We start from the raw sequence: 110088 nt of genomic DNA, 5'->3' as shown, positions 1-110088 counted from the left end.
CTTAGTAAATATATGTATCTATTTTCAATCTGTTCATTTTCAAGACTTTATGCTAAGCAGTTTCTTGCAGATAGCTGAAACTCCATCCATCTTTACTTGTGACAGACTCTGCCTCTCTCAGGAGCTCTTTTTATTCTTAGTCATGTTACTGACCTGTTGTCAGTTAACCTAATTAGGCAAGGCAAGGCATCTTTATTTATATAGCGCATTTCATACCACAGGCAACTCAATGTGCTTTACATAAAGACAATGCATTTAAAAGAACAGCATAAAGCAGCGTAAAAACTACAGCTACAACATCTACATCTACATTTACATCTACATTTATCTATTAGCTACAACATCTTCTTCCAGATGCTTCTTTTTAGTACTTTAGTACAGTTTTTGTTTTTGGTCACATCCAACTTTTTTTTTTTAGATGCTTTGCTGCCATCACATTAAAAATTATTCAAATTTTTTTAGGAAATTTAAACATTTGATGTATTTTCGGTGTTCTATTGAGAAAAAAATCTTCGAACACGAGAAAAGAAAATCATTGCATTCTTTCCTATTTACATTTTACTCAACACTACAACTTTTTGGGGGAATTTGAGTTGTACAAATTAAGGTCAAAGTGGAGGTCATAATGAAGGTCAAAGTCGAGCTAATTTTACTATTTTCATATGGAGTTGACTTGTTGAATTTGTAACATTTTACTGTACCATACTGTATTTTGTGTGAACATTACAATGATGAATAATATGTAGGTATAACGTATATATTTCTGACGATTATGAAGTAAAGATAAAGATAAAGATTTTTACTTAATTTACAAGATAAAAGTGTTACGTTGCAGAAAGATTCATTTCTAAATATGTGTGATTTCAATATGTAGGTGAAAATAACAACACAGTAAAAAGGTGGCTCGAATTGTTCATAACTGTTCTTAGAAAAAGAAATACATCAACGGGCTGCTTTTCTGTAGCTTTGAAAACTCGGGAGCGCGCGCCGATTCCGTTGGTCCTCCTCTTCCGCGTGCGTCTGTCTCGAGAAGCTCTCGATTCCTCCCTTAGCTCATACTGCCTTTTAAAGCAAACTGACACAGCATGCCATTTCCCACTCGGCCAGAGGACGGGACAGAGTGAGGAACTGCTGTATCTGTCATTCGACCCCATTTCCTGTCGTCCCTCCCATTGTCCTTGTTGTTTAGTTGCATTTTTATTAGTTCGATCACCCAGTTAGCTTATTTCAACCATGTATCGGTATTTCGGGGAACTGTTGAGCCGCTCTGCGGGTAGTGCCCTGGCCTCGGGATGCGTTGACTCTGCTCTCCCAGCGTCCTCGTCCCTGATGAGGGTCCGTCGCTATGCCGATGCAGCGGAGCAGCCTGACGACCCCAACTTCTTTAGGATGGTCGAGGGCTTCTTCGACCGCGGTGCCACCATCGTCGAGGACAAACTGGTTGAGGATCTTAAGACGAGGGAGACCCCCGAGCAAAAGAGGCACCGTGTGCGGGGCATCCTGCGCATCATTAAGCCCTGTAATCATGTCCTGAGCGTCTCTTTCCCGATCAAGAGGGATAATGGAGAGTGGGAGGTGATAGAGGGGTACCGCGCCCAACACAGCCAGCACAGAACGCCATGTAAAGGGGGTAAGAAAAGAGTAATTTCCCCTCCTCTGGTCCTTTTGACAGCTAGCTTTAGCCGGCTATGTAGCATTAGTTAGCAGTGACGTTAGCTTGTTAAAAGTACTAGACAACTGCTGTCAACAGATGTTACTGTTGTTAACTGTTCGACGCAGCTTCACACATTTGAATCCTTGGCCAATGAACAATGAATAACGTCCATATATATTCTCAATTGCCCATTATTTGTTCGGTTTATTCTTGTAAGTCACAGTTTGCAGTGACCTTCCTGCTCACCTGTGGCTGAAGCACCCAACTGTAACGTTAGTGTTAGGGTTCAGCTTGCATTGTGATATTTCTCGAGCCCTAACTGTCTATTTTAACGCTGATACTCACAGATTACAGTTTATTATAATGCAGTGGTTTGATACGACCCCAAACTGTGATGGTGTACCTGTTTATTTCTGATATTGTGACCGTAAAAGTCGTATCATGTGTATATCACAGGGCAGACCTGAAAGCATTAGGTGTCATGCCAGTTAGCATTTCAGGCCTGGGCATCTCCAAATGTACTGCACATAATGCATGGCTGACTATGAGGTTCTTATTCATCCATTCATCTGTTTTACAAGCCTAATTTAATTGCACACGGTCTGTTTATCCCCATTTATCCCAATCTATAATTCTCTCATGTTTGTATAAAACATTTTTACTTCTACAGTCACTTTATATTTTTAATATAGTTTATAGTTGTACAGAACATTTTTATTTCTACAGTTAATTTCTAGTTTTTAAATAGTTTTTGTATAGACGATTAGCAGTTGCTTTTTTTATTTTAAATTCTAATGTATGTTAAGTTACAATCAATAAAGTATCTTTCTATCTATCTATTGCTCATGCACTGCTTTTTCAGAGAAATCATACCCAGGTAAATGCAGCCAACTGTCAAGGGCAGAGCAAATATGTGCAGTGCAGGTCCTATATGTGTCAGCCTTATGGATATATGATGACCATGACAAATGCTCTCTGGTTCAAGTTCAAGTTTCAAAGCAGAGGCTTCATGGACTAATGCCGCAGTTCATCCTGGGTAGATTGTAAAATAGTCATATAATGTATAGAAAGACAGGAATGGACACCGGGGAGTGGGGTGGATGTGTTTATAGGCGCTCCTATTTGTTGGTGGTATGACAGATGGGGGAGGGTGGGTTAGACCATGGAGAAAATTCATTATCAGGAGGAAGAGCCACATGTTCGAGTTAGCTGGCAAGTCACATCACAGTTTCAAGGATGTTGAACAAACTGGCGTAAATGCCAAAGCTTTCTTACTGCAGCTGCTTATAAAGACTCTAGAGAAGAGCATGTGAAGAGTGTTCTCTCTCTCAACCACTTAAAGCGGCACTATGCAACTTTTTCATGGTCATAAAATTGCTTGGCAATCATCAGATTGCTTGGCTGACCCGTTCTGATGAAAACGGTGACATTTCCATCTCCATCTGGTGGCCCTAGCCCGAAACAGCGCTTGCAACTTTGCCTGTGGCGCCGCGTGCTTTGTTTACCTCTGGAAGTCTCGCGACACACGAGAGCCGAGAACTACTGCTTCACGGCAGGTCTAAAGGGCTCTGAGCCGAGCCAGGAAGCCTGATAAGACACACCTCTCTCCATTAGCTGTCGACGGCTAAATTGAATGCGGTTAGCTTCTAGAGTAGTAATATATAATATGGCTAGACTGTCGCCTTATTTTCTACGGAGCTCCCCCTACAGCTTTGGGGTGTGTATTGCATGGTAAACAAACCCCGTATTACTGAAAGTTGCATAGTGCCGCTTTAACACTTAAATGGCATCTATTTCTGAATTTACAGCACTCTGGCTAACCGTGGAACTCGTGGATTTAGTATTGATGAATTAGATGACATGAATGTAAAAATAATGATAACATGAATGAGTCTGCTGCCTCTATTTATCAGCGGAAAACCTGAAGTAAGCAAAACATCTCCTCAGTCCAGAACTAAATCACATTAAGCTTTCATTAAATGTCATTTTTAGGGGTTACAAAATATATGTTGCCAGTATTAGGCCAAACAAGGTACACAAATTACTAGAAGTGTTCACTTTCTGGTCACAGAGATTTACAAAATGGGTTTGAAAAATAAAACTATGAGCAAGCTGATAACTGACTTATTGCTCTGTCTATATGTCTTCACAGAATAGCAACGCTTCACTAGACCAACCAAGTAACTCAGGAAACACTGACTTAGACATAGATAAACAAGCTTAAACGAGTTTTTACAACTCATATAGCCGATAACTTGTTTCTAGTTTCCATTGATAAAGTTTGATGGATCTTTTATGCCAAACCCTTGTATAATGGGGATAGGAATATGAGCTGTTATCTTTCAAGTTGTTTAATCATTGATATTGTGTGTAACCCCCTTGACAGAGTTCAGATCGAACTACAAAGTGCAAAGGCTGTTTTTGCACTTACGTGTTTGTGCTCATTCACCCCATTTCAACCCCATCCAGACTGACAGCTGCCAGACTGGACAAAACCGCTCTTTACTAGACATCTAAATGCTGGATGGGTGTGCATGTTGTTTGCACACCCCCACAGGGCCATTCAAATATTGTTTGGTCTGGTAAATGGTTGGCATTGTTCTCCTCTCTATGCAAAGGTAGAACAAATTTGCGGGATGTTTTGTGTCACTGTTCTCACTGTGAACTATGCAGTAAATCCTACAGTTTGTCAAAAATTGCACATATAGGAGAGTCATCCCATAATGTGTAAAAGTTGTGTGCACTTGAAAGAATAATACTTACTTTAGGAAAAGTGCACTTAGTAGTCCTAACATGCAAACTGTTTTAAAATGAGTCTTTGTAGGATTTGTGTCGGGTTGCCTTGTTCCCAAATGGCTCTTCAGCCTCTTCATGTTTAGCCTTCGGGCCTGAAATGAAACGGACCTGACTGCAGGAATTCTGAATTCCAGTTTGGTATATTTCTCAAAATCTTGGCTTCCATTTCAGAGGAATGTGTTGACAGATTGTTTCCGGTTCTTGTTTCTGTGGTTGGCTGCTGGTTTAGAGAATAAATGGGTGGCAGGGTGGGGGGTGGTTAGGCAGCCAGGCCTTTTCTCCTTTAATTTGAGCAGTGAACTCTTGAGTTTTCCTCCTTGGGCCCAAGTTAACACGGCTGATATTTGGATGAATTGAAATGAAGAAAGAGGGAGAGCCTCTTAGCATTACTCTGAAAGATGTTATTTTATGTGGTATGTTTGATCTTTTCCTTGCACTTGACTTGTCATTTAATTCAGTTTTTACTTAATGATAGACTTTAAGTGGAAGGCTCTGACTGCTACAACACAAATGGTACTAACTGGGCACAAAATTATGCTGTCACTTTGCACTTACAGATAACTCCATTGTTGTGCTTTTACTTGTGCTTCCTGTTTCTTTGCTTGCAGTTGAACACATTACTGTAATAGACACCCATCTTAATTTTGTCCTCTGTTACCTGCAGTCTCGTCTTTGTGCTGTTTGCCCTTGTTTTTCTCTGAGTAAGCCAACTCTGGATGGGCTATTTTCAGTCTTGCTGTTCAATCTCACTCACAGGCACTGTTCCAATGAAATGGAGCGGGTTGACATATGCAGCTTGGTTTTATGATCTCATGTAACAGCACACATGTTACTGTGGTAACTGTAGTAAATTCTAGACAACAGGAAGGTATGGCTGACGCTGGAGGGCTGGGGTCAGAATGGAGGGCTCGGATTGGTTCACTCAATCTCCGCCCGCCAATTACTTTTAGATTAAGTGCAAGACACAGTGGATGTTTTCTGGCCCAAGCGTTATGGAGCTAAGATAGAGACATATGTTTTGGGATTTGTATCACCATATTTAAAAATGTTAAAAAAAAAAAAAAAAAGGCACAAATTCAATATAGGTGTCTCCAACTTATAAGATAACATTTGGAAAAGGGCTGCTGGATGGCACTTGGTTATAGCAATTAGACTAGTCTGACTGAGTTAAACTGAGAGGCCTCCTTGTGTTTTCAGTTAGGTCTGTCTTTGTACTTGCAGGAGTTACTTGTATTTTCAGACTTGCAGAACGGATACATTGGCTACTTAAAGATCTGATTTATGTGCATAAATTTGATCCATACTTGCACGCACGTAGATTTGATTTTCACTAGAATCGTTTTCTCACATTCAAATATGTTGAAACAAGTTATAAAACGTATGTACAAGTTACAGCACATGGCTCTATTTTAGCCCATAATGCATGTAGTGTTAAGTAGTTGTTGTGGAGGCAGCTTCAGACAAAGACATAGTTCCCCCGTGTTGGAGTCTGAGAACATGGTTGGCACTCAGTGCCATGCGAACTCATGTGTCATGTGTTGTAACATAGATACAAATCTGAATAGGTCTTCTGTGCTTTTGTCTTGTTTCCAGTTTTACTTTTATATGCTGACTGCCATGTGTAATTTGCTCCCGTTTTGTGCGTTTCGCCCAGGTATCCGTTACAGCATGGATGTGTCTGTGGATGAGGTGAAAGCCTTGGCCTCACTGATGACCTACAAGTGTGCCGTTGTTGGTAAGTACTCCAGTCTTAGATTTGAACAAAGCTTTCGGCAGATTATCACCAGAGCTCTGCATACGTTTGGTCACTGTTTTATTACTGCTTTTTTGGCTTTTGCCAAAATGCTTGGACACCAGTCACGCGATAATACTTGAAAATAACTCAACACCTTTTTGTTCTGCTTCGTTTTTACTGAGTACACAGTATGGAATGTGAATACATGTGTTGGTTGTGTAAGTATGTTTCTGTGGTTCTTTTAAGCTGTATTATCCCCTTCCAGATGTGCCATTTGGAGGAGCCAAAGCTGGAGTCAAGATCAACACCAGGAATTACTCTGTAAGCCTTCCAGTATCAATCTTCATCCCTCACACTTTCTCACTCACTCACTCACTCACACACATTAAAAGATATACAGACATGTTCATATAGATGCTGTAAAACTTCATCGGACCCAGAAAGAGCACTTCACGTTCACAAGATTAGAAGTAGTTGGAGGGATATCTGTTTTCCAGTGTTCCTCTGTTTTTGTCTTATCCAAACAAAATGGATGATTCAGTCTCACTGGAATGCAAAAAATGAAGGTATTTTATTTTGTATTTGTTAGTTCAGGCACTAAGTGAGAGGAAGGACGAGTTGGAGGATAGAAAGTGGGGAACAGGAGATGTATGGTCAGGTTCTGAAGAGCGAGCTCCTTTTAATATTAGGGAAAGAATGAAAGAATTGCAATCCCCATTAATTGTAAGTAATTTGCAGTTTGTGCTAAAACTTCTCTCTTAAGTATTCCCGCCCTGTACTTTAATTTTTTTAGGGCCCAAACTGCAATCTCTAGCCAGCTTATGATGCGTACAGCGTTATCAAAAATGTTTTCCCTAAAATCTACACTTTGTTGCAGGACAATGAGTTGGAGAAGATTACCAGGAGATTCACTATTGAGCTGGCCAAGAAGGGTTTCATTGGTAAGTTTCTGCAATTGCTCGTAGGAACACTTAGAACTTACAAGTCAGAAGTAATCTTCCAGTTTTTACACCTCAAAAGGCCAACCTGGTTTTGTTGACTTTTCTGACTGAGCAGTGGTGAAAGTTGAATATTTCCATTCACAGAAGTTCCTTTCATCAAGCCCCATTTATTCAGGGCAGAGTGGCTCAGGCTGTGGCTCAGGGTGTGTCTCTGTCAACGAAGGAGGCAATTAGTAAAGGGCAGCAAGTCAGAAGAGACTGGAATAAAAGTCAAACTTGAAACCCTAAGCTATTTCCCAGTGCATTTACTGTATGTATAAAGGGATAAGAGAATTAATCAGCTCTATGATAGTAAGTAATGATAGAAGCATGATTTAGCAACACTTTGTTACAGTAAAAGTTAGCATTGAAAATTTGTCAATCTTTATCACTCTGAGTTTGCAAAGTAATCAGTATCTTTTCTTCTCACTCAGGTTATCAAATAAGTGTAGTTGTGTGAAAGAAATGAATTTTGCCTCAAAATTAGAATGAAATAATAGTACATATTAGGAAGAAGTTGTACTCCTGTATAATACAGAACTTACTTGGTCACATAGCTGGTTGTCGAAGTCAGACAGCTGCGTGACATCTGTTCAAACTCCGTGCATGAACAGATGAAAAGGTCAGTAGGGGCAACATGCACATGTATGGTATTTATCACTCGGGGTGTACAATTAAATTGGGCAAACACTGGCTTGTTTGACTGGTGAACATAACGTTATTGAGCAGAGATAGAATTAGGTTCTTAAGGAAGCTGTAAAATCACTGCTAATTATGTTAAGCTAGATCACATATAAGCATACATGTATTGTACACTAGTTCGACAGGTTAACAGCCCCCATACAGACATTTTGTTCACCCTTACCAGGATGCATGTCAATGTTTGTAATATGTTTAGTTCAAACGCAGCAGAGGGATAAGTCACTGTTTACTTGCTAGTATCTGGAATTAATTATGTGATCTCGTGAGGTTTCACTGTGTAATTTAAAGTATACAAGGGCCCTCTTGCTGTGTACGTCACTGACATCTCGCATGCCTGCTTCTGTTTTTAGCTCAGTGGCCCTTGAGGGCACATATACATGTGACACAAGGACGCCGAGCCTGCTGCTCGCATTTCCACCACCGCTGTATTTTCAACAAGACACTTTAACTTTAAACATTAGATTCAGCAGGGGTACCTAGTTGTTAGAGCTGAAGCCTGGTTTGGGAAATTCTACTTTATTAATCATCTTGTGTGTGTGTGTGAAGTATGTAGTTTTGAGCCTTCGTGCTGAGACTTGCACAGTTTACAAAAACCCCTCCCTTCCTCTCCCCCCTGCCTTTGTTCACCAGGGCCTGGCATCGATGTCCCTGCGCCTGACATGAGCACAGGAGAGAGGGAAATGTCCTGGATCGCCGACACATATGCCAACACTATTGCCCACACTGTGAGTTCTTAGACATGCATAATGCAGAAGTACATAACCAGTCTGTCTGACTTGGCTACGAGTTTGGTACAAATGTTAAAACGGGCCAAATGAAAAACAAGGAATGAGTCACATGTAAACCATGAGCAGTGGTTTCCTGCCTCTCCCTTTTCTAGCCAACCATGGAAACATTCCACCTCTCCTTAAAAGCAGCTTTTTCAGACCGAGGCCCGGGCCTCTTTATGCCGTCAGTTAATCATTGTCCTATAAAAATGCGTCAAACAGGGCTTATTTGACTCGCCACAGAATATATTCACTAGTGTGCGTTCTGCACATGCAGTCTGTCGATGTTTTATCCAAGTAGTTACGAATTAAAAAGGTCAAAAGCTCTCCCATGACTTATATTTTGGTCATCTAATTTAGGGGAACAGACGAGCTGCAGTGTTTTACACCAGACATGAGATGGGAGTTCATCAGAGCTTGAATCCAAAAAGCTAATCAAGTATAATTTGTTTCCATTGTGAGGGTTTACTGCTCTTTATAAATGAGCCAAAACAATCATCTTGGCACATCACCAAGGGTTAAAACTGTAAAACTGAGGCTGTGAGTTAAAAAAAACTGTTTTATTGGTACTCTATAGATAGTGGTAGAAGATGGACAGCAGCAGCAATTCCCATCATCTGAGAAAATGAGAAAACAGATCATTTGCTGCTTTTCTCATTATTTTCACTTGGAAAATTACTGTTTTAAACAGGTTTCTGAATGTCTTTGCAGTGGCTTACATTCAGATAGAGGCTTTGATTCATGTAGAACCAACTGACACCAATTATTCAACAATTTATATAAAACCTCTAAAGCAGCTCTGGTTCATATTCAGCTCTGCTCGCTTGCCTCCTTTTATCTTATTCAGTCGTGTGCCCTTTGGTCCAGAAACCCCTGACATTGCTTTGGAATGAGTGACACATTGCTGTACTGGGTATGTTGGAGCAGAGGATTGTGGGTAGTTTTATACTGACGTCAGTCAGATGCCACACTTTCTGGACAGGTGGAACAGCATAAGGTTTTACTGTGTGATGTGGAGGGGAAGACGCAGTTCCACGGATGACCACTAGATGCTGATCCCAAAATATTCCAAAATGAGCAGATTTGTATTCAGAAGGTATTGTGTTTAGTTATGTTTAAAAAATAAATAAATAATTAAAAATCTCTATAAACTGAACTGGGTTTTTCCAAACTTAGGTTGGGCCCAAGTTTTGGCTAAGTGTTATATTTGTACTGGGTGTTTTGCCAAGATTCCAGAGACTGGAGTCACTAGGGCTTTTAAAATGGAGGATTTATACTGTGTTAAGTTCATTGAGAGGTGACTCAGTGTTGTGAGCAAACGCTAAGGGCTGAGTTGGATCTGCTGTCTCCAATGAATAAACCCTAATTCAAAAATACATGTACAATAAATGTGTTGCATGTATAATTGTGTGTATTCTATGGTCTAGATGATCTGAAGATTTTCTTTGCATGTGTCTGCAGGACATCAACGCCCACGCTTGTGTGACCGGAAAGCCCATCAGCCAGGGAGGGATCCACGGACGTATCTCAGCCACCGGTCGTGGAGTTTTCCACGGAATTGAGAACTTCATTAATGAGGCATCTTACATGAGCATGCTGGGTTTTACTCCTGGCTTCCAGGACAAGACCTTCGTCATCCAGGTACGCAGTCGCACCCTTTCTTGGTTTGGTTTAGTTCAACCATTTGACCTTAAGGCGTGTTAGATGTACTGCTATTATTTGCCCACTGATACCCGCAGGGTTTACATTTTCATGCAAAGACACGATGAAGGGTTTTAAAGCAGCATCTCAATCAGTGCCACGCCATCTGTTTTAGTTTGGGTCTGACCTCTTCTTACCAGACCGCAGTGAGCTGTAGTTTCCCCTCGTTGCTCATGGAAAATGATGATTCAGTAGTGAAAGAACCAGTAAACAGAAAGTCGCCCGCTCTGCCACTCTAATCCCTGCAGCTTTTTCTTTAGTTCCAAAAACATTTATTTTTATCTAAGTAGTGCTCACGGTTGAATATAATCTGTGAAATATCTCTTTGATAAAGAAATGAGGAAGAGGATCACATTAAACTTAAGAACAGTGAACATTAGAATCTATTCTCTCTTAAAATATGCTGTGAAAGGAGAAGGGCTTCTGTTGAAACAAAAAGTCAAAGAGCAGCAGTCTCTGTTAGTTTCACTTCCACTGGTCACATGAGAGCTCCTCACATGCCGCTGCACACACACTTTTAAGTGTTGACACATGGGAAGGGAATCCTCTGCAGGGGCCTGAGACATTTACCCAGAATGCTTTCTATAATTGCGGCTTTTCTTGAAAACATTGTAAGCTAATATCTTGACTGTCTGTACTGTGATGCATTTCACTGTCAGGGTAGTTGCAGCTGTACAACATTCACACATGTTAAAGAAAAAAAAAAAAGGATGTGCACTCACTTGTTTTCTTACAGGGCTGTGCATCACACCCTCAAACATAATTTCCTTCCTTTATAAGATAAGATAAGATAAGATTCCAAAGACTTTTTTTCCCCCACAGCAACAATGAAGCAAAACTACCTGTTATTTTGAGGGAAGATGGTATTTTTGGAGTGAGTATTTGAGCGAGGGTTGAAGGGGGAGTAAGGGCATCAGTGAAGAGGTGAAACAGCTCAATCATGACGTAGATTTTCAAAGAGCTAATCCCTGTTTATATGTTTGAGGATTACTTTGTGCTGGGATTAGATTTCCTTAGAGATTTATTAGTGAGAAAGGAGAAAGTTGATCTCTACTGTGGTATTAAGAGCATGTTTTTTTTACTCTTCTGTCACACATTCTTTTTTTTTTTTTTTTTTTTTTCAGTCAGTAAGGAATTTGTTTGTTTTTACTCGTGTCATTGTTATAATGGCATTTAAGAGCCCAAACCAGGCGATGTAGTCACATAAAGCAAATAATAACTCATCCACATGTATGCTCACCTTCAAACAAAGCCTTTCCTTTGTTAACTGAGAAGATTGGTGACCTCAGTCACTTTATTCAGTCAGAGATGAGAGACAGAGGTGACATCTCTGGGCTTCCTGGGAAAGACACTTTTGCAGTGGATCCTTTGAGCCCTGTACGTTGTTGGGTGTGGCCCTGCTCCCCCTGCGCATCCACGTGAATATTGGGAGCTTACAGGCTGGGTAAATGCCTCAAGGTTTTTCTCTTGTTCATGTGTTCTCTTGTTTTTTTTTTTTTTTTTTTTTTTTTTTTTGGTGCAATTGTTTTTGGGAAGAGAGCAGTTTTAAAGTGGTTGGTGCATGTTAAAGTAGCTTCCAAATGCCTGTCAGGATCAAACGTTTTAATAGCAGAATGCTGCGCTGTAACAAGATGATCAGTGTTGATCACTTCACCTGACGGGCTCCATATGGCAACTGTCTGATGGTTCTTTTTTACTTCTGAATAAAATGGATGTTGACGGTGTTATAACCTACTTTGGCCACACGGCGGCACCAAAGTATGTGCTACATCTGAAAGGAATTTGTGCTGGAGTAATGACTCCAGTGGCATGTCATTTTAAGAATTGTTGATGTTATTTTCTGAGGGTATTTCTTTGTTTGTTTCTTCCCTCTTTTCAATGCCTCGCTGTGTGTTATCATTTTCTCAGGGATTTGGTAATGTGGGTCTCCACTCCATGAGGTACCTGCACAGGTTTGGTGCCAAATGTGTGGGTATTGGTGAGATTGATGGAGCCATCTACAACCCAGAAGGCATCGACCCCAAACAGCTGGAGGACTACAAACTGGTACGAGCACAGCTCCCCTTCTCTTCTGTGTCTTTTTCTTTTGATCTTTTTCACTAAAAATGTTCTCCTATGTGTGACCGTGCGCTTCCTGCAGCAACACGGCACCATTGTGGGCTTCCCAGGAGCCAAACCCTACGATGGGAACATTTTGGAGGCTGACTGCCACATCCTGATTCCCGCTGCTGGAGAAAAGCAGCTCACGCGCCACAATGCCCCAAGGATCAAGGCCAAGGTAAGCCAATGCATTTATTCCCAAAGGTCTCCGTGGTTTTAGGTTTTCATGAAGATTTCCATAGAAGACTTAAACATAGTAGCAGTTGCAAATGGGTTTATTTTATTTCATCTTTTTTTTTTTTTTTGTCAGATCATTGCTGAGGGTGCCAATGGTCCCACCACCCCAGATGCTGACAAGGTCTTCCTGCAGAACAACGTCATGGTTATTCCTGTAAGTGCACATGTGTGTACACACACACACACACACACACACACACACGCACATTACATTTTTGTTTTCCTCTCTGCTTAGAATGAACAAACATGACAAAATATGTAAGGATACACAAACGAATAGTTCAAGTTTTTATAGAACAGGGTTTTTTATTCTCAACGTTTATGTTTCGGATTCTTGTTCTTAGTTTTGATGTGTGCTTTTACAATAATCATTTCACACAAGCTTTTTTTTTTTCTAGTTTACTGAAGCATCTTTATTTTGCAAATAAAAAGTATAAAAGACACTTTTTCAGTCATAAGAGCCACAGAGGAGAGAGTACTGCTCCAGATGGGCACATGTCTGACTTCATGATGTTTCCTCTTTCAGGACATGTACCTGAATGCTGGTGGTGTGACTGTATCTTATTTCGAGTGGCTGAAGAATCTTAACCATGTCAGTTATGGAAGACTGACCTTCAAATACGAGAGAGACTCAAACTACCACCTGCTCAGTGAGTACAAAAAATAATCAGGAAATCCTCTATACTCCACTGAAAATCTAGAATCCCAAGGCAAAATGTTTATTATTTAATATCAAGAAGCACTAAAAGGTTTAGAAGTCATTTTTAAAAGTTCACAAAACATTACAGATTTGTTTTCAGACCTCAACCAGACTATGATCTTTATGGTAATTATATTAATTCACCAAAACGTAATTGCAACGGTTAAATTGTTTGTGCCATATATGGCAGCATAACAGAAGAATGTTGCTTTGTAAAACTAGTTAAAAAAGTTAAACTCCCAGGTGGAATATTTGTGTGCTGTGTGCAGATGATATTGTTCTCGCCTTGTGTGTGTTCTCATGGCAGAATAATGCTTGGTGGAACATGGGCATGTTGACAGGTGTTAACTGTGAAAACATCCCAAGATGATATTATTCGTCACTGACTCTAATTTCTCCTTTCGATCCAGTGTCTGTGCAGGAGAGTTTAGAGAGGAAGTTTGGCAAGCAGGGAGGACCCATCCCCATCGTACCGACCGCTGACTTCCAGGCCAGAGTTGCTGTGAGTGTCACTTGCATTTATACACAAATACAAGTCAAAAAGGATCAACTGATTCTTTCTTTGCAAGTTGGTTATGTATCATGTGTGCACCTGTAAGTGCTGCCTCCAGGAAATATCTGTAAGCTCACAGTTACCATTTTAAAAACATGGTTCACTCTCTACTTTACAGTTTTAAACCTTTGGTTTAAAGGGTTGATTCACTGTGATTGATGAGATCATGAATCCTGAACGCAGGGCAGAATGTAATTTTGTTGGTTCAGAGTTCTGATTGTACAAATTACAGCTGTCTCTCAGTGACTCTGTTGTTAACATGGAATCATCGTTTGCAGGGTGCCTCTGAGAAGGACATTGTTCACTCTGGGTTGGCCTACACAATGGAGAGATCTGCCAGGGTAAGTGACCCTGCACGATTTAACTCAGTTCCACCAGTTAATAGTGGAAATAATACGACAACATGTGTCCGAGTAAAGAAGAAAGTAAGAAATGAGACGTAGAACTTGTACCTAAGAAAACTTTTTCTAGACTCACAACTTAGTTAGTCTAGTTAGAGACAGATGGAAATTGCTGGTAAAATGTGCTACATTTCATTTCATCTCCTTGAAATATTTACATGAATCTTTCATGTTTTCGTTTATTTTTTTTTTTTAGTTCAACTTGACATAAGCTGTTGGTTTGTGGAGATAAAAGAAAAAAAAATGCTTCCACTGAAGCTATAAGATTGATTCAATTAATGGTCCTGGCTCTAAAGAAACGAGGCATCCGGCCTTCGTAAATACAGCTTTCATCATGGTGGAAACAGAGTTTTGTGACATTTATGAATAATGTTTGTGAACATGGATCTGCCACAGCTCGGACTTTCGACAGCGTATTTGTTGGTTTTGTTGAGAAGCACCAAATGTTGATCTCAGAAACCCAGAGTTACTGTAGGTTTGATCACAATAAATGTGAGTTCACCTGATCCTATGTAAGAAAACTCAGATATTCGGGGTCTTTAATGTTACTTTTACACCACTATCCTTAAAGCTGAACCATAAAAGAGCCAACATGGTTTAAAAGGTGCCATCTTCTGCCTTTGCAGCAAATCATGCGCACGGCCAGCAAGTACAACCTGGGTCTGGACCTGCGGACGGCAGCCTACGTCAACGCCATCGAGAAGGTCTTCAAAGTCTACAATGAGGCTGGGCTCACCTTCACATAAATGGCTCATCACGACCTGCACTGTTCCCCCTTCCTCCACCCTCCCGCTATTCACCCCCCTCTTCTTTCTCCCTCTACCTCCTCAAACAGCCTTCAGAACATATCACTGTTTACCGCTGCTCATTGGCTCTTTTACACACATGCAACGACACATCGGCTCGCCTGGTATTTAACCTGTGATCTCTGTGCTGCTGTTCTATTCCTGCAATCTGTTTAGATGCCGCCCTGCTCTTGTTTCTGCCTGAAATGACACACAGAGCTAAATCCTCAGAGAGAACGAAGGACCCTGTCCTCCCCCAGCCACCGTATAGATGTTTGAGATTACGCGGCAGCCATGTTCACGGCGCTCTTATTGTGGGTGCTGAATGCACGTGTTACCCTCCTGTTGGAGTTGTTGACAGCACTACAGATGCCTTATTTCAGGAGGAGATCTGCTCTTAAAGGGAGATGGCCTCTTCAGTCTAATTCTGTTTAAAAGGGATTAAGACTTAACTTGATGAGAATAAAAGATAAATGTAAACTTAGCTTGTCCTCGCCCTCTTACAACGTAAAGGTTAGCTGTGAAGTTTCCAGACCTATTTTTCCATAGCAAGTGTTTTTCCTGTCAGCACTCAGTAGATGCTCTTCTTCGTTTCTCCTCTTTATCCGTCGCTTCATCTTCAGCTTCTCCCCGACTCCCCCGATGGGGCGAGGTGTCGCTGTGAGCGCCCCCCAATTCCTGCTGGAATTTTCTTCAGTTTTAACCGTCCCGTTCTTCAGCGTTGATGTTATTTTGGAGGAAATTACTTTTTATTTTTATTTCGTCTTTTCTTTTTTTTGGAAACCAATAAAATGTTCAGAAAAACTCCCACTTTTTCCCTCTTGTCTTTTTTTTTTCGTTCACATAATACACCTGAAACCTCTCTGAGCAGGAAATGAGGTGCATCCTCTTCAGCTTCACTTGTGAAGTTAGCAAGAAGATCATTTTGGCCTTTCAGAGAATTTCTGGGCCAGCCCAATAATAAAGAATTACAGTAGGCTAATCTCAAAGTAACCAATGGATGGACCAGGTTTTTCTGCACCACTCTGAGACTGGATGTTCTTAATTTTGGGCTAAATGTTGAAGGTGAAAAAAGGCAGTCCCAGAAACCTGTTTTATATGTGAGACACCCTCATAGAACTAGGACAAGGTTCCTCACTGTAATACTGAAAGCCAAGGTCCTTCAGTGCTCGGGTCCAAAGACAATAACTTCAGTTTTCTCTGAATTTAGAAGCAGAAAATTCCTCCAGATCATTATTATTATTATTATTTTAAACATGCTTGTAATGTAAACAACTGATTGGTTTCACAGATGAGTATAGCCGAGTATCATCATCAGCATAGCAATGGGAACGTATGCCATGCTGTCCAATGACAGCTAATGGAAACATCTAAATTCAAAGAGTCGGTCCAGGCAGCGAACTCTGCAGAAGTCCATGACTCCCTCTGGTCTGTCAGGAAGATTTCTCATTCACATAAACTAACTGGTTGCTATCAGATAAATGTTACCTAATCCAGCCAATGATATATGCAAACCTCTGTCATAGCTTCCTGAAGCTCAGGAGGGTGATTGGAAAGGTGGTGGTTCAATTCACAGCTGTCCCGCACCACATGGCGAAGTGTCCTTGGGCAGGATGCTGAATCCAACGTTGCCTACCGATGGTGTGTGGATGTGTGTGATAGAGAAAAAGCACTCTGTTGCTTGTAACATTATACAGACTAAAACATGGTGAATGTGGTTTGTAGTGTAAAAGCACTTTGGTCACATAGACTGGAATGGTTTTCTATAAGTCCATGTTCTTATTTCCCCCATTTGAAGACCCTAAAAACAAATTTTGGATTGGATATTCATCTATTTAAGTTTAAGTTTTTCCCAAAATTTGTATTATTTTTTTTCTTTTCTGCTTAGAATGAACAGAAATGACACAAAATGTAGGGATGCACACATGAATTGTTCAAGTTTTATTATTCAGATTTTTATAGAACGGGTTAAAAATGATCAGAGTTTTAGTCGAAACATTAAAAAAAGACAATCACTTATTTTATATCAACACAATGCCGTCATATATGTTTTGTTTTTTTTGTCTAGTCCCTTGAGTGGTTATGTAATATTTATTGTTGGTGTAATAAGTTGAAAAAGCTGAACATTTTATTCACAACGTTTATGTCAGTTATGGAAGACTTAGGATGTCAGGAAATCCTCTATAAATCTAGAAAAGTGTCTTTTTTCCTTAGAGCCAAAGACTGTTCAAATATAATTACAGTTGATCCAGTTTCAGTTTCATTTTCATTTTTTTTTAATTGTTTCAATTTCAACAAAGAAGAATACAACAATATGTCTCTGAGAGAAGAAGAAGAAAGCAATAAATAAGATGTAGAACTTGTATCTAAGAAAGTTAGAGATGTTAAAGCTGTGGTTTTATAACTTTTTGTTAGAGACAGTTGGAAATTGCTGGCAAAGTGTGCTACATTTCCCTTTATTTCCATGAATTATTTCCATGAATCTTTCATATTTCTGTTTTGCTTTTTAGTTCAACTTAACCTAAGCTGTCGGTACCACAGGTAGACCTGTTCAAATATCTGTACAGATCTATGTAAATAATACTCATTTCACTCACATTTCTGTTTTTAGACTTTTTTTTTAATTATTTTTTTTTAAAGATGGTTAAAAGCGCTAACTCAATGAAAGTTCATGTTACATGGAGTGAGGATTTCTATTCTGAACTATCACTTTAAGTGGGTCAGATTCAAGGCTCTCTTGACAATTTAAGTAAAAAAAAGTGCAGTGTATGTTTTTCATGTTTTTAATTGCCAATTTGACTGTTGAAGAACATTAGAAATCGGATTTTTTTTTAAACTGGAGTGTGGAGGTAGCTCCTCAATCTTTACTGAAATCAAAAATGCTATCTTGTGAAAAATCTGCACTCATAGTGTCTCTTAATCTTTGTTTGGGTTCTTTAAAGAGTTTTACAATGCTTCATTCATTCTTACACCAATAAGCATATCAGGGTAACATTTGTATATCGAGTGGCTGGAGCTCAAAAAGACTTGCTGGGCATGATGCAGCCCATACTGAGCCCCGTCCACTGCCAACACACCTACAATGAACTCTGGAGCAACACCAACCTAAATACTGGCAGACTGTGGACATGCCTTCATGGTAAGCATATTTTAGGATGTCAGTGGTGTCTTTCTGCATGATAATTCTTCCTTATGCACGGAAAAATTGTTCAAGCTTGTTCTCCATATTTCCCAGATCTCAGTCCGTCTGATTATCTGTTGGTGCTGGAAAAGCCGATCAGATCTGTGAAAGGCCCTGTACCCCACCTTATAGGACATAAAAGTGCTCCTGATAAGTTTTCAGGACTCCAAGGGTGACCCTCACAATGTTAAACAGGGCAGGGCAACATGAAAGTCTTAAAAAGTCACACTGGTTTCAGAGCTCAGGAAAAAAATGAACTGCCCTCACGGGTTAATGCGGCCTTGTTCAGATCAGCTGTTGCAATGTCTGTTGAAACCTTGTTAAATAAAACCCCAACACGACTGCTGGATTTCAACAAAACCTTTTTATTTCCACTGGTACAGTTTATAAAATCAGCGAGTCTGATTTGATGCCAACTTGAACATGGTGCATGATTTGTGTTGGTGTATTTGTGGAGGGATTAGTGTTTGCACGTTTCGAGTGAGGTGTGCGCTTGTGTCAGTAGAAGTGTCGTGTTGTGTGCTATCTGTGTGTGCGGGAGTGTGAGATTGCTTAATAAGGCAACATGCAGTCATCAGTTTCCATTGGCCTCAAAGTAAAAACACACAAACCAGCTCAAGACAAACATACACGCACACTTTGCTGGCTGAACCTGTTCTATGATAACACACACATGCACGCACACACATACAGCGCATACGAAAACACACGCCGCTGGGCAGATTCGCCGTGAAAGGTGGCATGACACTGGGTGGCAGGAGAACGGAGGCATCTTATTGGCTGAGACAGTTGAGGGGTGGGAGCTTCAGAACAGTCAGACTAAAAAGTATCCTTAAAACATCTACGTAGCCCACAATTTGAGCAACACACAAAGCTGAGCTATAATGAAACTCAACCTTCTTTCATCTTCTTTTGCCATCTCATAACATTGATGAAATACACTTTTTTTAAATCACAAAATCCTAAATAACGAACAAACAAGCACCCCAATTGCTCTTTTCTCTGCATAGCACGCAACCCAGTTTCACAAATTAACCAGACAAGAACAAAAGGGGATTGTGTCTCCTCATTAAATGACATTGTGTTCATTGTTCGCCTCTTTGTTTAGTATTTTGTACAGTTCCCTTTTCAGTAATATTCAATATCAACAAAACAAAAAAAACGGGGGACATTTCAAACTGAGATTCTGTCCTCTTGTGACAGTACAGCACCAAAAATGATTTTGTGCAACATTATCCACATGTTTGCATTATAAATAAAGTTCTATGTCTTTGAGGACAAAATATGTCGATCAGCAATTGGTACAAGGAGTTGGTTCATATGGAAGAAGAAGAAAAAGTTGTCCATGGATTCTGGGGGGCCTTTGGGGGGAATTTCTTCAAATTTTGACCAAACATTAACTTGGACCTGATGATAAAGTGAACACAATCTGATCCTCAAACGTCACTGTCACTTTACAAAAACACGTTTTGGGGCATTCATACGCTTTGTGACATAAATTGTTTCACAATAAGGAGTCTATATTCAAAAAGTCAACTTTAACATTAAATCATTTGATTGAGCAAAACACCTGAAACCTGACTGGCTGGCTGATGTGAATTTGAGATGTGTTGATAAAGTTTTAGTTGTTATTAATGACCAAATCTAATCATTTAGATATCAGAATCTGGCCGTTTGCAGGGAAGCCCCCTTTTCAGACAAATCTAATTGTTAAATGTTTCTTCTCATTCCAATTTAACTTTTCAAATGTTTAATGTTACAGAGACGGATTTAAAACTGCTTATGCTTTTTCTTGTATCATATCGCACATTCCCTCTAACAGCTGAGATAAATGAGCAATGTACATCACTTCCACTGATTCTAAATGCTGCGGCAGAACACACACACTAAGCAGTACAAAGCTACACAGAACAGCTGCTACTCTACAATTAACAACACCGAACATCTGCTCATGCAGTCTGCTGTAACTAACTACTGCACATGATATCTGTCCTCAGCGCACAATTCCCTGCTCAAGCCCCTGAAGATTAATTTTGTACGCCAGCAGCTACACATGCACACAAACTAGCACAGACACACTGTCTGCAGCTCACACACCCTCTCAAGCCCTCCTCAGGCACACTATGATTTCTTGTTTTTCATTGTGGATCGGCTTCTCTGTATGTACACATTAGGAATTTCAGCTCCTGTCACTCACTTGTCCAATGTGTGGTCTGTGCTGGCATTTATGGTATGTACTGTATGTGAGTGTTTCACGCCTGTGCCTGAGCAAGGTTTGTCTCTTTTTGTTTGGGTGAACGTGTGTGCTTGAGATGTTGCTATGGGTTGGCAGGCATGGGTTGGCAACAACATGGGGGTTCATAGCAAGACAACAATAACACACAAATGAGGCTCGGGTTGGACGGGAGGTGGAGGAAAAGCTACAAGCTGCAGGAAATCAGAAGGAGAGGGAAGAGGGTGAGGACAGGTGGCAGTGGGAGGGGGGCATCAGGGAGAGGGGCTGAGGTGCAGCATCCGGAAGAGTCTGTTTTAGTTGATTTTGGTTCCGTTAAGTCACAAAAAAATATGTAGGACATCTGGAGTCTGGTACAGCGAGGGGAGGAAGGCGAGGGGCTGCTGGAGGGTCCTGAAGATGATTAATACCCCTGGAAAAAAAAAAGGACAAGGGGTAGGTTAGCGATAAAGCAGAAATTCAACAGAGTAATAAAAACATACGTCTGTGGTTAAAATGGCTCTCTGCAGATACAGTTTTAAAGACAGTTTTTAGGTATTCAAATAATCTGTTATTATCTATGCAGCCTACTAATTCTATGCCACAAAATTCTTTGGAGAAATATTGTACATCTTACTCTCTACATATGTGTTAAACTGTAACAACCTTCAAAATTAGGATTGGATAGGACCCCCTTACTGAAGAGCACTACATTTGTGCCCTTTGTCCGATCTTAGACTTAAATTTTCACTCCAAATTCTTATCTGACCTCCATGTCAGAGATAAGGGTGGATGAAAGGGTCAAAACGACCATATCATGTCGGTGTAACCACTGATCCGGCAATGTGAAGAGGAGCCTTAAAGTATAGTACCACTGATCAGAATCAGAATCAGAATCAGCTTTATTGGCCAGGTTTGAATAAACAAACAATGAATTTGACTCCGGTAACTTCACTCACAAAGTACAACCCTCAACAATAACATGAAATAATAAAAATCAGAAATGCAGTACAGTAAGAGTTGAATTGATTATAAATAAAATGGCCACTAGATAATGGCTCCAAAACTTCTCTGACTCCCTATTCATTCTCAAATTACATCAATATCTCTCATTATGTACTAAGAGAAAAATATATTTAATTGTGGCGTCATTAGGTAGAGTACATCCCGATCATCTCACCAGTTGGTGGTTAATTTCTTAATTAGGTTGATATTTGGACTCAATGATAAGTGACATACAATTGTCCAATCAAATTTGATGTGTCAGTGTCCAGTTCTGTCTTCTAGTTCAAATTAAGTCAAATGAGGTTCCTAAAAGACCATGAACGTGATGGCAAATGAGGAACTTGAGGCTTCATTTTGGCAGTCACACACAGGGAGAGTGGCATTCATGTCCCGTATGAAACCAAAAATCTATGTTGTCATTCTTTTTCATTCCATTATTATTTTATCAATAAAAATTCAGTTTTCGGTCACAGTTAATTCGATTTAAACCCCAAAAACTGACAGATCTGAAAAAGGAGTTTAACAGCATATACTTCAGGATTTCTACGTAAACTAGATCTTAATAAACAGAAATTGTTGTTTGTCAACAGCATCTGCTGTATGAGAAGGAATCACTATATGCAGCTGTCTCATACATTTACTAAACTAAATAATATTTCCTTCAAAAATATATTTGACAATATATTTCATAAAATGTTAAGTTTTAGAGAGTAACATTTAGGGTGAGCTATTGGCAGAAGTACAATATTCAAAAGTACGTTTTCAGTTGCGCATAATTGCATAAAAATATATCCAAACAAGCAATTTATATACAAAGACGCTGCACATCGCCCTCCACCATGTAGCACTGCCATCTCAGTACAGAGGCCCAGAAGGAACAAACCCAACACAAGCGAGAGTGGGCATATTGTGTTTGACCGGTTTTCGCAGCCACCATAGTTTGAGGGTTGGTAAGGGGTATCAAGCAGTTTGCAATTGGAAGTTTTTACACCTGGATGTGACTAAATCCAACTTACTGGACCTTTGCATAGAAGCATGTAAGGATCACAATGTACTGTACATAAGTAGATGCATTACTTTAATACCCTCTGATAACCTGCCATAACAATAAAGCACTTTCCCAAAAGTGTATTATAAAAAGCTCCTGCTTTCAAAACATTTCCTCAATCTTTTTGTCTTACCTCTCCTCCTTCCCCGCCCTGCTGCATTCCTCCGTACTCTCCCTGTGGGAGAAGAGGACAGGAATGAGACCAAACGACATACTCAAGAGAGGTAGAGTGGACCGCAAAAATGAAAGTATGAGGTGATGGCAACGTTGTGTCCTCAGATGGCCTCAGCAACTGTCGAGCTTTAATTTCATAAACCGGTTTGGACACACACACTCAAAAAGACATGCTGTGTGATTAAATCAGCTCCCATTAACATGCTCTATAAGAGGTCAGTTAGTCTGTTATAGCTTTGTAGCTTGTAAAACAAAAACCCTGACCTGCAAGGCCTCAGGCGCATAGGCCTTATTCAGCCTGAGCTGTGCGAAAAGCATTTTTAATATAATCACTGCCTGCTCCGATCAGCTGGGTCGATATGGTTAGAAATGAGAATTTTAGTATCATTGTTGCCTAAATCACACAAGTTAGAGAGCGTCAGAGGGGAAAATGTTTGCAACAATCAGTAAAGGATGTTGTAATGGTTACTTGTCTGATGTAAGCTTTTTCTTTGAAGCCACAAAAACTGCAGGAGTTTACTAAATTTAATTCAGGAAGCATCACAACAGCTTCTGTCTCTCATTTCCCCTCCCAATGCTCACTGCTTGTGTACTATTACTATAGCAGATGCACACCAGCGCAATCCAATGCAAAAACCCTGCAATACACCCTACTTAACTTTAAACATGAGGATTCTGCAGGTGTATTGCAGGAATATTGAAATGAATTTCACAGGTTTCAACAGTTTTCATGCATGCAGAACATCCTCTCCCTGTCTCCCCTTCCCTCTAGCCCACCCCTGGATGACCTATGATCCCCTTTTGCTCAGTCAAATAGGCACCTCGTATACAGGCTCCTCCTATCAGAAAAACACAAATGAGACACAAACAACATAAAAACAAAAGGTGAGAACAGTAGCACAACACAGCAATGACACACAAGACAAAAGGAATAATATAGAAAAACTCTCAAAGGCATGCAAGACACAAATGTTAAATGTAAGTACATTTAACATATAAGAACAGAAGAGAGATGATCAGCTGTTAAGTGTTGCAATTAAATCAACTGATCATAGTTTAAAACAGAGCACATAAGTACAAACAGTGCAAATACATTTTTAGCTTGTGTAATCCTAACAGTTTTATTCTCTTCACCGAGGGCGGAAACAATGGAGAAAATTCCTTTAAAATTCTAAGACAGAGGAAAGACTGTTCTCTCTGTTGTATTCTGATGTATTGACACACTCCAAGACCACAGGACTCCTTCTTCCTACCCAACTGGGTGGACTGATATATTGAATCTGCACGCACACATCTGCACAGCAATGCATGTACACCAGGCACCTGGGTGCGTCACATTCAAAGGACACAGGTGAGCAGCTTTACTCTAGACACAAACAATAGTTTATTAAGAGTTAATGTCACTCTTCTTATGTTAAAAATGCCAAAAAAAAAACATGGTTCAGTTTCTAAAATGTACCACAGAAGCTGTTAAAGGAAATGAAGGAAAGAACAACAAAGCCAAAGAGGAATTATAGGAATATTTGGGAAACAATTATTTGTTAATCCACAAATGATGAAATAATTATTGTGGTTAAGACTAGACTCTATTTTAAATAGGGCTGGGCGAGTTAACTCGTTATTATCGCGTTAACTCGTTAATTATTTAACGTCGATTTTATTATTTATTTTATTATTGTAAAAGTCTGTTGCTCACAGGCTTTTATTTTGTAAAAGTCTGTTGCTCACAGGCTTTTATTTTGTAAAAGTCTGTTGCTCACAGGCTTTTATTTTGTAAAAGTCTGTTGCTGTCTGCTGTGGAACCGGAAAAGAAAGTAATCGGCGGATCCACCAAACATGGAGAAGGGTACGGAACTTTTACTCGGCCATTTTCATTTTAAAGTTCTTCCAGACGGCGGAGTCGACAGAACCAAAGTCATCTGTAAACACTGCCAAGTTGAATTGTCTTATCACTGTTCCAGTCTAAAATATCACTTTGAGGCAAAACACACTATTTATTCCCGCAAATCCTTCAACGAAACAGACATGGGGCGAGGCTGCTATATAAAGATGCTGATGTTAAAAGTGTGTTTGCACAACAAATGTTATGGCACTTTCATTCATATGGCAGCACATTTAAAATAAAACTAAATGCTAAAAGCTATATACGACTTTTGAATTCATTTTTGGATTTCGCAAACAAATGCGATTAATCGTGATTAATCAGGGAAATCATGTGATTAATTAGATTAAAGTTTTTAATCGTTGCCCAGCCTTAATTTAAAATGTTTTTGTTTTTTTTGTAATTTTGCACATATTTTTGTTTTGTGCAGCCCAAATGAAGCCCATTTACTCAAAGCAAAAGTTATTAAAATATGTTTATATATATATATATATATATATATATATATATATATATAAGTGGAAGTGGAAATATTTATATAAGTGGAAAATGGCCCCATCTTGTGGCTTATATCAAAATAGCAGTTCAAGTATCTTTAGACCTCTGAGTTTCTTCATGATTTCCAATTTTTTTGTCAGAAGAGAAAATAGCTGTTTTTTTTTGCTTCTACACAGTCAGCTCTATATTTGAGACAAAAAAAAGAAAACATGGAAGCAGGACACATTATTCAGTGTTTCCATGGTAACTGACCTGGTTGACCATTCCGGTTGACGCGGCGACATTCTCGACCCCCTCCACGGTCGCCTGTGACACTTCGTTGGCCCCAGCAACCGCCGTGTCTCCAACGATGTTGGCCTGGTCCACGGTCTTGTTGGCCACTGAGCGGAGGAAGGTCAGTTATTAAACTCACACACACACTGAGCAAACACAATTGACACATACACACACCACTTTATCAGCAGCTCAGGTGGGGCAGTTAACTGCAGAAAAAATGTAAACACACTGAATATATTCAAAAACATAGACAGTGGTGTAGATTTCTTAGGTATCGTTGGTGTTTTTAGAAGCTTTATATTGTCTTCATGTGTATCAAATTGTTGTTTATTTAGTTTATTACTTTTTCAAAGTAGTAATTCTTGAAACCTGAGTTAAATGAACATTTACATTTTATAGCCTCTATACATGAAGGAGCTGGGGTCATCTAAGAGGGCAGATCTGATGTTAGAAAACCCGAGACACCTCGGGTTACATCCTTGATGATGTGTTCACGTGCATCTAAGTTTGTAAAATACAAATTACTAATCAACCAATCGTTTCAGCAGTACTTTAATTGGATGCATCAAAGCACCTGCACCAAAGGATATATTCAAGCACTTTTGCCTCGTTATTATTCAAACTATTTTAATTACATGGTATATATAAACTGAGGCTGCCATGTAGATGTAGGTCAGTGGAATAAAGAGGACACTTTCCAGTGGAATATAGATCAGAGACGTATGTAAAAATAAATGTAGTTATATTTTACCTGACGGTTGGTGAGCACTCAATTTGTAGCTCTGTGCAGCAATATACCAGAGAAATATTTTGAAACCACATCTTTCAGCGTGTTGAGAACACACTTTAAGCCTGATGCGTAAGGGAGACTGTTAACAGTTGCAACTCTTTTTGTATTTTCCTCAGTTACTCAAAGACTAATTGGACAATAAAACTCACATATAGTAAACTTTTATCTGGCATCTAGGTGCAATTATAATTTAAATCCATTTATATATATATAACACCATTCACAATATTTATTTGACCCATAGGGATGGAATCCAACATGTTGATAATAATATACAAAATGCCTATAATCAACTTGGAAAAAAAACAACCTCTTAATAAGCAACATTGATAGATAGAATTATTCACGACTAATAACATTTAAGTATGACTTTAAATATTTAGTCATTAATAACGTGACAGAGTTTTTGTATGTTTGTCTGTAGAACCTGTGTCTGTGTGCAGATGTTACAGATGCTTTTCCATTTCTCTAAATGTCAGAGCGAGAGAGGAATAACTAGCTCCTCCTGGATTTGGACAAATATGAACAAAAAAAATGCCTATTCTGAACTAATGACTAGTTACTAAATCACTTTAAAGGCGTGGCCTGTTTTGACATGACCACTTGGATTATCATCAACAGTCCCACTCAACCATGACAAATTTTAATCTGCTAGACACCACTCGTTGAAAAATGCTACAATGTCAATTAGAAGCCAACAAAACAGGGTGCTAAAAATGACTAAGGTATGACGAATTCCTTCCAAATGTCTTGACAGTGGAATGAAATGTACCATTCCCTCCTAACTAATTGCCTAACCGCCCCACTTCAAATACAAAACGCACTCTCTACCCTGCGTAACCTTCAGTGACCCAAATTGTTTTTGGAAATTCTGACTCATGAGGTTTTGATTTTGAACTCATAGATTATGCTTTCATGCACAAGAGACGGCGAACTGTGGGGTGTAAACCAGTGGAGAACAATAGCCTCGGATTTGTGCTGTGGGATTAATGTGAACAGAACGTAGATTTTACAGTAAGTTACAGGTAAGTATGAAGCTTTTCTTACCTGTGTTTACTGATGACACAACTCCCTCCTTTGTCTTGCTGCCTGCAGGCCAGAGAAAAAGAAGACATTTATCTACTGAACTCATTTACTTTGAGAGAAAAGTGACACATTTGACATTTTTCCGCTTTCCACTGAGATTCATTGAATCATTTAGTTTTTTCCACCAGGGATGAATGTGGCCTTTCTTTATCGATCCTTACACCTAAGAATATATATTTGTGGTAAGTTGATAACCTAGTCATGAAAAGTGCTATAATATGCTGCACAACACAATCATCGCATGACTTAAAAAGGTACAGCTGCTTCAAAGTCCAAATGACTTAATATATTAGTGTGTTCTTTTCTAATCTTGAGAAAGAGTAACATGGTAAAAGTGAATACATTTGCTTTGTATTTTTGGACATTTCCCAACTGCTGACACTCCTCTACTAACCAACATTATGTTGCAGTGAGCATCAGATCAGCAGTGTCCATCATCATCATCATCACCTTTCAACCATGATATCTCAGTATTTTATGTTTTTAACAGCTTTAAAAAGGAATTCTTGGAAACATTTTCCTTGGAAAAGCAGTTTTTTTGTGAATTCTACCACATCGCACAGTCCTGTGTTCATTGTAGGATGATCCTTAACAGATTAATCTGTGGTTATATAATCTGACAGAGTCAAAGGGGTGGAAGGAGGGAAATCTGTGCTTTAAAAGATGAGTGACAGTAGTGGGAGGAAGGGAGAATATATCTGCAGAACAACATCATTTGGAGCAAACTGAGCATGCTCTCTTTGGACTGTCACACAGATGCGGATTCTACCATTTACAGTTTCCTACATCCATCCGTCCTTGCTGCCTCCTGCTCCCCTCCATCTCGCTGCACGCTCTCTGTGGTACACAAGCCACGTGCCTGAGTACAGAGCAGTACTGCAGGACAGCACATACACACACACACTGCAGTGACACAGCTTCTTTTGCTCAGTCAACCGAGGGAGCCCATATCTATATCTGACCCTGCCTGAAACCTCTTGAAAACCATATCTAAATAGAATAGAATAGAATAGAAAAATACAAAAAATACTTTATTCACCCCTGTGGGTAAAATTCAATCTCATCTCCTCTAATTCAAATCATAAACACATTGAGATCCCAGCAAAGGTTGACACACGAGAGTCTGCTGATCAGACGAGTAAACAATTGCTTAAATAATTCTTGTCTTAAATGATAAACCGGGAGAAATGAAGATTGTACGTTTTACTGGGTTTTAATGCTTAAAAGCTGAGGGCCTGTACAAAGCCCCCTGCGTACTACTGAATTACTAAGGAATTTACATTGATGTCAGGTGAACACAAGTGACACGTAGAAATTTTTTATCTTGTGCTTTTGTTCAAGATTATGCAATCTTTTAAATTGCATAATCTGTGTTTTAAATGTGTTTTAAATGCTTATCCAAAAAAAAGACAGACTTAGCCTTGATTAACGATTACTGATTTGACAATACACAGGAAATGAATATTCATAAAATAAAGACATGAATAGAAACCATTCCACAATAACTCCAAATAAAATCACCACAGAAACACGATTTGGAGCTTTTTTGAGGCTGCATGCCCATGAGGGATATTCATTTAATCTGTGAACATGACCTGCCGTTTGTCCAGGTCTCACCTCGGTATGGAAATTGTTACTGTGTATTCACATGCTGGTGTGTGCACTCGGCTACAGGCAGATACAATGGTTTTATCACAGCCATCGACCCTCTTCACTTCAGCGATCACATCTCCTCCCTCTTCTCTTCCTGCTCCAATGATCGGCTTTTTCATTTCTTCCAATCTTCCATCTCCCTCACCTGAGCTTGTCACTGGTCTCTATTCTCTGGAACATCCAGGTGTCATTCCCACCTCCTTCATCCCTGTAATCTAGCTATGTCACCCATCTTCCTCTTCCTGTCCCTGCATGTGTTCATTCAGGAGCCACGGGACTACATGCTCAAAGCTTTTTGTGACATAACACCCCTCCCTTCTCTCTTCGATGTCCCTGCATCCCACCCTCTTTCCCTGGGGTGGGGGTTTGTTCTAAGAGCTGTGGATGGACGATGGTGGTTTGCCGTCAACCAGCACAAACTGAAAATCCAGCATGCTGCAGCACCACAAACATATATGCATACACACACGCTCTTGCATTAACTCAAATATAGGAGGAAAAAAAGAGTGGGAAAGCAAGTTGCTGCAGTGCTCAAGTGATTCAAGTGATCCTTGTCTACATTGCACTATCTACATCATTGTGTGAAGCACCTTCAGCACTCCCCTCCTTATTCTTTCAGCTTTTGGCACTGACTCCTACAAGCACATTTTCTTCATCATCATGATTAAGATTTGGAAGCTGCGGTGTGACGTCAGTGGCAGCCCCGAAAGAATGGGCTGCATATGAAGACCAGGACTTCCACTTCCACTTCCACCCCCTCCCCTCTCCCCCTCTCTCTGGTGGACTAACCTTGAGATCTGACGCAGTTGCTGCTTGAGCTAAAATAAAAGCACAGGAAAGAACAGCAGATGCACAAAGCAGCATCAAACGTCTCTAAAGAAATATGGAATATATGAATGATCTGCCCTGGTACACTTTAATTTGTTCTGAAATATCTGCGCATTTATCTTCAAACGGGAAGCCAACGGAATGATGCATGAAGTATATTTTTAAATATAGGTCAGGTCGATGACTTTCAGGGGCCTAGCTGCATTGAGTCGATCACTGGACGTCCCCCTCTGCAATCAGCTCCGCAAACCATTGATTGTAAATAATGCTGGACAGGTCATAAAAGCACAATTGCAGGTGTCTGCAGTGTCCTTCTTTCCTTCCCTCTTTTCTCGTGATTCTTTTCTATCCTTCATAAACCAGTACCCACCTCTTATTGTCTAGCTACAACTTTTTCTATCTACCCTCCATTCTATCCATCCATCACTGTTATAGATCCCACACCCCCTGCCCTGCAGCAGTCCTGCAGCAGTATCCTGCCGGCACTCACTCCTTTCCCACCTTCCTCCTCCTCCCTCTGATCCTCTCACTTCTCACGAGTCCCAGACATGGACACCCATGGGACCCCACGTCATACAATGCAGAAATACACGAGGCAATTGCACATGACACAAAAAAGCGGAATCCATCCCCCCCAAAAGATGTCTGTCTCTTTTTATTCTGCCGTTCCACAAACAGAGGGTGTTACGTACCTACATACATCACCCCTTCCTTGGTCTTGGCAGCTGCCTCCTCCATGCCTGCTTTAGTCTTTTCTGCGGCGGCCACGACCCCCTCCTTGGCCATGGAGAACCCCTTCATAAATACATCCATCGTGGGTGACAAGACGGCTGGGCTCCCCTGCTCCAAATGGACCTGGCTGGCTGGCTGGCTGGTGCTTACAGTTAATGTGCAGAAGAGATGATGTGAGATGTCAGAGTGCGTGTTTGCTTTTGGCTCCTCCTCCCTTTGGTGCTCCAACAGAGGGCTAAGAGCAATGCACAGCAGGGCCACAGCACGCAGACTGAGAGAAAGAGGGAGGAGGAAACAGCCGTTATGCACGAGATGGAGAGAAGAGGAGGAGGAGAGATAGCTGGATGCTGCAGCATTTTTCAAGCCATGCAGCAACCCCGCCCCTCAACCATCCCTCCAGTCTCATCCATCATTCTTTACTCATACTCAGCCTCGATCTTTCTGTTTGCATATTTTGACTGGCGTGTTGCTCTGAGGACACCTGTCTAGATTCTGAGTTGTGCACTATTACATAAGCAGCACAGCTTCAGCACAAGAGGCGAAGAGGATTTATTTTCACCTCATACAATGGGTGAAATTTTGGCATGTAATCTATAATACATCACTCGGCCTGCCCCAATGATGCAGTTCCTTCTGCTACATGAAAGTACTTCTAAATGGAATTGTTCTCAGTGCTGTAGTTGGCAATGTTATACATTCTTTATATTAGGCATAGTGGCATCATGTCTTTTGTAAAAGATGCCATGTGAGTTAAGCCTCAATGTGATGAGTTTCATTTAATACAGAAAGACAAGGACAGTATCTGCAGCCGTTTTGTTGTATTGAGAGAGAAAATGCTTCGTCATTCCCACCTGAATGGGTCACAACTCCCCTTCTTGTCCTATATCTTGTCAGCATAGTAGTTCTTTGATGACACTTTTTTGAGACAATTAGTTAGATTTGGTCAAATTTTGAAGATTTTTAATTGAAGAGTTATGAAGCAAACCCCCCCCCCCCCAAAAAAAAAACAAAAAAAACTGGGGACCAAAATAAAAAATCTGTTGCTGAGTCATTATCCTATCTGCATTGCTCTGTGAATCTGAAAAAACAAAGATGGTTACACTGCCTTCTGATGGTCACAGCACATATGACAACAAGACCCTGTGGTAGAATTAAAAGGGATTATTCAGGCTTTAGTGATTTTAGTAAGCTGATTAAAAGATATAAAAGCAACAGTTTCTAACGGTGTTTTGGAATGACATGCCATTTGAAAAAATCTGTTTCTGTAATGTTATTTATTGGTATTTCAACCGAGAGAAGTAACCTTAGTCAAGTCTCATTTCCTCAGAGGGCGCAGCCATGGTGAGAAGAAAATAGTAAGTCACAGAAATAAAAAGCTACTTTCTGATTGTTTGGCAGCAGTTATGTTCAAAAGCAGTAGTTTAAAACTCACACTTTGCACAAAGCTATGAGAGGGTGCCACATTGCTGATTTGTGCGACTGCAGCTGAAACTAACAGTGACACACAGCTGCCCCCTAACTGTGGATTTTTAAAATGTTTCAACTCTTTAGTGTTGGTTCCAGGCCCAGGGTGCAGCTGTTTTCCCCAGGAATCACATCTAACCTAAACTAACCAAAGAGGTAGTGGATCAATTAGCAATGAAAAGAACAATATGTATTATTGTTTGCATGAAATACTCTTTAAAACTTTCAAAATTTGGATAAACTTATCAACACCCAGTCTGACATTTGAATGCACTGTGATTACAGAGGTTAAGTTTGCATGCTATGAACTGCCATTGTTTACAACCAATTTATGCCTGAATATAGCATAATGAGTTGATGTAGCATCCAGTATGACGTCACTCCAACATGAGGGAAAAAACAACTTGACAGCCACAATGACGATATTGCACTCATGTTGAAGGACAGATAGACAATTCATGAAACAGAAATGGAGAAGCTCAGAAATCAGCAGGACAACCAGAAGAAGAGCCAGTCAATCAGGGGTTTGTTTGATGATGGTATCTTGCATATTTATTTCCCGTGGCTACCAGCATCAGGTGATGCTGGAGAATGGAGACAGGTACCCGCTGTATATCGATTCATGGAACTACAATGTTGCATAGATTGATCAATCAACCAACAAACAAAATGTTAACATAAAAGCGTGTACTTTGTGTTTAGCTATGTCATAAAGAGCTGGTCTCTCCTGATCACGATTATCAGTTGGTCCTCTGATTCTTCACACCACGTTGCTAGTTTTGGAGAAATCAAGACGCTAAATAAGAAGAGACTGCGTGCATGTTAAGTTCTTTCATTGACTTCCCTTCTCCTGCATTAATTTGCAAGGTGAAGAGCCAATCAGAATGAGCTAAAAAGTAGAAGAGAGCATAATTGTCTAAAAAAAATATTTTTAAATTAAATGAAACAAAATGGGTACTGGGTGCACTGGTTTACTGGTTGTAATCACAGCTGTGTCACCATCCATGTCACCACCATCTAATAAACAGTAATTTTACTCTGTAAGACGCTTATTGCTGATTTAAGTACTAATTGGAAAGTCAGAACACATCTATTAGCAATGTGAATTACAACAAGTGTTACGTGTTAATCGAAGGATGTCTTTATAAATCAAACAAGGTGCCTTCAAGTTTCTTAAAATAGAGAATGTCACACACTTATTTCATTTGTTGGGTTCTCAACAGTTTACTCGGCCATATAGATTTAAGAAAATGTTTATTCACATTGATATCAGTACATTTTTGAGTGCATTTTTTTTACATATTGCATTTGTGCATGTAGATATATCTCTTTGGGTGTATTTCTCCAAGTGTCACATCTGACAAACATGCTCAAAGTGTCAAAATCCATACGTTTGTGCATGTGGTATAGGTTCCAGAGCATAAAATAAACATAATTTCTGCATTTTCACTTAAATACTTATGTTTTGTACAATTTCCCTTTATTCTAAGAGACAGTGAAGTCATAAACAGGAAAGAAAAAACAAAGAAGAAAAAAAAACCAAATGTGAGATCAGGTCTTAGCAGCAGACAGATATATTTGACACATGACACTTATAAACACATAGCATTCTCATACTAACATTTAGTATATCACATTCTACCAAGCTAGGCTACAACTATCTCACATTCCTGAGGAGTTTCCTCCTTCTCCTTCTCATTTTTCTCTTCATAATCTACCGCCTCTTCCTGTTAACTCCTATGCTTTTGCCCATCTTTGCAGGTCCTCCTCCTATCTGTCACGCTCCCTCTTTTTGCATTTCCTTCTTCCTTTATTCTTGGATGTTGAGGATCTGTGCAGACAATCCGTGGTGCCAGTTCTTCAGCTTGGCAAAGCGAGGTCCTTTGACCTCTGACTCAAACTTCTCTCTGATTGTGAGGAAGACAGGCCTGTTAGATCTGGTGCAAACATAACATTTTTCATAAACAATTTAGCAAAATAAAAGACTACTACCAGGTTTAGTGAAAAGGAAGCTACCAATTCATTTTGTTCATTCATCAAAAAGGTCAAAGTGTAAAAATGAATAGTTATCTTTTCTTGGCAACAGCTGAAATAACCTATGGAGGTCTCCATAGGTGGCTGGTTGTGTTGTTGTTACACTTTGCATTTAATATATCAGACATTAAGTGTCTGGAAACAAATCCCATGTTGAGGTCAAAGAACATTTCTACCGTTGCTCAAAGGGAAGATGTTGAGGCAGACATTGGGCAAGTGGTGACATAGTGTTGTGAGATAACACAAGCACTATTCTGAATTGCACTGTAAATATCTTGCTGTTCGGTAAAATTTTGAGCTTATGGCAAATATCACATATACATCCTCACTCCTCACTCACTGTAGTGCAAGAAATGTGTGAATGAAGCCATGAGCAACATCAACATAAAAGTGATCATTCTCTGTATGACAGATGGTCATTACTTTAAAAGAGTGATTAAGCCTTGAAAGGTCTTTAATACGCTTTACAGGAGCTGTTTAGCTCATTTTGTTACCACTGGAAGCAGCCAGGCCTGTGGCTTCACGCTTAGGCTAGCCTACCAAGTCCTAGTTACGACTTAATTGTTCACATACAGATACAAGAGTGGTATCAGTCCTCTCATCAACCTCTTTGCAAGTATATAATTAAGTTTTCTTCAAAACATGGAAACTTTTGCTTTATGAAACATGGTTATCCACAGCAACTTATTTGTTTAATCCTCCTCTTGAATTGTCTTTGATTTAATCTGATGACAAATGCAGACTGAAACAAGGAGCTGAACACTTCCTCATTAAAAGACCACTCTTACCTCGACTTCTGAAGCGCTTCCTCATCTGGATCTTGCACTGCATGGACAGAAATGAGGATTTAGTACTGACTCAATAAGGATCTTATAGCTGAATAAGTAAACACAAGTGAGACTAAACAGAGGGGTGTATCAAACAGCTAAGAAAATACAAAAGAAGAAAGAAAGAAAAAGAGGAATCTGGGTACTGACGATATTCAGTGCCAGTGATGTGGGCCAGGATCCTGAAGCTTTTAGACTGCAGGTTGGCAGCACGGCGAGCCCACTCGCTCATGTCCTGGTTCGTTTCTAAAGGCTTGATCACTGCTTGGTACACCGGAGATGCGCAGTCTACCACAGGCTCCTTGATGGGCAGAGCTCCACTGGAGGGCAGAGGGTACACTCAGACCTCAGAATATGTGGTATTCATTACAATTATGAACAAAATATGTAAAAACATATCTAAAAAGTGTTACGAATCCATGATGCACTGGGAATTATTTTGCATTTATCTTTTCTGAATGTATTTAGCTAGAAGTGTTTTTAGGAAGTTGATAGCAAGCAAATATATTTACTGTAAGTAGCCTAAAACTTCACTTTTGTGCATTTAAGCAGTTGTTGGAAGTTGAAGAACTGTTCAAATATAAAGTTTTCCCTCCCATTTGTATTATGTGTCCCTAATAAGGAGACGCACTCTTTGGAAAAACTTGCCAAGACTTTTGGCTGCCATTAGACATGCACACGGGGACATTTCTATAAATAATTTCTTAATGATTAAATGTCACATGAGAGTATTTGAGGTTTAGATACAATGTAGTGGAAGGCAATTATAATATCATGGTCAATTACAACAGTTTTGCTCCATGACACAGAAGATTGGGGTTGACTCTCCCTTAGATGGAGGGTACCTATTGTCTACAGTACAATAAATATTGGAGTGACCTTGAAGCAAAGTGACTGGACAGTGCTCTCCAAGTGTTGTTTAATGAATATTAGAAAGTAAGTCAGTACCATCATCGATAGTTGTTTAAAACCCGCAAACTGATGATTTCCATGCCATTAAATTCCATCAGATGAAATCCCATCATGTTTCCAAAGATCCCCTAAATATGACTTGCACTTCACACTTTGGCCGAAGTACTAATGAAGGTACTTCCACACATGAAACCGAGTCCATGGTTAGCAAGTTTGTCCATCAAACACTGTGATTCATAACACACCAGAAAACCAAATGAACACACAAACATAACAAAGTGAACTTAGGGATGCAGAGGGATTTTTAAATATAAGATGTATAGAGCAATGCACAAGCTGTTATGAAGTCATGAGAGAAAAGAGTATTTGATTAGAGGCAGGAGGGAAACGCAATGCTGCTGTACTTACGCCAAAGGAGAGCCCGCCTCCTCACTGAGGTCACGATCAGGAGGGAAGAATAGGGAGGGATGGGTGAAGGACAGAAAAAGTGTGGTTGGTTGGATGGAATGAGCAGAGGAATGTGGGAGAAAGGCACAGAGGAGTCCATTGCACAGACAGCAAAGAAAAGCCATACACTACTGTAAATATCCTATTTGTAGCAGCGTAGGCTTTAAGAGGCCATATTATACTTTTGGGGGTTTTCCCTCATCTTCAGTGTCTTATATGTCCTTTTTATTAAGAAATGTCTTGAAACTTAAAAACTCCACACCAAAAGGAGTTATTCCCTCACACAGAAGAAACTGCTCATGAACTAATTGAACATCTTGTTTGCAGCCCCATCTTTGCTTTTGTTACTCATTCACATCATCACGTGACACGTTTGCACATTGCCTGCCTGAAAAATCATTTCTCTTTGGACATTAAAACATCAAACCTATTCTCGTGGACCGCCAAAATAAAAAATTCTTAACCTGTACATGAGCATAATATGGGCTCTTTGATTTGTGCTGAAAAGCTCCATTTTGTTTGTGGTTGGAATCTTAAAGGGCCAGTTCACCCAAATTTTGCAAATGAAATCAGTCAAAATCAGTTAATTTGCTTTTTGTGGTTTTGATTTAGCACCAAAGGAACATGGTTAAGTTATAGATTGATCATAACAAAGTTGACTTGGTTTTTATCTGACGATAAAATAGTTCCATATGTATTATAGCAAAGCAAAATGTGTGTTTTCAGTTCTTTCAAACGTTTGTCTGTTTCTTTGAAGGTAGAAATCTTCTAGGTAGTAATGTCCAAAGACTTAAAAGTGAGTTAAATACCACAGCATAGATACACAAGCACAATAGATTTGTAATTTGGGTGAACTGACTGAATGTAATGTGATATCAAGTCCACGAGTGACGAAAAGACGAAAAATAATCATGAGGGGATTAGTTTGGCTGTGGGATCTCACCTTTCATGTCCCTTGGCCTGCGACTGTCCTGCAATGGCGTCCATGATGGCGTCCTGTGAGTACATGCTGATTGGTGTGTTGTACTGAGCGTGAACGATTGTGGCCTTTCCTCCTGGACCCCTCACCTCAATGGGCTTGTGGGTGGACAGGGCAGAGTCTTTCAAAGCTATGGGGTTAAAGCTGGGAGTGTACTCCACACTGTCGGAGTCAGTGTGGGGTGGGATCAGAGGTCAGTGGATCAAGTGTTTAGTCATGAGATGTTTATAGAGCAGAGACAAAATTGAGAGGAGGAAAAGACAGAGAGAAAACATTTAGATTGACCATAGTTAGATTCACACAAGATATGTTAATGCCGCATGTTCAAAGCACATAAAATGCACATCACGGGCATTCATTATTCTACAGATTTGGTATTTCACGTGGCGTTTGGACACAGCATGGCTACTGAAAATCAGAGGCTTTTCCACCAACATGACTTAAAGCCTAATGACCACACTCTAGTGACAGAATAAAAGTTCGATTTAAAATAATATGAAGGTCCAAAGAAAAATCACAGAATCACTGATATATACTACGGTTGTAGATGGGTGTAAAAAGCATTTATAATACCATCACTCATGCATGTACATTCAGTGAAACACTGTAAACTGTGAAAAAGGACCATCAGAGGTGGAAAACATGGGCAGACGTCATAAATAAATAATGATCTCAGGAATAGAAATGAAGCATTAGTTGTATGGAAAACTAAAGTACTTTTTAAGTTATTTTAAAATGGCTTAATGTGTAAGTAACTTTATTTCTTAAAATCTCTGTACCCTACTATATCATATATTGTGACCATCTCAAGTATTTAACATTTTTACACGTTGTATGATGTGAGTGGCACCAACAACAGTCAAGTTAAGTTAAAAAGAAGTGAACTGAAGAATAAGGTACAATAATTTCCACTGAAATGTACAAAGTCTTACAAAATATATAGTTGACTACCAGGGAGTAGTTATACTTTCTTATTTCCCACTTCTGGGGTCCAGATTCTGTTAATAAAGTCAAATAACATTTTCAGCTCGTGAGTTAGTTTGGAAACAAGTGATCAATGCTATGCTTACGAGGAAGCGTAAACATTATGCTCAAATATGCATGAATCCATGCTGAACACTTCACTCCACAACATTATAACGCCTGGTAGAAGACTAAACACTAATACTATCACACTATCTACTGAGGTTTACTTCATACACATAAAATGCTGATAAATGTGATGGTACTGACTTTGCAGCTGTGTTTGCGATGACCTAAAACACATCAGAGAGACACAGACAAAAAGAGACAAAGAAGGAGAGAATGCAATGAATCACTTGAGGTAATGGGGGATAACAATAGCCCTGCATTTGTTGTAGGAAACTATCTGACTGCAGTGCTCCTCTGTAATCCCACATCCCATGTACATGCTAGAATAGCAGTCATTTATCATCAGTGGGATATTTGCCTGCTCCCCCTTCATCCTCAGGAGTGACTGACAAGAGCAGAAGCTTCTCAGTCCCACGACACAGCGGGGGGGGGGGGGGGGGTTGCAAAGACACATTTAGTACAGAACAGACAGAAATACACACAAACACAACATAAAACACGAGATGCAGCTATGTGAGAAGCCATCACATATACTGTCTGCAGGGGCCCACACACTTTTACATGAGGAAGGAACTGAGTAAGATATTTCATTTCTAAAATACCTATACGAAGATATCCCACAATTAAAGGTTATATTTGACAAACTTTCATTTTTTTCTATTTATAGTTGTTCCAACAAGAAATGGTGACATTTTACCCCATGTTCTAATCACATTTTGAGGGCGCTGAAACTTACATGTTGCTGTGAACAAACGATAGCTGTTGAAGCATGAGATTATGGGAGTTACTGTCCTCACCAGGGTTGTAAATTAAAATATATTCTTGGTGGAGAAACAACCATAAAGTTGTATTTACTTTACATTTAGTCACTTTTTTCATGTCATCTTACTTGAAAAAAACAGCTGCAAATGATATCAAAACACTGCAGCACTCTCAACAGTGAGTTGCAACACACTGCAATGCAAGGATGGTAGTCCCATCTTGTATGGATTGTTCTCTTGGTATCTTTACTTACTGCTGTTTTTACCTTGTTAGCTTTTGTTTTGTTTGGCTAAAAATAATCAGATCTGGTGGAGAAGGAAAGAGATGGAAAAATTTAAAGTAGCAAAAAGATGGACCTTATCAAGATGGTCAGATCCATCAAAGCTTGCACTGTGCTGAAACCAGATGCCCTCAAAATCCAATTCCCTTTTCCTTTCGGCCAAATATTTAAATAAACTAATGATCATGCTTATTTTATAAAGTCAAAAACAGTGGTTATGAGCCACTATATTGATAATTGTGTTATTTATTAAATTCAGGATTTCTTTTTCTTTTCTTTTGCAGGTGGTTGCAGATATGTTTAGAATTTGGCTTTGAGAGGTAGAAATAGTCTGAGATATAAATTTAGAGGCTGATGCTACAGATGGAAACACTATTCTGAAGTTGGCCTCAAAACAAACTGAGCCATAACATCAACTTAACATTCTCAATAGTAAAGGTAGCTAACACTGTGTTAATTACTTGCTTACCATTAGATTAGTTAACTACCCATATAACTCATATAACACTAACAAGTTAGTTCTGTAAAGCAGGTTCAAACTGGGCGTGGTTTACAGAATTAAACAATAGTCTAACTGAAACTATAGTTGTAATATTTCACCTTTACCGCATACATTTACTTGTTTAGTGTTTGTTAGCAATTTGTTGAAAGATTATTGTAGATATTGTAGAAATCTATGTTAATAATTAAATATAATATTAATGAATTATTGCCCAACTGAATTACTTTGTTGGAAATGGCCTGTGGTATATGACAGCATTTTGCTTTGTGGCAGAGAAACTATGTATTGACCTAATTGTAATTTAGTGACAAGCGGCGGTAAAGCAGATATGACACAATGAGAAGTGACCAATCTCACTCTTGATATAACATTAGTTCTGTTATTTTTAGACATTTAACATGTAACATATGTGTGAGAAAGGCTGAAATGTGGTGTGGAAAACCTTCATTCTAGTATATTTCTGTTGTTTGTAGATAAAGTGAAAGAACATTGGGTAAAAAGTCTGCGTTCGTTGTCTGCGTTAATCTATCAAGATCCACTCGATACATTCTATAAAACATTTAGATGTGTTCTGGGTACAGTGGGTAAAGTGAAATATCCTACACATAGGACATTTCCCAATAGAAGGGGGTGTCCTATCTCAGGTTTTGGCATTCAGGGGACTCAGTTTGATGGTGTGTAACCGGAGCGGAACATTCCATGACCGCGGACAACAGCTGCTCTGTCCTGTGTGTGCGTCTCCATGTTCCCAGTGAGGTGGGGCCTCTGGCATGACACTGCCGTCATCGTCCTGCACTCTGCTTTGAGCAGAGTTTCCTGAAACCTGACTTACCGTTTGGCTGCTAATGCGAAGCAGCTCGGTCCAGAGGGGAAACACATTAGCAGAGACTGATACCTGGATGTGATATGTCAGAGTCCTCGTAGGTCACACCCTTAATTAACCTCTGAAACTTTTCTGAAGCTGAGGTTTCACCCATACTTAGCTATCCCTCCGACAAAGCCAACCTAAACCTTTTGGTGCCATACAATATGTGGAAATGTAATACAAAGAAGTTGCTTGGCTCTGGTGTGTGTTTCAGGGAGTCCCTATTATTCTGGCTGTCAATAAATTTCATAAAAAGTTCTAAAGCATCAATATCTAATAATATAACATATAGCAACATATAAAGTTGTCTAACTGTTGTTGATATTTTATTGAATTTGTTCAGAGTAAATTAAGAAAAAAAATAAATCACTATGTTAAAAAATTGTGCAGTAGAATTTTCAAAGCGCAATGCACAATGTTAGCAGACCAGAAAAAATGTCTATTGTTTACTGTGACCCAACACATATGACGTCTACTGATGTATATATATTTTATGATCTAAGGCTAATGCCATTACCCACGAGTGCCAAATGTGTCACTCCACAGGATGACAGTAGGGCGATGGATTATAGTCGTTAATCCTTACTTTCAAGAGTTTACCTACTTCATGAGGATATGCTACATTTAAAATTATACTCAACAAACGTGTAACAGCAAATATGACAACTCAGTAGATTAATCATGTGGTTCAGATAAAAATTACTTTGCAATATTTGTGATTGGTAATCGATAGATTATTGTTTAAGCAAAATTCTTTGAAAAATAGGAGAAAAAAATAATTTGATTTTAATTTTGCAATACTGAATATCTTCTCCAGTTTTAATAAGTTTATTAGACTATACTAGTCTAATAGTAGTCTTCTGTAATGGTGAACTAAATCTGTATGGCTGAACAAAAAGACATTACCATCACACTTTTTCTTTTTTTATGACTCCTGACCCTCAAAGAAAAATGCCAATATTACAGCTGTTCTATAATATAAGTGATAAGAAAAAAAAAGAATAAACCCTGGAACGTACAGGAAGTAAAGAAAGAACAAAAAAAAAAAGCCAATAACTCAAATGACCACTTCTGGTTAAGTCCAATAAGCAACTAAGTGGGCTATTTTTTAACCTTAATAGGGCTATACGAGCAAGTTTTGTCTTCAAACACAAACAAAACCCTGCACTGGGTTTATTCTGTCAAAATAAAAAAGGGAAAGTATAATTGCTGAAAGATAATAAAAAAAAATTTAATTGGGAGCTGAAACAGAACACAAAAAAGTCTCCTCTGAAACGTTTGAATGGGGCGCTCAGACCACTTGACCTTTTGCAAAGAGTTTCAGGTCGCTGTAGGCCAATCCACTGCTATTCTGTCACCTGAATGCAGGCCAGACACGTTTGTGTGTACGATCCTGAAATAGTGCCACGTGTGAGAGGTATGAACACTGGGACAGTAATGGAAAGTTATGAGTACATTTTCTCCTCATAGCTCAGTTAATGTGTGATTAAAAGGGGGGTGGTGAGATGCCATTCATCTAAATTGAAAAGCCGTATTTTTGTGACTTTTTTCTTACACTACCTTGGTGCTGCTTTTAGGTGATTGCCATTGGAGTTAAATTTTCTTCTGTCATTATTATGTAACTGGTGATAAGAAAGTGCTAACGTACCCAAGGGAAGAAACTCTACCAGCAGTTGATGATCTCTGGCCTAACTTGCCCTGAATATTCACCATTACGCTGAGCGTTTCAGGGGAGTAAAATCCGACTGGGGAACTGTACTGCCCCCGCTGGCCTGGTGGAGGTCATGTGGGTGGAAAGAGCTTTCTTTTGCACGATCTTTTATCCTGGAGGATTCCACAAGATCCTGGCTTCTCCATTTGAACTTCTCCTGCAAAATGTTCCTCCTGTGCCTCCTTAAAAATGGGAGAACTTCATGATAGATGGATGTATAGATAGAATTTTTTTTAAATTAGATTAAGGGTAGCTGTTTTCAATTATTTTTCCCTGTCATTCGGTTGGAGTTTGCAGACCTTTGACCTCCCTGCAGCACTCTCTCCAGTTGCACTGTTAATATTTTACACTAGAGGGCGGCAGGACTCTGCCCTGATGGCACCGTCACAAACGGTTATACTCTTACACACATGCACAAGACAAAAATACAAACAGCTTTTACAAACATATATAGCCTACAACTAGGACGTTTAACAGGCATCGTATCTGATATTTGGCATGTTTGTGTGTTGTGACATAACGGTTATGGTTTTACCTTCTGGTGTGCGATCATTGGCATGGGTGAGTCCATTCTTGAAGTTGCTGTGGTAACTGGAGCAGGACGTCTTGATCTGTAGATTAAACAACAAAATACCTCCTCAAACAGAACTTCCCTCGCTGAAATGTGTTTTGTTTCTTATGACTGTGGCATGTTGAAACAGCTGATAAAGACTCCTTTGTCATTCATTTGTTGAGGAAGTAAGTCTTACTGTGCTCCTCTAAAATCTAAAATCAACATGTGATTCAGTGAAACTGCAGTTAGTTTTAAAGCTAATGACTGACCAGACTCAAACTTACAAAAGTGTGAGGTGAAAATTTGGATACACACACTAAGCAGCTGTTTTTATCACTTTGATTTTCTTGTTAAATATCCAAAGCGATTCATCCCTCCACTCTGTATAAATTTTATGACTTCCATAACTTAAAAGTACCCTTTGCATCACTTCAAGGTAAATTATATGAATTAGTGTTTGGATACAAATGTGTTGGTTGCTTACTTCTGCAGCGTGAGTGACAGTTTGTTGATGGCAAACTTGATCTTGTTCTGGGCCTCCAGGTGCGTCATCCCCTCGGTGCTGACCCCATCGATGGCTGAGATGATGTCACCCTGGGTCATGCTGCCGCCCGCAGCCTTGCTGCCAGGAGTTATCTATGGAAGGGGGTTGACATAGAAGATCACATTAAGACCCCTGACAAAGATTTCTCAGGTCACTGAATGAATACAGTTACATATATGGAACTTTGGGTCACATTTATGCATCCTAGATCAACACGGAAAGATGAGCATGAAATTAGAAACCAAAGGGCTCTGGTGCATGCCAGGAAAATTAAAAAAAATGTAAATGTAGATTAAAATAATTTGTTCGTTCAGTGCCAAGTCAGAGGAGCGTCATCACTCAGCTCACACATAATATGTAGCACCTCACTCCATGCAGATTGTTATGATGTGTGTAGTGGCTCAGTAAATAACCACTAAAGATAGAGGAGAGAAAATCTGATGACAAAAATAAACTAATCCTTCAGCTCTGCGGAGGAGGTGCTCGTGCATTAAGTGTGGAGAACAGAGATTTCTATTTTCTGTTGTTCAACAATAATGTTTCTTATATTTTGTTTGAATGCTATTGGAACTGGCAGAGATTCAGTATAAGAAGGGGAGACGAGCTGAGAACAGAGAGAGGACTCCCTGATAACTAAATGAAATGCTTTTAGCATTGTTCTATATTTCTATTTTCAATTACTCTTCATGTAATTAGTAATCAGCTCAATATCTCCCGGATCTGCCACAAGGCCAGACTTTAGTAGCTAAACTGTACAGAGTGGAGGTTTAAGTGAACTCGGAGGCATACAGTGTTCGGTCTAGACTTACAGTCAACTAGTTGAGGAGTTAAAAATAAGTGATGCTTCTGAGCCTAACACAATCACGCACACACACACACACACACACACACGCATACACACACGCACACATGCACACACACACGCACACATGCACACACACACACACACACACACAAAATCGTGCAAGACTTTCCTGGTTGTTGTTATTTTCCCTTTTTTTATAATATTTGCATTAATTATAATTCTCCTCACTCCAACCCAAATTTGACCTCAGTTATGTCACAACCACACGTGAACTGTCTCTTGCGCCTTGTTTGACTTCTCACCCCCCCCTCCTTTTGCATGCTTTTTTAAATTCCTCTTGTCATCCTTTGTGTTTGAGTTGAATTCTTCATATCTATGTGTAAGTGTGTGTCTGTGTGCATGTGGAAAGTAGACAGCTGGTGGTGACAAATTATTTCTGCACGGCTGCCTCGGCATAAACACATCCACCTATATGCTGCCTGTCTGATCTTTTCGTACACATTTTTATATACATCTGAGCCTTCAAATGTACCAGATGACAAACATTAGACGGTGATGACAAATGATTCTTTGAAAATTGGAAATGTACGTTAAAAAGGAATGTTTTCTGTGAATAAAATGCTGAATGCTGGTTTTGTAAAAAAGCATTTAAGTACTTCATTCTGCACAGGTTAGACATGATATACTTTCACATTGGCATATATATATTTTTAAGTGCACTAGTTCAAATCAGTTGCCACTCAGAGACCAGAGAGATGTTTTCATTCATTTAGAAATATCTCAGCCACAACAGAGCTCCTAAATCGAAGGTTGGCATTTGAGAAAGCCCTGCCTTCTACAAAAAAATCTGAACTGAAAATCAATATACAGTATGGCATATTTGATGTTCTGTGCTTTAGCTAACAGTATGTAAGGAATCCACTGTCTTCATTTCTCTTTCTTTTCTTAGTTCTTGGCAAAAGTAGGCCGAAATCCAAACCGTAGTGTGTTACGTCAAACTGTAATGTCATCCCGAGCTGTCACGGCAAGCTGCAATGTTTTATGTTAACCTGCCAAGATCCATCACAACCAGAGGACGAAGACATATCTAATGATATAATGATAAAGGGCAACAGATTAAAGAACCCAATGGCTGACTAAAACCTGGTGGTAAAAAAAACCTGCAAAAAACCATCAGATGTCAGGATCTGTGAGTCAGTATAACACAGCCTGATTGCCAATTGAGCATCAGTCAGGACCAAATAATGGGGAGGTGTGAGGGTGCAGAGTCAATATCCAAATTGCTCCACTCAGGTAAGCATCACCACCCTCAATCATTTCCTCATTCTCTCATTTCCTGGATCTTTCATCATTCATTCACTCCATCTGTTCTTACACAGGCGCAGCTCCAGCGGCTGGAAATGAAACTGGAGGAATTAAGCTTACCAAAGGTAACACAAGCTGCCATTAGCTTCCTTAGAGTCCTCGTCTCTTTCCCGTTCCATTCCTACCCCTCTCTGTCCATCTATCTCTCTTTCAGTGCTATTTAAAGCAAAGACTTTGAATACTACAGCAGTCCTGCCAAAGTGAGACCCAATCTGTACTGAGCAGTGATTAGTTCTCTTAATTTTTACAGTGACTTTTGTTCAATGCATTTTAAACTAATGGTTGAGAATCTTTTTCAAATGTGAAAAAGTTCTCATGAGCAGATATTTCTCATTTAGGCTACTGACTGTTCTTTGGAACAGCAGAACGAAGACTTACACTTGTTGTATTCGACTAAACCCTCAGCAATGTAGCATTGGAATACAGTTCACGGTTAAGTTTGGAGTTTTGACAGTTAAAATAGATCAACTAGTACCAATATCATCCAACATTCCTTGCTTAATTTGGTTTTCATTTGATTTTCGATTGATCACTTGATTGTGATCTAAATGTGTATTTTTGCCTAATATTTCATTAGCAACGTTAAAGAAAACTAACGGCAGTAAAAGTTGACAACTGCAGCGGTCCCTCTACTCCAGTAAAAACTATTCGTCTTTCCACCGTTGCTCTATTCTAGAAATCTTTAGTCTTTAGTCCAAAGTTTACATTGGAGCTTCCCTGTCATCATCATGTACAGCAACATTACATAACAGCTGCTCTGGCACCTCTCACAAATACACAAATCACACCTGTGCACATGCATATCACACACATTTACAGTTTGCACATGCACAGACATGAGCTGTAAAAGACCCAATTTAGACTACCAGGTTACATTTATTCTTTCATACATTTCTGCCTGAATTACTGCCAAATAAAACCAGTGTTAAAAGTAACAAACCAGCAGCAGAAGATTTATTTTTGATTTAGATTTTTTTTCTGAAATGTCTACAACTGCAAATCTCTAAGATGATTCTCAATCAGAAATTCAGGCGGTGAGAGATGATAGAATTTAAGATTTTTGGAAGTTAAGACAATTGTAAGGTCCACAGAGCTCTTTGATGCGTTTTTCATCAAAAGTGTTCAAAAGTGTTCAAAAGTGTATCAGTGATGAAGATCTTTAGTTTCAGTGTATGAGCATGACAGATTGTCAGTTTGTCATTGATTGAACCGCCTTGCCAATACCACACTGCTTGTTGCTTTCTTTTTTAAATTTACTTTGTCATAACAAATTTTAGCCTGTAAGCATATCTCTGTCTTACCCTGGAGATAGTGAGCGGCATATTGAAGTCCTTCCCTCCCTGTAGTCTGAAGCCCCACGGAGCGGGGCCATTCAGAGTCACTGTGTACGTACTCATCTTTGGTTAAATGTCAGCACTCCACCTGCTAACAACTCCTTCTGGCTGTGCGTTTCCTCCTCCTGTTCGGTGTGTACCCTTTTTCTGCTATCCTTTTGTCCCAGTCGGTGCCTCAGTGGTCGCTCCTCCTCCGTCAGCTCCGTCTTCACAACCGTCTCTCCTCGTCTGCTCCCAGCTCTCAGAACAAACACCCTGGGGCGGTGGTGGTGCTGGTGAGTGGGTGGGTCAGGTGCTGGGGAACCTTTGAAGACACACACATGAACACACAGGCACACATTTGTGTACACAAATACACACGTGCAAATACACACAGACAGGGAGTGCAGAGCAGAGCCGAGCGACTGCAGAAAAACTGTGAACCCTCTCAGAGTCTGACCCTGGAATATAAAACTATCACAAAACCTCAAGTCTGTGAGAGTGCAAAGCCTCAAAAGTCAACATTAAACTTAATATCAAGGTGGAAAAGAATTTCTTGCCTGTAGGGTTGCTGAGGTTGAGGGACAGACGGGCTAAGAATAGCTGAGACCAGCAGAGACACAGGGGCCCTGGCCCCGTATAAGGCCTGTAACACGAAGCCCCAGAATGCTTCACTGCCGATTCACATCGCCAATATAGACCCCTCTTACTGCAACACATTCTTTCTCTCTCTTTCCTTCTCTCGGCACTATCAGTACATGCTGCCAGCACCCTATTATCTGTAGTCAGTCTTTGTACGCCGATGTTGTTCCCTTTTCCGTCTTGCAGTGTTTTGATTTGCTGGAGAAAGGAAACAATAAATTACTCAGCTCCTATTCCCTGGAAACACACCCACCAGGCCGATTAGACTGCCAGCCCTCTGGTTGTGTGTGTGCTTTTTCATATGGAGCAATAATTTAATTAGCAGTCAGTGACAGCTGTTAGAGTTAAATCAACACAAACAGCAGAGATGGTTTAACGCCTGGTTGCAAACTGCTTTTATATATATGTTACATTCTATCATTCTGTTATATTAAGTCAGTGGACAGTGTGATAGCAAAAACCAGTAACTGATATTGATATGAAACTTTTCATCTGAGCAAGGAAGTGAATACATATACAATTAATCTAAAAAAAAAAAAAAAAAGATGAATTACTTTCATTCCAAAAAAACAGGGACTCGTGTGGTAGTATTGTTCATGCACTCCTTTAGTGTTTACTACATGGAATCCCGCACTTTATACTACAATTGTACTTTTTTCCGCTTTCTTCTTCACTGGTTGTTTAAAACCTATTGTTCAGACTCTGCTCCATGTTGCCAGGTTGCATAATATCACATAAATTCTGTTCATTAGTTAGTTGCGTGATTAGCTCCATGGACTCGTGCTGCTGTGGCCAAATTCTGACCTACCATCTGTGGGCTGTGGTCAAAGTCACTGAGATCAAATGTTACCCCAGTTCTGATGTATGACGTCAACACTGACTAAAGCTCTTTTCCTGTATGCATAATTGCATTGCACAGACAAGCCGGGGCACAGGTGTTCCCTTTAAAGAGTCCCAATGCACGTGTTGAACATATTGAAACCTTCTCCTCGGCATGATGATGTAATTTGGAAGTCAGAGTTTCCAGTAGAGCTCCTAAAATGCACCCTAAAGCTGGATTTCTGACTCGGAAAGCCAGAGGAACCTCACTGTACTGTTCCCAAAATCCAACATGGCTGCCATTGCAAAAACAGTGGTGATGCCTGCAGTAATAAACTGTTTATTAGCACTCCTGTCAGTTTGTATCTCGTTAAATCAGTTGCATGCACTGTGCTGCCCAACTTCCATCAGTGAACATGTTGCTGCAATGTTTGTTTGGTTAGAATAGAGCAGAATGCACTTTTATTCACTGGCATCAATGGTTGGCTTGGACAGCAAGCACAATTATGAGCAAGTCCCCATGGCTTTTACTGACTTGCATCTGGAACGTGGTAAACTCAGGTGTGACATAATTTCCAGCAAAGCGTTTTCACTTCTGAGAGAATGGAACACAGCATTTGGTGACTCAATAAAAGTCCAACAGCTCTGATTCACAGTGAGTTGCATGGAGCATGAATATATTTATGCACAAGTACTTTGTACTTCACAAGTGTTAGCACATGTAAGTAATTTACTATTAAGGATGTTTTATCTGTCAAGTTAAGTATTTTCTCCAGATACTTAATTCTCACCTTGACCGCAGTATCATTTTATTCATTAGTGTGTGATTATAGAGAGAAAAAAAGCACAGTGCTTTCATTGTGCCTTCAGTTCCCTCTGGGAGTTTCATAAGCGGAGCATTTACAGTCTGTCATATTGAGTAGAGCAAAATTATGTATTTCTATTGTCATTTCTGCTCCAATAACTTGGTCTCTCAACCTCCATCCCCTGCAGTTAATTTCCACAGATTGTCTTTTTTAGATCCTTCAATAATAAATAAATAAATGAAGAACTCCTCCCATCTTCCCTTTTGAAAGACTCTGCTTCTTTTGGATGCTTTTTTTTTTTTTTACCAGTTCATATTACTAACTTGTTGCCAGTTATAAATTGTGAAATGTTACTTATCTTTTTGTATTGTGTTCCCCTTTGTTTTGTACTTTTTACCAATAGAACTACAAAGTTCTGAAGTTGTGCTCAATGTCACCATTAAGAAAGAAAAAAAAATCTAAATCTGTAGCTTTGGACACAAAAAGTACAGATTACATTTTGTGACTTTATGACAAACTGCAGTGTTTTAGGGCTGTTACACCTGCAATTACTCACATATTCTAGAAAGTAAAGGGAACAAAATAAAGAAGCCTTTTCAGTGGATGGTCTCTATGTGTAAGTTAAACTGCAATGAATATGAAATTATTTCATATTGTACTCGGGTAGCCGAGTAGCCACTGAAGAACCGGTTGCCCTGCTCCAGCACAAGTGCTCTCTGCACACACTGAGAGATGGACAGTGATAAAGAGTCTCATAGACAGAGAAAACATTAGAAATAAAGTGTCGACCAATTCAGAACACAGCAAATTAAGTAAAATGCAATGAAAAACTGACATGAGGAAGGGAGCAAAATTTCAGACACAGTATTTGATTTTAAATGATTTCATATGATTTCATTCAATAAATCATATATGCAGATCTATTTTACAGTAATTTTCAAGTGTTTTAGTGTCAGGGCTTGCCTAAGCGTATTAACAAAAACAAATTCAGTGTAAGACTTGCAGTTTAGTTAAGTACTTTTATCAGTTTATACAATACTTCTCCTGTCCTGAAGCACAGAGGTAAAATTCTAATTTCTGCCCAACAATATTTAATTTAAAATCCCCTTCCAATTAAAATAATGTTTTTAGCCTTGTTGTGTGTGTTCGAGTGTGTGTGTGCTCGAGTGTGTGTGTGCGGGTGTGTGTGCGGGTGTGTTATAAGACATATAATGAGCTAAATCAGCCAGAGAGCAGAGGTCAAACCCTGTATGTTCGACACAAAACATTAGACGGACCAGTCTTGACTGTTGGGTAGTTGGTGCTGGGTAGGTAATTTGCATACACCAGCCTCTGATAATGAGAAGAGACAGGATGTTAAGAGAGGAAGTTAAAAACAAACTGTTGTTGAGATGGCAGACGTGACATGTGTAAGCAGAGAAATCAGTCTCTATAAAGCTTTTTGTCTGACCCAAAGATGTTCGATGACAACAATGGGAAGAAGGAGGGGATTCAGCTTATTTGGTACCAGATAGACACACCGGTATGTAATTTTCATTTCTCAGACAGCTGCTTTGTACAGCTGGGCTTTTTCTCTCGACTAATTATAGTCTGACACTGTTCCAACCATTTACCTTGGAAAAACAACGAGTACGAGAAAGCATGTCTATCAGTTTATTCTTTAAATATGTCCTGCTCTCGATCGCAATTTGTGCACTCAAGCGGTGAGTCTCTCTGTAGGCTATATGAGGATTCAGCCAAGCAAGGAGCCGTGGCAGCCTGGGTAAGCTGTGCATTTCTAATATTGCTGAAAACAATGAAAAGAAAAAGAGAGTAGCTGCATTTGCATTCTGATCCTCGGTTTGCATGCAACTTTGTACGATTTAGCTTCCTCTCTTTGAGAATCACACTCTGATTCCAACAAGTACCGTGCATCTGAATTTTCCCAATATTAGACTGAGTAGCGTAGCAGATTGGTGCTGAGTTAAAGAGTCAGAAACAGAGCAGATCAGTGTCAGCTGCTGAGAGGTAAAGATGATATATTGACCACTGTTACAGGTTAAACTATACTTAACATGACAAAGTTAAGATTGTACTTACTCTTTTTGTGCTGCTCTGTAAGCTTGAAGAAGATCCCTGGCATACCGTGAAAGCTGTGAGAGGTTCTATTTTAGGGCAAGCCAGAAGGTTTAGGTACACAAGTAGTTTTCAATGCCTACACCCAACCAAACAGAGAGAGAGGTAAAAAACGAGATTAAGTGTAAAAGTGTACGGCTGAAAGTCCTTGTCACAGCTGCTCTGGGTTAAGGCATGTCAGCCCCCTTTCCTTCTGTCATGACACTTTCAAATAAAAACCACTGATGCCTGACAAAACAAACAAAAAAAAAAAAAACAACCTTGTGGAAAAAGTACTGAGCTGGAAGGAAGATTAACATAGCCCTTCAGCAAAATCACTAATAATTTCATGATATGCCATTAAACTGTAAGGTTCAAAGTCCAAGAACATGAAAAAAGGTGAGTCATGTCCAAAAACAGAATTCCTTAAATCATTTTGTGACAGTTTAAAAAATGTCTGCAGACCTGTGTTGATTTATCAGAAACAATAATCCAGACATATGCAATCAAGTAAATTTAAGTGTTTGTTGTCACAAGAATGATGTCATTTAAATCATTTAACTTACTAAAGTGACATTTCAATGCACCGCTCCACCTCCATGCAATGAATTTTAAATGCTTTCTCATGCATTTTGCAAATTTACTACCAACTCTTACCCCAGCAGGTTGCCATCGTTCTGCTGGAAGGCTTCAGGTCCAACAGCATGCAGCCATGTCTACGATGTTCTCTGGCATGTTGGATGAATACGACTAACTCATATGAGGATGTTTCAACTGTTGTCTGCACGGATGGATGTTTTTTTAGATTTAGATTTTTTATTTTTATTTTCGAACATGTATAAAAAAGAAAATGTATGTAACTCTTTGTACATACAAAAGAAAGAAAAAGAGAAATTTAAAAAAAAAAATTAAATCACATAAAGTGCTAATACATAACAAAACACCGCACATTGTTCGAAAAAGGAATGGGAAGAAGTACAATACTTTTTTAGTTTCCCACCCCTTTTTAAAACTCTTCAGTTTGTAAATATCCTAACTACAATACACCTACATAAATATATACATTTAATTTGATTTACACCTAAATATCTATATAAATATATAATCACAAAAATAAATATATACTACACACATAACTTTGTAAATATAAATGTAAATATGAATATACATATATATATAACTATCCCCATAAATAAATATATACCATATATTAATTAAATTACAATATAACAATTAACCCTATTCTATTCATATATTTATCCCTCATCGTCCTCCGTTAACATACTTCCTCTTTCATGTACTTGTTTAAAAATATTTACATTGTACATTTAATATTGTACAGTTACAAAGCTAACTTAATGACCGACTAAAATATTGACCAGCTAGACACCGATGAACAGACGCTTTAAGAGCAGCAGAAACCACAAACGTGGTACTGTAGACGAATGTATTGATGCATGTAAAGTGAGACGAGAGTGAAATATTCTTTATTTTTTACTTTGTTAAATGTTAGGAACTGTTGTGAGACAAAAAAGGAGTATTGAGGATTTCGGAATATTTTTATTTAGAAAAATAAATAAAAACACAAAACATTCTGTACAAAGAAAACAAAAATCAACATGAAACCATCAATTCAACAAAGTAGAATTTGAATTCAATGTATTCAGAATATTTACATTTAATCTGTGTTCATGACAATAATCTACCTATCATTTACTTTATACGCTTGTTTTTTACATTCATAGAAGAAAACTTTTTTAAAAAGAGCAACAGCGGGAATGCTCAACATTTTGTTGCCTTTTTAACTAAGACTTCTATCTTCATTTTAATAATCGTTTCACACAAATTACAACAAAGTGTCTGATTTTGTTTTGAGGTGCCAAAAACACTTACAATACAATCATAGTCAAAGACGCAGCAATCTTAGGAATCTCAAAGAGGAACTGTAATGTACAGAAGAGAAGAAAAAGAGCTCTGGAAATGTGACATTAAACTGATTTCAATAACAATAAAGTCATTAAGAGAACAGTTACTTGTATATCTCGATAATAACATAAAGTATGGCCTCAAAAGGAATGCAAAATACAGTACCGAGTCCAGTTTTTCAGTGCAGACACACACATTCATACCATGTTGCTAAGTGGTGTGACACATTTGTGTCCCGATGAGTCAGATTTATTGTGTTTAAATTAATCAAAAATGCAAAAAAAAAAAATTAAAGATAAAAAGACAGAGGGACAACAAACCACATCTGTCTTATCACATGTGTGTATATGTGCCTGATTGCCCAGTTCTGAACATCTCATGTTAAAGCCGCTTTAAGTGTTGTTTCCTCACAATTGTAATGACAAGTAAACCTGATGAAATGTGTCTTTCCATTTAAGTGCATCAATTTGTGGATCTTATTCAGTGAATTCTTTATTTAAATCTCTTTTTTTTCTTCATTTTTGCATTGACATTTTACCCAGTCTGAACTTTCAGCAGATTTCCACACATCATATTGCTCAAATAAACATTGTGTAAGTGCAATATGCAATGAGTAATAAACATTGCATCAAGATTAATGGAAGCAAGAAGCAGAAAGATTTTTCTTTAAGTTTTCTGAACCAAAACAAAAAAAAAGGAAATAAGTCCATATGTAGTTGCAAAATAAAGTGTGACTTACAGAAGTTCTAGGTAATCAGGAATCATTTGAGTCAAGGTTGGTATGAAAGATACTCATTAATCCAATTTAAAAGCTTCAATATATGAACTCTTGATAAAGAACTCTTGATAAAGAACTCTTGATAAAGAACTCTTGATAAAGAACTCTTGATAAAGAACTCTTGATAAAGAACTCTTGATAAAGCAGCAAATAGCTATATGTCATCTGAGGATTTAGCGCTGTAACTGTGACCAGAGACGGTGGTCAGGAAAAGAAAAGAAAAATGAAGCAATAACTTTTTTAACAGTGACCATTCAGCTTATATACAGCAATACTTTACTTAAAAAAAATAATAAATTAATCATGCAGAGCCATTCAGGGCAAAGCACTTTTTCAAATCGTGTGTCTTAATGAAATGCAACCCTTGACAGTGTTTTTAAGGCTAATTTGCTGCTTTCAGCTCTGAGGTAAAATATCTCCAGCCATCATGATATGTCAGAAAAGGTTAAAACACATGAGTGATCAAACACACACACACACACACACACTCACATACAGTTAAATTTACTGGGCATTCACGCTCATATATACACTGCATGCAAAAAAAAGGAAGAAAAAAAAAGAAGCTTCCACAACTTGCAAACAACATGCTAGAACAGCATATTCCCATGAAGAAAAACACTGAAGCACACATAAACACAGGTTCACAATGTTGCTCTTTTCTCCAGCTGTTCATGGTATTGCTGTTGTCTCCAGCCTTACTATGTCAAGTAGCTCCTTACTAACCGGACTGCAAGTTTTGGCCAGTTTGAGGTTGCCATGAAAAGCAGGGGGACTATGCAGTATAGACGGGCTGGATATAGAAGTGACGATAATGGATGACGTGGTCCTAAACGCAGGTCTTGGTGATGACTCCCTCATCACGCTATCCAGCTGTGAAGGTAGAGAGAAAGACGAGTTCAACCACCTTGATTTGCAGCTATAGCTCAGTGAGTTTAGTTAAATTTAGGAAAAAAAAGTTTCAATTTGATGTTAATGACAGCTTATTACATTTAATAGACATTGGATAATGAGAAAACTAACAGATATTTAATGTAATTAATAATATACTTTAAATACTCACACATTTCTTTGTGAGAGTGAGTATTTTATTTTTCCAAGTGAAACTTTTCAATGTCAGGCAAATCTTAAATCCAACCACTCCCCAAAGATGACAGCTAAAACATTTATCACAATCACTAAGGATTTGGGTGTGAATGTTTGAGCAGGTGATGAAAAGTGGGAGCTTCCAAGCCTTTGATTTTCTGAATGATTTGATTAATACCAACGTCAGAGGAGCCAAAAGTTAATGAAACTGGACTGGATGGACAGAAGGTTGATTGGATCAGCTAGAAAAGGCAGGAATGGAAAACAATGACTATAGAGACATGTCAACCATTTCACATTACATTACGCTTGTTTTCAAAAGTGTTCAAAGCTGCTTTCAGTGAGCTCATTTAACCTTGTTGCAGAATGGGCGACAAGCCCCTTTAAAAAAGTCTACAACTCAAAGGCATTGAAACACCTGGGCATGGAAGATGGAAAATATTTAAAGGTTAAAGCTAGTGAAAGTTCAGATTCTTGTAATGAAAAAAATAATAGTTGGAAAATCTCAAAACAAGAGAAGGAATTAATCCCAACATATTTTGTTCACAGCAAATAGTTTACATCATCAAAGCAGGAAAAAAAACTGGTAGAACTATTAATAATCATGATGCCATAGTGCCATTAAATTTCAAATTAATTGAGAAGCTGGCCAAAACATGTCAAGTTTACATGTAAAGATTAGACTACTGGCCTTGCTGTAAGTCACTCTTTCTGAATGTACTTCTGGTAAATTATACCTTTGCTTCTTCTTCATGTAAAATATATGGGAATTAAAGCACCAATTCATAACAAGAGTAATCTCAAGGCTCCTTAGAACATGTCCGACAACATGCAGTCCAACCTAACTTGATTGTACTCCAGTTTAATCAAATTCATTATTGTCTGCATGGCCAACACTGATGTAGCTTTGTTTCTTTACCATAGAACTCCACTGGGGGTAAAATATCTAAATAGGCAAAAATCAGAATCAGTTACTGAAAATGACTTCTGTGTGATTTACGTTACTCCTTTTTAGTGATTTGCTTAATATGTCTGAGGTTTAAAATATCATCCACTGAAATTAAGCAAAAAACATGATATTTTGTGTGGTCAAGTGACCGTGACAAAATGTTGTTTCTAACTCATATCTACACTGCACAGTAAAGAATGTGATATGCACACATCACCGTTCTACATCCTCATCAAAAACACATAGTGTTCATTCATTGTTTGTATAAGATCCTCTCTCACAGCTTTCTAATATCTTAAGCCCTTTTCTTATCACTCAGCCCAGATGCCAACATTAACTTTGTAATTTTACACTTTTATAAACCTTTGACACATTTACATGATTCCCACGTTACCATTTTATGTTTCACAAAATTTTACACCAATATAGAGGCGGGAAATACAGATTTACAGATGGACCGTCTTACGTGGGCTGATTTAATAAAATCAAAACAATCTCTTAATACTTGTTTTCTTTGAGAACATTATTAGCAATGGCAAGTTTGCACCCATGATTACTTTAGAGAGTACATTAGAAAGTCTAAAGATAAATTAAATATTATAAGTTATATACCATTCCAGCTAAATTATTTTTGGTTACATTTTTATGCTTTTTTCAGCTCAACAAATGAGGCTAATGGTTCTCTAACATGCGTATATGTCTGTATGTGTGGGCTCATCTTTGTTCACACATTCTGTTTGGTAAAACACAGTCTTTAAAAACCCTAAACGATCCTCTGAAAGTATGATCATGGGGTGAGGTGGGAATGACACTGTTAGTCTGTTGGTTGAGAAACGTTGAGATGGCACCCAACTGCTTTCTACAAACATGAGATGACAACGTTTTTCTCTTACAATTGGGCTACTCACACATTTAACTTGTGAAATTAAAAAGTGGTTCTCACTATAAAAACAACATTTTTCTTACATAAAAATAATTATAACCCATTTTTGTTATGTACACTGATCTTTGTGTAATAATAAGAAAGGTATTATAAGAAATTATACCATAAAAAGAGTTAAAATCAGATAATTGGGTGGTTAATGAATGTTATATATGCAATTAAAGTCTAAAAAATGCCTGAGAAACACAGACACTGACAAAGACAAAAATAGTGACTATTAAATATTTGTACATTGTGTATGACTATTATCTGTGAGAAACAAACTGCATGGCCAATAATGCGATGAAGAAACAGTGGAGCTGTGTGGCACACACATAAGAGCTAAATCAGGCATTTTCAACACAGACAATATCCATTTGAGGGATGGATTTGTTGATGGTTTAATTTTTCTATACTTGATTTGATTTTATCAAAAAACAAACAACAGCAACGAGAACAAAACAAAAAACAGATGTGACATCTACTGTACTGAATCAGAGGTGGAAGATCTGTGGATCCTTACAGTAGCGGGTAGATGGCTGGTTGGCTGCTGACTGATGTCCGACATGCAGATGTCTTCAGGCTCTGTCAGAGTCTGAACAGTGCACACATAAACACAGCCTTTTAGAGTCAGTTCCTCTCAAAAGATCATTTGTACAAGCTGGACCTAAAGGTCCATCTTACTAAATACAAATAAACTTTATTTGAACATGGCCCCAGAAAAACAAATCTAAATCATAATGTTTCCTCCAATAGTCCTCAGCTGACTTCTGTAAAGTTTCCAGCATGTGCAGTGTAATAAGCTGCTTTCAGTCCCCTCAACCAACACATGCCTAACAGAGTTAGAATCAACTTAGCGAGCCAAGCATGCCTGAATGCATGTTCCCAGTTTACAGTAATACTGAGATGCACACTTGACAGTTAACATGTGAGACACAACACTACTAACAGAGAGATCTTAAACCACTCATATTCACTGTCTGTTTGTTTGAAGACATTGCAAACAACTAAAATCAAATGTGTTAATTAATAACCTTACAGCCTTTATGCTAAACTTGCTAAGTGACTGCTCACTATAGATTCTTAGTTACTCTACTGAAAAAACTGTGGCCTCGTCTAAATTAATAAGGACAATGAGCAAAGTTCCAAAAATGTCTAACTATTTCATCATCAAAGGAACTTGAAGAGTTCTTCTGCTAAGGCCACCCCCGATGTCTCTGAGATGCTCGAGATGTCCCGTGGCCTTGGTTGATTACAAGCCAAGAGCAGTGACCGTGAGAGTCAAGCAAGGTTTTCTTTTTGTTTGTTTTTTTAGGACGAACAAAACAGTCTTCATGACGATGTTGGAATGGTTGAGTGCTGCTTGGTAAGGTGTAGCGATCAATTTGACTTGGTTTAGGATTAGGCAACACAATTTTCTGGTTCGAGTTGTATACAGTAAATTTATTTGTTTAGTTTAAGATTTAAAGTATGTAATCAAGAATTGTTCAGTGAAAGACTGTGACTTGTTTGTAATTCTCAGTAATTCAGCCCGTCACACAGAAATACATCGTTCCAGTACGTAGATATGGCACTTTGGAGATCAAGGCAAAATGCCTCCTTCGTACACCTTGGCAAAGAACTGATGTAATTCATTTCTTTCTAAGAGGGCAAAACTGTTGATTCCTGTAAACTTCTACAGAGGAGAATTAGAGCGCATCTGGAAACTGGAAATCTCATAAAGTGGCAATGACATGTGTGCTGTCCAACCCAGGAAGACTCTGCAGCAGGTGATTAAAACCACCCAAAGTAATGTCAGGACTAATGTACTGAGCATCAGTATCAGAGAGGTGAGGTGTCTGCCCAAACAACTCATTCTCATTCTGAGGGTGTCAACATCTGCTGTTCACCAGCCAACATGTGTATGTTGGGCCAAAGCTGGTAATAAAAGGGCTAAAAATAAGCCTCAGATAGGATTGTCTATGAGTTTTATAGTGGCCCAGTGTTAATGGCTGATTTTGGTTTGCTGCAGTTTTACAGTAAAATTCACAATAATAGCATCTATCACATCAGCAGTCTTCCCCTGGGCTGTTAGACTACCGAATTCATCCTCCAGACTCCAAAAGCAGCTTTATTTCAATGACATCACTACTCATCCATTTATAACTTTTGATAACAAGCACAAAAGCAAAAAAAAAATTTAACTAAACTTTGTGTTGTTTAATGACAACTTCAATCTTGAATCTTGTATGGCAAAAATGTATAATCATCATCTGCTGCAGTGATGGGGCAGATGGAGGTTACCGGCGTTTTAAGACTCAGCCGACTCTATCAACAAGTCCAGTGTGCTGAAACATGGAATCGCATCATGCAAACTGTGGATTAAATTTGAAAGTCCCAGATTACTGGATTAGTGTTCAAACCCTGTGTAATGGGATCCACGATGAATCTGACCTGCAGTGTGCCTGTCTGTGTGAGTTTGCTTGCATGTGATTTACTTGCGTGTTTTTTTTTTCTGTGAACTAAGATGATTACAGAGCGGCTCGATCAACTGGGTGTCTGACATGGAATGACCTCACACTTTCAATAGGCCTGAAAACTCAATACTTTGGTTAACCAAGCCTCAGTATCTGGATATCCTAAGGTTTTACATATCAGGCCATCTGGTTTACAGACAAAGTATTCAGATTAGGTCAATACAACCTAATATGTATCACAATGCATGAGATATTAACACTGCCATTATTCACCTCATAAAACCTATGCAAAGATGCAAAAGCTGTGTGTGAAAAACTAAGTACATCCTTTCTGTTTCCTTAGGAATCAAGTGTGCTGCTAATCAAATGCTGTTGATGAACTAGTCCTCAGCAAGTGTGAGCTCCTCTATAAAACTAGAAGTTTTGGGAGTTTGCTGGTGTGGAGCATTCAGGTGTGTGTTAACACAATGCCAAGGAAGGAAAGACATCAGCAATGATCTTCGAGTAGCAAATATTTCTGCCCATCAATCTGGGAAAGACTATAAGGTCATTTTTAAACTGCAGTGAGAGAGATTATTCACAAGCAGAAAGCCTTCATGACAGTTGTCAATCTGCACAGGAGTGATTGCCCCAGCGAGTTCACCCAAAGTCACACTGTCCAATGCTCAGAAACTGTAACTCTCAGTCACAGTCATCATGAAACACCTCAGACTAACAGGCATGCTAAATGTTAAAGTTCACAACAGTACAATTAGATTGAACTTGTATGACTTGTTTGGAAGGGTCCTTCTTTCTGAAATGAACACAGCAGCAAAGCTTATGTTTGTAACGTTACATCTGAACAAACCACAAGACTTCCTGAACAATGTCCTTTGGACTGATGTGACCAAAGTGGAGGTGTTTGCCCACAGTAAAACTACAGTACACACAGTACAGTGGTGATGGACTGATGATCTGGGCTTTATTTAGCAGCTACAGGACCTGGACAGTCATTGAGTTGACCATGAACTCCTCCGCATATATCAAAGTATCTTAGAGTCAAATGCGAGTTAATGTGTCTGACGGCTAAAGCTTGCATGAAATTGGTTTATGAACCAAGGTGTTACAATGACCCAGCCAAAGTTCCGACCTCAACCTGATTGAAATTATATGGGGAAACCTTAAGAGAGCTGCGCATAAACAAATGCCTCCAAACCTCAATGAATTGAAGAAATGTAGAGATTGGTTTCCCAAAATTCATCCACACTGATTTAACAGACTGGTACTATCATACAGAAAACAATAAGTTAAAATCATTGCTACTAAAGGTGGTTCTACCAGCCACTGAATCATGGGGTGTTCTGAGTTTTACTACTTATACACTTGGCTGTAGTTTTTGTGTAATAAATGTTGACAAAGTGCAATATGTGATGTGTTATGTTCATCTGTGGGTGTATTTAACCTATTTTAAGGATTACTAAGGATCACAGAATTGTTCATTATGTCCTGATATGTAAAACCTTAGAACTGAAAGAGGATGTACTTTCCTTTCATGTGATTGTATGTGTTTATCTTTCACACAAGCTTCTCAGAGATTTTACATTGCTTTGACATGAAGGAACCCTCTAAGCCCAAATTTTAATCAGCGGTTTCTTTCAATTCTAATGTATATAAAATGTATAGGGCCTGATTTTAAACTTCTGAGTTAATAGAGCTTAATATATAGGTACGATATGTAAGAAAGCTGATTTTGCATGACCGGCTTGTTTACCTAGATAACACAAAGAGGTTTATTCTTTGGCTTTTCATCAAGGTGCTCGGGAAATTAGCATTAAAAAGCAAGAGCTTGTGTGACCTGCTGCCAGCAATAAGAAGCTGTGACTACACACTGCTCTGCTAATAAGAAAAAGGAAGAGGAAAGGCTCATGCACTGCTGACTAAACAATAAGGGAGTCCCAGGCATTTAGTGTTTGCGATCACATGTGGGTTATTGCAAAGACTCTTAAATCAAGGCTCTCAAGATGCTTTTGAAGGGATGTCTGAATTGCATTGCAAGGGACTGCCCCCCCCCCCCCCTTTTTTTTTGCTGTCCAACCACTTCAGAAATCAGTGTTCAAAGTAGTCCAGTGCTGACACATTTAAAGGCTGACTGTCGTAGAGATAGGGGCAGACACAATCTAGTCTGAAAATAGGAAAGCAGTGCACATTTGAGGGCAGTCTCTCCATAAATCCTTCATTGTGTTGCACATAAAGACGCCACAAACAGTTTTGTAACAAATTTTAAAAAACTAAAAAGAGTCCAGAACTTGTGCAAAATGGGTGTGAATTTAAGGCTGTTAATAACAATAACATGCATCATCTGCATACAGTCACAATCTCAGTTATCTCTGCATGGTATTGTCTGATCAACTCAAATTCTGATGTATTTGGATAAATATATGTGTATATGAATGAATAATATATGTATATATATATATATATATATATATATATATATATATATATATATGTGTATATGAATGAATAATATATATATATATATATATATATATACATATATATATATATATATGTGTGTGTGTGTGTGAATGAATAAATAAATAAATAAATAAATAATTGTGCCATCCTTCTTTTGCTGCGAGAAGGATTAAGATAAAGAGCCAAGCATGAATACTTTAAGTTGGATCTAAAGCAGTTTACAAATTTTACCTATAACAGACATGCAAATGTCACACTTTGACATGATTAAAGTTAATTATCATCATTGGAACACTAATTTAACAAACTTAATAATAATGAATGTTAACACATGTACAAATGGAGAGTTCAGAATGGTAACCGTCCCGAAATACTGAAACTACAAACCATAACAGTGAGGACTTTTAAGAGGCCTTCTACTAACATGACCTCATAGAGTTATATATCCTTAAAATATAGAACCAAAGAAATTATTTCTATTGACTTTAACAGGGCTCCAAAACAACATGACCTCACTTCTCAAATAATGGAGGACAGAAGAAAAATATCTTCTCAAAAATAGTATAAAACCATTAAAACACTCAAACATTAAAAACTTGACATATTTTGTATCTAATAACTTTCTGGCCCTCAAAGCAATTAAGTTAGAAATATTTGATTTTCAGCCTGCAAATATATTGTTGCTTACACTTGTGTAAATATAAGCATTCATCCATCTAATGATACATTGACACAAGCACTTGTACTCACAGTGAGTTGTGAAAGGTGACAAATGGCCGGGTCAGATGGGTTGTGGGCAGCAGCTCTCTCAAACTCTCCTGTGTTGTGACCACTCACCTTTGACCTCTGGCTGGTATGGCGCACCTGTTTGACATCAATAGATAAGTGTCGACTGACAGGTGTCCGAGACGAGCAGTCCTCCTCCGTGTCTGAGAAGCGGGCCTGGGACAACACGTGACTAAAATCAGCAACTCATAACTCAAAGCTTTTGCCGAAGGAGATGTAAGACAAAGACATACCATATTAGATATGAAGTACACTCACTGATTCACTCTCAGACTGGGAGGAGTTGCGGGGCTTATTGGGGCCTTTATACTCTGACTGGCTGGTCAGGGTTGATCGACGCGTGGACTGGATGCTGCTGCTGCTGTAACGATCTCTGCCAGTGACGCACAGCAACACGCCGAGGTAGGGCACGTATCTGCTGATTGCTGACCTGAGAGAGAAAAAAATATTTCAATGGTTAATCAGATCAGTTTTGCAGCATGACAGCGAGGTGTGGGGTTGCCAAATATTTCTGGATGTCAAGTTGAGTTAGGCTAGTACAGAAAACACATTAAACAACACATTGTGTTTAGCCAAGAGGAAAAAATAGAGAAGAGTCACCTCGGCCTGTAACATTTAGAAGGATCATCAGACATATATGAAATGTAATATCCCGAAATAGATTTTTTGTTTGTGACATAGCTTGTAAAAATAGGAACAATTGTTTTCATTCCCATAGAATGAGATATTTATATTAAAAGATAGCATAGAGTGTCTTTCATGTTGCATAGCCTTATTTCTACAAGTGCACTATCTGTCCAAAAAATAGTCAGCAAACTGGATTTAACTAAGCGAATAGGTAAGATCCTTCAACTGAAAAAGTACTGCAGTCATTAATAAATTTCATCTGGCAATAACTTATTTAACCCTTCCTGAGTAAATGAGTATCTTTATTAACGCCTGGAAGGAAATTTTCAATCATCATCTCTGGAGAAAAAAATGCAGTTAAAAGAAAAAAATTTGAATTATTGTGATCAGAGATAGTTTAAAGTATATAAATAAAATTAACAATTAATAAAAAAACGGAACTTACTTTTAATCTTTAATAGTAAAATTGAGAATGTTTCCACATTCACAATGTAAGGGGATCATAACATTGGGATTTTGGTTACTAAACAGTGTAGTTTAAAGGTATCAGTGAGGCTAATTTTAAAAAATGGTGACATTTGCAAGGGAGCATAAAGATTTGACACTAAAGCAATGGAAATAGGTCATGTTGTCTCATGAGTCCAAATTTACCGATTTCCACGGTGATAGTAGCATCAGTGTGAAAAGAGCAGCGGATGTGCTGCACCCATCATTACAGAACGTACTGTACAGCTAACTGCCTAAATATACCGAATGACCAGGTTTTACCATCAATGAATTTTTCTTTCTTCCCTGATGGCACAAGTAATTCCAAGATGACAGTGCCAGGATTCATTAGGTTCAAATTGTGAAAGATTTGTTCAGGGAGCATAACACATCCTTTTGACATACTGACTGGCCACCTCAGAGTCCTTAATCCCACTGAGAATCTTTAGGACGTGTTGGAGAATAATTTACCCAGCTGTCCCAATGTCCCATCATCAATATGAGATCTTGGCAAAAAATGAATGCAGCCCTGGATGGACACAAATCTCTAGTCATTACATAAGCTTATCAAAAAGATGCAATCTGCAACTTGACCAGTAAACATCACTAAATCCTAGACATTTCCATGTATTCCACTAACGTTGTTGTTGACAGTGCCATTGCTCTAGTATCTTTTTTCTAGTAAGTAAAAATAAAAGTTGGTAAAAGATTTGAGTGAGTCCTTTACATGGGGCTTATCTGATGTGCCCCTTCTTAAGAATGAAAATAAAAACAAGAGATGCTTCGTAGGATGAGGAGAACATGAAGCATGTCAAATACAGGCTCAAAAATATGCTGGTTTTCAGTGAAAGATACTTCTTTTATTAAAAATATATACATACATATATACTTATAGAAATTAAATTAAATACACTGAAAGGAAATTATGTATTTCTATATATCTATAATATATTCAACAGCTAATCCTCTTTGAAACAACTCCCACAGACATAGGTCACTTATTCACACTCATTTATCACACCTTTAAATCCATAAAATTAGACTGGGAGGGGGGGCTCTAAATTAAGGGCCATTGATCAGTGTCATCATATGAAGATCTCAGATCTAGTTCCATCTGGATAAGATCATATGAGTAACACGTTCCCTACAACAGAAAATATTCACAAAAGGCACTTCCCGATCTGCCCTAATGCATATAAATTCTTATTTAAAAGATAAAAACAGCCTCAAGAGGGTATAAAAAATGTTTTGCATAAAGCAAAATAGAAAAATAATTGGGGGGGGGGGGGGTGTTCTGTTGACAAAGCATACCGGCTTCTAATAGAAATGATGTGTTTAAAAAGTATTTTTGTTGGTTAGAGGACTGAAAAGGCAGATTTTGTTTGTCTTTTCAAAGGATATCATCTTTTCAGTTGACCCTGTTATAAAGACGCTTTTTCTTTGCTTTCATAAGATTAATTCATGTTTTATTTCTGAGCGGTGTGATTTAAGCATAATACAATCTGATTATATCCATACCCCTAAACAGTGATGTAGTGGTGCAGATAATCCCTGAAGGCAGGTATTAAACTATATATCAAAATATATGCTATGCTGTGCTCATTATGGGACTGTCACTAACTCCAAGTGCATAGAATGAATTCCTGTTTACATCACCCAATCCTGCATTGCTGAGAGAATGACCATCACTGCAGTATGCTATCACAAACAAGCAAACACTATCTGATTATAAACTAAGTAACCACAACCTTACATAGAGAAATGGCCTGGACGTTTCTGAGCTGCCACCCTTCGGCTAGATTCTATAAATACAAAATAAAGTAGCTTTTCTTTTTCCTGACTTACCTCCTTTAGTGGAATATATGTCAATGTATGAATGCTGTTCAGCGGTTTCTTGTGACTGCAACATTTAGTTTTCATAAAAACCACACTGTTTGATGACAAGAGATAAATCTGAGTTTACAAGAGCCCCCCCTCACCCTCCATTTTCTTTTTTTTTTTTCAAAACAATTAATCTTGTAATGAAGCAATATTTTCTCGCTGATGTTCACACATTTTCCACAATTTTTATCCCATAAATGTTTTTGCGGTAAAAACCATTAAGACCTGGAAAAATTATTACATTGTTCCAAATTAAAAGACTTAGACACCAAAAACTGAGGGAAGCCACCCATAGGCGGTGCAGTGGTAATCTCTCAAACTCATTGGCTCTTTCATCACTTTAATCCCCAAATTAATCTGGATCCTCTCTCTGCTGGTATCCTACATCTATAAACAGATAATTGATTTGAATGTGTTCAGCTGATGTATAACTACTGACCATTCTTGTAAAACTGGCTAAGGATCATCTAAAGTTTCACTGTGTAACTGCAATTACAACTGAATGCAGAGCATTTTCTGACTTTCCAAATGTTTTCCTTCAGAGTTTAAGTAGGTGGGACATATCTCAGCTTTGCATGTCTCCCCACTGGTCAGTAAGTCATCTTCTCTGAGGGATGCAAAGGTTGAGCGTTTGAATTACTTTGTTCTTAAGTTCAGGTTTCCAGTGCTGTTATACTTAATGTATGTGGTATGATTCCAAGTATGTTTTTCCTTTGGATCATTGCCAAATGGCGCTTTTCTCGTCTAGCTGACCACTCAAAGCATTTTCACACTACAAGCTACATTTACCCATTCACACAGAAACTCATACAGCACTTCTTAATCTTGTAACAGTGTTACAGGCTATGCAGGGTTTTTTTCTATCACACACATTCACATGCCGATGAACGTACTGAAGGCAATGTGGGGTTCAGTGTTTTGCTCATGGACTCTTTGTGTGGTCGATTGATGATGGGGATTGGTGTCTCCTTTCCTCAAAGAAAAACCTTCATTCCTCTAAAAATGGTAATGTACAAAGACTAGATTCAAAATTATTTAAAAAAAACAGCCAGGAGAAGTATTTTTCACAATCAATTTAAAAGATTACAAGAAAGTTTAGCTACTTAGAAGCAAAAATATAGAGAAACCAGAGGTAGCTCAAGACTTTTACATGGTATTGTACATATTTCTACGGTCAGCCACTCTTTCTGTAACTCAATCCTTGGGTGTACATCCTACCTGTATTTAGGATGTGTTATGGCATATATGATAGGGTTGTGGATAGCAGAAGCTTTGGCGATCACAGCGGGAACGGAGTTCATGTAAGGAGTCAGCATGTCAGCGTACCTGAGAGAGAGACAGACGATGACACATTTGGTGTCAGAAAGAAAAATGAGAGAAGGAAATGAGACACATTAGAGTGACAAGGTTATTAGTTCGTCTGTTCCTCCAGTAAAGGACTGGTATAGAGGATCAGGAGTAGGACACATCACACTTATGTCCAATACTGGACTCATGTTCTTGTTTAGAGATACATAAAATTAGAACTTTCTAATCAGAAATCTGTTGTCTCCATGAATAAGAGCTCATTTATTTTCTGTTCAGATTGTCTAATATCCTGACCCCAACAGATTGGTTGAGGATGTAAAAATACAACATCATAAAAACTTACCCAAAAATAAATCTTATTTATTTTATGGTGTCTCATTACCCAGCTGGTTTTGGTAGATTTGTGATAACATCTCAGGTAACATTATTATGCAAGCACATGAAGAGAGTGTTTGTCTTGGGAAAAGGATTTATCTATGCTTGCAAACTAGTTTTTTTTTCTGTCTATTCCATGTTGAGCAGCTGGTGTACAGTAAATATTTTCATCTTTTTTCAATGAAACAGCTGCTTTGTGCAGTAAGCCACATGATGAGAGCATTGTTATTGAACCCAAACTTCAAAGAGGAGAAAGAGAAACAACGAGCCTGAAGTAAAACTCCCTCAACGGCAAACCAGTGATGTTGGGTGAGAATTCTTGTTGATTTCTCACTGGAAGCAACACCTTTTTTTCTAACTTGTCATGCAATCCAGTGCTTTGAGGAGCATAAACACAATTTTGTTTCCAGGGCACAAAATGGTGTTGCTTTTTAACCCTTTAGAATAATCTATATCTGCTTAAATACAACCTATTGTGTCATTATATTTTCACGTAAGATCTAAAAGTAGGGAAAGAAAACATGATTAAATCACTGAGACAAAAACATTGTACGTGGCCACTGAATTTATTGAGGTTAGTCATTTGACATTTGGCTCAACAGTAACAGTTGCCTGCATGCTCGGAGCAGCTAAACTCTGTCTTTGTGGAAAGTGGAAAGTATCATGCGTTATTGGGGAAAAAAAGCTAATAAAACAAAAGGCAAATAAATGGACAGCAAAAAAACGCTATGGCATAACTACAAAACCAAATAACATAGAATGATTTTTACAAAGTTGGTCAAAGAAGTATGTCTGGGTCTGCCACAATCAGGAGAATTACACAGACATGTACCATCCATCCATTTTCTCTAACCGCTTAATCCAATTCAGGGTCGAGGGAGGTCCTAGAGCCCATCCTGGCTGCCAGTCGGCAAAAAGGCGGGGTACATCCTGGGTGGTCCATCAGCCCATCACAGGGGCACACACGTGCCGTTAAGCAAACTTAGCTACAAGCTTATTTAGAGCTTGATCTGCTGGTTGAGGCTTCATAAGTTAACGCTATGGTTGCGTTCAAAAAAGGAAAGAATTGGTGAAAAACAATCCCTCAGACAGTTGCTGGCAAACAAAATAACTAAAACACATGATCTATGAACTTAGGAGTAGTTACATATACATATTTTTCTGTGCACTTAATTACCCCTTATGTGCACAGGACTGTAATTATTACACTGACCCTAACCCAAAACACAAATACCCATGCAGTTGAGCTCAGCAAATCATACTTGTCACTTCATAACACAAACTGTCACAGCCATGGTGTGTTTTATGAGTTAATGTATTATAACTTATCCATTTTTGACAGGTAAGTTTGTCTACTGGGCAATAACTGTAAAATATATCAGTCACCTGCCTGAAGGGCTTTATAGGAACAAAACATGTCAATAAATGTTACAGTATGATTTATTAATAATAATAATAATAATGATAATAATAATAATAATAACACTTTCAGTATCTAGTGTGACCCTCGTGGACAGTCATGACTGAAGCTAAACGTTTCCACTAATTCTTAATCAGTCCGCACATCTGATTGTAGGAGCTGAAGCCCAACCCTCTGCAGAGAACAGCCTCAGCTTATAAACCACTCACTTCAGCTGTTTCCACAAGATCATTGTTGGATTAGGGTCAACACTTTGATTTAATCAAAAACAAAACATTACCTTTATTAATGTTTTAAGTAGAAAAATATGCAGAAATAAAGACCATTCTTAGGATTCACCAACTCTCAAGAGTCTCAAGTCACCAAAGCTCAATAAAGGATATGTTCAAATAGTAGGATAGTACCAAGATAAATATAAAAACATGTGTCTTTTTGTGTTTTAGATAACCAAATTGAGGTTTCAGTTTAAAGATAAACTGGCAGGGCTTTGAAGTTGCAACAAATATTCCAGGCAATCCATCAGAGGTATTTAGCCTTGCTAAGATCAGCTCTGCAATGACGGCCAACATAAAACGGAATGATGGATGAATGACCTTTGCCTGAGGCAATTTTACCAACATCTTCTATCTTAAATTTCTCTCAGAACTGCTTTGTAACCCACAAAAAATGGTACTGCTTCCCCAAATGTCGATCCCTCATGGAGACGTTTAGACAACATTAAAAGGTAAGTAATGTTTCTTCAGCAGTCTGAGTCCACACAGTAGCCTAATACACTTACCCTGCAAAGGCAGTGAGGGCTGCACAGGAGTAAGGAGCCCAGGAGATGATGAACAGCAGGATGACGATGAGTGCAATTTTAGCCATCTTCCACTCACTCCTCATTTTGTGGAACCTCTTTGCAGAGTCTCTGGTCCCGTCACAATTCAACTTTGTTATTGCTCTGCCAAAAACAGACACTTTGTTTATAATATCACTTGTAATTCTGCTTTAATATTAGTAGGGTAGTTTTTCTGCAAGACCTGCATTGTTTTTTCCTGTTAATGCATCTTACTAGTAGATTAACTAACCTACATATGCATTAAACTTAACACACAGGTCCCTTTTCATCTATACTGCCTGAACAGGCAGTATTACTGTTCAGGTTGACTACAGCATTAGTGGAATTCAATGGTAGACCTCACACACATTATTGATCAACACGACACTGTATCAGCAAAGCACATAGCTCTGACACTTGTGTTCATCGGTGAGTGTGTAGGAGTGTAATGTAAGAGTGGGGTAGACTTTAAGCAAATGTGTGTGCATGTACTAACCGCGTTGTGTGTCGGATGGCTCTGAAGATGCGGCAGTAGCAGAAGATGATGATAAAGAGAGGAATAAAAAAGACAAAGGTAAAGAGCAGCATGGTGTAGGAGCGGACTGAAGGCGTGAACGTCATGTAGTCCCAAGAACAAGACGTCATCAGACCCTCTGGGACATAGGCGCCTGTTGGAAAACAAGCACTCTTCAGTAAGGTGACCAAGTTTCTATTTTTTTGAGTTTATGTATTATACATCCGTCCTCCTCCTCACTCTCTGAAAAACCTTGAACTACTTGCATTCACACTGTGTTTACTTAATCAGACAAGAGAAGAAAATGAATGCTTCTTTTTCAAGCGCAGAGTTACTGCATCAGACTAGAGGCAAATGCAGTAAAACTACAACAGTTCAAAAGCTGTGCCTCTTGCACAACAATTGTCACATCAATTAATAACATGTTAATGAGTGGACTTGTTGTTGATCCCCTCGTTTAACACACATACATTCATGTTGTATTTCTTCAGTCCTTAAATGTTAACAGGGAATTTTATGTCAGACAAGAACGGGACAGCATTCCTCTCTCAAGGGTGTCAACTGGTCTCCTCAGTTCTCAGATGTTAACAGATGTTAACTGTGTTCTATTGTAAAGAAAACATTGGTTTATGAGATCTGCAGATACCTGCATCCTGTTTTTATTATGCTGTTGTTACACAGCTTTTTTGAATTGGGGGTTGTTCACCAATCATCATCTCTCAGTTGAGCTTGGAGACACATCGTAGCTGTCAGGCATGTGAAATATTTATGACATAGTTCTCCTGATGATCACCGTTGCAGGATTTTTGCAGCAGTGACACTATTTTGTGTGTGGATGCTTCATGTGGTAACAGAGCAATCTCGTTGTTCAGAGGTAAAAATCATTCAATCTGATTTTTTAAATATTTTTAAGTATTATCCTGTATCTTACACTTCTAAGAGAACTGAGTGAAGAGACCACAACATCTCTTGGATGATCGTAACCTACCCACATTTCTACTACTTCTTCTAAGAATATCAGTCCAGCTGCTGACCGTGGTGATACTGATTGATACAGTGGTCCAGCACTAAAAAACTGCAACAATGGTCATGAGATAAGCTGGTAACATTGATTGAAGTACAGCTGAACAAGACTGATGGTAATTCCTTTCATTAATGTTCTGACATGATCTCAGATGTTTGAAGAATTGTTTAAATATTGTCCAGTCCATGGCACTGAATTTAAACTGAAACCTACCTTTGGGGACTATGAATGTCTGTATTACATTTTGAGACAACAAATGCAGCTGTTGTTGATAGATTTCACTCTCCTTACAAACTGAATGAATGACATTGCCACTGTTATAAATAGCTGAGTATTTACCTAAACTTCACTAGACGTACTGAGTCTCATATGCAGCACCACCTGTCAAGCTCATTCTATTCTGCAACAGGACCAAAGGGACCAAAGTACAAAATCCTTCAGAGGAAGCATTTTATATGCACACCACAGGCTGATTCCATAGAGGAAAGCATTCTTCATTTCAATCCAAATCCACAAATAATATAAAATAAGATACACTAAACATTAAAACACTCCTAACAGCTCACGCACATGCACATAATTATGTCTGAGCATCATACAGAAGTAGGCTTTAAAAACTACTACAGACACAGAAGAAAGCTTTAAGTTGTATTGCATGTTGTCTGAAGTTGTTGTGCTGTGGGGGCTCAAAACCCAAGACAGCAGTAAAAAAAAACAGCCACTCCAACAGAGCAGACACTGTGTGACAAGAATTCAATACCAAACACCAGTACAAGAATCCAAAAGATATGTGTACGCATATTTTTGCGTGACAAACTGCGACAATATGGAAGACCTTCAAACTTGTGATTTAATCTGTCTATTTATAGGGCCGGAAAAGGGTGGAATGCTCTCTCCGGGTCGGGAATGAGATCCTTCCCCAAGTGGAGGAGTTCAAGTATCTCGGGGTCTTGTTCACGAGTGAGGGACGAATGGAACAGGAGATTGACAGACGGATCGGTGCGGCGTCTGCAGTGATGCGGGCTCTGCACCGGCCCGTCGTGGTGAAGAAGGAGCTGAGCCAGAAGGCGAAGCTCTCGATTTACCGGTCAATCTATGTTCCTACCCTCACCTATGGTCACGAGCTGTGGGTAGTGACCGAAAGAACGAGATCGCGAATACAAGCGGCCGAAATGAGTTTCCTCCGCAGGGTGGCTGGGCTCTCCCTTAGAGATAGGGTGAGAAGCTCGGTCATCCGGGAGGGGCTCGGAGTAGAACCGCTGCTCCTCCGCATCGAGAGGAGTCAGATGAGGTGGCTCGGGCATCTGGTGAGAATGCCTCCTGGACGCCTCCCCGGTGAGGTGTTCCAGGCCCGTCCCACTGGGAGGAGGCCCCGGGGAAGACCCAGGACACGTTGGAGAGACTATGTCTCTCGGCTGGCCTGGGAACGCCTCGGGGTCCCCCCAGAAGAGCTGGAGGAAGTGGCCGGGGACAGGGACGTCTGGGTCTCTTTGCTCAAGCTGCTGCCCCCGCGACCCGATCCCCGGACCAGCGGAAGATAATGGATGGATGGATGGATATTTATAGGGAATAAAAGTGGAAGAAAACCTTATTTCTTTTGTGATGTACAAATGGAATTATGTGGTATGTTGTGATCACTCAATTCAAATCTACACCAACTATTGCCCCAAATACCAGTGATACATTTCAAGAAAGTTGGGACAGGGACATTTTTAACCACTGAGTTGCATCATCTTTTCTTTAAACAATAATTCATTAAAATTTATGCACATTAATGCACGAATAAATACAAATATGAGCTTGGTTGGATGACTTTTATGTAACACATCAGTAAGACAGTTGCAGTATCCTTATCTTGTTTTTTTAAATGTGACTCTAAATGAAGTCAAGTGAGATCTATTTCTCAAATTAATTTTCACCTGTTGAGAGTTGCTCTCTTTTTGATTATCATGAGTGACAGTTTTAAAGCCTTTAAAGGGGTCTTGTGTTATTAAAGTTTACACCAAAGGAAGTCACTAGGTTCTCCTCAAAAGGAAGGAAGGATCCTTAACAGCTATGTTTCAAGGATGCCGCATGATAAAATCTCTCAGAAGTTTTATTCTGATGTCAAGGTTCCTTTGAAGGATTTAGTTCATCGTTCTGTGAAATTTCAAAAATGCTTTTGTGTATCTTTGGTGGTCTCAAAGCACCTGAAGGCCTTTGTGCATATTGAAGAAGGCGTGAATGTTAGGTGGATCAAGGCTAACAAAATTTGTATTAAAACTTTTTGTTTGTTTTTATCCCATTTGTTGTCACTTTTTTAATTTTTTTGCATTCTAAATTGTTCTATTAAAGGACAGCAATAAACATCTATTGTCTTCCGCTTATTTGAGGTTGGGGCGCGGAGGCAACAGTTTTATGAGAGAAACCCAGACATCCCTCTCCCCAGCGACACTCTCCTGGCGGATCCCAAAGGTGTCCCTGGATTAGAAGGGATATATAATCCCTCCAATGTGCTCTGGGTCATCCCCGGGATGCCTCATTGTTGCCTCCAAAAGGAGGCAACAATGAGGCATCCTAAACATTTGCCTGAACCACCTAAACTGACTCTTTTCGATGCGGTGGAGCAGCAGCTCTGCATCGAGTTCCCTCCGGAAGGCCGAGCTCCTAACTCCATCTCTAAGGCTGAGCCCAGCCAGCCTTCAAAGGAAACCCATTTCAGCTGCTTGTATCTACGACCTCATTCTTCCAGTCACTGCCCCAGCAATAAAAAGCAAAGTAAATATGTTTCCAGTATAAAGGGCTGTGAGATAGCCAGCTCATACCAACCAGCTATGCAGCATGTCAGTTTTTCAGCTGTTGTGTTTGTTTGGGACTGTCAATCAAATGTGACATGTCTTCTAAAAGCAAGCCAGGAGCCTTTCCTAGCCTAAGGCCGTGAGTTTAAAGTACCCATACTACCAGGGAGGCATCCTGGGCTTTGAGAAACACAAAATGTTCTTGAACCTCTTGAAAAACCCTGTTTGTAGCCCAGGCTTGTCCTCCTTTATTTGATGATGAAATACATTTGCATAGTGTTTCTTTCTTGACTCATTTGTACACCTCAAACTGTAGATGTCTTGGACACTACCATTCTGACAAATCAGCTCATAATTTAGACATTTTAAAGTAAAAGAGTGAAATGAGGTGTTGCCACAGTGTACAATATTAGAGAGACAATGTGTTCTTTGAATGTTGTTGCATGGAAACATATTGTAGTAAAACCTATTAAAAAAATAGCAGAAATGAGCTTTATGTGGGCTCTTTAAATCATATGATGCTGTTACATGCGTATGTTTGACACATTATTCAATGTGTTTTCCTGCACAAACACCTTCCTGGAGAGCACAAAGTTTTTAAGAAGAGTAATTGTGCTTCTTGAATTGAAAAAACTCACTGTTTGACTTATAAATTGAGATAACTTAGAAGATACCTAACACATGCTGGCAACAAATAATCCCGTTTGGGGACAAAAAAAGTCAGTATGAGAGCAAAACTGCACAACCCTGTCACATAGAAAGACAGTAAGGCTGCTGAAATGTCAGCTACATTGAAGTATCGGGTTAGCTGCTCTCTGATATCTGATTTTACATTAAATGCATTTCCTTGATGGCAAAAGCTAGATCCATCTTGTAATGTATTAGAGCTTTCACCAGGAATCTGACATGTTGACACAAGGGAAAACAGCACAGCTCAACAAAGAAAATCCTTCACAGGAATCTCACTGATAAAGACTTAGTATTCAGATCACTGAAGTCAGTTATACTCACTCCAGCCAAAGAAGGGTGGCAGGCTCCAACCCATGGAGTACACCCAGGCAGCAGCCACAAAACTGAGAGCTTTCTTGTGAGACATCACCCCGAGGGAAGCCAAAGGCCTGGTGATAACCACATATCGGTCTACCGCAATTACCATCAGTGTCATCATACTGCAGATACCAAACAGCGCTCCACAGAAGGCATACAGCTCACAACCTGGGGAGGAGAGGCAAGAGAGGGAAAGGATGGAGAGGAGAGGAGAGGAAGGACAAATGTATTAGTTCATGTTGTTACTGACCCGAGCTTTCAGAATAAACATGTTTTGTAGCGGTACACCCTACAGCTTAAGATAAATGTTGCAAATACAGTAAATGGGTTGTGTTTTAAAGTTCACGATATGGGTCATCAGCTCCCGTCAACCAATATAAAACTGTAGGACACCAGGGAGAAGAACAGGCCAAAATGATATCATTGGAAGCATTTGTTGCACAAATATTGCACAAACTGCCACTGTGTAAACAAAAGATACAATTCATACCGTTTTTTTTTTTTTATTTTAATTTAGATTCATTTTTGCAAGTGTGTATACAGAAAAACAGCACAGTACAACAGCCTTTCAGCTGATGGCATGGAGTGTAATAAAGTAAGTTTGGCTCAACTCGTTACAACAGGAGTACAACGGAAAACTTAGAATTTTATCTATTTATTTATTTTTTTGAGGGGGAGGGGTTCTCTTAAATATTTAAAAAGGCACCATTGTTATCACGCATTTTTCATCCACCATGAATATAATCTGTGCTAATGTGTTATAAACACAGCTTCTCTATCTTTCCTCACTCCATGCCTTGAGGTGCACCTATTTTTAAAACTTTTATGCTAACTGATCCCATGGGTTTGGGGAGAGAGTCTGTGTACCAAAATCCGCAGTACCTGGAGCACATTGCACAAAGCTTTCTTCTCAAACAGAGATTTTATTTATTTATTCAGACCTTCATGTAGGTCAGAAAAATCATAATTAAAGTAACTTAAATATTGGCACAAATGAATGAAAACAAGGAACTGAATCTTATATGTACATGTAAAAGCCTTTTTTGGCCACAATTTTTAATCGTGGATTCTGTACAAATGAACCTATTAGCAAATTAGCTCTTACAATATGCTTCACAGTTCAGTTACCTGCACCGTAAATGTACAATGGTCTTATAAGTCTTAACGTCCTTCACAAATTTGTGAAGGTAGGTGAGTGTAATTTCTCACCTACCTGTTGTCACGCCTTGGGACTCTTGTTTTTAGTTTTATGTTTAGGTTACGTTTTTGTGTTCAGTTCATGTCTTGGTTTTGAGTTTTAGGTTTTGCCATTGTTTTTCCCCTCACTTCCTTCACTCAGGTCATTAGTTTCATTCACGTCACCTGCTGCACTCACTCTCCAATCACTCCCAGCCCTCTATTTAGTCTCTTGTCTCCCCTGTCTGGTTGTCGGTTCTTCGTTTGTCATTCCTAACCTGCTGTTAGTTGTTCCTGACCTGTTTGTTGCCCTGACATTCCCGCCTTGTTAACCTGTTTATTCCATGTACCACGTTTACCAAGTTAAAGGGGCACTAGGTAGCATTTTCACCTAAAATTATAGCCTTCAGGAGTTTAACAAAGGTTAAACAAGTCAATGGTAAGCGAATGAAGCCTGTCTCGGTCCCAACAGGGGTCTGTATGCTGAAAATCCCATATGTAACTTCGGCAGGAGCGACCCGCTTCTGAAGTGTCGTGATGCGCGAGAAGAGTCGTTTGTGTTTACGGCACTTAGCTAGGTACTGTATGCTAGCTGTAGTTGTAGGCTATGTGTTCGCTTGCGTTGAAGAGCCAACACCAAGCGTTTCATATTCTGCCTTTCACAGACTGAATATGAAACGTTCGATGTTGGCACTTCCCATCTTTGTGAAATTTCTCCAAGCGTGATCTTGTTCATCTACCATAGCGATCTGCGTTTTAGATCGTAAAGAGACAGGTGATGATGGTGCTCTAATTCCTCCTGAGTTCAAGACGTAGCCGAGCTTCAGAAATACACGGACTGACCTGATTATAATAAGAATAGCGTTTTGATCCGAACAAGAATTGTTATCTACAAATGAAAATTGATTAGTTTGTGATTGTAATCGGAATAGTGTAGAGCTAGTCTGCGTTTATTGCAGCGTGTATGTTGGTAGTGCCTGCGCGCATCTGTCTAAGATGTAACTTTTGTAAGTGTCTGCTAATACAAAGGAATCACTCCACGAATACACCATGATGAGGGAAGAATCCCATTCAAGATCAGCAACAGTACATCCATACATCCATTATCTTCCGCTTGTCCGGGGATCGGGTCGCGGGGACAGCAGCCTGAGCAGAGAAACCCAGACGTCCCTGTCCCCGGCCACTTCCTCCAGCAACAGTATTATAACATATTATCTTGAGTTCTCTCTTCAGAAAATCTCTGATTATAGTATCTTACGTGGGCAGTCTACACTTGTGAATCAGATGACCTAACTGCACTGACTAAATAACACAATGGCAGCATTCCACGATGTTTAATTAGTGGGTGTGTACAGGTGGGCATTTTTACGACAGTGTAGAATTTCAGTTTGACCAATAGAGATCGCTATACTGCTGCTAAACTACCTTGTATCCCTTTAAGTATTTATTTATTTATTCCCATGCCATGCTAAGTTTTTTTGTTTGCTTTTTACAGTTACATTTTTGAATCCGGCTCAGCCGCGCTTTCTGTTGGTACTTTGTTTTTGTGAAATAAATCCAGTTTTCCCTTTTAAGTCCGCATCCGTGTCCTACCTTTCCCACCTTCACCCTCTACTCCAAAACCTGACACCTGTTTGACAAGGCTGCAGACATGTATGTTTTCACACTTACAGTCTTAGGCCTAGTTCACGTGTACTCAGGTACGTTTTTCTTTTGCAATCAAATCTAACTGTGACGCCATCAAAAATTCACTTCTGTTGCTTAGGATTGTACAAACAGCCAGGCTTTTTGTACAAAGCCTGGCTGTTTGAATGGGTGAATTGGAGACTGTCATTGGTTCGCTGCAGTTCCAAGGTGAAAAGCCCTCATACTGACTGCTTCTCTTACTCATGTTATGAATGACAATATATATAATTTAAACACGTAAAAAAGGTTAAACTCAACTGAAAGACTGCAGAAAGCACTATCACGACAGCAGGCAACTTCCTTTTCCACTTACTTTTTTTGGTGGATTGTATCACCAGTTATAGTCCACAGCACTACCTACTGTACTAGAGGAACTAAGTCTTGTAAACAAAGGTGATAACATGGTGTTGACATCACAGCACAGAAGTCTTTGGTCTTTCTTGTCTGCATGTCAACACTGAACAATTTGTAAGCATGTAAAAAGTCAACAAGCCGGGTTTTTTAAATTGCCAACGTGCATGTGCACAAGACATATCATGGCCTAATGAGTTTCTTGGATTTCTGTTATCATTTGATGTATTTATCTTTTATCAATATAGTCCATGGATTGAGTTGGCATGCTTTATGATTAATGTTTTATTTCAAACAATTTCTCAACAAAAGTTTGACATTTGTAGACTTTTTTTTATTTAGAGCCTGACTAGTAAAGTACTTTGAGGCACAAAACCAAAACAATGAGCCCGAAATGAAAGATGATCTCAAAGAGAAAGAACAGAAATACAGAAATTAAAGAAAATCTTTGGGATAATATAAACTCTACTGTTTAGTTTACTGTATTAGAGTTTGACTATGTAATCTGTATTGAAAATAGAAATAAAACGATTCAGAGATGATCACGGTGTTTACGTGACTTTAAACATGTTTCTCTTAATTCCATAATCTACAGCTCTGTTCTCCAGAAACACTGCTAAATATATCCATCTATGGGAAAATTCATTCACACACAGAAACACAGCCCACTGACAAAGTAAACATCCAGTCATCCCATTATCAGCTGCTATCTCTCCAGGCTCTGAGAGTGTGATCACCAACAACCTGTCACACATAGCATGTAATCACAGCCCCAATTCATCTCATCTGAGCACAAGATAAAATCTCAAGAAAGCTGCTCTTGTGGAGAAACCCAAACAAGTAGTTAACACATCATTAAATATCACAACTTCCTTATGTACGTATACCTATAGGCCACTGCTTAAAGCAAAAGAACACCAGCCGAGGTCAAAATGAGTAGCATGTTAAAGCCCTTGGATATTTTGTTGTAACAGCAAAATTCAGCACATTGTCAAGTCAAGATGTTTAGATTAAGCTGAAATTCCTGGCATGGTGGGGGAAAACAATAGCTTTGAGTGAATTGTTGAGTGAATAGTATATAGGTCAGCATGTTAAATATGTTGTTCATGCTAAGGTTATTATAAGAAATGTAAAACATTTTGACAGTGTCATACACAACCTGCAACATTTAATATTTCACCGTGTCATTGTAACAATTTTAGCATAAAATTTGATTTTTAAAGTATGTCAATCAGATTTAAGATCTTGTCATAAATTTCAATACGTAAAAAGTAAAAGGTTGTTGTCTGAGCAAGGATTATACCATCAAAACTATATTTCTGTTTATCAATATAATATATATATATGTTTTCTTTATACCTTGAAATGTCTGGATGTAACTATACGCTTGTGACTCTAAAACCTCGCCCCCAGACAGCACCAATATCAGTGAAAACTGGAGAACAGCTTTTCTATTATAAATCAGGAGGTTCCAGAACACAAAGAGGAATATTCTTCAGATGATTAATTTTGTTGACTGACTATATCACCAATTCATTCACAGGGTAGAAGTGTCTGAAAAGAGTCAGTAAGAAAAAAAAAACCTGTTGAATCTGTTGGCATTGTAGAAAAAAAATAGTTTAACCCAGTTGCTCCTTTGAGGGATGATGAATATTTGGAGAAAGACTACTAGAGACGAGTAGCAGCTCTTAACACTGCAACTGTAAGAGCCACAATGCTACTGAAAAGCTCCATCATTGAAAATGAAATTTTGCCACGTTTGAATCAGTGCAAGAGAAAATGTATAAACAGATCTGTCTTTAAAAAGTTAGTCAGTGGCGTTGATGTCGATGGTGGCTTTAAAAAAAGAATAAAGAAATCAAAAGCTTTCCTGCAGTAAATCGACTGCTGTCATCAAGGTCAGAACAACTCCTGAAGCAGCCTGTGTTGAGCACTAACTCTCTCTTTTCCAAATAGATTGCATCCTGATGTATGACAGACCCTGTGCTGCTGTAAACCCTACTCTAAATGTGCTTATGTAAAACACACCATCAACATGTAGTCTTGCATGCACTTCGAGATCAACAGAATTTGAATACTGCAGGTTAAGCCTGCGGTGCGCTGTCTTTTCCATTAAGGAACAAATAGATGATAAAGGATGGCAGATTTTTTGTGTGTGCGCATGTGTGTGTGTGGAATCTTTTTTGAAGGTCACACAGGTCCACATGGAATTCAAAATATGTGTGCTGAAATATATAAAAGAGTGTATAAAGTATAGAATTTTTGTTGCGGCTGCTGTACCAAATTATCTTAAATGATGGTGTAAAACCATGTGTATCTGAATGTGTTACCTTTCTTTCCAAAGATCCAGTGTTTGTGCATGCTGTTGATGAAGTAGATGGGCGTCTGGGTGAGACACATGAGGAAGTCTGTGATAGCAAGATTAATAATGAAGATGTTGGATGGTGTCCGCAGGCTCCGACTCCTGAGCGCAAACACACACAAGCTGTTGGAATTCTGTCTTCATAACTGAACAATGAATAAATCAGACAACATATTTGATCACAAAAGTCTGCCTCAAATCGAAAAACAAGATACCTGCTGAAAGCATATATGACCAGGAAGTTTCCCAGCAAGCCTGTGATGCCCACTGCAAAGATGACCACGCCAATGGTGTAGTGAGCATGGGCTGGGACGTCCACCGTTGGAAATACGTAGCCTGGGACCGTGGCACCCTGATCACAGACAAGCAAAGGGATTTTTGTTGATTTCATGGTTACTCTTAAAGGCTTTTGAATGGTTAAATCTTGTATACCACAGAAAAGTATCATTCCACCCAGAATTAAAATCAGTAAGTGAGGAAAATCTAAATAAAGCATGATTAAAGTCAAAATATTTCAGGAATAACTGTTAGAAGCTGTAACAAAATGAGAGAAATATATTATATATATCATATATATTATAATAAACCAATATAGTCTCACAAAGGTTTGTGAAGACGTTACAAACCTTGGTTGTAGAAACAAAAATAGCTGCATGAATATGGTGCTTGAAATAAATCTTGAACAAATCCACTCAAATTAAAGACAACAGTGATTTCAGCCATTTATGCTTATGATGATCACTCAGAAAGAAAGAAACAAATGGCAAAATGTCTTGAATCTTTTCTCAATTTATAGATTATAGAATTATAGATCTGTCAGCTACTGTGCAGCAGCAGTTGACATATGTCACTTCCTCCTTTTTGTTGTGATAGTGGCGCTGCAGTTGCACGAGCGAACTTGTCTGCTTCCAACTTACTAGAATGCACAGCGCATACACAGTATGTAGTAGATCCTGTCCTCACAGATCAATATTTTCAAAGCTGACACCAAAGCAAGACTGTTTCTACACTTAGGGGTCAAAGAATATCACGCCTTGTGTGTTTTCTTTTTTTCTGGGAAAGGACAGGAAACAAACCAGACACATGAAAAAAAAAAATGTTCCATTGAAATCCACTGCTTTGACAGTCATGAGTGGCAGGAAAATAAACTGCCCCATTCTTGTCCATCAGCATGCATACAAAGATTTTGGTTTCATGGCTTTTTCATGTTTTATTTTGAGACTGAGTTGTGTGAGCAATGCTGTGCTTGACATTTAACACACACGAACCTGTACATGACCATAAATGGTCCACGCTTACGAAGCTCATGGGTACACCTTCAAATGCTGTACTGAGATGCATTTTGTAGTATTAAAGAAAGAATTACAATTACAGAACATCTATTTTGAGCCTCTTTGTGAGTGAAATCTCATTGAAACAAAATCATTCTATATAAATAATGCTTTTGAGGGATTTGAGAGAACTGCTAATGTGTTTTGTACTTTGAGCTTTAAAATATCAAAAGGTGGCTTGGTGCCCTGCAGTGTACTCATTCTATTTCAAGAGCATAGAGAACATATGTACTCCACACATCTGTTGTTATTCAGTGAATCAGACAAAGGCTTCTGATATATTTGGTATTAGTAATGGACAAGTCTTGTAAAGTCAGTCAAACCACTTAAATGGCCAGTTAACACAAGAGCTAAACATTAACTGCCAGAAGATATATTTACTCACTTTAACATAAAGAAGCAATACCAAAAAATTTTTTTAGGAACAACAGAACATTAATAAAATATTTCTCTCTCAGGTTGTTGAATGGTGCTAAACTGTTTGAAGCATTACGCCACAAAGTATAAAATCAGAATCAAGGTTGTCCTTGTCAATGATCACTTAGAGCCCGCTAGAAGTCTTGATAAGCCATGCCCCTGTTTTCTTCTTTTCCTTTCTTTTCCTTAAGGCTGCTGTTCCACAGCATGGGTCGTTTTGTGAATGTTAACTCTCGGCTGGACTCGTCACCCCTGTAAACAAGGAAACTGCGCTCTCTAGCATGTGGTTAACGTTGTGAAAGGGCGCATTGTAACTCCAACCTTGACCTTTTCCTATCCCGAACAGAGTAGTTTTGATGCATCCCAATGAGCATTCTTCTGGTGAAAAGTTAAACAAATAACCCTGGTCACAAGTGAAAAGATGTTTCAAGTTTTTTCTATTGATTTTTCAAAGGTGTTACTTCAATGATCATGTAGACTACACTTGCCCAGGATTTACAGAGATTAAAATATTCATCCTAGAATATGGAGATAACCGCCAATTGTCATTTTGGAGCCTAAATAAAACTCTGTTTTACGACCTTTAACATAATGAGCGATCCTACTAGAAGTAAGACACAGCACCGCTTTTATTTTATATAATGGAGAAGTAGAGGGCACATTGATCCTTTGGTATGGTTGGAGTTCTTGTGCATGTGCCGCACAGCATTAAGTTTGATTTTCTAGTTTTGCATTAATACATACCACTGCTGCCATGACGATGTGCTGAAAGCTTCTTGCTGGCAGCACACTGTCTATATGGATCCACACTTTAAATGAAACATTGAATGTGTCTTGACATGAAACCACATCCAAAAACTATGTGGCTCATATCTGCAGTTTTCTCATGGCTCACATTATATTTTGCCTTGAATAACAGTGCTGGACTCATGATGAATGTGGCTGCCAACACAGACACTTACCCACCTGATTCGGGCCAAATCTTCATCTTCTTTGGGCCTTTGAGCCACATTTGGCTCTAACAACACTTGCTGTAACTTGTGTCAAAGCTGGGATAGAAGTCTTTTTAGCCACATCTGGCCAATACAAGGCGTCTCGTAACCCCAGTTGGGCCATGTCTGGCTCACATAACATTCGCTACTGTTGAACAAAACAACAGAACACCATATTTCACAGGGGAAAAAAGAAAAACAACAACAACAAAAAAGGCAAAGAAAAACACAGGTTATTTCTGACTTGTTGTCTTGTACTTTTGTGTTTTCTTTTGTGTGTGTGTGTGTGTGTGTGTGTGTGTGTGTGTGCGTGTGTGTGTGTGTGTTTTAGAAGTTTTTTTGTGAAATCTGTGTTTTCTAAAATATAAAGCTTTTGTGATATGCCATCTTTTTTGTTTTGTTAATGTTTTAAAAATGGAATTAATTGTAAGTACGTAAATTTAAATAAAGAATACCAAGAAAATATTATTTGAATTTAAGTAAAAAAAAAAAAAGATTAGAACTAATCTAATCAGGACACTTTCCCATTTGAAAGAACAAAAAAGCTTGAAAAATATGATTTTTGTTTTTGGTTCATCATTGAAAAGCTCTCATATGACTGTGGGGGAATTTCTTCCTCCGAGTGGTTGCACCTGAAAGCTCAGAGCTCCTTTTCAGAATTCACCTCAGACATACTCACACACTAGATTGCATGAGCGCTTTCCTTTTGTCTCTCACCATCTTTTTTTTCAAGGTGATGCACACCCACCCACACACCTACGGATAAACTTCATTACCTCTCTACTGAGCTAAATCTTCCACAGCTTTCCCATTGTTCAACAGGAACAAACACACGTAACCTTTGAATAATCCTGTATGACACATTTAAGCGTGCACGTGTGAGTATTTCAGGATATTTGTCTGATATCCGTTTCAGCAGTCCTACTTTTCTGCAGTCACAACCTTGTGCTGCCAAATGGAGGACATTTGAACTGTATAGTGGAACATGGTTATGTAAGCAAATGAGTGAAAAGGTCATGGGGATGTATTACTGAAAGAGGGACAAGCTGTGGATATACGTATTGTGTGGAATGTAGACACATCCAGTCTGGCATTGTCATCAGCGCTGCGGTCGATCACTCTCCATTTCTTCTTCCTCTTTTGCTCAGATCCCTCCCCAAACGCGTTTCTCCTTTTCCACATCCGTGCCACTCTCCCTGCTTGATCTCTTTCTCTTTCAGTGTCATCGTTGATTGCCAATCTATTCTCACGTCTGTTCCTCTGGTCACTAAATCTCGTGATCGCTCCTTGCCTTCGTTCTGCTTCCTATCATGTCACCTGTCTCCGAGCTCGAGCTGCTCATGGCCAGATTAATGCTGATCACATGGCAGAGCAGGAGGGAAGGGCACGGTGAGCTGCTTGGGGAAGTCTCCTCTGTGTTTTTTAAGGGATTTAAAGAAAATGGTGGGTGGTTATATCTCTCGATACATTATGTATCCGATGCCCAATGCACTTCCTGGGTTGTTCTCCATCAGTGGAAAGCATGTAATATAAATGTAAATGGTCTGGTTGCCATCTGATGCACGGTCATACGAATAAGACAAAGACAAATATGTTTAAGCATGTTTATGTTTATGCATATAGCAGACACTTTTATCCAAAGCGACTTACAAATCAGGATATAACATCAAAGCTGACAATAAGCTACATAGAAGGAAACCACTAGTCAGACTCTGTCTCAAAATAAACTGAGAGGCAGACAATGAAGATTAGGGGTTAAGAAGATTGTGAGAGACAGGAGAGGAAGGAAAGGAAAAGACCACTCAATCTGATTTGATTAAACTGAACACATCCACACATACATGTATGAGCAACACACATAGGTATGAACACATTCTTATGTTACAGTTGGATTCTTGGATGATGGAAAAGTACACTGGTCCAGCCAGTACTAATTTAATAAATGGTCAGCACTTACATCACTTCTTTTAACCTGTTTAAGTCCCACAAAGCACTTTACAATGCGTTTCTCCTTCACCTACACACTAAATAAAGTACATCTTATTCTGTGTATATGTAGAATTTTATTTTTCTCCCCATGTCTTAAGAACACTTGGAGGGGCTGGGATTGAGTGCTGGAGGAGGATGACCACTTTACCTGCTGAGCAATTCCCCCTCCATGTTTAAATCAATAATACCTAGAGGCTGTCCCTTAACATAAAAAAATACCTCGATACATTTTACATTTTAATAATCAGTAAAATTATTAATTTAGAGCACTGTCAGCAAGTTTTTTTATTTTCAGATGCTGTAGTCACTGAGATATCATTCTGTCTCATAGAGCCATAGACTGAATGTGACTCAGTGTTACAGCATTTGGACCCAGGAGCTTTGTCTGCACATAAATAAGGTTACACAATCTGTACAATAGGCACCAAAAATGTAAAGGTTTGCATTAAGCTGTTTTTCAAGGGCATAACCATTTTTTTCTGAAGTGGTGCTGTCTAAAGTGGTTGTAAGTAGTCAGTGTGTTTCCAGCCGGAGCAAACCAGTATGATGGCAAAACATGAAATCGTCATACATATTTGTCCGCAGACACAATTTTTGTACATTTTCTTCTCTTTTTGCAGTGTCAGGACACTCCTTCAACTACCTACAAATCAACTATTGCTTCATATTTAAAGCCCAAACATTTGGAGATTTAGGCTACGGCTACACGAAAACGTTTTTCACTGTAAACGATACTTTTGCTTATCGTTTGGCTGTCGCGGCCACACGGAGCCGGCGTTCCCACTACCCCAAAACGATAGTTTTTGAGAACGGGTTCCAGAGTGGGAAGATCTGAGAACGGCGTCGTTTCGTTTCCATTGTTACAGCCAAAACGGATTCGTTTACATCTGCGTCACAGCCACATGGCCAACGCCAGTGACGTATACACATACGTCAGTGACCAGAACAAAAAGCGGCTTCCATTCAAAATCCGGAAGAAGAAGACAACACAACAAGGACAGACAGCGATCATCATGGACCCCACAACATTGATAGCAGCACTGCTGCAGACACTGCTAACTACAGCGGCGTTGTTGAAGGAACAACGTGAGCTTCGCGCTGGTAGAAGTAGGGGCGTACACGCATGCACATTGCTTCTTCTATTGTTCTGGTGTAACCGGTGGGGGTGGCTTACAGCGCACCTAGAGGTGTTTCGTGTGTACTGCATCGTTTTCAGCAAGCGTCGCGTTTCCATGTGGACACAGAAGCTTTCCTGTGTGGTCGCAATAATTTTCGTACCCGTTTTCAAAAAAAACCTTGTTTCGTTTTCGTGTAGCCGTAGCCTTAGGCTACCTTTACACAGAAACGATCTGAAACCAAAACGCAAAAGTGGCGTTTCGTTTTCACTTTATCTGCGTTTAGACGAGCGTTTTAGGGTGAAACTCTGCATGCATACGGAAACGCAAAAGTGTGTGACGTTTCATAATCGATGCAGTAAACACGCCAGATGGCTAGGTGGCAACACTACCAAGACCAAGTCTTTCTACCACTCCATTCATGAAGTTATCCCACCACTGAGAAGTCCTCCCAGGTCTCACCCACAGCTGTCTAGGTCGCCTGCTCTCTCCATGAACTTCAAGAATTTCGAGAACGCAGTTCATATTTTTGGTCTGTTCTTTACTACTCTCGCTCATCATTGCTGTTATCTGATGAAATGACTCTTGAACGTCAATTACCGCGAGTTGAAAGTCCGCAGGGACGGACATGTTGATAGCCTACTGATGTGTTTCCCACGGTTTCCTGGCGCTTTTATATGCTTGTCACGTTATTTCTATGTGACGAGAAACGCAGTTTTGCGTTTTCATCGTTTACACGGCGCGACAGTGGAGCGTTTTCAAGAATTCCACTCTGGAGGGCGTTTTCACTTTTTTGCGTTTTCATGCCCCCAAAACGCCGTTTCCATCTAAACGATATAGTGCATCCGCAAAAAGGTTTTGCATTTTTAACCCGTTTTCGTTTCTGTGTAAACGGCCCCTTGGTGGTTGGAGGGGGTAGAAGATGGCGGTACACACACGCTTGGGAAGCTGAAGAGCCCCGTCCTAGCCATTTGTGTTTTTAGTAACTTCAACTTTACTTTGAAGGGCCATTTTGGCATTCAGTCACCATTTACTTTCACTTTCAATCGCTGTTTCATCAATATTTTGCACGTTAGATATAAAAAAACGAGATACTGTATTAACATTTATGTTTATGTTTATGCATTTGACCGACGCTTTTATCCAAAGCGACTTACACTGGTAGGCGGGTGGGGTAAGGGGGTCTTGCCTAAGGACCCCTACTGGAGGTAGTACCTTTCATGGAGGGGATTTGAACTACCTATATTTTTCCTGGATTATTGCCTACTGAGTCCCACTCACTCTGCTAAACATACAAAACGAGCTGGACACAGATACTCGCTTTTGAGTTTACATTATCACTGTATTTTGTCGACCAGAGAACATCTGACTGGCAGCATTCCCAATAGTCTACATAACATTGTCCGTATTGCAACATAATTTCAGACCATGTTACACAGACTTAGTCAATGTACAGTAACAGTCCTATGCAAAAGAGACATAGTAACAATCCACAACATAGCATCCACTCAAACCACTGTGAAACGTTAGAGGTTTGAGCTCTTTTACAGGGTGAAAAATTCACCATCTGGTGACTCTGCTCTGGGTATCTGTTACCTTGGTGCCCCATCAAAATTCCTCCCTGATTCTCCAAACCAAAAAACGCTGACTGCTTACTACTCCAGAAAAGACACTGACTGCTTAATTTCTAGATCAGTGCATCTGAACGCATCTGATATTGATTTTTCTTTTCTATCATGTAAGGTCTCAGCGCCATTTAGTTTCAAATGTTCACATGCATTTTTTAACCACAATATTATCAATCAAAAAGCTATACCCTGTAAATCCTATAAAGGCTTTAGGGGAGCTGTAGCTCATCTCAGCTGACATTTGGCGAGAACAAACCTTGAACCATTAATTTCAGAATGAACACAGAGTGACAGACAGCCATGCATGATCCGACTCCGCAAATGAAGAATCACTAGTTAACTTAACATGACAACATGATTTGATGGCAAAGTATATAAATAGCACCATATCTTTGGGCACTTTTCCCATTTGATTTAGATGCATTTTAAGCTTTTGTTTAGTCATTTTATGGCATTAAAATAACATACCAAACAGTGAGGGTTTGGGTAAAAGTAAAGGGCAGGGTGTCATCCCCTCACAGTACATAGCATGAAATGATGCAACAAAAACTCGTATAAATAGCCCATAACATTACCTTTTTATAAGATCAAGTTGAACATGACATTTTTGGATTATGCACATGCAAACTACACGTAGAAAGTTAATTTGTCATCCAGTCAAATTTAGAATTAAGTAGTTGGTGTTGCAATATACAGCAAAAAGTGGTGGTCAGCATTATGACATAAAAGCAAACCTGACAGTCCAAACTGATAAAGCATTTTGATTTCAGGAGAGCAGAAAATAAGCTCGACTCCTACAAAGTGATGAGAGCTGGTTATTTAAAATAAGGTGCTCAAAAACCTATAGTACATGGCTGACTAAGTAAAAGCCGACTTTCAACAGAAACTGACTTGAGATCAATGAATTCATAAAATCTCATTTTTTATTTAATTAATTTTAGATTATCTCTCTACTCAATTAAAGTCTCGTGTTCTTACATTCTTTTTGTAGTTGACTGACTTAATCTTGGTTGTCTTCTTTCACTCCTGCACCTACTGAATGCTAATGAACATATTACATCATTTGCTCCCATGGGACAAACTCTTTCATTATATACTACAAGAAAGGTAGGATGATATGATATTAGGCAATGAAGACAATGCCATGCTTTTACTTTCTTATTTTTTTTTTTATCATAATACTCCAAACATCTGGCATTGGTAATAAAAGCAAATAACCCAATTAAAGTAAAAAAAAAAAAAGAGATATTTCTAATTGTAGATAGATCTTCATTGATAGATCAAATTAAATTCAGTTTCAGTTAATAGTAATCTAAATACATTTAGAATAAATCCAATAAATTCCCTTTGAATAAGTACTTGGTGACAGAGGTGAGAAAAAGCTGTTTTAAAAGGATCAAACCTCCAGCAGACCCAGATTTAAACCTTACAGGTGAGATCAGTAAAGGCAGATCAGAAACATGAGCCTGAACCACATGAGGACAAACAAATCATCCAACCTAAATTACCCACTGTCATGTTCAACCCATAAAAGAGCACTGACAACAGTTTCCATTCTCAGAAACACAGACATCGCATTAGACTCGGGACCACACTGTGACATCTTCTCAGGCCACTTTGTCTCATTTTAGTCTTAAGACTTATTTGCAAAGCAAGGCTGCTCAATTTCTCCATTATTAAAATAAATTCACAACTCTACAACATAAAAATTCATAAAAAAATCATGTAGAATATAGCATATACTTTGTTGTCTATAGTAGTAGATCAACCCTCATCTTACTTTGAAGCTCCCAGATCAAGGAAGTGACGTTGACGCAGCTTTAGCAGCAGAGAAGCTATTAGGCTTGTGTTGATAATAATACACTCCTGGACTATGTACAAACTTCCAAATGCATCGTTTTGTGAGTACAGACCATATTTGTACTACTGTAGAAGTTTGGTGTCATGGCATGCGATTTTAGTGCGGTAATTTTGGAGATACTGCCAGGGTCTGTTAGCGCTTGTACTAAGCTATTCGGGATAACTCAGTAACTCGGCTGATGTTCAGCCAAGATCGAAAAAACTTCGGGTGGGCTACTTGGCTGGATGTCACGGTTCAAATGACCCTAGGGTGAATCTACTCCGAACTATCACTTTAAGTTACTTACAAGTGTTATTCTTTGTGCAGTAGTCAGCGTAGTGCTGTTTGTTACCCGTTTTGTTAGATTACTGTTAGTTCATGGTTGCAAACAATCATACCATGAGTAAAAGTGTTCATCCGGATAGAAACACCTAGTCCATAAAATTTCAACTTGAATTTATGTCCCATGGATGTACATCTTTAGAAATCTAACATTTTACGGATTATTGCATGAAAAACTTTAGTCGTTTGCATCCGCAGGGATATTTTCATATAAGTTGTGTTTCCCATCTGCAACATGCAGGTCCTATATTATAGGATGCAGTTATTGGTCATATTTGAAGGTACAAACAAACGACCTATATGATCATTTCGATATGGGAGAACTTGTTGGCGTTTCAGCGATGGTAGATCATGGACCAGAACTTTGTAGTGTGAAGGGGAAACCTAATTTTCAAAAGTTTCAAAATATTTTCTTTTGCAGCTATATTTAACACAGCTGCTTTCAAATCATATTTTATTATCTAAAATAAGAGGTCTTATTTTTGCATGAGACATTGTAAAATTAGAGTACATTTACAATGACGTATTGGGGAAATCTCATTGTCAAAGCTCAGTTTCTGCCTGTATATGCCACCCAGTATTGTCTGCCTTCTTTGGATAGTAACAGGTAACCATTTTCTTCACTTGGTCAGAGACAGAGAATACCGCAGGAGCTGCTCAACTGACACTTACAGAATCAGCCACACATCACCACCAAGTACTCAGTCAACCTATACTCTATTAAGAGAGATCGCAAAGGCCACCCACTGATACAATATCACAATCTCATTTTAAAGACAAAAATTGACGCGCAATTTTAGTTCCCCCAACGCATACCCGCACAAGTGCATGCGTGCACGTGCTTGCAAACAGCCAGAAAATTGCACTCGTACAGAAGCAGCACTCACAATTTGGATCCATGCATTTATGATTGTGCAGAGTTCATAGATTAAATTGAACGGGACAGGGGTAACAAACAGTAGTTAAAAGAAAGTAGAGCTCGAAAGAGGAATGTAAAAAAACTTCGAGAGTTTTTCACAGAAAACCTCACATTTCTAGCTGGATGATCCAATCTGTGTCTGCAGAAGCTGCCCCCCGGACTCAGCTTCAGTATCAGCTTTCCCTGCGTTCCCATCATGAAAACCAGACCAGAAAATCAACAGCAACTGAGCCCTTCAGGTCAGAGCTTTAAAGTCAGAACCGGGACCGAATCACTCCCACTTGTTGAGCTGCAGTTACTGCAGCGATGAACCAAGTATGTCTTGCAGGGTTTTTCTGTCTCAGATCATTTAATCAATCTGGGCTTCTGTTGGACAAACTTAAAACAGTATATATTCTCTTTTCATGTTTTTTATTCTACACGTACAACAGTCCAGGGGTGAAGTCTAAAGGATTTCTCCGAAGGCTTTGGGTAAACTAATCCCACTCTCAAACAGAGAGGGAGAGAGGTCTTATTTTTGCATGAGACATGGTAAACATCTTTCCCTCCCCAAACTGCAAACACTTTCCATGAATGAACAAAAAGGAAAGAAAGAGCGTAAAATTGATAGATAAGCTTAAAAGTAGCAAATATTCAACATGATTTATTGCAAGCCAGATGAAACATGAAAACCATGGTTTCATGCTTTACAGAACATCCTCCAAAAAGGCGAAAAAGTCAATTATAAACTAAACAACTAAGATAATTGACACAAGTTGGAATGTCGTTCACTTGGTAATGCAGTGGTTGTAAACGCTATTTAACTACAGCAGTGAGTGAGAAGAGTCATTATCGGTCCTCTGTAATATTAAAGAGCATGATGTCCACATATTGACCACAAATAGTCACACATACAAGAAAACCACACGTGTTCTAGGCTAAATTTGATTAACATGAAAATAAAATCCACTGTTAAATGTACAATTGCACCCGTAACAAGTCTATACAACCCTAATCAACAATAAATTGTGGAACCACTATAAATTTATGGATTTGCGCTGCGCTCCTGCCTTCATTCAGGTCCGATGCTGAATGAACGGAGCAGAGACGCGTAGGAGAGGATAGTCTCATTCATTCATTCATTCATCCAGTCAGTCAGAGTTAACGTGACGTTCCCTAATATTATAATTCTGAAAATGAATGAACGATATGGTCGAAGAACGACGTCCACAGGTCTGTAAGCATTTCCAGGTGTGGTGAGTTTGTGTTTGGCTGCTCTTGGATCAGATTTTGTGGCGCATCGCTGCAGAAGCGCAAAAGCTCTCCATTCACACCGAGAGCTGTTGTCCTTCAAGCAGCCAAAAAAAAACAAAAAAAAAACCAAAACACAAGAGTTGTACCTGAATACTTTCAGCTGTAGCTACCGGAGACAGCTCTATGAGCCGGTGCGGGTTGATGGAGCTGATATTCCAGGGTGCACGTGCGGTCGGGTCCGGTGTCGGGATCACCGGTCCAATTTGGAGCCTTGAATCCATTTACGGTTCACGATGGTTAGTTAAAGTAGTGCGTGTGCCTGTGTGGGACAAAAGTTTACCTGAGAGCTATTATCGCCTACAAGAGGTGGTTTAAGAGTCCAAGTGGCGAGTCATCATCGCCACCCTGCTCTCAGAGTCCCCTCAGAGCAACTGTAGTACAGCTGTGGAGCGATGGGAAAGACTTGCGCGCTCCCTCTCTGCGTCTCGTCCAATCCCTGCTCCGGGGATGCCTCAGACTGGCAGTAGCTCTGTGTGTGTGTGCTCATAGATGTGACCTTTATTCTGTTTATTTGTTAAATTGAAGGAATCAATTTAGCAGTTTCCCTTTACATGTATTCATCCCCTCCTCCATGTTTCCTAATTTTCACGTTTTCATCAGACAAAAAAAAAATGGTAAAAAGAAAAATTCACTTTCATGCATCAAAGAGATAAAAAGAAGTGTTATTTAGCGTACCTTATCTGTCTCCTACAGGGCGTCTTTTTCTGCACCCACAGCCTGCAGAACAGCCTCTTTTGCATTTAACTGATCAAATCTTTATCTAATTCACTGCCAGACATTAATACAGTCTGAAGATGTGGATTTTTAGTGCAACCGTGGTGAAAAGTCACGATATGACATGCAGCTGTGGAAAGAAGGGACAAAATGATAGATATTGGAAGGATCAAAATTATGCTTTAGACTTCATTTTGACAGATATTACATTTGCATGTATAAGGTTGTCATCCTAAAAGCAAACAAGGGATGGATAGAAGATGAGTGAAAAGGTGAGAATGAAGCCTAAAGAATGAAAGGGGATTTACAAAGACAGGAAGACTTCAATTGAAATTGTGGTGTTTTTAATGTCTTCTGATCAACGTGTCTTTTCTGACTGAGAATCACTGCAGATTCCTGCAGCTAAGAAATTAATCAAGCAGGGACATTTCAGACTCAGAAACCATTATTCTTAATGGTAAATGGCCTGCACTTCTAAAGAGCCTTCTAATCTCAGCAGTTCTACAAAGCACTTTTAATCAATTAGAGCCAAACATACAGTCTTACACAAGGCATAAAGTTTACCATCAGGGGCAACTTCAGGTTCAGAATTTTGCCCATGGAGACTTTGGCATATGTCGAGGTTCAGTGGTCACACTTACTACCCAGTCTTTTGCAAACACAGCTAATGTGAAGCTTTGCTGGGACTGTGCAGGAATTCTACAAGGCTGTATTTAATGCCAGATAACGATTTTGCACTAACTCTAACCACATACAATAGTTTTGATACCAAAACCTTGGCAGAGAGAAAAAAAAACAATTTTAATCATCCTTTTCTAAATGTGGATTGTTTGCCGGTTGATGACACGTGTGCTACAGCATTTGCTGAGGCACTCTGAAATTATTTGTACCCATGGCTTACGAAGACATAAAACGACAAGGTGAAAGAAATTTGGGTTCTATCTGTGAGCTTTTAAAAGCTGAAATGGAAACTTTTCACTCCGGTGTATTAGGATGCTTTTTTTGCTCTACTCCCTGCAATCTCTGCACAGCAGCAACCAGCTATAAAACAAAAATATAGTGACAACAGGGGAGCAAAGTGATGAATAATAGCCAGATTTTTCTAACAGGAATCAGAGCCAACCAAAAATCAAACTAAAACTGACCATATATGACTGGATATATGATTATTATTGACTGGATAATTGATTTATAGCTGTGTTAAACCTAAAATAATTCATTTAGTTAGTTAATTTAGTTCACTGCATAAAATTCAAAGTAATTTCTTCTAATGCTGCAGCTGCTTAACAATGAAACAATGAAATGAAACCGTGTGCAAATGTGGGTCCAGATAATGGGAGGAGTGACAGACTGAGAGAGAGCATAAAGGGTCATCTGAGTCATCACAGCAGAGGAAAACAGGGACTCTAACCAGGAATGTTGGTTGTGACTGTGACTGGGGGAACAATAAACTTTCCTTTTTTACCTTGACAGATCTAAGATGACATTTATCTGAGAGCTCTCTATACTCTGAGCTGGAATGCTCAGTGCTACACAAGGAAGAAGGGCTGATTGTCAACAGCCGAAGAGAAATGTTGAGGAATTTAAGCATGACCATCCCACAGTTTTTATTAATACTAGAAGGTCTTGTGAAATCACTCTTATTCATGATATAACATACTTGCTCCTCATAACCTCCTTTCGTTCTCTTTTGTTTTTGTTTTTTTGCACTCTGTGACACACTAACCCATTTTAAGGTTTGATAACACCCTATTCCACATCTTCTGTTCTCAACAATATTTAGCTAATGCTCTCTAATGGGGTTTAATGCTTCATAATCAAACTTAACTTTCGCTTTAGTTGCCTTGAATTCAGTCAGGATAATCAGCGTCTGGAATGCTCAGTGTTCATATGAGGAAATTCCAGGAGATGAGATTTAACCCTTTTGTAAATTAATTTTTTGATCTTGTGCATGGATTTTATTGGTTAAAATGGAAACGTATGTGACAGGATCTTGTGACGTGTACTTGCCAAACTTAAGAATGTCTTCTTGCTTCTCTGACATCATAATCATGTCATGATTTCTCAGCAAATACACCCCCACACACGCACACATACACACGTGCACACTTAGTGTGTGTCAGTTTAAGGGTTGTAATGTGTTCAAACATTTAATTTCTTCCCTTCTCACTGAACTCTCTAACAAATAAACACATCCTTCCTGTATGAGTGCTGTGTATTTTGATTTTCTGTGTACAGGGTGTGTGTCCGAAGTATTTGCACAGCGGCCCTCTGGCAGCTGCAAGACCCACAAAATAACTGGTCCCATGACGCAGAGTTCTGGCTGATATTAAGAGGATCAGAATCTGGATCTGGACTTACACAACAGAAGCATTATACAAACAACACAACTAATACAAAGAAGAAAACAATACCACTGTGTGTGGCAAGATCCTTCTTGTCCTTCCTGTCTAGATGGCTGAATTCTGTTATGGCTGTACCGGTTATTTTTCCTTCTCTGGTCCCACGTCATCCGTGCAGCAGTGCGAATATGTTTGTCATCAGCTTTAAACCTAATGAACCCATTTCAGGTCAGGGGATTCATTGTGTCCAGGATATTGCATGGTTGCTTGTTGCTGCACATGTCAATAAACAATGTATCTACTCAAACACGCAAAAGTTGATAAAGCGACATTCAGTGGAACCAAACGTTAACACCGCAAATTGTACATTAAATGCTCAGCAGAAATATCCTTACTGAAGGATCTCAACCATTACAGAAAGAAAACAGACGGATTCCTCTATAGGTCTCAGACGCATGGCCCATTCAGTCCTCCTGCAGATGTGCAGGAAACACCATTAACTATGCCTCTGTTCCATTTGAGCTCATAACTCTCCCAACAAACCTAGAAAAGGATTGTGACAAAAATCACATTCAGGTGGTTGCAATCTGCAACTTTGCCACATGATGCCACTAAATCTGATACTATGAGCATTTGAAGAGCAATTGAATATGCACTGAAACTCTTTTTTTATGTGGTTACAAGATCACAATGAGAAGAATCACTGCTTTAACCCTGGGTTGTCCCAAGCCGAGTTCTTTCTTTTACAGACTTGTGACTGGACACTTGTGTTTGATCCTCTTAAAGCAGAAGGAATGGTGCAGCATATTTGCTTTGGACTGTATATAACTAACAAACTGTGCTTAACGAGATAAATCCTCCAGATAAAACATTAATTTTTTATCTGTTGTGAGTCCAGTGCTGAGATATGCATTTCTAGCTATTTATGAACATAATACTGCATTTTCCCCTGTATGAAATGGTTAGGGAATAGGCAGAGTTCACAGCAGAATTCCTCTAGAATATATAATGCAAAACCCACAAACACACAATTTGACTTATGTTATTTGTTATTTACTGTCTTTAACAACTCTTAATCTTAGGTGGCACATGATATGTTGAAATTATATGCTGGAACCACAATTTTATATCATATGAGTAAGAAGTTTCTTGTATCAAAAAAGAGATTGAGTTTAGGTACAAGACAAATACATGACCTTGGTGCAAATGTGTGATATAAGAGAGATGATTAATGTGAATGCATAAGAAAATCCCAACACAAGTGGCTAGATGAATTTTGTAATAATTCATTAAGTAAAATAGTTTAAATATACTCAGTACATCACAAAAACCCCTCCCTGTATTGACATGACATGTTCAATTTTGTATTCAGAAAATGACCATCATAGTGCTTAAAAGCTTTCTTTCGTTTAAGCCTTTTCACACATGAAATACAAACAATAATGGCTTTGTCATTCTGTTAAAGTGATGGCCGGAGTCATTACTCACATGAACATCTTTCTCATTTCTGTTACAGTTCCTCAAGCTCCATTCAGACATGCAAGTGAACCTGACAGATAGAGCAATAGTGCAGAGAGATGTGAGAGATTTAACAGAAAACAAAGTACGATGTAACATTACAGTCTTCATGGGGTCACAATGTTCTCACAACAGCTGATATTAGAGTGACAACCACACAGAGGTTGTGTAAAACCACGCTGTATTATATGGAAGAGGCTAAAAATATCCCTTTTATACATGTTTAAGTTTGTTGAACAGTCAGTGTTATACACATTAGTTTCTAACGGTAACCCACTTCAACCAGTTCAAGAAAAATCGGATGTTTGCTTCAGCTGATTAAACGGTCTCTGTACAGTTACTGGTGTTTGTCAGAAGAGAAGATTCAGTACCACACTTAATCTGCAAAGACCTCCCAAAGTTACAGTTTTCTCTTAACAACATGTTGTTCCATCATAAAAATGATATCAAACAAGCAAACACACAGCACTGTGTTCACTGTGAACAAAACTGTGGCGGATAAGAGCAGGTGGAGATATGGATATATGGTCAGACCGAGCAAAAACTTATATATATATATATATATATATAAAAATATATTTGGCACAGAAGTTAAGAAAAAGCACCCTATGCTGCTGCTAGCTGTTGTAGGTAAAACTATGGAAGAAGAAAGTTTAAACATTGATTATTTATCTCTCTTTCTATATGTATATATTTTTAATATCACCGCCTGTGGAATACTTCTGAACAGCTGATCATTTTACCCACAACATCAGTGTCCATCTGCTGCAGTTTATACATGCTGAAAGTGATACCTACATGTTTCTAGTCCTGACCTAGTTAGATTTCCATCTCAAAATGTTATGGAAAAGCACCAGAGTAGTAGTAATTCACTGTATGACATATGCAAATTCAATTGCCACTAGATTCCTTCTGTGTCACTAGCAAAAGAGAGTTTCTTTCACATAATATTCCTGCGATAACAGGCTGCACATGAGACATGGCTCAAGCTTTAGGTCCATCCTTTAGCCCTGTGTGCTACCCATCACTACAAGAAAATTGACAGCTGCTCCCAATATATTCCTTGCATTAAAAACTGGTATTTCAGTAGAGTAGGAGCACAAGATAACATGGAGCATTCTGGGAGTTATTTTACATGACAAAAAAAGAAAAAACACTGCCAGAGGTAATACAGAATGTATGTTACCGTTCAAGTGAACTCATTAATAAACAGGATTAATATTTACCATGAATTTTGAACTGAACAAAGCTGTTTTAAACTGTTTAACATGAGTGCCATTATCTCTCATGACACTGAACAATGTTCCTTTCATTAATTGATAATATTGTCCTACATTTTGCCTAACAGCCAGTCTAGTTTATCCAATTTGCCTGCATAGCGACAAACGAGCAGAACCACAAGATGAAGCAACATGCCTTTTCACCCCGAGAGTTAGAGCTGACAGTTGTACACTGCCTGAATGGTAGACTCTCCTGTAAAACATTTGTGTTGGCCGCATGTCAAGCAAACTGGCATTGTACGGTCAATGTTTAGTGTTGCTGAATAATCACTGGTGCGGAAAACATTCCATCTCTGAGCCTATTCACTTCATCAGCTTTTCTGGAGCTCAAGTAAGCTAGTTGCTATTTTCAAGCTGTCCATCAATGTCATGCATGACGAGATCTGCACGCACCGAGCAGATTAATATCCAGTGGAAGCCCCTGACAGTAGAACTTTTTGGAATCTGAATGTAGCGAAGAACATCAAATGCTGACCTACAGAGTGAGGATGAACTAGTTCTAGTCTCGGTTTGTGTGACTTTTGGCAGCACATTTGTGCACACACCCTGCTCTCCAAGTTCACAGATAAATCCATTCATGCAGGCGAGTTTCCTGATCTTTCTTATTTCTTATATTGCATCTTATGCATAACATTTTTAAATGTCTTTTAAATTACAGAAATCGGTGTGTCAAATGTTAGAATAATGTCATCATGCAGCATGGTGGCCGTGATTTTGTTTTTATTTTGTTGCCCACTGCTGGCTCTGTGACAAATTCTTTTATGTGATTCATATGTTGTTGAAAGATGAATCACATAGAAGTATGTTCTATGTGTTACAACACATGTTGTTAACATGTGTCTAACAAGTCAGACCCATTAAAATACATTATTATGGCTGGTTTGAACTGACAAAGTAAAACCAGTCCTGGACAGATGGTATTTGTGTTGATGCCAAGTGTTAACAGCCTCCTCAAAACTGTGTTGCTACAGGCTACATGAAGCTCCATGTATGGTACAACAGGGCTTTTGTGCAACACAGGCCTGCTTGTTTAGTTTAGTCAGATACGTTTCTTTTCAAGAGTAGAACCATAACATGGGGAAATAAAAAGACTCAATGGAGGGGCAAAACATGGCTGCTCCTTGACATGTACAAACCAAGTGCTGGGTATGTGAGAGCTGTGCAAAATTATCTCTGAAGTTCAGAAATGTACATCTTTGAACAGTAAAGGAAATCATGTTGTTTTACTGTCCCACTATATAACTGTCCACTATATAACTGTGCAAAATTGCTAGAAAATGGAAAAATGAAGGTAAGCAGTGAACCATTCACCCAGCTGCTTCCCTCTTGTTTCATCTTTGGCGCAATGATACAAAGATTTGTACAGTCAATGCATAGGTTCATGTAGGTCAAAGATATGACTCACTTCTGTGATTATTTTTTTCCTTTTCCTACAAAAAAACAAGAATCACAGTCTTTTTCCTTGTTGTCTTGGAGTTATAGTAAGTTGAACCTCTGAGCAACTACTTCTTTCCTTCACTGAAAAGGATTTTCTTTGTTTTTATTTACCCGAGCTGGGACACAGTGAAATGGACGCAAGATTGTTTGATCTCAGCTTTGTTGAAAGAGCCCAACTCTCTGGTGACAGCTGAGGTTCATTACATGCAGAAGACCTAAGATGACTGACATTTAAAAATCTTTTTAGGTGCAGGGCGGCAGGTCAGACTGTGGAGCTCGACTCATTTCCCAGAAACCTCATGTGGGGTCAGTACACTCACCGAGTATGACAGAGTAAAACATAGCAGCCAGGTTAGGAAGCTAGAGGGTCATTTTGGTAGAAGGAAAATGTTGTCAGGTGAAGTAAAATTCTGTCGGTTGGGTAACAGTTCAATATGTTAGGTGGTGAGCATATCTTATCTCCTTATAAAACAGACAGGGAATCGCAAGGATTTTTGTTATATTGATATATATTATGTCCGGAAAGTACGAACCACAAGGAAAAGTATGTGTGTGTCTGTATGTGGCGTTAAACTGTGGAATCGACTGGGGTTAGAGTACAAACAGTGTCCAAATATTTATCAATTCAAAACAAAATATAAGGAAATGATTTTGTCACGGTATGGGAATGAAGACAGGGGCGTTTGACTGTTACTTGGTGTTCGCAGGTACCATCATTATTTTTGTTTTGCTTTTTGAGGATAATAATTGGTAAATAATGATGAGTATGGGGTGATGGTGATGATGACCGATGGGGTGATCACGTGTGTATAGTATGTATGTATGTATGGCTATGTGTTGCAGTAATGTATAGTTTAGGTAAACATATGAATACTGTTGTATGTATGTGTGATATATAATAGGTGTATGTTATGGCTATATGTTGCAGTGATGTATATTATATGTAAACTTATGAATACTGTTGATGCAGTTGACTACGGAGTATAGTGGGAATTGAAAACATGTAAACTATTGCGGATTGGATGGGGGTGGGAGTAAATAAGCTTGTCTTCATCCCACTCCTTTTCAAGCTGGTATTCTGTTGTTTAATTTATCATTTGTTGTTTTCTATTCCCAGTGGGCATAAGTGACTGTTATTTATAAATATATATATATATATTTTTAATTTATTTTTTAAATTCTGGCTTGAAATAAATAAACAAATAAAAATAATTGAAAAAAATATATATATACAAGTGTGGCACTCGTTTGTCAGGGAAATACTGTCTAGTTCTTATATGTATGTGCAGTATCATGTCACGAAAGGCGTCACTCTCAAACACACTGTGAGGTCATAAATACTCAGCTATAAATTGGGTAAAAGATACTCGCTGATGGTTGTGGGTATGTTGTGGTTAGAAACTATTTGTGCCTTCATCTGATGTGTTGCTGTACTTGTGGCAGCAGTATTAGCATCCAGGTATTCAAAGGAATGTTTCACCAGGCCATCCAAACAATTTCTAGACATTAAATTTGATGCTGCGTTGATAACCCAGTCAGCATAGGATGATAATGATGATTATAACTATACATTTATGTTTAGTGGCTGCTACCATTTCTAGCTCTGAGTGGGGCATCTGGTTGATGTGCTGTTGAAATGGCGCAGACTCTGCGCATTTGGCACACTGCCAGTGTTCCCCAGCATAGCCCACTTGGATGTTGACTATGACATTAATGCTGACATCTTGCCTTGTCTCTTGCTTTGGAACTGCAGCAAAACCTTAGAAAATCAGATTTTAAAAGCAAAATTGGATCATTAACCAGTTTATGTGACATTTTATTCAATCCAGGAGTCCAATTACCAATGCAGTTATATTCTTAACATCAAAAATGATTGATTTATCTTTACCAACCTAATTATAGTACGTCCAAGGACTACCTTGTTTATGATGATTTATTTGATTCCATCAAACAAAAAAATGTTTAGGCATTATACTTGTTCTCTAACAGTTTCAAACTATTAAAAAGAGTCCACAGCCACATGCTGCAGCTGAGTAGACACACACAGGTCATAAAAACATCATTGTCTTGCATGTTTATCATATTCACCATCTTAGTTTAGCATGCTGCAAAGATTTGCCATAAAGCTTTTACATTTTTCAAACACTGACTTGTCATAAACAGGAAAACACAAAACAACAACATGCTCCGTGCGGTTTGTTCCCCATGTTGTCATGCAGGTGGCCATGCAGTTCAGCAGATTCTGTACATGTCCTGTCAGTTAGTGGTTATGACTTGTTCTGTCCTTCCTTCTATGCCACCAACTGTGCTCTACATGCAGTCATATAAATGTTATACCTGTAAGGGGGCTGCAGTGTTGTGCAAGTATCAGGCAGCGTGAGAGCAAACAAACACACTCAGAACCTCGTAAGAGCCATACAGTGTAAACAGCGTGGTGCATAAAGACAGACAAATCCACATGCAGTGCTTCTGTAATAACCAAACAAACATAACATACAGTAGTTTTTATTTAAGAGAGAAATAAATAACAGCTTCTCTTTTAAGTTTCAGGAAGTGTTTTTTTTCCAGTGATGCATAAGTGGTTTTACAAAGCTAAATAAAATTATTCTGTTTTGGCCTTTTCCGTTTCTTACAAGAAAGACATTTTTTTATATACCTGATAAGTGTCCACTTTTGGGTAAAACTGAACTAATGTTCTTGATCCTCTGAATGTTATTAAGTCCTAATTGTATTATTAATATTCAGGGAGTGGACCTTCCTTCAATTTATTAACAGTCTTGACAATGAGCTCTACACATGCAAGCTGCATTGCAACTGATGAAGAATTGTCCATGTGCTGAAATGAACAGAAACACCTGTCAGACAGACGAGTTAGAAATGCAGACTAAAGCACCGAACACCAAAACACTGGACAAGAGACAAACATTTCACAAAACACAACAACAAAACAGAGTATGACAACAATTCTCAAAACACTGACATTTCAGATAATACAAAACCAGAAAACAGACGAGACAACAAGAATTCACTCAAAACAACATTTCAGAGAACATCAGAAAATTGTTGTTTTGTGAATTGACTTGTTTTCTGAAATGTTGTTGTGTTTTTGGATATGTTGATGTCTTTTGCGCATGAATGCCACTTTTAAAGATTTAATTTAATCCAGTTAATAAACTTGGGGTGAAAAAAGTGGTCAAAAGATTTTTTTTTTCCAATTTTTTAGTCTTTGCTCTTTTGGTTAATATCAACAATATCTGTTAAATAAGTTTACAGATTTTATTTTCTGATGAAAAAAGAGTTACATAAAACATCTCTTTGTCAAAAATGTAAGTTCCAGAGAGGTTTATCATTTATATCTTATTAAAGTATTGTACAAAGACTATTAATGTATAATTGTGCCTGTTTAAGACCCAGAATTAGGGCAGATTTTAATAAATCAACCATTGTGGATTGCTGATATTCAAAGTATGTAAGGGAGTGTTTGTCCCAGGGAGTTGGATTGACTGTATTATTGGGGCTTTACTGGTCATGCTGGTATACTTTTATTAGATCTACTAAGTGACAACCTGAAAAGTGAAGCCAACATGGAAAAAACATTTAGAAAGTTGCTCTACTTAGAGGGTTGGTCTTTAAAAAAAACATAACCCTTCCATAACCCCTATATTAAAATGTCCATGTTTACAGCCTTTTATCTCTATAGCCAACTTCCCCTCTTGGCAATTTTTCAAGGGGTAGTTATTTACATTTGTCACATGTATGAATTATAAAATCTGTAACCCAGTGGACTTACATAGTCTTCTCATGCCAGATCCATCTCTTGCACATCACTTTTAGCTACAAAAACATAAACAGTTAAACCAAACTATAACTTGCTACTATGAGTGTGTGTGTGTGTGTGTGTGTGTGTGTGTGTGTGTGTGTGTGTTCCTGCTACTTTGGTTATGTAAAAAAAAAAAATTGGCAAAGGCAATAAGTAGAGGCTGACACAAGTAAGCTGCTCTGGGATATGGAATTGCTCCAGATTAACCAGTTCAACAACATACCAGCGATAATGTCACAGTTTCTAGGACAGCAGACACACAATTAGCTGATCTGTTCTAAAAATGTCTACATAATCTCCATTTAAACCTAAAAGTAATGTTTGAATAGCGTATGATTAATGAATAGAGACAAGTCATTGCTAAAAAGAACATTTAAAGATCTTATTTTCTGTGTCCTAATTGAGGATATTTGGGGAAGCAGTGTTCATAGAGTCTGAATGCAGCTTTCTCTTTTAGCTTTCACTGTCAATGAAATATTCAACTACAGATGTGGTATTGAAGAAATGAAAGAAAAACCAACTAAGTGTCTCACTAAAGCACCATTTTGACAACTCTTCCTGAGTATATTCATTGCTCCTTTTCACGGTTTCTACAATTTTCTAAAATTAAACATAACTATTGAAAAACAAGTTGTACATCCTCATATTTGTGCTTAGGAAACATGTTTTGTTTTGCACATTGGCTCAAAAGAACCCATTTTCAGCCAGACTGAGAATTACAAATGTCGTATTATTCATAAAACCACTCAGCAAAGCCTCATACTTGCATTGAATTTATATTTGTTATAATTGCCCAACCGTTTAGTCTGATACTTTCTTCACTTTGGGGGTTGCCTGTTAATAAAAATAAAAAAAGGTGGAATCAAACAGCATTTGTAGACACAACTGAAAATGGCTGAGAACAGGATTTGATTTCTAAATGATAATTCGCTGTTGGTCATAATACCATGAAGGAGAAGGGCAGTAAGCACTACTGTAATCACTCCCAAAGCAGACATGAAGGAAATGAACTCATCAGAAGCTTTCATGGTGATTTCCCTTTCAGACAAAGGGCAGAAACAAGTGCTTAAACTCTTTCTTTAGGAATGAAAAATAGTCTTTCAGTCATTATTTTAAGTTTCAAGTCATGTCTCTATGTCTCACTTTCTGTATTTCAGATTTAAATGAATTGCTTGTGGGATCAAAAAGCTCCTGGCAATGTCTTGTTGCATTTCATCCTGTGGAGACATATGTTTGATCCCAGAGATCCAACATAACATGAGAGAGGGAGAGAAAGATACCTTATGACTGAAAATACTACCTCTGGGATCCATCTGAACTTTTTAAGGTACAGGTTTGCTATCCTGGAAACTAACACAGATCCTCAAAGATGGATACAAGTTGACCACAAAAGAGCAGCATTTGTTGGGTGAGCAGGTCTCACTATAGAGACACAACTACAGGTGCTTTAAAAGGCATGTGATAACAGACATCACAGTTTTAGTGACGGCAGCAACATGAAGGTCATGAGATGATTGATGCCACGGTCACAGAAAACAGTGATTATGACACTGACAGCAGACTGATGCAAAGTGTAAAGGTGAGGCGGAGGAGGTGGACAAAAAGCCAAAGGAGCTGCATTTGTAATCACAAAAATAGTGTTTATTCTGGAGTGTATCCCAGCTGTCATTATGTGAGAGGTGGGGTACACCCTAGGTCACCAGTCCATCACAGGGCCATACAGAGACAAACCACCATGCAAGCTCACTCTCACTCCCAAGGACAATTTAGAGTCACCAATCACCTAACGTACATGTTTTTGGATGGTGGGAAGAAGCTGGAGTATCCAGAGAGAACCCACCCATACACTAGGAGAACACGCAAAGTCCACACAGAAAGGCCCCAGCCAGGATTTGAGCCTGGATCCCTCTTGCTGTGAGATGACGGTGCTAACCACAGCACCATCATGCAGCCCGCATAAGGAAACAGTAACAGTTATCAGTCATTCCTGTAATCCCTGTGGGCTGGAATGACCCTCTGTACTGTTCTTTGTTGCAGCAGGGATGAAGAAGCCTCTGATTGAACACTCTTTGTTGTTTGATCACTGTGTTATGTGGAGGATGTGCAGTACTGTCCATTGCTCTGGACGCTTCCTCAACAAATGGCTGCAGAGCAGATTGCACTCTGTAACACAGACTATGCAGCATGTTGCTGTAAACACTGAAGGATCTAAAGAGCAGAGTCTACTCTTCCCCTTCTTGTAGCCTCAGTGTCACATTACGAGTTCAGTATGTAGTCCAGGATGTTGTCCGATTGTCTGATTATGACAATTACATAAGTTGCAGATATTCCATTCATGTCTTGTATACATGTTAATGAGTATAGTCCGATTGATGACTCACAACCATCTGACCTTTCCGTACCCTAATGTGAAATTTGTACCCATACAGTCTTAATCACTTTCATATTATTCAAAACACTGAGGTCTTTGCACAACAAGCCTGTATTTTCTATGTGATACTATCACATCTTATCAGATAAAGACAATATCACATGATGTCAATAATTTCTGCACACTGCACACTCACAAAATATCATTAAAGTATTCAGAGCAAAAATAGCATCTGATTTGCTTCGTTCATCAGCACAAAGCTGATAAACGTAAAGTAAAAAAAAAAAGTAAAAAAAGTAAAGTAAACCAAGGCATGAAATCTAAAGACAAGATGTGACAGGTTTGTTACGGAGCAGCTTGGAATAGGAATTGCTAGGTATACTGATAACAAGACAAAGTCAAATGCACAAAATTTAGACAGTATTGATTTTGTTCTTGCAATCTAATCGATAGCTATTCTTCTTCCATCTCTTGTTTAATGTCAGTTGAAGCTGTGAAGAAAAGGAGACGTAACCAGTGGGATATACACATCTGCTACAAGCAAGAGCATGGTTGAGTTAGGGAAGAAGAGGAAATGAATGATCCAATGTCCTTCTTGAAACTCTAAAATGTTTAAATTACAAATATTTACAATGGATAGATCATTAAAATGCAGAGACCAAGTCAGTGTGCGAGCGCTTTGTGGGTAGATGACGGATTAGCAGCATTTAGCTGTTATGCTGCAAACAAGTGGAACAAACTGCCAGTGGAGATTAAACTTTTACCAAATGTAGACATTTTTAAATCCAGGTTAAAGACATTTCTGTTCCCATGTGTCTGCATGAAATCTGCACGCTATCTTTTAACTTATCTAGACTGTTGCTTGTTTTTAAATTCATTTAAATGATTTTATTTGTTTCTCTTTATATTCTTTTATGTATTTTAATGCTTCTTCCACTCCCTGCTGCAATGCTTTTATTTTATGTGAAGCACCTTGAATTGTTTGTGCATGAAATGTGCTATATAAATAAATTTGATTTGATTAAAAAACTTTAATTGTGGTTTCTCCATCACTCCAAATGTGTGTGTTCTTAAACTCATGCTGTATTTTTACATGGATATCCGTGCAGGGCAAGAATAGCACGTGTTTATATCCCCACTCATTGAATGAGGAAAAAGAGATATATCAGCCTTTCATTATATCAGAGTCATACTCACAGCCATTATAAAAGAGTTTTTTTCTGGCAAAAAACTACAAACAAATTACATTGGTTACAATTCAAAATACAACAACAATTTGGAAGTACACGGATGTGTTTTGAGAAGATTTATAACTTCTGGAGTGACACTTTCTTCACAACAACAGGAAGGCACATAGCACCAAGTTTTCAGGGTCAAGAGATCAGCGCCCAGGCAGAATAGGAAATCTGAGCAAGCAAGGCACGTTACGTTACGAATTCTTTGCCGAGAAAAACAGGCTACAGATAATACATTATAACTTTGTTTTTTTCCCAGGGGTATAGTTCCTTTCCATTCTTTACCATCTGTCTGTAATAATAACTTTAATTTAAAAAACACATTTCTTAACAAGGAAAACATAAAAGTGAGTAAAAATAGTCACCACTACATTCCCACAGACATCATTAAAAGAGATGAAAGCATCGTGATAAACGTGAAATGACTTATAAGAACTCCAAAATTCTTGGCATTGGCAAATGCTCTGTGATCTATAATCTGACTTTTACACTGTGCTTGACATTATACAGTGTTGCACATTATCTCATGAGTTGCTCTCTCTCCTCATTTCATCATAAATACTCTCATATCTTATAGTTAAGGGGCTTCAAACACTCTTGGTGGCACAGTTCTGGAGGCCTGGACTGATAATCAGACATCTTTTTCAAGCTGTGATAATCAAAATGTTTTCGGCATGAAAGATGCATCAAAGAAAAATTCCTGAAAATGGTTAAATTATTCGTTGACGGATTTCTTAAGTCTTCTACATGAGGTTGTCCCGATTTACCCTGTGCAAATCGAATCTGGTAATAAAATAGTGCAAACAATTGTGAAAAAGTATGTTCACCTTATGGAGAATTAAAGGATTTGTACATATTGGCACAAAAATTGGATGCTTTCTGAAAGAGAGCCCATGAATTAAAGATACACTCAAATAAATGACACATAAAATTTGCAATAATTTACATGAAATTGCAGTGCACCCTTAGATTTAACAAATATACAAATCTGAGCATATTGGTGCTTTCAAGTGTGCTTTATGCGAGGTGAAAGAATAAAAGGACTGCTTCCATTAGAGAATTGTGGCCGACGCAAACATTGACAGTGTATTATCTTCGTGGAATACTGAACACTTTATTTTTTTCACTATTTTTATTTATTTATTGTATTTTATTTTATATTTATTTTATTCTATTCTATATCTTTACTGTATGCTGCTGCAACAAAACAATTTCCCAAATTGGGATTAATAAAGTATTTATCTATCTATCTATCTATCTATCTTTAGAATACTATCAAATTGCCTTGTCAGGGAGGTGAAAAGAAAAAAGATAAAAAGAATGAAAAAAATTACCTCAAGGATATCATTTCTTTTCAGCACATTTATTCTTGTACTACAGTGTTTTTTCTAATATAAGAATACAAACTTTATCACACTGCAGTACAGAGTTCAACCAATCCAGGGAAAATAGTGCCATCACAGAGGTGTTTTCTAACTGGCACTGCCAGAAGAGAACAACTGCAGCACCTGACCTGTCCTGGTTGCAGCCGCTCTGCTCTTGCAAGCTTCTAATATCATGTGGTATGGGGATGCATGATAAAGAATAAAATAAGTACTTCACAGCACCGCATCGAGTCAAATGCATCTTTTGATTAGAACATTTCAGGAGGAGCCTGTCTTGTTTAATCTGCTGACATCCAAGGTAATCTTTTTTTACATGAAATTGAAGTGTGCGTTGTAATTGTTCCAAGATCAAAGTTGGTTTAGTTTTCAAACTATGCCCAATTTGTGACTGGCAGACCCAATGATAAGTTTCTCAAGAGCAGAACATCTGATGGAAACAGAAGACTCTAAGAACCTCAAAACTCCATCAGAGGATCGTCAGGTAATGTTAATGTGCGGATCAGCAGCTGTTAATGAGGAAGTCCCGATGTCTTCAATCAGAAAGGGATAAGACCAATGTGGTCTGCGTAGGACATGTGCCAGGAAGAAATCTCTGTTTTGTCACAACACCTGCAGATACTTGGTTATGGTATTAACTTGTATTTGTTTGTTATTCTTCTGGTTTATTAGTGTGATCTGAAACACTGTGGAGCCCAGCGACTGGTCAGAGGTGGATTTAGGATTGAATATCACTTCCTCTGTTTAAGTATTAAGCGTTAGGAAGTGGTTGTGACACTCTACAATGTTCTGAATCTCATGTTTGTATTCAATGTGCGTTCATCTTATGTGTTAGTAATGAGACCCAGGATAGCTGTGTCCTCAGAAAAACTTACACGAGGTTGTTGGCACTGCTGCATGTGCATTTTTTCTTATTCATGGTTGAATAGGACTGCAGAACTGAGGTCCTGTCCAACCTACTCAGCTGAGTGCGGTTTGCCAGGAGCTGTTGTATAAATCTCTGTATAAATTTGACCAAAATATGAGACAAACATTTCCTTAAGACTCTAGTAAATTGTGTCCGCTTGTGAAAAAAGAAATATAGAAAATTAATATTTTGGGAATAACACAAGGCTCAAGGATGTCAAACAGTCTAACAAAGGTCCTAAGATTGTCCTGGGGTCCATTTCACAAAGCAGGTTCAACATACTCTGAGTCTATTCCTGACCTCTGAGTTGATCTACTCTGAGATCAAGTTCCAGAAACGCTGATTTGAGTGAGGTTAATCAACTCTGAGTAGGTTCACCTTGAGTTTTGCGTGTGCGCCACAACTTTAAAAAGCCAGCATCAATGGAGCCCCGATTCGACGAGTCACCTTGGCAACGGGGAAGAGGAGGGGCCACGTTTTTCACCAACCTCGAATTGGAAATCTTAATGCGCTCATACGGCGAGTTTCAATACTTTTTTAGAAATAAGTGCAACACCGTTGCAGCAGCAAAAGTGTAAGTTTAAATGTAGTCCTTTGCAATCACAATATTACAGGGAAAACTGATTGAATGGTAGCCCATTCATTTATTTCATTTAGGTGCAATCCCGCTGGGGAGAAGCGCACTTGGCAGCAGTTTAAGATGAAATATAAAA

At 38.8% G+C, this 110088-nt stretch overlaps 4 protein-coding genes across 7 annotated transcripts; 1 reads left to right on the top strand and 3 right to left on the bottom strand.

Annotated features, from left to right (window-relative positions):
- The first annotated feature begins 1060 nt into the window (after nucleotides 1–1060).
- On the top strand, nucleotides 1061–15918 carry glud1b (glutamate dehydrogenase 1b). The gene is made up of 13 exons (XM_075456952.1): nucleotides 1061–1630; nucleotides 6105–6185; nucleotides 6451–6506; nucleotides 7063–7126; nucleotides 8498–8592; nucleotides 10096–10275; nucleotides 12244–12381; nucleotides 12476–12613; nucleotides 12746–12826; nucleotides 13199–13322; nucleotides 13783–13874; nucleotides 14204–14266; nucleotides 14953–15918. The coding sequence occupies exons 1-13, from the start codon at nucleotides 1234–1236 to the stop codon at nucleotides 15070–15072; spliced, it is 1629 nt and encodes a 542-aa protein (XP_075313067.1). The 5' UTR covers nucleotides 1061–1233; the 3' UTR covers nucleotides 15073–15918.
- A 2719-nt stretch (nucleotides 15919–18637) lies between these two features.
- Nucleotides 18638–30787, bottom strand: sncgb (synuclein, gamma b (breast cancer-specific protein 1)). Of its 2 annotated transcripts, XM_075457878.1 has the most exons (5): nucleotides 30437–30781; nucleotides 27225–27266; nucleotides 25364–25491; nucleotides 22691–22732; nucleotides 18638–20937 (listed from the first exon to the last, which is right to left on the bottom strand). In XM_075457878.1, exons 1-5 carry the CDS (start codon nucleotides 30555–30557, stop codon nucleotides 20929–20931), a joined length of 342 nt encoding a protein of 113 aa, XP_075313993.1. In that variant the 5' UTR covers nucleotides 30558–30781; the 3' UTR covers nucleotides 18638–20928. The 2 variants fall into 2 exon arrangements, with proteins under 2 accessions (XP_075313993.1, XP_075313994.1); XM_075457879.1 differs by lacking the exons at nucleotides 18638–20937; nucleotides 22691–22732 and adding an exon at nucleotides 23526–23570 and having other exon boundaries at nucleotides 30437–30787.
- Nucleotides 30788–33177: 2390 nt separating this feature from the next.
- Nucleotides 33178–47579, bottom strand: ldb3b (LIM domain binding 3b). 3 transcript variants are annotated; one of them, XM_075457165.1, is made up of 10 exons: nucleotides 47492–47579; nucleotides 46920–47256; nucleotides 43389–43540; nucleotides 42887–42962; nucleotides 38373–38395; nucleotides 37104–37301; nucleotides 36122–36145; nucleotides 34952–35121; nucleotides 34763–34799; nucleotides 33178–33847 (listed from the first exon to the last, which is right to left on the bottom strand). In XM_075457165.1, the coding sequence occupies exons 2-10, from the start codon at nucleotides 47013–47015 to the stop codon at nucleotides 33751–33753; spliced, it is 873 nt and encodes a 290-aa protein (XP_075313280.1). In that variant the 5' UTR covers nucleotides 47016–47256; nucleotides 47492–47579; the 3' UTR covers nucleotides 33178–33750. The 3 variants fall into 3 exon arrangements, with proteins under 3 accessions (XP_075313280.1, XP_075313282.1, XP_075313281.1); XM_075457167.1 differs by lacking the exon at nucleotides 36122–36145; XM_075457166.1 differs by lacking the exon at nucleotides 47492–47579 and having other exon boundaries at nucleotides 46920–47384.
- Nucleotides 47580–54168: 6589 nt separating this feature from the next.
- On the bottom strand, nucleotides 54169–92633 carry LOC142373648 (melanopsin-A-like). The gene is made up of 11 exons (XM_075456989.1): nucleotides 92456–92633; nucleotides 80719–80855; nucleotides 80472–80605; nucleotides 74893–75096; nucleotides 70063–70234; nucleotides 69528–69689; nucleotides 66865–66972; nucleotides 62911–63082; nucleotides 62617–62808; nucleotides 57477–57548; nucleotides 54169–54869 (listed from the first exon to the last, which is right to left on the bottom strand). The coding sequence occupies exons 1-11, from the start codon at nucleotides 92588–92590 to the stop codon at nucleotides 54669–54671; spliced, it is 1689 nt and encodes a 562-aa protein (XP_075313104.1). The 5' UTR covers nucleotides 92591–92633; the 3' UTR covers nucleotides 54169–54668.
- Nucleotides 92634–110088: the final 17455 nt, after the last annotated feature.

This window comes from Odontesthes bonariensis, chromosome 23, assembly GCF_027942865.1.
Source record: "Odontesthes bonariensis isolate fOdoBon6 chromosome 23, fOdoBon6.hap1, whole genome shotgun sequence".
NCBI lineage: Eukaryota > Metazoa > Chordata > Actinopteri > Atheriniformes > Atherinopsidae > Odontesthes > Odontesthes bonariensis.
The sequence above is the reverse complement of the archived record's forward strand: the minus strand, read 5'-3'. Positions and strand labels throughout refer to the sequence as shown.

Bases quoted from the DNA above. Each gene is read 5' to 3' on its own strand.
- glud1b (XM_075456952.1), top strand. From the start codon at position 1,234: ATGTATCGGTATTTCGGGGAACTGTTGAGCCGCTCTGCGGGTAGTGCC. The intron at 13,323-13,782 runs GTGAGTACAAAA...CTTTCGATCCAG, and splicing joins CTCAAACTACCACCTGCTCA to TGTCTGTGCAGGAGAGTTTA. The intron at 14,267-14,952 runs GTAAGTGACCCT...CTGCCTTTGCAG, and splicing joins CAATGGAGAGATCTGCCAGG to CAAATCATGCGCACGGCCAG.
- sncgb (XM_075457878.1), bottom strand. From the start codon at position 30,557: ATGGATGTATTTATGAAGGGGTTCTCCATGGCCAAGGAGGGGGTCGTG. The intron at 25,492-27,224 runs GTAAGAAAAGCT...TCCTCCGCTCAG, and splicing joins TGTGTCATCAGTAAACACAG to TGGCCAACAAGACCGTGGAC. The intron at 22,733-25,363 runs GTCAGTTACCAT...CTTCTCCCACAG, and splicing joins CAACCGGAATGGTCAACCAG to GGAGAGTACGGAGGAATGCA.
- ldb3b (XM_075457165.1), bottom strand. From the start codon at position 47,015: ATGAGTACGTACACAGTGACTCTGAATGGCCCCGCTCCGTGGGGCTTC. The intron at 42,963-43,388 runs GTAAGCAACCAA...TTTAATCTACAG, and splicing joins CTGTCACTCACGCTGCAGAA to ATCAAGACGTCCTGCTCCAG. The intron at 35,122-36,121 runs GTAAGTACAGCA...TCTGCCCTCCAG, and splicing joins GAGGCGGGCTCTCCTTTGGC to TGGAGCTCTGCCCATCAAGG.
- LOC142373648 (XM_075456989.1), bottom strand. From the start codon at position 92,590: ATGGATTCAAGGCTCCAAATTGGACCGGTGATCCCGACACCGGACCCG. The intron at 80,606-80,718 runs GTATCTTGTTTT...GTTTGCGCTCAG, and splicing joins GTCATATATGCTTTCAGCAG to GAGTCGGAGCCTGCGGACAC. The intron at 66,973-69,527 runs GTAAGTGTATTA...TCTCTCTCTCAG, and splicing joins GCCCTCACTGCCTTTGCAGG to GTACGCTGACATGCTGACTC.